This window comes from Adiantum capillus-veneris, chromosome 15 (assembly GCF_014529385.1).
Source record: "Adiantum capillus-veneris isolate H3 chromosome 15, ASM1452938v2, whole genome shotgun sequence".
Lineage (NCBI taxonomy): Eukaryota > Viridiplantae > Streptophyta > Polypodiopsida > Polypodiales > Pteridaceae > Adiantum > Adiantum capillus-veneris.
Window position 1 is genome coordinate 43,830,670 of NC_140945.1, and position 144,179 is coordinate 43,974,848.

Genomic DNA, 144,179 nt, shown 5'->3' on the forward strand with positions numbered 1-144,179 from the left:
AGATATATGCAAAAATTATACAATTTATACTTTTATACAATCTCAATATACATCAAAGTTGCCAAAGCGTTTGCATAGGGGAGGAGTTCTCAGCACCTGACCTAGCATGGATTTTAAGCCATTAGCCAAACTGCATCCAAAGGTTCCTAGCAACTAATGCTACCCCTGAATGTGTATGAATGAAAGCATACTTAAAAATGACCAAGTGGAGGGTGAATATATGTTTACACTGCATCGTAGGAAAGAGAGAGAAAAGAGTGTTGGAGGGTAAAGTAGAGTGCATAGAGACATGGGAGAATGACAAAAGAGAATCTTTAAATGCCCCATCTAAATGAATCAGGAAAACCATGAATCAATGCAATAACAAAATTTGGGTATACCATCACTTCAAAATATAAATGACTAGTAGAAACACCGGACCACCCTGTGTAGGGATCAACCGGTCCACCCATCCATTTTTGCTCCTACTACGGACTAAGAGAATTTCACGTTGTGGAAAACAAGCCAGAACACCTCCAACTTACTTGAGCCATACATAAACCGAGGCCACTTTGCCTCCCTCCATGAACCCGAGGTCCTAAAGGATTCCAAATACTAGCAAATGGTAGGTAGGAAATTAACACCAACCATACCAGTTTAAGCACCACACTCTTTGGTACCACACCGGGTGTTTAAGCAAAGCCGAGGCAAGATACCTGATACATCACCCATGTTGTTCATTCAACCCCCGATGCAATAATCGTAGATGAGCCTAACAAAAAAAAAGATCTAAGCAACACCCTCAATCTAGCAAAGCCCCAGATCATCAATCCTTTTATCTAAGGCTAAGCAACATAAGTGATCCTAATCTTGTAGCGACACTATCATGAGAAATATAACATATGAGTCCAATCAAAATAGCACTTTTGCATATGCACAAACAATCTTTTTTGAACAATCAGACTGTACAGGGTCTCTACTCTTACACATCCACCATAAACCATCAAAAACACTTCATAATCCAATACCATCATAGGTGTGAGCACCCCACCCAATTCAAGGTGATACACATCCAACCTACAAAACCACTTTAGCATACAACATGGCTGCAAAAATTTCTGCAACATTTTGGTAGCACAACCAAAGTGTCAGTCCAAAATCTTGCCAAACATGGATCGCGATCCATGTACCTTTTTGGAATTTTGAGCTGACAATGAGCAGGCAGAAGGGTGATAGTAATTGAAACACTTTCTTCCAAAGGACCCTTATCTAAAAGTTCAAAAAGAGGGCAAAAATCAAATCAATGGGAAAACCATTGACAAACACTAAAACTAACTTCTGGCTGACCTAAAAAACTTCAAAACATTCAAAAACCATATAGCCAGCATCACTAGGCCAAGAACTAGCTGTGGGTCAAGTTTCAGTGCATACTGATACTAACGAACATGGATCACGATCCATGTTCCTCTGATACATTTTGACACCGAATTTAAAACTTAGCTAGAGGGCATCACAGAGAGTCTAGTGGTCCTTCCAGAGTTGAATTTGGATGCAAAAAAACCATCCCAAAAGCCTAGAACTGGCAAAAGCTCAGGCAAAGTGACAGAATCAACCTAGCTTCCAATCCAGAGGTTCATTTCTAGAAATTTTGATACATAAAACCTATTAACCATGTTGAACCTGATGGTATCAACAAAAGTTCATTTGGCTTCCCAACATGGATCATGATCCATGTACCTCTGTGTCAGAACAAAAACAGAATTGTACCACACAAAGAGCTAGTCCACAGTAACCTGGTGGTTCTTTCAGAATTGAAATTGGACCTAAATAGTTGATATTGTGTGAGGAATTGTGTGCTATTGAAAAACCTAGCTAAATTTTGTCGATTAAAAGTAAGAACTAACAAGAAGGTTGTAAGCTCACAGCTATCAAGCAAATTTCTGACAGGGTGTAGGTACTAGAGGATACTACCCAGCAAGCAAGATCAAACGGGAGATTCAAACTAGTTAATGAGGTAACTCGATTTGGATTTTGTATTACCAATTCTTCATGAATTTGCGGTCAAGAAGATTGTACCAGAATAGGAATCCCAGCATCTTTGATCAGGGGAGTAATCACTCGATGGAAGAAAGTGTGAATTAGAGACCACTGCCGCCTTTGGAACCCATTTTAGAGGAGAGTTTCTCTGGCACTTTGTTTGAGAGATCATACAGCCTCATGACTGAAGATTCTAACAAGTGAAGCACTAAGGGAATAGCCTCGATGGGTGCAGGTCCTTCTCAGCCTGCATCTGATGTAAAATTATTGTATTTGAAGTTTCAATTTGAAAATGTGCTTAAGGCCAAAATCTATAAGGATGGAATGGACCGCTAATGTGTTAAGTTGGAAAATGAGGCGAGCAAGTTCAGAGACCTTGTAGATGTCAATTATGATGAGGATAGATATTTTGATCGAGAGGGAATAATGTACCTGGTGGTTCATAACCCTTTATTGTGGATAAATGGGGAATGACTGGCACCAAGGACAAGGTAGATAATGAGATGGCCGATGAACCACCCAAAATGGAGAAACAAAACGTAGTACTCAGATGCACCAATGAGACAGAGTGCCTTAATATAGACAACACGTATGTGGGGCTTTATAAGTTCAATAATAGGGAACAAACACTCTATTACAGATGCGATGAGCCCCGCATCAAGGAATTTACAGACCGAAAAAACTTGTATGTTTACACGTACACGGAGGGGAGAAGTATTCAGGTGGTCATAATAGACAAGTATGTCCGAAAGTACTCTCCAATGGATCGTAAGGAATTAGAGAGATATACATATTTTGGAGGACCAATCCACCAATACTATGTAAATTCGGAAGAGGTAAAAACCACGCATACTCACACCAGACCTGAGACTGTACATGTGAGCCCCTTGAGAACCAGGGTGGAGGAGTCTTTTGGACATGAATGAGTCCCAAACATAGGGCCTTTAGTATCAACGGCGTCTAGGGCATCCATGAACACACAAAGGGGCAATATTGTTCCTGATGTCACTTACACCTCTAGAATCCCTCTGACTATTACACGGGATTGACTTGACAAACATATAGCGGATAGGATACCACTGGTAGTACCAAGAGGAGATTACGGACCTAGAGAAGCCACACCAGGCGGACCAGGTGTTGTTAGAATGGTTACAAAGGCCAGACATATGCGACCATCTCAGGTGGAAAAATGTGTACCCAAAAAGTATAATGGATCTGGAGATCCATATGCCCATGTTTCAATCTTCAAACAAGTGTTGAGGGCGGCACAGGTAACTGATTTCCATACTCAATATGAAGGATTTGGGTTGACATTAGAAGGAACTTCTTTGACTTGGTTCCAACCATTAAACAACTTGGAATTCCCAAGTATTGAGCAACTTCTCCGAGAGTTCGCTGAGGAATTCTCAAAGAGGGGGATCAAGCATAACACCGTCTCCCAGATCTATGCGTTTAGGCAAAAGGAGAAAGAGAAATTGAAGGAAGCATCGCTTCGTTTCACGCAATACATAGAAAGATTCCCTGCTCGAGAACTACCTCAGGATGAAAGACTGTCAATCCTTTTCATAGAAGGATTGAAAAATGACACGCTCAAAAAGGACTTGCACTTGAAGGCATATGTAACTTTTGAGCAAGTCATGAAAGAGGTATTATATCTGGTAGATAATCGCAAAGCATATGGGGAGGTGACTGAGGACACAGATCAGGGAACGAGTAGCACCTCTTCAACAACAAGTGAGTTCACGACGAAACTGGGAGGGCAAAACCCAACTCTTCCGGACGTTGATCAAATGATCGAGGAAGTGATCAGAAGGATAAACCAAGGAAACAAAACGAACCCAAACACACGACAACTGCCCACCCAAAAATGCGACACTTGTGGAGGAGACCATCCCACCCAGTGGTGCAACCTTCAACAAAGGCTAGGAGTAAATGCACAGCAAATATTGCAGTGGTGTCCTACCGATGGTGGGCTACTGAACAAAAATGGACAAACCATGAAACCCACAAATGTTTCTATAATCGAAACTATGTTAGAGAGAGACAATACGGACCACAGGGAGGACAACAATTTCCACCCCCTCCAAGGTACCAAGTAGGGCCAAATAATGCAATCTTAGGGTAGGAAAAACCTCAACCTGTGTTGGGACATCAACCTCCCTTGTCCCAGGAAAATAGGACTATGGTAAGGATTTCTCAACCCATAGAACCACCTTTTGATCAGAGTATGGTCCAAGTAGTCTCGTATAGAAAAGAATCAAACAATACTTACGAAACGAGATTTGAGGAGGATGCATATGTTCCAGAGGGATAGAATCCATGGATAAATCCTGAAGAGATGCCCGATCCCTCATACATCACATAGCCAACTAAAAACCATTACTTGGTTGATGAGAATATGTTTATGTTCATGGAAAATCAAGGCTACAAGCCTAGGGGGTATCCTCCTAGAGCAAGACAACCGATGGGGGCTCCACAAGCTACTCCACCACCTCTAGGATCATGCTATGAAGGTGGTGGTGATCATTGGGTGCGAGTTTGTCCAAACAAAGGAGAACGGGTAAAACTTTTTGGCTTCTGTGATGGATGTACGACTAACCATCTCATTCCACATTGTCCAAAAAAACCTGACAACAAAGGGAAGGCAACCATGAACAAAATGGGGATTGTGCCAAGCTCAAGTGGATCAGAAACGGAACCGAACATTCCAATAAATGCGGTCACTTGAGCTCAAGCACATGAAGCAGCATGGAACGTACCTACCAGCCAAACAGAGATAGAAGTCTTGTCTGTCCGAACCCCTAGGAAATCTTGGAAGGTAAAACAAGACAAGATGAAAGCCAAAAGATAAAAGAAAAAAACGGCATTGGAAACCAAATTACTGAAAACAGAGGAACAATTGCAAAGGGAAAGAGACCTTAAGGGAAACAACGAGATAAAAAAACCATCGGATATACCATCTGGAGGATCTATCTTAGTAGACAAGGTGTTCGAACCTTTGGACGCAATTTTAAAAGCTTACGAGGCCAGGCTAAAGCCTAATCAAACCCAAGAGGATAGATGGTTTAACATACCCTCATCCGGGCTATGAGAAGAGAGGCTAAAGATGTGTAGGAAACTCATCCAAGCAACTCAAGCACTTATGGAACCATCAGTTCCTACTCCTCCAAAGACTGAGGTATTAATCCGAGAAAATATTCGAGAGTTAGAGGGGCGGGGAATTGAAAAGAAAGACTGACCAGATTCTGTACACGAAACACCGTTGGATATAAGGATGACATCCAATACAACAGATGGAATGTATTCTCAAGCATCGCTGTCAATTCCGGAAGTAGAAGAACAATGGCCTCAGGACCTATGGGAAGAGATCAGAAATAGAAAAGATGGAAGTGCTACACTTCTATCAGCTCCCATTCCAGAGATTCACTTGGAGCATGAGCTCTACCCAAATGAAATCCGATCACTGTATGGCGATGCAGGGACAGCGTTATCGAAGGACATAAACCTCATTCGTTGAAGACTTTACCTTCATTTATTGGGACCCATGAAACTCGATCAGAGGTGAAGAAAGTACCATCTCAATGGAAAGCCAATCCTAAGATGATGGATACTAAAACTCTTCACGAACTGATGTCATCCCCTATCCGCTGTACTCTATCAGAATTACTGCACATCAGAACGCATCTTTGGGATGAGGTCGGGAAAATTTTGGAAAAAATGGGGCTGCTAATTCCGTCACCCGAGGCTTCTCCAAACACACTAAAGACACAACCCTCGAAACAAACTAAACATGAGCCAGTACCAATAAACAAGGTAGGAGATTATTGTGAAGGTGAAGAAGGAAATACTACTCTGCCCGTGAAGTACAAAGAGGTTAAGTCGATAGCAATATTGGATAGTGGGGCTGGAATAGCCATAGCTACCAAAGCAATGTAGGAAAAATGGGGAAAACCTACTCTCAAAAATATGAGAATGAAACTTCAATTGGCAGATGGGTATCTGGAAAGACCCATAGGCATCTTGGAGCAGATTGTGGTAACCTCTTGTGGAATTTCATATGAACACACATTTGCTATTATGAATTTCTATTAGAGCAGCAACTTTATTATCATATTGGGCAGACCATTTGTGCGTCAGCTCAAAATGGTGCAAGATTGGGGCTACGAATATATCTTTCATAGAAACAAGGATGTCACTACAAAAATTAGTGTCGCAAATCATAGCTATAGAGATGTAGAACAAGCCCCAGGAGAAGACTTGAACTCCACAACTGACCAGGAAGGAGGAATACCAGCTTGGCTACAGAACAAAGCTCACCAGTGGGCAGGAGAAGCTATGAAATGTGGAAGTCTAAAAAGCAAAATTTGCATTCTTGATAGGACTGCACAAGACGAGGCATCTATACCAGATCCTTCTCCAGAAGAGATGTTTGAACCTTTTGGATGGCAACAAATACTAGCCACTCTTGATGTTTTTGTGAACGAGGTGACCCTCACCAAATTCTGTGATGAGGAAGGATATGATATCATTCCATTCCAGATGATGGGTGTCAGCCTACCTACGAAGTTAGAGTGGGAAGTCCCTGACAAAGACGGGGTTGCCGAGTGCCGACGCATAGTGGATGAAATCTCTGTAAGAGACCTTGACCAAACGGATGAAGAAGATTTCCAAGACTTGACTGATAAGCTGCTAGAGGATAACGCAGACGACGAGCTGTCTAGTAGCTCAAGTCAGAGCATCAAACGGAAGGATCAACGGGTGACCTACTATGATTTCCCAAACCAAAATCCTCGGAGACAATGCAGATATCAAGATAAACACGGAAACAACCGGATTAAGCACAACAAAGACTCAGTACCTCTATTAACTGACATAACGTAGTACTTAAGGTTAGTCAAAGCAACTGACTGCCTCAAAGACGGGATATCAAAGAGATACATGAAACCTGACTCAGCCAAAACAAAAAATTTTTAAAAAAAAGACAAACAAAAACCAAAAAAAGAGAGCAATTCCGATAAATCGATAAAGTTGTTGAAAATGGAGCGCAAAATCAAATACAATGAACTGAAATGAGCCCTGACGGAAGTTTGGACAACAAATCTGGAAACTGATGAGGAATCGAACGATGATAAAATCGATGCACCTTCCCACTATAAGAAGTATATCATTCAGGATAGGAAAATTGTGGTACAAAAACCCAAACGAGATCCCAAAGGACCGGGGACTTCATATGATGGGCCGAAAACAACAAAATGCATCAACTTAGCAGAACCATGCAAGGAGCCTAAACCGGCATACATCGCCACGGACCTTACTGACGAGGAAGAGCAACTTCTAGTCTTTGCATGGTCATACAATGATCTAAAGGGGATAGATCCTGAGATTTGTTAGCACACGATACCCCTTAAGAGAGATGTCAGACCACGCAGACAACGTCCTTACACGTACAATGAAACTTTTGCCAAGAAAATTAAGGAGGAGATAGACAAATTGAAGGACACTGAATTTATCTACGAGATTGAACACATGGATTGGGTGTCCCCTATTGTGGTGGTATTCAAAAAGAATGGTAAACTGCGTGTCTGTGTAAACCTCAAACAGGTAAATGTAGCCACCATCAGGGATAACTATCCACTACCAATAACAGATCATGTTATTGAGAGGGTAGCAGGGAAGGAGGCCTATAGTTTCTTGGATGGGTTCTCAGGCTACAACCAGTTGACGATTAAAGCGAAAGATTAGCATAAGATAGCTTTTGTGATAGAGTGGGGTATATTTGCCTAGAGGGTAATGCCTTTCGGCCTGACCAATGCCCCACATTTCAAAGACTAATGAGTCACGCATTCAAAGAATATCTCAAACAATTTCTTGAGATTTACATGGATGATCTTTGTGTTCATTCTCATCGAAGAAGTGACCACGTCACTCACATGGGAAAAGTCTTTGAAAAGTGCAGAACGTATCGTATTTTCTTAAACTCAAAAAAATGCATCTTCAGGGTAAGACAAGGTAAAATTTTGGGCCACATTGTGTCCAAAAATGGAATTTCAACTAATCAAGAGAAGGTACAAATAATTGCTACACTACCGAGACCAATGAAGATGAAAGAAGTGCAACCATTTATGGGGCATTGCGGGTACTACATGCGTTTCATATATATGTATACTGTAATCGCTAAGCCGTTGTACGCCCTCATTGCTAAGTTCGAATGGACGAAGGAATGTGAGCAGGATTTCCAAAAATTGAAGCAACAATTAATTTCTGCTCCAATTTTGCAAGCCCCTGACTGGAGAAAAATCTTTCACGTTCATGTGGATGCATCAATCTATGCCATCCGGTGCATATTAGCCCAGCCAAGAGAGAAGAAAATGGATTTTCCCATTTGCTACTCTAGTCGGCAGCTAAACAACGCAGAGAAAAATTATACCACTATGAAAAGAGAAGGTCTGGGCATGATATATGCTGTCAAGAAATTTAGACACTACTTTCTAGCAAACAAGTTTGTTTTCTTCGTGGATCATCAAGCACTGCTATATCTAGTAAACAAACCTTGCAACACTGAAAGAATTGTTCGTTGGTTTATACTATTGCTTGAGTTTGACTTCACAGTAGTCATAAAAAAGGGGACCACACACACAACGGAAGATCCTCTTTCACGACTATTTCATGGGGAAGCACCTGAGTGTGTCGATGATGATCTTCCTGATTCGTATCTGTTTAACATCAAAATGGTACCGAGATGGAGCGAAGAGGTCATTGCTCTACTCACAATTGGCTCATTACAGATAGAAAGACAACCATAAATTATACATCAAACAAGAAATCTCCAACTTTTAGCAAGACGACTGTACCAACACGGTAAGGATGGGGTATTGAGACTATGCGTACAGCCCGAAGAATACTCCTACTACCTCAAACAGGCTCATATACAAAATACGGGATTTCACAATGGAGAAACACAAACACACCAATGGTTAAAGAGACTGGGAATCTACTATCCAAATATGGAAGACTGTGTCCATACATATGTAAAATCCCATGATAGTTGTACAAAACAACCTCCGGTGGAACATGCCACACTGTTTCAAGTAGTACAAGCACCCAAATGGAGTACTCATATAGTTGAGTATTTAAAAAACAAAACCTTCCCAGAGGAATGGGGCAAAGCAAGAATGCAAACTGTAGAGGAAGAGGCCAAACATTATCTGCTCATTGCCAACCAACTGTATAGGCGGGGGAAGGACAAACAACTATGGTTGTGTGCTACAGAAAGTGAATATTACATTATCTTAGATCAAGCACACTCTGGGCAGCCAGGGGGACATTTCTCAGCTGATAAAATGGAAAAGCCCGTGCTACACTCATGCATCTGGTGGCCAACCCTGTTTATGGATACTGAGACATATGTCAAACATGTGATGCATGTCAACGCACAAAACCACCCCAGCGGAGAGATAAAATTCCACTGAGGCCAATGATGGGAGTGCGTGCTTTTGCCAAATGGGACATTGACTTCATTGGTCCCATCATACCTCCCGGATACAGGACACACGCACAATACATCATAGTAGAAACAAACTACATGATGAAATGGGCAGAAGCAAAGTGACCCAAAAAATGATGTAAGAACTACAACTCAGTTCCTTTTCGAAAACGTCTTTACCAGATATGGACTACCTATCAAAATAGTGAGCGATATGGGAACACTTTTTAAACGACGTCATCGAAAGCCTTCTTGACGAATTCATGGTTGTCCATCGCAAATCGGCACCTTATCATCTGCAAGCTAATGGACAAGAAGAGAGTACCAACAACATCTTATGCATAGTACTCACCAAAATAGTCACTGACTCAAGAAATGATTGGGATCAAAAGCTACACACAGCCTTATGGGCTTACATAGTCAGCTTTTAAAACTTCCATGGCACGACTCCCTTTAACCTGGTATTCGCGATTAATTTCATCCTACCATTGGAATTCCTAATCAAAACCCTAAGAGTGGCAACACAACGAGGATGGATGGGCCATGAGCTATCGGAGAGACTAGACACCCTGGAACAGTTAGATGAAACCCGACTTAGAGCGATAACTGGGATATATGCTCAAAAAAAATAAACGAAAGCTTTCCATGATCAACACGTTGTCGAGAAATTTGCGGTCTTGCCAGGAAAGCACCGGGTTTATGGCTGTGAGAGTTTGTGAGAGAACTCAACAAAAACTATATGAAGGAGTTAAACCATAGATGCCATGAAGAATAGGGTTTGGAAAGAAGTGCAATCAAAGAAGACACACTCTTTCTCTCTTGCACTCACACACACAAAGAAAGAACACAAAAGAGAGTGTCAAAACAACACAAAGATGAAAACATCAAGGCTATGGTCATATCGTATCATGGGTAGTATGAAAGGGTTAATAGATGAGTTAATGGCATTCAATCTTGGCTGACCAAATAGGCTACGAATTGTTCTTTGGAATTGTAGTTTTGTGCTTACCATAATATATATATTTTGTCTAGTGATTGGGATTAATTGTGTGTACAAATCCTCTTGGTTCATAGCAAGATAACTACGCTTACATCAAAAGAAAAATTATAGTCTATGAGAGGTAGTATGATGGGATCCGGTGATAGAAGTATTTCATTGAGCCTTTCACGGCCGAAGAGAAACACTATACGTTGTTGAAAGTGTATTTTACGGCTAATCCATACGTTAATTCTAATAGATCGTACAGAGTGAAAGCAATAGAAATGATCATCTTGTGGGTTATTCATCTAGGATAGTATGTGAGAAATATAGATATGAGAGAAATGTAGATATGAGAGAAGTGAAGAGATGAGAAGTTTCCCTCCCGAGCCCTATTCTTGCCCGTAGGCAATAAGGATACTGCGGGGAGAGATGTACCTGTAGCAAAGAGAACGTAGAATTTGTAGAGAGGATAAATTACTAAGAGTGAGAGAGATAGGTTTGGTTAAGGAGATGAGATTAGATACATATATATATTTTTTGGATTAGAGATGAAAATGAAAACAACAAGAAATCAAGAAAACATCAATGTAGAACACATCTTACTTGACAAGCCCTTCGGCACCATTATTGATGGAGAGAGAAGAAGAGTGGATAATTCCACTTTGATTGATACATCAAGTCCAAGACCTTCCTTGATTAGAGTTGATCTTCCAAGGATAGTGTACAAGAATGGCTAGTCCTCCTCTAGGAGAAAGTGTAGGCTTGGGTTTATGTTAATGGCTAAGTACAATTAGGCATCACTACACACTCCCTCAAAAATTCCTCTCATCAATGGCTTGAATGCTTGAGTACATTTCAAGGAAGAAGAGGTTCCCTTTTATAGGTGAAGAGAACCCCCAAGGGTTTACACAAGAAGAGAAGAGCCAGTGTGAACAGCAATTGGAAAAGTTGAAATGAGCTGTCCCTGCATGATGTGGGCAGACTGGGGTCCAGTATTTTGATCATATCTCCTCAACCGTGGCTCCAAATAAAAAAGTAAAAATATGGGCAGAAACTTCAGCTCATTAGCTACGATTTTCATTTTAAAATCATTTTCCAATTCAGATTGGAACCTTGTGTAAAAAATTCATCAAAATAGGGTCCATTTCTGGCAGCAAAAGTCTTCCTGTGGTCCCCTTAGCCTAGACTTTCATTTGATTCCAAAGGACACCTCATGCCATATGAAAGAATGACATTGCTCCCTGATAAAGTTTTGTAATCATACTTACAATAATGCATTAAAATAAGTGTATCTTTAAAATCATGCCACCTAGTGTCCCACTAGGACTTGATTCCCTCCTAGTAGCTATTTAAAAATAAATATGAAAAATACATAGAATATATATATATTGGAGTTTACCTTAAATATAGGATTTAACTAGGGTGTGAGATGATAATGAGATAGTAGAAATAAAGAATCAATGCTTTTTGCCCCAAGTTAAAGAGGCGGAGCTATTGATGCTTTTCCCATAGTATTTTCTGATGGTGGTAAAGTAAGAATAGGTTACCCTTGAGAAAAATAATAGAATGAGATAGAAGGCTTATTATTATACTTAAATATGCATATGTACATTATAGGAAAGATAATTATGTATCTAAAAAATTACAAGATAGATCTTGTAGCATGCGTTCCCACTATGTACGTGTCACAGCACGATAACGTGATCAGCAAGCAGTTTCAAAAAGGGGATTACGTTTTAATGTATACCCTCAAACAACACTCCAAAAAACTCAAAAAGCGAGGGATGGGACCTTTTGTCGTACATGATATATCAGCAAGTGGCGCCATCAATCTTGCAACATCAGCAGGTGAGGAGATGCCTAATTGGACGAGTGACTGCAAATTAAACAAATATCTTCTTCCGCTGACACCAGAAGAACTCGCAACACTACACGCAGCAGCTCAATGCAGAATTCAAGTACAAAACTTTCAAGAAACAGGCATAGCAGGAAGCCAAAATCAAAATATTAAAGCGCAAGGGGCAAGCAAACATGCAAAGAAAAACACAAAATGATGCTATCAATACTGCTCCGATAGCATCCATACAAATGGCATCTACATGGTTAGGAGGAATGGATCTACGCATTAATTTACAACTTTCAGATGACACCACCGAGTGGGCATTAGTGGACACTAGGGCCAGAGCTAATGTGATTAACTACTCCACTTTTAGAAAAATCGCATTGGCGCCTCTAATGCCAAGCACTATGGGGTTCAAAATAGCAAACAAAGGCACTATGAACAATCTGGGCCACATATTACCAATCACCATTGATGGTACAGTTTATCCGCATCAGTTTCATGTGGTCGACGATCAACATCTTAATGAAGCAGTTATTATGGGAGTGTCATGGATGCGCACTTATCAAGCCACGCCCAACTGGCAGGCCAATACCTTAATGCTCAAACAAGTGGGCAAATCTTTCGCCACGCCATTCATACAAACAGACCATGTGTGGGAACCTCTACCATCGCCACATGCGACAGCTCAACGACATTCAACAACAGTGGTCAAGAAAATATGGGTTAAAAAATCCATTATGCAAACCAATCCTAAGCAATTATGGATACCAAAACAACAAAACAATACGAGTCCGCCTGTTTTCCCTACACACAAATCAAACTTAGCCAAATTGCCTACGGCTTTTGGCAGACGACCTAGGCCAAACAATATCTAGTGGGTATGGAAAGTAAAACAAAATCACTCATACGTTGCCTCTTCTAGTGAATCCACACTCAAGCAATTTAAGTGGCAACCAAAGCAAAGCCCACAAGCAAATCAACAAGCAGCATCACAACTTCTGCAGGTCACCATTAAACATAGGGCTCGCCTTCTCCAATTACTACTGTTCGGACCACGTAGCTTCAATGCGACCTCGCCACCGGCATCCACTGAACATATTGTTCAACACCTCTCTCTTGCACAACATTTTGTTTCCCCATGTATATCCTCTGTTAGCATCATAGAGCCACACTATACGGCTATGCATAGATAGGTGCTTTGTACCCATGCACTCGCACACATGTTCGTCGGGGATGACTCGCTCTAGAAATGAGGGAAAATGCGAAAGGAATATCATTTGTATATACTATTATTATCATCTTACTTCTTTTCTTTTCCTTTCCTTTCAAAGCCTTACAAACTCTTATTGGGCATAATCATGAGCCATACCGTCACCAGAATAAGAGTATGTATATAAGGGAGGTTACACTAATTTTGGTTAATTTTTGGCCAACTAATAATGATTATAAACAATTTTCTTTTACAAAAAACGCAAAAAACGACAGAACATCAACAAAAATTGATAAGTCGAGCCAGGAAAGTCGAAATTGACTTTTGAAAGCAAACGCCAAAACTTCAAAGCAAGGACTTCAATCATGGCAAATATGGAAAGATTCGACACAAGATGAATTTTGAGCCAACTTTTGACGGATCAAAACAGTAAATCAAACGCCATTTGTCAACCAAGTGTCAGAATGATGAACGGTTTGAACCGCAGGTGATATGAACAACAAGACATGATCAACTGAGGTAAGTATAAATGGGGCATTTCGGGTACATTAGGAACATATAGACAAATGGGGCAACATAAGCTCATTTGCATTCACACACACACACACACACACACACACACACACACACACACACACACACACACACACAGAGAGACAGGAGCATAGAGTTCTCGGAGTTGTTTCTGCCCTGTGAGACCGCAGGGTAGACAGACATGCGAATAACCTCCCAACCATCCTATATATAGGCCTTTGGCCCTCTTCCATATATAGACCCCTTTACTGCATGTGTGTTCGGCACGTTTCCAGGGCCGTGCCCGCCTAGTCCTATCCTTGGCATGACATTACTCTCCCCTTGGAGAAGCGTTTTCGTCCTCGAAAACACAAGTGGTGGTATCTTCTATTGGAGGCTCGCCATAGCATAGGCAATCTCCTACAAAATCTATCAATCCAGAGAGAGAGAGAGAGAGAGAGAGAGAGAGAGAGAGAGAGAGAGAGAGAGAGAGAGAGAGAGAGCATGACCCGGCTAGGGCTTGGAGGCATCACACAAAGAATGTGCGAGAGCGTCATCGGATGCAAAGATTGAGAGCTGTTGATGTTAACCCTCACGGCACACGGACACCCATCACCTACGATGGACGCGTATTATGTATTTGGTAGAGTCAGGTACCGGGCTTGTCGGTCCAATAGGGAAAGGTAGAGTGATCGCCGATGAGAGGCGCACTTTAACTTGGACATTCAAGGGATTAGTTGGTTAAGCATGGGCACCCAAGTGTGAATGGGGTGAGCTCCTATAAAAGCCAACTAAACCTAATTTTTACTCATTCTCTCATTTGTGCAATTGAAGAGTGCTCTTGCTCCATCTCCATCTTCTTCTTCTTCACCTCCTTGTGTGTGTGTGTGTGAGAGAGAGAGAGAGGGAGAGTGTGTGTGCGATCGAGCATTACGAAGGCACGACGGCGGCGAAGCGGTTGAGCGCGGCACGACTGCAGCTTCTTCTTCATCGCGGCGAGGAATCCACCACGAAGGCGAGCGTAGAGCGGTGAGTGACACACCCTTTGTTTTCTTGAGCTTGCTAGTTTAGGCTTGTTGTGTGCTTGGAGCCGTTTGTGGCTCGCATACGGTGTATTGGCAAGTCCCTTGCTTCGACAGTGCGGCAAGGAGCGCACATTTTTGGCGCCGTTGCCGGGGATATGCCCTACAGTAAGCTCGGTTAGCACTTTACGCTTCCTTGTGGTGCAATCTCTATCATAGGAAAGGCAGGGAAGGAGTGTGTGGAAGGTTTCTGTTTTTTGCGTTTTCTGCAATTGCTGTCAAGTTTCAATTTCTGCTATTGTCTGTGTTTTTTCAATTTCTGCAATTTCTGCATTTTCAAGTTCGGCGTTTTCAATTTCTGCAATTTTCTGCATTTTTTGTCAATTTGCTGCAATTTCTGCGTTTTTTCTGCATTTTCTGCAATTTCTGCGTTTTTCTGCATTTTTTTCAATTTCTGCGTTTTTCTGCATCAACAAAAAAAAAAAAAAAAAAAAAAATTTTAAAAGTTTTTTGAGAAAAAAAAAATAATTTTGGGAAAAAAAAAATTTTAAAAGGAAAAAACCCGAAATTTTTCGAAAATAAAAAACGTGACTCTTAAAACGGACGGGTTGGTTTGTATAAAAGATAGATCGGGATCGGGATCATTTTCCCAAGCCCAAGCCCAAGCCCAAGCCCAAGCCCAGGCCCAGGCCTCAGTCCTATGATATATACTAGACTCACTCTTATATATATACCCTACTCCCTCAAGAGAGAATGAGAGCATGTGGGACAAGTCCTCCACTCTCCTCCTTTCTCTTCCCACTTGCACCCTTAGACTTTCTAGTTTGGGCCTAGTTCCCTACTGGAAATTGACAGTTTTAGGGATTCCGAGGGCATAGAGTGACCAAACGGAGGGCTGTAAAGCACGGCACGACCCTCTGACCGATACGCTCGTTTTGAGCTATCCCACGGCCCATTCCACGACACGCTCTAAAAATTCTAGCAAAAAAACAAACAAAAAACACGCTAAAAACTAGTCACAAGGCCTCCTAGAGCAGCTTTTTGACACCTTAGGGTATCAAAAGCACATGCACTTACGCTCTGGGCGGGTGCTAGAACACGAGCATATTGAGGGTGCCTCTGTTCATACGGACACCCATTACCCATCCACGATAAGCTCTAGACCCTCAGCGGGGACACAAGGTAGCACCACCCAAGATCCTAAAATAGCCGCTAGTGATTCCTCCTCCGACTCAGAAATCATGGAAGCATACCCTACCCAAAACACTGAGGGAGAAGGCCATGCACCTCCCGAAGCTCCACAGCCTAGTACTAGTATGTTTAGCCGTTTCATGGAAACATTAGGTAGAGCTACTCGCTCGGAACCTGATGCAAATGAAGCACACGAAGGGGGTGGGGAAGTGGACTCTCCTTACATCGCACGTGGACCCCACACCCCCAAAGAGTGTCCATGTGGATATCCTGCCAACTTCTTACCAAGAAGGCCCTGTTGAGCTGCCTCCTTCAGAAGTTCCCTCTAGAGTACCGTTGGTGACAAGTAAAACCACGGGGAGCCACATTGCTTCTACCTCAAAAGAAACCGTTAACACGTCGACTCTAGAAGGATTGTTCATTAATGATCATTGGACATACGACCTCCACACTGAGGTGTTGACGGATCTACACTCTGGCCACGCCTACCATGTAGGATGGATAGAGATTGTACAATCCACCTCTAGTGCCACGAGCATCGAAGATCAACAGAAAATGATCTGTAATGTTATCCATGGCATTATTCAATCAGAAAGGCAAAACCGAGGGGTAAATATACTCTCAACTGGCCCCATGAGATTTCTGGATACGAGCAAGGCTCAACAGCCTACTCTATCACAAATGGAGACTCCTCTAATGAGCCCCATGGACCCATCTTACGTCATTTCACCTGGGGTCTCTATGCAATCTGAGCCTCCGAGCGACAACTTTAGCTTCCCTAACTTGGCTCAACCCTCTATTAAGGAAAACACAGTGCTCACTCCAGGGATAAGCCTAACAGAGAATGTACCGATGACATCTACGGTTAGCGCAGTGCCACTACCTAGTGTCGTAGTACCTAATATGGGGCCTCGACCATATGTGCCTCTAGCCCCTTATGCACACATGGCCCCCACACCTCCAATTGTACCACTTGCTTATGCTCCTCGAGTGCCGCTCCCTAGCTCTTATCCGAGTGGACCTATGCCCGGTTATGTTCCATATCCTGCATCATCTACACATATGCCAAGACCGACACCCGTCCCTCTCCCACATATGATTCCAAGAGTACCTCCACCGGCCCTGCCTCCTCACATAGGTGACTTGGCAGCGTTTGCTCAAACCATAGGTCGATCTATCGCGGAAAATATGCGTCATGCATCTGATAGAGAGCCTAGAAGTAAAGCAGTACAAATTGCCAAACTCACGCAAAAATTCAATGGGGACGAAGATGCTAGAAAACACATTGAAGTGTTTGAACAAGTATGTGATTCCTTAGGGGAACGCAACGAACTACATAAGTGCAATGCCTTAAGCTTGACATTAAGTGGGAAGGCTGGAGATTGGTATAGGACCCTAAGGGTGGACGAGAAAACAATCTACCCTACCCTTCGAAGGTTGTTTCTAAAGGAGTACATACGAGAAGGTGTGCTTTGGGGTGTAGCATCTCAGCTACAGAAGGCCGAACGTAAGGAAGGAGAGTCAGTAAGGGACTTCATTAGTCGTCTAAAGCACTTAAACTCTCGCTGCCCTGTAAATGAGCGCTTCAACAATAACCAACTGCTTGATCGATTCATTCGAGGGTTGAGGAATGAAGGAATCTATAATGGACTAGTGATTAGAGGTATCACAACCTGGGAAGATGTCACTGCCAATGCAATCCAATTAGAGGACAACTTGATGATAGCAGGCATGAGGGTGTCTACTGACACGAGATCCACTAGCTCACAAGCCATTGAGTATGAACCCATGACTGCAAAGCCCATTGCCAATGAGCCAAAGGTATTTGAGACATTCTTGACAAACCTCACCAAGGCAATCCAAGAGTCTCTTAAGGATAATCGACCCCCTCAAAATAGTCACATGTATCCAAGAAGGGAGCAACAATGGTGTTCCATTTGCTTAGGTCCACATAGCACTAGTGAGTGCCCTACGTTTAGAGTAAAATTTAATGGAACTTGCAACGCATGTGGTAGGTATGGTCACCAAGCTAAGGATTGTTTAATGATCAAACGTATGATGGCAAATAGACCACCTGTAGCCTGGACGGATGCACCTCGAGCTCCTGTATTGATGCCTACTCCACCTGTTGAGCAACTACCGCAACACATGGTCCCTAGATCTCAAAATGTTGTACAAGCTACACCGCTACCACCTCCTGTGCTAGGACCGCAGCCCCCGCATCCAAGAGTCGCCCCTATGAACCAAGTGGGTTGCGAGCCATCAAATGCTTATCCAGATGGCTGTGAGGAGGAAATAGACACTATTATTGCCTACGGACTTGATACATTGGAAGAGTGTCCTATATACTACATGGAAGATTGTTGGGGACAAGTCAAGCCGGTTTATCAAGCTGCTGCTCTCGCATCCAGAGGTCAAAATATCAACACCCAGGCTAGGAGGCCACCTCTTCAATGCTACGAGTGTGGTGGACCACATCGAGTAGCGGAGTGCCCTATTAGGCTGCAAAAGAATGCTGCACAGATGCAAATGAATCAAGGGAGCACGTCTGCAATGCCAATACTCACATGTAATCGTTGTGGCATAGATCACTTGATTGCCCAATGCCCCTATAACCCAAATGCACCTAAAATCACACCCCTGAATTTGGTCGAAATTGCTAGTGTGACATCGCCAATACCACCCGTTGCACCCGCTTATGCGATTACACGGTCCATGCTTCAAGGGCCAGGACATATCCTCGAAGAGAGAGATACCGCGTCAATTATCCAAGCAAAGAAAAAGAAGACACGAAGGAAGAAGTCGCAGAATACGGAAAATTCAAAGCCAAGTTCCAAAACAAACATAGGAACAGGAGATGACCCCGTGTATATGAATGACCTCGAAGATGATTCAGATTCAGTCGAGACAATGGAGACTAGAACCAATACCACAAAGGGAAAGACCGACAAGGAAAACCGTAACATGGGACCAAATGAAAACCGAATAAGAGAAAACCATAAAGAGCCTCTGAAAACACTACAAGTGTTTCCAAATCCAATCCAAGACCCCCAAGATAAATCGCAGGGGCAAAAAGGAAAAAATCGTAAAAAGAAGATTGGGACGTATCCAAACCCAGTAGACGAGATTGAGCAGGTGAAACATCTAAGAGGTTTAGTGGAGGAGACTCAAAGGAAACTAGAACCAGAACCCATGCATATCAAAATTCATGACACAGTGTTTCCCACGCAAGTTCATCCACCCCACATGAACCATAGACCGTTAGCCATATCTAGTATCATCCAAGAAGGGAGTGAGGACAGGACATCAGAAAGTGAGCATACACCCTTCTTGTTGGAAAGGATGTTTAACGAAGGAATACCTGATCCCATTGAGGAATATGAGATTCCATCCTCACCAGTTCCTAATCAAGGACCTACACCCTGCAAAACGCCAATGAATGTTGCCAAACTAGTGGACTTCATGTCTTCTGAGGTCCGAACCACGATCATAGCAAAGCTATATGGAGATCCTGAGTTATTCCTTGCACTTCGAGCATTCCTTAACGGAGAGCTACGAACGGGATTACCGCAGTTTGCGCAACCAAATAGGCCTGACTCGATTATGATTGATGAGGAAAATCATGTGCAATCACTTGACTTAGATGGACACGAGTCTGTGATCGAGGTACCCATTAACGAATTAGGCCAGTATTTTGAAGGCGACGAGTCTAATGCGACCCTACCCATCACTACCAAGGGATTAACTATAAGGGGAATTCTTGATGGTGGTGCGGGAGTTAGCATCGTTACAAAAAGATTGTTGGGAATCCATGGGAAAACCCCGCCTCAGTGTTACTAACATTGTGGTAAAGATGGCAAATGGTACCATAGCCAAACCTATGGGGATGCTCAAGGATCTTAAGATCAAAGTTCTAGGACACAAGGTACGACATACGTTCATTGTAATGGATTTCTCTAAACACCTTATGTCATATGAAATGATTTTAGGACGACCATTCATGAGGGAAGCACAAATGGTTCAAGATTGGTCTAAGAATCATGTCTATTTGCAATTCCAAGACTCTGTCCTTAGAGTGGATTTGGTGACTGGTAAGGTACACCCCTTAGGGAGTAAAACCATTATTGATCATCGCTCTGACACCACAGTTCACTCGGCCCCACTACAATATTGTTACACTTGTAAGAAGGATACAGACATTGGCCAAGATTCTCCTTATATGGATGTGTTACCGGGTATGACGGAATCAGACAATGTGGATTGGGTCCACCTAGCATCAACCATAGACACTTGGGGAAATAGGGGGACGACCTGGGTAACACCTGAGGGGGATGAAATGCCTATACCCTTAAATATGCTACAAGCAATGCATATCGCTTCCGACAAGACTCATCCTAATGTAACGAAGAAAACATACAAGTGGGTCCCTAAAGCTTCTTTAGTGACCATACCTAGTGCTAAAAAACAGAAGCCTTGTAACAAACGTACCACTCGCTCCAAGAAAAGTAAGAAAATGTTGCGATGGATCCCTAAACGACTATTGGAAGCCCAAGGCTACTATCAAGGAAATGATCAAATCTGGGTGCCAAAACGTAGATTGTGCTCTTACCTATCACCTGACCCAAGTGAGCCCAATCCCGTAGCTCCAAAACGAATCAATGATCGTGAAAAGAAAAAAATCACAGAATGCTACACACCCGCTCTCGAGCTAGTTTGGGTACCAAAGAAAGAACGATTTGTTCCACCTAGCTCAGGAAGGGGGGAGTCCCATGAAGATTCTAGCTCATCATGTAATACATCCATAGAGGTAAAAGCTTCTACACAACCTCCATCTATAGTAGTGGACCTCCATGAAGCTACAAAAGAATCCACACCTCCCAGTGTTCAAGAATCACCTGATGAACCACTTCAAGTTCGATCCTGGGAGAGTACCTTACCACCCTTGCAGCTTGACAAGGCACCTAGGGTAATAGAAAACTACTGGCAAAAATCCTCACCTATTACCAACTGGAACAATTGGTTTCAAAGGGTGACAAGCTCATTTCAAACGGTATGATCTACCCAAGGAAGGGGGGAGTGTTTGCTGACATCCATTATTCACTTGTTTCCCTCTCAACCTTTTTCCCTGACCTCTCAATCACCGATCTTAGGGAATGTATATATATAGCCTTATACTCAAAAAAAAAACAAAAAAGAGCAAGAGCAATTAGCAAACGAGTATGCACATTAAAGTCAAAACATTGACTCAGACCTACACATGTCACATTTGGTACAGTGAAACAGAAACCTATGCCATAAAACACCTTTGATCCTCATCACTTGAGTGATGGAGGGTAGGTAAGATTAGTACGATAGAGTGTTTCTGTTTTAGAGTTGAGTGATTAGCAAAGTTCTCTTTTCCCACTAATGTGCCTCCTGGAGGTATTCCTTTTGTTTCCTAGTGTGTACAGGAGCGTGTTGCTATTGATAGGATTTGGACCTTCATGGAACCTTTCTCTCGTTCACACTTCAAATCAAGCGCGATCATCAACACAAACAGGTGTTTCTTGTCCATTAGCATTGCCCTTATCTTTTTGCATCCATGTTTGTCTGCTTTGATTGTGATTGGTAGCATAATATTCAGTGCATTTGCTTAGTATCAAACATTTAATTCAATGTAATGTTTTGTCATAATCACTTGTTTAGGTGTAAAAATCAAGCAGTCCGACTAAGCTAGTTTGACCAAGCTAGGTATTAGAAATCTTCTCTTAATACCATGGGGAATGCCTTCCTAATAAGCAATGGTTACTTAGGTTCTTAATCCGATTTAGGCAGCATTGTATGAAATGTACTAGGGCTTTCTAGTGGGCTTAACCTTATTGACCTTTAGCTTAAGTATTATAAAGGGAGTTTACTAATGTGATGAGCCTGGGGAGTGTAACAGTGTTATATGACCCCCCAAAGTTACAAAATTAAAATGATGAAAATGAACAAACAAAAAATCAAAGTGCCACAATGTAAAATTTTAAGCTGGAAGAGAAATCTCAGCTTGATTTGGTACTTCACTCACATGTATTGCCTATGGTACTAGAGCCCTAGAGGTTCCCAGTGTGGGCGCTTTTCCTTGAAAAGCAAAAAACCCAAGGCATACAAAATAAGCACACACATCATAATTGAATCACTGTGAAAAGACCTTGGGGGGTCAAAGAAAAAGTAATCAGCCAGGCGATGATTTCATGAGAAATTCCTTTTATGGTAGCTTAACTACAAGGTTTTCTAGATATAGCCTCTAGTCAGCCCTTGAACATGAATACTTGGCTCTCGCGATTAAACAACTTAATTGACCACAGAAAATTAAGAAGCTTACCCATGGTATTAATATTCGATCTCTAGTGCTTTTCGACCGTCAAATTAGCGACCCCAGACATGTTTAATTTTTTGCCTTTACATCTGTTTATGCATTTGATTACATTGAAATTTAATGTTCATTGCTATCAAATTGTTTGAAATTCTTTGACCAATCAATTTTTCTATCTAAAACTGCATATGCTTTTTAAGAGAATGCAATTACTGTGCCACTGTTGTTTGATTTTGCAGTGACTGAAGAAGGCTAAGGACATTCATCTCAAATGCTCTTCCACCTCGACGACCCAGCTTCAACTCAATAGCTTCCGAGGACGGAATCTACATCAGGAAGGGGGGCATGTTAACCCTCACGGCACACGGACACCCATCACCTACGATGGACGCATATTATGTATTTGGTAGAGTCAGGTACCGAGCTTGTCGGTCCAATAGGGAAAGGTAGAGTGATCGCCGATGAGAGGCGCACTTTAACTTGGACATTCAAGGGATTAGTTGGTTAAGCATGGGCACCCAAGTGTGAATGGGGTGAGCTCCTATAAAAGCCAACTAAACCTAATTTTTACTCATTCTCTCATTTGTGCAATTGAAGAGTGCTCTTGCTCCATCTCCATCTTCTTCTTCTTCACCTCCTTGTGTGTGTGTGTGTGAGAGAGAGAGAGAGAGGGAGAGTGTGTGTGCGATCGAGCATTACGAAGGCACGACGGCGGCGAAGCGGTTGAGCGCGGCACGACTGCAGCTTCTTCTTCATCGCGGCGAGGAATCCACCACGAAGGCGAGCGTAGAGCGGTGAGTGACACACCCTTTGTTTTCTTGAGCTTGCTAGTTTAGGCTTGTTGTGTGCTTGGAGCCGTTTGTGGCTCGCATACGGTGTATTGGCAAGTCCCTTGCTTCGACAGTGCGGCAAGGAGCGCACAGTTGAATACCATCAAGCGTACTAAAATGCAATTATTTGGCCAATGCTGTTGCATGTGGCATGCAAACATGCCCACCTTGCAGGCTATGTAGCTAAACATGCCTTGCTTATGCAAGCAATTGAGAGATACATGTCGTGCATGTAATGCCTTGAAAAGATCTGATAACATGTGCATACCTTGTGTTGGCCATGCATGCGAGGGAAGGTGCCTGCTGCCTATGGGAACCCCACCATGCAAAATTTGGGGGATTAAAAAAAAACAAATAAAAGGAAAATTTTAACCTGCTGTAGTGATGGTAGAGGCGGCCGCCTGCACGCAGACCATGCAAGAGATGTAGCGCAAGCGGGTGCTCCTTTCAAGGCTCCCCTGTGAAAAAAATTGCTCCCCACGCTTACACGCTCCCAACGATCCCATTCTGGCCTAATTTGGTGCAGGTCGACTGCTGGCCCTTCTTGTGTTAGCGGCCCCTCCCACGCAGGTAGCGCAATTCTCTTCTCCTACTCAAGGGGCCATGCCCGCCCTGCAAAATCAAGAAGAGGGCCTCCTCGTGGAGCTTGCCCATGACCCCCCTCCATGGAAGAGAGAGAGAGAGAGAGAGAGAGAGAGAGAGAGAGAGAGAGAGAGAGAGAGAGAGAGAGAGAGAGAGAGAGAGAGAGAGAGAGATCTTGCAATACAATGCAACTCCCTCCTCCCTAGCCCCTCCCTTCCTTGAGCTCTGGTACCAATGTGAGACCGCAGGGTAGACATACATGCGAAAAACCTCCCAACCATCCTATATATAGGCCCTTGGCCCTCTTCCATATATAGACCCCTTTAGTGCATGTGTGTACGGCACGTTGCCAGGGCCATGCCCGCCTAGTCCTACCCTTGGCATGACATGCCCGCTGCGACCACCTTGGTGGATCTTACTACACCAGATTTGACAGGTATGATCATTAACCTTGCAAGAGCATATGTGTATGCCCCATACTGCATCAACAGTGCCAAAACAACAGATCAGAGCAGTACAAGGTCACAAAATCGACAAACTAACAGGGCCAATGGGGAAGTCCAAAACCCATCAAAAACCAAAAATATTTCACCAGTAGACCCCAATTAGCTGACAGAATCAGGCAGGGTAAAAATAGCAGCTAAAAGTGGTGGAACATAGATCACGATCCATGTTACTCAAACCCTAATATCATAGAAATTTTTACAGGAGCAACCATAAAGGGCCAGGAACAAACTCCTATAACTGGTTTTTCAAAATGCATCCCAACATGGATCGCGATCCATGTTCCTTTTTGCCAAAATCAGGGTAAAAGTGGCTCACTAGCTGGACAATGTAAAAATATTACTGGTGTTGCAAAATGATCATAAAAAGTGCTCTTAAGATCATCAAATCCGCCTAGGTTGCTACTTTCAGTCTGCAAATGGTCCTTTGGTCATTTTCACAAGAAAAAAGGGTGGGATCCCAGAGAAAAACTTATGAGATCTCAAATGTCGGGATGCCAACAAGACTTATAAAGAAAGGCTAAAGACATAGTCCTGACAAGTTTTCAAATTACTGCTAAAGTCATGGGAGACTTGACACTCTCCTCAGAGCCGATCAACAAGCAAATGTAACTTAAGGATGGTGGTAGGATCAAAACTAAGCAAAGGTTTACTTGCAAAATGGTGAAAATTGCAAGAATCAATTTGTCTCCTCAAATGGATTCAATTTCTAATGGAATTTGACAGGGAGCTAGGAAAAGCTATAAACTACAGACCTACATCATCGAGAATCAAGACAATGATAAACCTCAGGCAAAACCTGTGTTCAGAAATGGGTGCAAGGAACAGATATGGTCGAAACGGAAAAAACATGACCATAAACTAGGAAATGGGGCAAACTAAGGAAAAACATGTCCAAACTTGAAAATATTTCACCAGTGTACTAGGAAAACCTATAGGAAAATATGTGCAAAAGGACTGTATCAAAATTCTGTCCAACATGGATTGCGATCCATGTACCTTTTTGCTCAATCAAAGCAAAAACTTGGCCATTTGATCCAGTATGTTCAAGAAAGCCAATCCATGAAGTTTTAAGCCATTTGAATCCCAAAATCCACTTCAAAATGCCAAAATCTCCAAAATTTAGTCCAAGTGTCAGACCACTGATCCAAATCCATTTTTTTTTGGACCAAGGCATCATATAGACGAACCCTACCAGATGGTATCATCAGATTTCCAAAATGTTTTCCAACATGGATCGCAATCCATGTACCTCAAACCCTAAATCCAGAGAAAATTGCTCAGTAACATCCCCATATGCCCAGAAGTTAGAATTTCAAAATTCTTCCAAACATGGATTGCGATCCATGTTCCTTTTTGCCAAAATTCATATGTTACATTACCTCCTTGTGCCTATAGTAATCCTAGATGCACTGGTGAAATTTGGTCAAATTTGGGGTAGTTTTGACAAAGTTATGCTCAATTTTCATTTTATGGTCAAGTTTACACTTTCCGACAATTCTGATCAATGGCTAAAACCTATTTTCAATGCTAAAATTGACAACAGAATGCCTCAACGAAAAGCACAAAGGGAATGGAATGCTACACCCTATGAGATAACCGATATCTCCTCAAATGAGAAAGCTCACATCACTGAACAGGTACTTGAAGCCATTCCGGCTAACATCTTCATCAGAAGGTTTCAGGCAGCAGACGGAGAAATAGTCAAGGCCACAATCTTTCCACAAGAAATGTGGACATTGAATCAAAATCCAGAAGTGCAAGCAGGGGGCAGGTGCCTACAATTAGATAGCTTCTGATTGTCTCCTTAGGGAACGGACTTCAGACGAGCTCATGAGCTCATAAGTACCATTCAGTACAATGGTGAAGCAACTCTGACCGACAAAGATGGGCAGTCGTCAAGGTAAAGATCACAGCGGAAATTATCAATGAAGCCCTCCACCTGCGGCAAGGGATGCACAATCTCCTGCACAAAAGACAAAGGCAATAGATAATGATAAAGCCTTCTTGAAGCAACAAGGCCACAAGCTGACGTATCAAGACATGATATACTCAGAAACCAAACTGCCATTGCGCCTTATATCGCAACATTTCAAGGTGCAGAAGCCGCCCAAATATATAGAACCTTTGTTGCACATGGCCGTGGTAATGGCAATGGGCTTGGCTGAAGGCAGGGTGGTCAGTTGCGATTTCATCAATTATCTTCTTGACACTATTGTTGAAGCAAACCTGAAACGGAGTCAAAGAAGCAAAGCTTACATGAACATGGGGACCAATGCTGACACGTATTGCCTATCAAGCACTGGAGATGATCGAGGATCTACCACCTGCCGAAGCGCAGATAGATCTAATCCACAGATCTAAAAGAGCTGTAAAACCCGTTGGGAGGACCCTCCACAAGGCCAAGATCAGAAGTTAAGCAAACAACGTAGAGTGCACCTTTAAAAGATTTTGACAGAGAAAAGACAGAGTTAGATGCTCAAAGCAGCCAAGAAGTGGGGTCCCAACAGAGAGACACTCCTTCCAAGTACCAATCTTTTGAGGAGGAGCATGATAGCCAACACACGCTTGGATATACACGATTGAGAAAGAAAGTTGTGCATGTGGCAGAGGCTATTTCCCATTACACATGCGAGGAGAACCATGGAAGAAGCTCAAGCATTGAGGGAAAGGCTCTGCCAACAAAAAAATGATGAAAAAAAAACCCAAGGAACAGAAGCCGATGACGAGAAAGAGGAGGAAGATGCAAAAAATATTCCACTGCTACGCAAGCAAACAGCTGCTTTAGAAAGGATCAAGCAGCAGAAGAGACAGGAAGCTGAAGAAAAACAAAAGATTGCCAATGCCATGTGGCAGCGAATTCATAATGAACTCAAGTGAAAAATGAAGCAAAGAGAAAAAGAAGAAACCAAGAAGCCACGCCATCGATGACCTAGAATCATCCGATGAAACTAACCGAAGCAAAAAAGAGGGAAATAACTCACAAGGGGGGGAACAACAAGACACACAGAACCAACAAGGTCAAGACTTTGGTTCGTCCAAGGACACGGGGACACCTCCAGAGATTGAGAAAACAGGGGAAGATAAAACTGAAGGCTTGCCAGAGCAAGGAGCGGAGGAAAAGCAGATAAGGCTAAAAGCAGATCAAGAAATGGAGCACACTACAACCTCCACTGCTCTAGAAGATCAGAAACAAAGAGGAAAGCAAATGGATGAGGCTGAACAATCAAATCGGGGCCAAAAAAGCAAGCAGAGGCCACGATCTCCTCAATCACAAGCAACAATGGAGGAAGGCGCAGAGATAGTCAAGTCCTTTGACATTGACACTCGCTTAGAGCAGATCAAGCTTCAGTTTCAATGTCAAAGGTCTCTTTACAATCTATGAGAGCTGGAGTTAGAAGATACAAATAAAGAAGCATCTAAGACGGTGGCAGAGTCCTTGCAGCTCAAGCAAAAAATAGAGACACTAGAGAAGGCAAAACTCCAGGTACAATCGGAGTTGCAAAGAGAAACAACGAGGTGCAACAGTTTAACGAGGCGAACCTCGCACTGCAAGTCAAGCAGCAACGTCTCAAGGAGGAGCTCACCAAAGAAAGAGAACAAAGTGAGAAGCTACAAAGCTCGTATGTTGTGGTGAGTAGATCTCTAACTCAACTTCTGGCCATACAAGAGACCTCCTCCTCCTCAACGACGACTGCAGGATCTGCCTCCTTAAATCAAGAAATCAAAGAATTGAAAGAAGCCCTGAATCAAGAAAAATATGACAGACAAATCATGACGGCAGGACATAGGGCCCTACAACAAGCCAAGGACGAGGAAATCGAGGAATTAAAGAGGCAATTGGCTGAGACAAGAGGGGACTTAGCAACTCTCAAAGCCAATCAGACAAAGCATCAACAAGCCCCAATGGAATTTGAGCAGGAGGGAGGATTTGAACCGTCCATGTCTGAGCCTCATAAAATAAAAGTTCCCACTACCAGCACGAGAAAAAGAATGCAGGAATCTGCAGATCCAGCCACGACATCCACTTTGGAGTTGGCCAAAGATGAAATTCAGTGCTGGATCTCAGAAGTAAAAGATCCCTCACACAAGCTTATATGCAGTATGAGTTGAAAGTGATGGAGTCGGCTGTCCTCCTCATGATTACTCCAGATGAGGTGGTGAAGAATCTTGGGCATGAGATGATCGCCCTGCCACCACTAATGCGGCAAGAGGTTAAAATTATGGCAGCAAAAGATGCTCCCCGAACTTGAACCAAACAGCAGAGGGGACTACAGGGAGATTCCTGTTACGGCACTTCAGATTCAGACAATCATAGATAATCAAACCCTCTGGCAAAAGAAATGGTTTGATCAGAGTCCAACAGATGAAACCTATTACAGGAATGCTCCCCATCATCTCAGGATCGACCCCACTTATTATCCCATCACAGACGATGATTTTGGGATAGTTTTTATATTTGGCAAAGCAAAAGACCGGTAGTGCTAAACTACCCAGTAATCACAAAGCCTCTCAATAACAACCCACCATCCGAGCATTACATGGTTCAAACTCTAAAAAGGGGTGATCAACGTGATGAAGGAGATTCCAGATCTCTCCTGTCAGATGCTTGTAGAGATTGCCAAGATGCTCATCACCTGCATTATAGCTTTCAGTGATATCGAAGCAGCGGAGCATCCCTGGAAAATCTTTGTCGAAGGCACGCGAGGCATTTGTTGGAATATGGAGACAGAAATCCCAAGCAGGAATGTCATCATGGGATTATATGCCAGAGTCATGTTTCTGTCCTCTCATTACATGCAGATCTTCTAAGAGACTTTCATGATAGGCTTCTTTGAAGTAGACTCTTCCATATTCAATCCCATGACAAAAGATCTGCCAGCCCGCCACATTGTCTACCAAAGTACCCTTAGTAATAATCCCTTCAAAGAGCTGGCCACCAAAGTCGAGATTGAAGCAAGAGCTCAGAAGTTCAAAAATCTCACTGCAACACTCGAGAGAAGGCAGTAGACTCGCTCAAAGATGGCTTACACGAGGATGCGCAATGAATAGGAAGGGGGGAATGTTTGGTGGATACGGTGGATATAGGCGTATGTACACCAAACCCTGTAAACACTACTAGATTTTTTGAAGAAAGCCATGTAATTCAACCTATGATGATGTGGAATTATGATGTAATCTGACAATACCATCTCAACCTCTCTTAGTCTACACCCTTGTAAGTGGCCAGATGGCCGTGGGAAAGCTCCCTTAACTTTTAAGTCAAAACCCTTAGTTTTGAATAAAAGAGATATCATTAGCTTGAAGATTAAAAAAAAACGTGCACTATGGAAGCCTCTTACTGCAACAAATTGTAATCCTCTTTTCTCTTGGACTGGTAATCAGAATTCACTTCCGAATAGCATATTGCGTTCCTTGTCTCTTGGTCTACAATCTAAGTGTAATCATTTTCAATTCTGTTGTGGTTCGTGACACTTTGTTTGTGAGCTAAATGCATTGATTTGAGGTTAATATGGTTGTTTTTTCCATGGATAAGTGTTTCTATGCTTAAGGAGGACCTTTCCGAGTACTTCTATTTCAGTTTTCTGCACATTTTTTGTGATGGATCGTGATTTATGTACCTTCTCGGATGGTGACAAAACTTGGTAGGATTGAGCCCTTAGGTGTTGTGATACCTCTTCTTAAGTTTTGTTGCATTCCGAATTCGTTTGGATGTCAAAATGGCATGATGACCTAGAGCGGTGCGATTGAATGCATACAATTGTCTGACTAGGAAGTGGTTGATTTGCTTTTGTAGTAGATTGAGTAGCCCTCTTAGTTCGCTTTGGTGAAATTGACACTCTCATTAAGTCTCCGTGCCCCATCTCGAGTCGCTTCCTTGCATATTGACATTATGTTAGTACAAAAGAGCTATGCTACAGACGTCCGTCGTCGCGGCGACCCGCTAACAACATCGAATACCACTTACTACCTCTCTTTCTATAGTTGAATACCCTTGCTCTACCTTGTTGAGGCAAAGGTATATTGGATAATCAATTCTTAGCCATCGCCATGCTAGAAGAATCTACATGAACATGAAAAAAAATATCCTAGTTTGGATGGAGAAGAATTGGATTCACATTCAGGAATCTAGATAAGCTTAACTTCTGTTTAGGTTAGTTTATATAATGAAATGGCCTTCGTTGCAAATATATGAATACAATAAAAATTGATGTATCACAAAAAAAAACTAAGTTCATATACATTTGTTTTTACTCTGGCATGTTGGATATTTGATCTTATCTTCAACCATCTCAATACCATTTTTGGATGACACATGTCCAAGTAGTTGTCCCTCCATACCATGAACACTGACTTAAATGGATTCAGACAGATCCTCTTCTCTTTGCATCTTTGGAATACCATCTCTAAAAATAAGAGATGCACGTCTTCATATGAGAATATTGTGAAGTTATCCACAAAAATTGTCGGAAACGTATGCAAGAACTCGCTAAAAATCTTCATCATACATCGCCAACACATACCCTAAGTTTTCCATTCTACTTCAAAACTACTACACTAGTAAGGATATACCAATCATTGCTTAGTAGTGACGAATAACCAGCCATTGCTTACTACTTTAGTGATGAAACACGCCTTTAACAGGTTGGCAATCTCTTCCTTGACCTTCGCATAATTCAGATTCATCATGTACCTCTGTAGTCACTCATCTTGCATTTGGTTTGAGTGGTACCCGATGTTGGTAGACTTTTGGGTTGACACCCTTAAGATCCCTATGTTCCCAAGCAAAAACATCTTGATATTTTTGAAACAGTTGTCTCGATTTTTCTTTGATCCCTCGTTTCATTTGCTTATTGATCTTTATTACCTTAGTATCTGACTATGAACCTATATTCCATTCTTCTATTTCTTGATCATCTAATAGCAACCAATTTGGCATTCTATCCCCTTCTTGTCTGACCAAGGATTTAGCTTTCTTCTTTGTATGAATGTCTACTGCATACTCGTTGTAAGGAGTTTCTGTACTGTTGAATCCTCATCTCTTTCAAGTGGTACCCTATTGCATTTAGTGCTTGCACGTTCTACTACCTGTTTTTTGTGTGTGTCCAATCTAGTATGGTTCCCATAGGTGTCTAGTTTCCTTCCTCTTTTGAAGGTATTCCATCCATACTAATTGGTCTTTCAGTCCGGTTTGAGTGGTGAAGTTATCCGTGTCTATCTTTTTGGTCCCATACTTTCTGCATAACTCCTCTGGGTGTATCACCCTTCTCCAACTTCTGGTATTATTGGTTTTAATCTCGATTCTTATATTCAATCCTTATATGGTTAGTCTTTGGCCTACATCATCATGTATGGCTCCTACACTTCTTAGACATGGCCTTCCTAAGAGCATATTGTATGCACCTTGGACATCTAGAACAAAAAAACTGGTTATGAACTTTTTTTATTCAACTTTAATCTAGAGGTTCTTGATCAAACCATTGTCTTAAACAATCCTTTGGTATGCCATCCTAATTATAAAAAGGGCACGCCTTCATTTCTCAATTCCCTAGTCTTGGTATCAAGGGCTCAAGTCGGAAGGCTGTTGTGTCATAATGTCAGTAATTCAACTCTAAAATTTTCATACGTAGTTTAAGCCACAACAAATGGTTTTCCTTCCTTGGTGGACTTGATTGCAATCTCTTGGCCAGCGGACTAAGAAAAATCACCAAAACCACAACCTATCGATAGAAAAAAAGTGTGCTTGCTTTATGGGCAAAAAATGGCGACGAGGAGGGCAGCCAACTTTGGGGGCACATGCAAAGGAGAGGTGGACGCTATAAGGGAATCCAACTCTTTTTTCCTCCTATTGAATAGTAAAGGAATCAGGTCTACAGGTGTTGCAAAAACATGGATGCCAAGGGTCGCATGCCAAGTCGAGAGTGATGGCAAGGCTATTGTGTTTGCTATGGGTGGGTACCTGCATAGGAGTCAAAATGGTAGCAAGAGTTCAAGAAGTCGAAAGGCTACTATGTTATAATGTAAGTAATTTAACTCTAAAATTTTTCATACGTAGTTTAGGCAACAAATTGTTGTCCTTCCTTGGTGGACGTGATTGCAATCTCTAGGCCAAGGGACAACTACTAAGGCGCTTTGAGGTACCTCACCTTCCTCGGCTAGTGAGTACAAGTTGATTTAGGTGTGCATTTGTGTGCAACCAAGGAGTTGCAGATGGCTATGATGTTATTGTTTTAGATTTCCTTAGAGGTTGTGTGATGGTGCTTCCTCCTCTCTAGATCCCCAACATCTATTTGGGGGCATGGCAATTAGCCATCTACCATCTAAGTTCTTCTTTATTTACATGCAATTGATGATATGGATCCATACCACTATTACATCATACTTGCAGACAAAGAAACTTATGTAGTTCCATGCCACTTTGAGGTTTTTGACTCCATAATTGGCAACTAAAATGTAGGATGCAAGCCACACATTGCAACCAATTATAAGGTGACAGATGGGGATTTCTTCATTTTAGAGGGACACAAACCAACTCTATTCATGTATCATGCAGCAAATGATGGATGGAGTATGGTGAGGTTGCCAATGGAATAATGCAAAGAATTTGGTATTGTTTCTACTATTCTCAAGTACAAAGAAAGAGCGTTGTGAGCACTATAGCTGAAAATAACAATTCGATTGGTAGTGGTGCAGAGTTGCAAATGACTTTGGCTCAAAATGCTATTTAGAGTTGGCAATAACTCCACAACATTTATGGCATTGGCTTAGTGAGGGTCCCCTTGAGAACAAAGTCACTAGGAATATGCTTGTAGGAGGACATGGCTCACCGAGCAAGCTCTAGAATTATTTCTGTTGTTGGATGCAATAAGAGGGCACCTCTTCAAGTGCAATCACTTTGCTTTATAGTCACTGGATGAGGGTCAAATCCTTTTCCATAGCATGAGGGAAATATGCCATCACACAGGATGAAGATCACTACACTTGCATATGCAAAGCAAAGGTTTGTTTCTCATTTAAATGCTAAAAAATGTGCTAGTTAGAACAACTCATAAGAACAGTTTAAACTAATTCAAGGAAAACAACACAGGGTACACAATATCTAGCACAAGTAAGCACACAACAAGAGGAAAGATTGGTTGCACACAACCGTGAAGGGTGGCAACAATGTCTGTAGCCAAGAGGGTTGCTGACGAATTTGGTTGCAGGCTTGGTAAAAAGTTTGGTCAAGTCATCACATTTGAGGGTTGGCTGGACACAACCTCGAAGAGTGGTAGAAGTGTTCGTAGCCAAGAGGGTTGCTAACGAATTTGGTTGCAAGCTTGGTAAAGAGGTTGGTAAAGTGATCACGTTTGAGGATTGCACAAGGCCTGAATAATTTTCAAGTATATGACAAATGGAATTCTTATGAGAGAAGTGCCTGGGATAGCCGGTTCTCATCGTGTTTTGTTATCATGCTTCTGAGAGAAGTGCCTTTTGTCGTTACAAACAAACTTGTCCTCCATCAACATAGCAAAGCAAAAAGAAAATCAACTAGCTCAAGTTTGAATTCAACATACATCACACATATACAAGTCTTGCATTGGAAAAAAATTGACAAAAAAGGACATCCTTTGACACCAGAGATGAGCATACGCAACCCCAACATCGGGTACAAAAAAGGACAGACGTGGGAATTGAAAAACAGTCATTCATAAGAGCGATTGTTGGAGAAACATGTTGTGCTTGCCGGTGCTTTGGTCAATATGTATGCCAAATGTGGCACGGGTCTCTCAGCCCACCAACCTGCTTATTTTGACACCCAACTTGATCAACCCCTGGTCGTCCACCCTGCATTGAGCCTCCCCTAAGTTTGCAGCCCTTTGTATAACATGCTGACAGAGCATGCCTGCAGAGAGCGACCCTACACAGTTCAGAGAGATGGCCTTGAGACCCTAGCGTTGTAAGAAAGCCAACAACTGCGAGATCCGGCTAGCTCTACCACCATGAGAGCTGTGTGGAGTGACTGTCGTCGTCCTCTTTGTCATTGTAATCAACCAATCTTGTTGGCTTGGACATGGAGGTAGCAGAGGATGTGCTTGTAGTACTACTAGTAATGGCTATAGTGCTATTTTTATTGATGGCAACAATGATATTAGAGATACTGTTTGTTGTTTTCCGATCCTTAGCACTAGCAGCATGGCCTATGGGCTATAATGCAAGTAGCTCCATGCAGGCAATTGTAGCAGGAGTACTCTTTGGTTCTGCTTGCTATAGCACCACAACTGGCAGTGATGTTTTCATTGTTATCTTATGTTGTCCTCTCCGCAGACGTAGCATCTGCTAATTCAGCTGGAGCAGGATATGCCCACCATGGCTGTGGCAAGGACACTCTGGGCTATTCTCAGCAGATGCTACGTGAAGGCCTCTTTCTAGATGCAATCACCCATGCTCGCTCCTTCAAGGCTTGCAGCATTGTGCAAGGGTTGTTGAAAACACATGTATTGCTTGTGGTGCTTTATTCAACATGTATGGCGAATATGGCCAGAATGTTGTCTCTTGGGGCGCATTGATTGCCCAACATGGCAGTGGCAAGAACACTCTGGGCTGTTTTTAGCAAATGCGAGGTGAAGGTCTTTCTCTAGATGCAAGGCTACAACTACGCATCAGATTCTTGTGCCATGTGGATGTATATTTCCGAATATGATATGATTTAGTACGATGAGGATGACTGGTAAGGAATGGAGGATGTGCGTGTTGCCGGCCATGAGGCACCCAAAACACGACCAACATATAATAAACAATCGTGTGGTGAGAGCATATGTCCACAACATACTCGGGCAAACCATGCTTATTATTTATAGACAGATATATGTTAGATCTACACTGTTTCAGAGATTATCCCACTGATTGAGAATTCTAAGAGACTAGATTTTGAGAAGGGACCCACAAAGCAACGTCCATTTCGTCCATCTCTCTCTCTCTCTCTCTAGAAAACATACCAAGACTATAAAGGCATACTAGTTGTCGAGATTGGAGCCCGAGAGGCAGCCGTCTGCCACCTTGTGCAAGTTTGGTGCGAGTAACATTGGTCCCCTCACCTTATTCCGGAGTACTATAGAAAAGCAGCCCAATTGATCGTGGTAGGTTGGGTCTGAACCACTAGTTATGTAACATTTGAAAAAAAAAATTTGGGAGAGCACTGAGCAGGTCACGAGAGCGTGGCGTGTTTTGGAGCAACGCTCTCCTGCTCTTACGTCGAACAGACAATTAGCTCGAAGAACGCAAGAAGCTACATAAAGTAGGAGAACATCAGTTATGAGTGGAGATGAAGCGTATTACATTCAAAAACGCAAGTACTATCGGAAAACTCTCATGGCAGCAGAGAAGCAGGGAGAGGAGTCCATTTGAAGGAAAGGAAATGGGTCAAGCACAGACAATCTGAAACAGAGAGTAGCGTCCATCTGAAAGGAAAGAAAATGGATCGAGTTAAGAAAGCTTGAAACGCACACACAGAAAGAGAGCTGGACAAATGGGTGGCGAAGAAGAATCATCTGCTATTGTTGCAGTGGCCGATGAGAGAGCCCCTCCTATACCACAGCCTGCCATTGACCCTTCTGTGCAGCAGCGGTGGAGCGAGCTTGAAACTGTTCACCTTATTGCTGCCTATCAAGAGAAGTGGTACTTGCTCAAGAGGGGACAGCTAAAAGCCAGGCACTGGGAAGAGGTGGCCAATAATGTCTTCTTGCGGGGTGGTGGTAGCGAGCCCAGCAAATCTTCTGTCCAATGCCGTCACAAGATTGAAAAGCTGAGGAAAAAGTATAGGGAAGAGAAGCAGTCAGAAGAGCAACGAGGCTCTGGGTCCTCATCATGGCCCTTTTTTGAGTACATGGATGCCATGGAGCGTGGCAAATCTGTAAGCAAGCTAAAACTTCCTGCAACATTTGGCAGTGCTGGTGTTATTACTTCTGGCAATGGCAATTCTGTTCGGGGTAGCCACTTTCGATCAAGATGGCAGGACAGTGGGGATAAGGATTATGAGCCTCCCCTCTCTGTGAACAAGGAGGGTCGCGATGCTAGTCCTCCAAGAGTGAGGGGCTCTATGCGTGCTAAAGGAGGTTCGACTCAAAATCCTGAACACACTTACATAGAGTCCCCACGGGTCACCCTCCGCCCAAAGATTCGTAAGAGCTATGCCATGGATGATGATCACATCAGCATGGATGATAAATCAACCTATCATGGTGCTAGTGATTCCTTCCCAAAGCGAATGAAGACTGAGCTTGCCTCAGTTGTCTGCTCTCTTGGAGAAGGATTTCTTAGGATCGAGCGAATGAAGCTCGAGATGCAACGTGACAATGAGCGACTAAGAGCAGAGGTAGAGCTCAAGCGCATTCGCATGCTCTTAGATTCGCAAAGGCAAATAGCAGAAATGTATACAAAGGCACTAACTGGTAAAAAGGGTGTTAAGAAGCGACAGCTACAAGAGTTGTGAGACCAATCATGATTGATCGACAAAAGGTTAGCGTTCACTTCTGCAGGTAGTTCTGTATCAGTTGTGTATCATGTTTAAAACTGAAAGAAGCTTCAAAGTATCATGGGTGCCAATGAGAAAAGTGGGATTTTTTAGAGTGAGTAGTTTTCCTTTTCAGTCTTCAATTTCGTTTATCTGCCTTTTGCAAGTGGTAGGTCTGCATAGTTTCTGCAAGAAAAATAACAGGTAGCCACCGAAGATTTATGAGTTTTGTACTTGTGGCCAGCTTTTCTTGATTGTTTCTATCATACTCGTTCAGAAAATTTATGTTGCAATGGAGCTCTCTCAAGTCTTGGTGGGGTGCTTTTTATTTCTGACATGAGCAAGTTATACTATTTGACTTTCAGGTTTTTTATCTACTAAGTTAAATGTTGTTTCTGAGCTAAGAAGTACTTTGCTGGTTTATGCACGACAGAAATACTCCTTGAGGTACTGTCCATTTACTGCGCATAGAACGAGCAATAAATCTTCCTGTTACTGATTTTTTTGAAGTTTGTGTGCTCTATTTTACTGGGGAGCTCTGTTCATGGTTCCATACGCAGGCCTTCATATTCCAGTGCAGCACGTCTGGCATACAATCAGGTGGTACTAAGTAGACACATTCTGGCACTGATATGTGATACGTCTGATAGAGTTCCTGGATTGCTACATTTGAAACAATGTTGCCTCTTTTATGGTCGTGTCTCGCTTTTGGGTAGTGCACATTCTTGATCTTAAGGAATAAGAGGTATTCTGTGGCTGCGCCTGACCTTATGTGAAAAAATGGCTAAAAATGTGTGCACCCAGCCAGGCGCAAAAAATGAACGGCCGGACATGTGCTAAAGTGTCCGCCCATGCAATCTACATGATGTGCGATGGGTGGCCAACCCGGGACAATCACTAGCCAGACAAAATGGCGAAGCAACGGTGGTGTAACTCTAATAGTTTGGTTGTAGCTTGAACGTCCAAGCGACGCAGGTTGCGGTCTGGGGAGCGTTTGGTTGTACCAGTTCTTTGAACTCATGGCCCGGACCTTTTTAGGTTATTTGCAGGGAGAGTGACGAGGTAGTCGTTGAGTAGCTTCATACCGCAGACCGTTTGTCTCGGGGGAATGCTCAGCGTCGCTATTCATTGTGTCTTGTAACATGCATGTTCGTTGTATCTGTAACATGCATATGTGAGTATTTGTGTTGCATTGTGATGTGCCAACCACTGAATATTCCTTTTTGGATTAGATACTTCTGAGAAGTCAATGACCTAGGATATCAAGAGTTCCGATTTGGAATGAGACTCCCTATTGGATGAGATTCGTCTGGGAAGCCAATGATGTCACATGACACATCCAACCCTATGTCCGTGGACAAGCTAGAGCATGATCAGGGTTCAGTCAGTCCAGTCAGTCTAGATTAGGAGTGATCTGGCACTTTTGTGAGTCTATTCGTAGACCGTGCATGCCTAGTCACTTAGCATAGATGCATATCCTCTGGTTGCACACAACATGATCATCAGTATTCCCATCAGAATCCATTAGAATCAATAAGGGGATTTTTCCAGTGCATTTAGCCTATTTTCCCTATTTTTGACATTTTTCACTTATTATTTTTAAGTGACTTTCCAACAAAAGTAGGTAGGGCAATTTTGCTATGTTTGTATATAAGCAAACCCAAGTTAGCACTAAATGGCAGAAGAGGCAGCAGGAGCACATGCTCAACAGGCATTCTTCTCAGCAAGAACCCTCAAGCGCCAAAGCTTCCCATAGCCTAGCGTTTTTGGACCCTCAGCACTTCCCCATCCCTGGCGTTTCCATAGCAGTGCATTGCTGACAGATACTCAGCCTAGCGTTTTCAGTTAACATCGCCAAGATTTCCACAGCCCTTGCGTTTTCAGCCATGATCGCCAGCAGCAGACCCAGAACAGCCTAGCGTTTTTGCTAGCTACATATCAGCCTCAGCGTTTTTGGTTTTCAGCCCTTATCGCAGCAGAGGTACAACGTTTTCAGCTCTATTAGACAGTAACAGATTCAGCCCTAGTTGGTTGCAGAAGACCCCCATTTTCAGCCCTCGAAAACGCAGCCAAAACAGTCATTTTTCAGCCACCGAAACAGCCCCAAAATTCAGCAGATAGAAGATCACAGATTTCAGCCCTAAAGTCGTCGTCATCACCGTCGTCGTCATTGGCATAGTCCCAAGTTGCATCAGTCCATTGCATCCGCATTGTACCACTTTGTGCAATCATAAGTAGACCACTCTCGCCGACGAGAGTGGGGCCTTCGGAGGAGGGTTTTACGACGTCTCTGGTGTCGTATCTTTCTTCTCTCTCTCTCTCTCTCTCTCTCTCTCTCTCTCTCTCAGTCTCATACACTTGCACGCACAGTGTCCATTCGAATACTTTCTTTGTGATCATAGCACTTTCCTTTAAGAACGGAAGGCTCTCCCTTCCATAAGAACTAAAAGGAACCTTGAGCACAGTTCGGAGCACTCATCTTGAGCAAAGCGCAAACAATCAATCTGCAGCACCTAACATTGGTATCAGAGCTTTGGCAGTGTTCTGTATCACTCATGGAAAGAACCACAAGAATCACAAGGTTTTTTTTGCTTGTTGAGGTCGCACGAACCCAAGTTCGCTTGGGCGTGTCGATTCCTAATAGTGTTTTGTTGAAGAGTGACAGGAATCCCAAGAAAGAAGGGCTTGTCCAGCCTCCCCTTGTGTCTCTTTTCACTCATTGAGAGCGGACCATGTACTTAGCGGCCGGCCAATCGACGCGAGGTGGGAAAAAGCAACCTTGGTGTGAGCGCAAGGCCGCCAAGGGGTGCGCCCGCGGAAAGGAGTAGAACTCGGGTGAAGAGAAGATCCTTCTCAAACACAGTTTGCAAGCGAAAGAAAACCTCAAGAACCTCAAGAACCAAGACCCCCAAGAACCCAAGTTCCTCGTGAACTCAAGATCCTCAAGAACCCAAGAACCCAAGTTCCTCGTGAACTTAAGAACCCAAGACCACAAGAACCCACGATTGCAGAATGGTCATCACTCGAAGCGGAATGGATACTTCTCTTGAAGGTGATGAGCATGAGAGAGGCGAAGAAGAATTTTCCCCACCAGGAGGTTTTTCCAACCCTCACCCTTTCCCATCTACGACAAAGATTGCACTAACTCCTATGGAGGAGTTGGACCAAGAAAGAGAAGCAGAAAGAAAGGCCTACGAAGAAGACATGGCAGCCATAGAACGTAAGTACGACTTTCAAGAAAAAGAAAGTCAAGCAAGATTTGATCGTGAGAACAAAGCAATAGTGCAAGAGATGTTGCGACTCTTTTCTCAAATGCAGGCAAAGATTCAACAAGAGATTCGGGAAAAGGAGACTCTCTCAGTCTCTTCTTCTCCAAAGCACGACACACAGGATTTGCATGATTGTCCCCTCGGATTGTCCCCTTCCGTTCTTAATGGAGAGTGCTATGATCACAACAAAGTGAATGGACACTGTGCGTGCAAGTGTATGAGACTGAGAGATAGAGAGAGAAGAGAGATACGACACCAGAGACGACGTAAAACCCTCCTCCGAAGGCCCCACTCTCTTCGGCGAGAGTGGTCTACTAATGATTGCACAATCTGGTACAAATGGTATGCATGGGACTGATGCAACTTGGGACTATGCCGATGACGACGACGACTTTAGGGCTGAAATCTGTGGTCTTCTATTTGCTGAAAATCTGCCAATCTTTGGGCTGTTTTGGGTGGCTGAAAATGACTGTTTTGGCTGCGTTTTTATGGGCTGAAAATAGCTATCTTCTACAACCAACTAGGGCTGAATCTGCTACCGTCTTCAAAGCTGAAAACGCTGCTGCATCTGTTGCGGTAAGGGCTGAAAACCAAACACGCTGGGCTGCCTGCTGTCGCTAGCAAAAACGCTAAGCTGTTCTGGGTCTGCTACTGGCGATCATGGTTGAAAACGCCAAGCTGTGGAGGTCTTAGCGATGTCAACTGAAAACGCTAGGCTGAGTAGCTGTGGCGAGGATGGGGACCAAAAACGCCAAGGGTGCTGGGGGTTCTGCAGGTTTCTGCTGAGAAGGTGCCTGTTGAGCATGCAAAATTGCCTTACCTACTTTTGTTGGAAAGTCACTTAAAAATAATAAGTGAAAAATACCAAAAATAGGAAAAATAGGCTAAATGCAATGGAAAATTCCCCTAACTGAATCTGATGGATTCTGAAGGGAATATTGATGATCATGCTGTGTGCAACCAGAGGATATGCATCTACACTAAGTGACTGGGCGTGCACGGTCTACGAATACTCACAAAAGTGCCAGATCACTTATAATCTAGACTGACTGGACTGACTGAACCCTGATCATGCTGTAGCTTGTCCACGGACACATAGGGTTGGATGTGTCACGTGACATTCCCTCCTTTTCAAAGTGAGGTACTGGTACCGAATTGTATCGCGTCGAGGGAGATCTCCAATAGCATCCGGAATCCTGGAAGGGACTCTTTGCCGGCCCACTGTGATGTGTAGGTCGTGTGGTACTTGAACTTCATAAAGGTCTGCAACGCTTGCGCCGAAAGCGACACAAAGTCGTCTGTGGCTCCTTCGATACTTCAACTTCGTCTAGAGTCGTGCTTCTTCCATCTTCAAGAATCTCCATGGCTGAAAATTTCTGAAACCATTTCCAACACAAAACCATGAACATACCCATTCCATGTAAAGTGAGTGGAAAAAATCTTGTCTTCGCTAAAGACTGTGTATGCAATGTAGATGAACATAGAGACAGAGTGACAACCCGTTCATCAAACACATGCAAACAATGAGATCGAATTTTTCTCTTATGATCTAGAGCAATCAACTGTGGCAATTCACAACGGAAATGCCTATGCTTGGTGCTCATACTTTCATGTGCTCGCTCTACAAATGTGTCATACCAAGGAAGAGACATGGAATGTGACTTCCTTAAATGCATACTTTTCAGCTTTTCACGAAAAATCTGCATACATTCGTGCTCATCCATGCGAGAAACGTGCTCAACGTACAATATGTCATGCCTAGGAAAAGGGATCACATAACGATGCTGACTAAAATATAGGAAATGGTCACGAATGAAACACTCGAACAATGCGTGCGTATCAATCATGCGAACACATAATACTTTCTGTGAGGGTGCGTTAGACCTAGGCTCGAGAGCCAAGATTGGTTCTTTCTGAATGATCGAATTGTCTTGTGGGGGTTCTTTGGACCTCGACTCGAAAGCCAAGATCGGTTCTTCGTGATTGATCGAATCTACAACGAGGTTAGCTTCGCTAGAAAAGCATCCACTAACACATCATCCTTGTGAATAATCACATCATCATCATGCAACTCATCCTGCTTGTGAGAAATCACATCTTGATCATGCAAATCATCATGCTTGTCTGTATCATCCAAATCATCATTGTAAGATCCCCAACCTGTCAATACCAAGATCGGGATGGGATCCTTGACAAGTCTCTAGGTATGATAAAAATTAGAGTCTCTAAACAAGAAAAATCCAAGGAATAGACCTTTACCATTGACAATGGCTTGGGTCTATAGCCTTAGAAGAAGACCTAGTCCTGTCTCGCAGCGGAAATGGGACAACGTATTAAAAGTCCAAAAAACTATTTCGGCCCTATAACTGCCACAATTGGGCTAAGGTATCCTCAACCAACGCTTTTTCCCCCCTAACAGATGTGAGGGCATAGCCGCTGGTGGACTCCTCTTCCAAGTGAAAAAGTTTTCTAAACGTTTTAGTGCGCAGGGATGGATAGTTACCTGACTAATCAGGTCCACCCGTCCATGATTGACAACCTTAGTCAATCCCCACTTGCCACCCCGCACTCACACATGATTCTTTTGTTATTTAATTACTACCACGTTCTTATCATAATTAAAATAATGATTCCTTTTATCCTTCATAACAAGATTTTATTAAAACAGTCCTTGAAAACAGTATTGAAAACATTCTTTTAGCAAACATACATCTTAAAACTTAAGACAGGGTACTGTCAATCAAAACATTGTCCATAATAACCATGACCAGTACTCGTCTTGTCTCAAGACCACCTAAGAGCGAAAAAAAACGGCACCTATTCCTTATTCATAATCCGGAGTGGATAAACCCCACCCAAGGTTCCGGGTGCCCATACACCAAACCAATTGCCCATACAATTGGGCGGCTCCCCTAGGATAAAAAACGGTATCCTAACTTATGTAAAAACATCAAGACATGACACGGAGTAGAAACTCATCGTTCATGGGGGTAACCGATTTATCCATGGCTAGAAAGACAATCATTATCATCAATTTATACTAAGGAGTCGGAGGTGTCTTGAGACAAGCTGTTTTAAGAATGATCAATCATATCTTTCCTATTTCAACCAGTTTTAACCCAAACAATTCTTTCTTACATTATAAACAAATGCACGTTGGAAGTTATCTTCCGTTTTCAGCCAGTTTATCCTTCCTAACTTTACGTATGCAATGCTAACTTTAAACTTTAAAAGATTTTAAGTGAACAAAATAGAAATCCACCTGGGAGTGCTTGTCCATGTGCTGTGGGGCGGGTGCCCGTAGACTTTCCTCTGTTGGCCTATGGTTAGGCCCAGCCTCATGGTCATTAGTGGCTTTGTTTTGCTTGTTGCTAACATCCTCTTTCTCAGTAAGAGGATTTCCCCTGGTTCTCTTGAGAGCCATGTCGGTAGCCGTTTAAGTTAATCAACTAGAGCTTAATCTCTAGTGATTTCTGCGTAGCAGTCTCTCTAGATGAGAGAGAGTGTGTCAAGGCTCCGAGTCCGTTTTAAATTGTGAAGCAAGGGTCATATTTATAGGTTTCTGGGCACTCACAGGCTGGAAAATGACAGTATCTTGCATCCCAAGCATCCATGCAGGTCAAAAAACGCTCCTTGCTGCTAAATCTAGTCTGGGAGAGTTCATCATTACCCCACACAGCCTCCCTCAGCTTCCAGAATCGATTTTTACTATTTTCACTGACTTTTAATAATGAAAATTGGAAATATCACTAATTTATAGAACCTTAGGATAAGAAAGTCTTTGTTAATAATTACTGAAACCATCCAATTTTACTTAACTAATTGAATTCCTATTGTAACCTTTTATGGCTCGTAACTCTTCTAGATTTTATCGGAATTTGATTCTGAAAATTTCTAGCTCGAGGTTTTCTGTGCTTAAGATTTAAAAAATATCAATATTTGCCACGGTCGGACAATTCTACATTGCTTTTTCAATAACCATATCAGTTGAACTAAGCTTTATACAATCTTAAGGTTTCAGAAACTGGAAACCTTACAATCATGCTGATCATTGCTAATCAAATCATCATGTATACCATCATTATTCAACTCATCATGCTTCTCATAATCATGCAAATCCTGTGTGTCATGCTTTGGAGAAAAAGAGACTGAGAGAGTCTCCGTCTCCCGAATCCTTTCAATCTTGTCCTTCATATTAGCAATGAGAGATGGAGAATGAACAATGTGTAATAGACTTGGACACTCCAAGTCAAGAATCAACCGCGACAGCACCAAATAACCACTTCAAAACAATTCACAGATCACAATAGATTTGCACTGGCCCGGCGGAGTTCCGTGCCTAGAGATATTGGCCCCAAAGACTGGCGCCCCTTTCAATATTTCTTTTTGTATTAATCAATCATCAAAGTACAAGAGAGCCGTTAGGGTTTCACTCTCAGACTCTGCGTCCAGATGCTCTGAGAAGTGAGGCCCTCACCACTAATTTAAAGGTTACAAGGGATGCCCAAAAGCAGAGCCCCAAAAGCTTCAAATCAAAAGCAATTGTTCTCTCTCTCTCACAGAGAGTCAAAACTTGAAAGCAAAAGCATTCTCTCTCTCTTTCTCATATTGTAGAGAAAAAGAAAAATTTGTGTCGCTCATCATTTTCAAAAAAAAAATAATATTTTTTTAGCCTCCGCGATTTCCGAAAATTAGGGTTTCTAGGAATTTTAGGGTTTTTGGCAGAAATTAGGGTTTCTGCTGTCTGCCACGTCATCACTTTGTGACATACCCCCCTCTTGAAAGCATTGTAATCGACCGCGATTACGCCTGCAAAACCGATAAAAGCCATAAACCGTCTTAGCAGACACTGACTGTTAGTACCTACGTACTAAGAACACACATCTAGCACATGTACAAAATCGACAGTCACATCACACGACATCACAGGACATCACCAGACATCACAGGACATTCAACATTCATTCGGATCTTAGACCATGATTTATCGGCAATGTAGCTAGCAATCACATCTAGGTCCAATCAGGACCTCATCGATGTCCGATTGACTAACCCCTATTGCAGCCATGTCTATTCGAGATCAATCAGACCAAAATGCTGCTGTCATTTCGGCTATCAGTTCCTGCACTCACAAGAAGTCAAGAACAAATCAGTATCATTATCAGGAATTCCATTTCATAAAGTCATCCAGCAGAATACTGTCAGCTCTCAGTATCCCTGAAGCTCAAAGAGACATCAGTGACTTTAGTATCAAAATCGAGGCATCTGTTGACAAAGGAGCGGAGTAACTCCCCTCTTGTGCATCCCACTGCACCAGATCTTCGGCCAAGCTGAGTTTCTGGGTTCCGTTTGGAGTAGACTATGCTAAACCAAAACATCGAGGTAAAGTTTCACAATCCGAGGAGTATCTGCTAGGTCCTTCTCCTCCATCCACTTCGCATCAAATGCAGGAAAGTTCTTGAACTAAACCAAGAACCGCCTTCAGACTTTACCTTTCTTCGTATCATTATGTGCCAAAATTTGTTCAGGAACAAGGATCTCCTCGTTTTTTTCCACTGCAGGTTGCTTATCAGGCTCCCCATCATCAGGCACATCACCCTTAACAGGGTTCAAGAGACTCACACGCAATGCATTATGAATCCTCCAAGTATCTGGCAGTTCCAATCGGAAGGAGACATCATTTATCTTGTCAGTGATCTGGAAAGGTCCATAGTATCACATACTAAGCTTTGGAAAAAGCCTCTCCTTTCCCTTTTTCTTTCGTAGGCGTGCCTTATCAAAAGTAAGAGCACCCAATCATCCTCCTTCAATTTCAAGTCGCGACGATGGCGATCCGCTGCCTTTTTCTGTCGTTCTTGAGACTCCTGCAAAGTCTCACGAACCTTGGCAAAAGCCGTATCCAAATCTCGCGAATATTCATCCGCTTCAAATATCTAATCTTCATGCTCAGGAAGGATGGAACCTTCGCAACACTTTCAACAATCTCACATGGCGTCTTCCCCGTCGAAGAGTGTATCGTGTTATTGTAGGCAAATTCCACCAAATGTAAGTTCTTTTTCCATTGAGTCTTCTGATCCGAGATACAAGACTTCAATAAATCTAGAATCATTGAATTGGCAATCTCAAATTGCCCGTCAGTCTGCAAGTGGAACGATGACGAGAACTGCAACTGCGTGCCAATGTTCTCCCAAATTGCCTTCCAAAACAAACTCATAAATCTGGGGTCTCTGTCGGAGACAATCGTCTCAGACGTGCCATGTAATCGGAAAATCATCGTGATCTTTCTGTGTTCTCGGGAGATCAAAAATGAAATCCATTGCAATACTTTTCGAGGGGTGGGTGGGTATGGGTAAAGGCTGTAACAATCCCTGTGCCTTATGCCTGTCAAACTTGACCTTCTAGCATACCAAGCAACTACGCACAAACTCTTCCACTTCCTTTTTGAGTCTCGGCCCAAAGAAGTATCTCTCTACCCCCTTCATGGTGGTAGCAATGCCGCGATGACCGGTAAAAGGTGGACAGTGGCATTCAGTCATAACCTTATCCCTCAACGGCTGTGTAACGCACAACATAGTCTTTTTCATCAAGTAGCCTTCTTGAAGGGAGTATCCAGCCTGTCAAACATGCCTGTCAAACTTGACCTTCTAGCATACCAAGCAACTGCGCACAAACTCTTCCACTTCCTTTTTGAGTCTCGGCCCAAAGAAGTATCTCTCTACCCCCTTCATGGTGGTAGCAATGCCGCGGTGACCCGTAAAAGGTGGACAGTGGCATTCAGTCATAACCTTATCCCTCAACGGCTGTGTAACGCACAACATAGTCTTTTTCATCAAGTAGCCTTCCTGAAGGGAGTATCCAGCTACTGTCTCCCCATCCCGTATCCGTGTGAAAATATCTGCAAAATCTGTATCTGTGGCATACTGATCGACCATATCCTCGAAGCTCCTATGATGTATCGCGGAAATAGCCAGAACCAACGGTTTCCGAGACAAAGCATCTGCCACCACATTCTTTTGTCCCTCACATGGACAATCTGGAAGTGGAACTGTGACAAGATGTTCGCCCATCGCATCTGCTTTTCCGAAAGTTGCTTCTGTGACAAGAAGTAGCGCAAACTCTGATGGTCTGTAAAGACAGTAAAATCCGCTCCGAGTATGTAATGCCGCCACTGAGTAAGAGCGTGGATAACCGCCAAAAGCTCTTTTTCGTAGATCTGTGCTATCATCTCCGGCCTAGAGAACAAACGGCTCTCGTAAGCTATGACATGGCCTTCTTGCATCAAGACCGCACCCAGACTACGACCACAAGCATCACAATATACTTCAAATGACTTCTGCAAGTCAGGCAAAGTCAAAATAGGTCCCGTAGTCAATTTCTCTTTCAATGTCCGAAAGGTAGTCACCTCTGTGGGTCCCCACGAAAAAGATACTCTTTTCTGTGTCAAGGTATGCAAAGGGGAAGCAACCTCTGCAAACTTTCGTATGAACCGCTTGTAGTACGAACACAGTCCCAAGAAGCTTCTAACTTCATGGACATTCCTCAAATCGGGCCAATCACGGATAGTCTCTATCTTGGCCGGGTCCATTTGCACTCCTGCTGCTGACACAATGTGTCCCAAAAAGTGTATCTCTGGTAGGAAAAATTCACTTTTCTTTGCATTAATCACTAACGTGTGATCTCGTAATGCCTGAAAGACTTGAAGCAGATGATCTTTGTGTTCTGCCTCATTCTTGGAGAAAACAATGATGTCGTCAAAGAAAGTGTCAACAAATAGCCTTTACTCTCGAAAAATCCTATCCATCATCCGGTTAAATGTCGCAGGAGCATTGGTTAAGCCAAAAGGCATCACCAAAAACTCAAATAACCCAAAAGTCGTCCGAAAAGCTTTCTTGTAGACATCTCCTTGCGCTATCCTGATCTGATGATATCCACTCTTCAAGTCAATCCTGCTAAAGCACGAGGATCCCTGTAACCTGTCGAGTATATCATCGATCCTAGGGATCGTAAATCTGTTCTTGATGGTGATTTCGTTGAGAGTGCTATAATCGATGCACATTCTCCAAGATCCGTCTTTCTTCAAAACCAACAACATTGGAGAGCAATACGGTGAAGTACTAGGCTGGACAAGACCCTTTTCCAAGAGGTCTTTCACTTGGTTCATAATCTCTTCATTCTGTGCTCGGCTCACACGGTAGGGTGGCCGGTTCGGTGACGTGCTTCCAGGTATCAGATCAATGGTATGATCTTCAGGCCCTCTGAAAAGCAATCGGCATGAGTGTGGAGAAAAATCTTGGCGTTCTTTTGATCAGGTCAAAACATATTCAACCTTTATCCATCGTTCAGTTCTCTCCCAAAAGAATGAGTAAGAAACTGAAGTTCATCAAGTACAATCTCTAAGCCCTTCATTTATCAAAGTCGCTTTCTCGGCCCGGTAGTCAACCACGGCGTAGTTCTTGTGGTACCAAGGGATCCTGAGTAGAACGTCACTCGCGTGCCCTAAACACCCCTGTCATTGCAAACGAAGTTTGCCAATGCTCGGTGTAATGGCAACATCCCATCCGGGTGCCAGTCGAACTACCTCTGCGTGTGGCGTCAGTCTGTTGGGCGTAATTCCAAATCGAGCCGTCAATTCCAAGTGAAAAGAAGTTGGCCTTGGCTCCTTCAAAAGAGCTTCCTGATCCTTCACTTTGCCCCAAAAGCGGCAAAGTTGGTACTTTCATTCATTTGATTCGGTGCAAGTCCCACACCATGTGGTACCAGTTCTGCTTTTCTATCTGCCTTTTCTGCCACATTCCTCAGCTGCTCTCGAACTCTTAGACCTGTCGTCGTCTTTATCATTCTGTTCTTTCTGTGCCTTTTTAGGGCACTTTGCGGAGATATGTCCATGTTCCCCGCATCCAAAGCACTTTCCCTCTCTGATGAAGCGAGCTCTCTCCTCAGGAGTAAGCTTGGGTCGTGCATCCTTTTTCTCTGGGTTGCTCTTTCTCTTTCTACTTTCATTCCCAGAAGTCTGTCTGGTTCGTTGTGTTGTGACCTCATCTGTGGGGTAGGTCAAACTGCTAGAGTGAATTGCAAAGCCCCGCTTCGCATGACTCATCAACTCCTGAATAGAAGCTGACTTCTGTTCCAAGCAGTGATCTCGGATCTCTGTAGGTAGACCCAAGGTAAACCGCTCAATCTGTACTCTGAACGAGATCTTCTTGAATGAAGAGGCGGGTAGAAAAGAGCTCCAAAATCTTTCACAATAAGAATTCACTGTATCGCTCTTGGTCATCTGGAGATGGTTCCAAGCAGCTCGTATATCTCGCTCAAACTCTTGAGTCAACCAAGAAGAAATAAAAAGCCTCTTGAATTTCAGCCATGTAACTGGCACAGTCTTGCTTAATAGAAGCGTGGACCACCAAGTACGAGCATTCCCCTTAAAGTAAGAGGCAGCTCTCCGAATCTTGGAGTGCTCTGAATAGCGTCCTCCCGCGAAAGCGATGTCAAACTGCTGTATAAAAGACAAAGTCTTCGAAGCATCTGAGTATCCTGAAAAGTATCAAACTTGATCGAGTGGCCACCTTCCTTAAACTCTCGGACTTTCTTGCTTTTATCTTCGAGAAAGTCATCCTGGTTGGCTTTGTAAAAATTCTTCTTGTTCGCATAAAACTTTCCGTCATCGGAATCTGAGCTGTCTGAGACGAGTCCTCAGTAGAACTGTCAGTCTCTGGGCGAGATGTAGCCTTCTTTGCCTTTTTCTTGCCCTTTCCGAAGCTTTGTTTCTTGCTTCGCTTTTTGCTTTTTCTGTCTTCTTGCTCGAATCTGAGGAGCTAGAAGAACTGTCAGAAGAAGAAGAAATGGTACTCCTTCAAATCGAACACGCTTCTTTTGTTTCTTTGCCTTGTCAAATGTCGACCGACGACCCAAATATCCCGGGAAGTCAGTGTCTTTCTTCTGCTTTTTGCCGTGCTTTTTGCCTTTCTTTTGCACGTCAAAAAGCTGAGCAATCCGTGCATCAACCACGTTCTCCAGTTCCTTCTCCGTATATTTTCTTGGAGGCAGAAGGTTTCTTGAGAGCGGGTTTCGGGAGTGGTGTTGTGGTTCTTTCCCCACTCCATCTGTACCTCTTCCAAAGAGGTATGGTTCATATATTTTGCCATCTTCGGGTCCTTGGCAAAATTGAGCATCATCTTTGTTGCATCGTCGATCAATTGACGACGCTCCATCTCTTTTTGCTCCGCCTGAGTAGGCCGAGGCGGGCCATACTCTCTGCCTGAATCTTCGTTGTGATCCCAGCCTGCATCTCCAGATGCAGAGGGAGTCGACTGATCATTGCCTGAAGCCATAGGTGCTGCGGAAAAAAATTTTCGGGGATCGGATTTCCCATAGAAGAGAAATCGGCCGTGCTTTGATACCACTGTAATAGACTTGGACACTCCAAGTCAAGAATCAACCGCGATAGCACCAAATAACCACTTCAAAACAATTCACAGATCACAATAGATTTGCACTGGCCCGACGGAGTTTCGTGCCTAGAGATATTGGCCCCAAAGACTGGCACCCCTTTCGGTATTTCTTTTTGTATTAATCAATCATCAAAGTACAAGAGAGCGGTTAGGGTTTCACTCTCAGACTTTGCCTCCAGATGCTCTGAGAAGTGAGGCCCTCACCACTAATTTAAAGGTTACAAGAGATGCCCAAAAGCAGAGCCCCAAAAGCTTCAAATCAAAAGCAATTACTCTCTCTCTCTCTCTCACAGAGAGTCAAAACTTGAAAGCAAAAGCATTCTCTCTCTCTTTCTCACATTGTAGAGAAAAAGCAAAATTTGCGTCGCTTATCATTTTCAAAAAAAAATAAAAATTTTAAGCCTCCGCTAGTTTCGGAAATTAGGGTTTTTGGCAGAAATTAGGGTTTGCAGGAATTTTAGGGTTTTTGGCAGAAATTAGGGTTTCTGCTGTCTGCCACGTCATCACTTTGTGACACAATGTCCTCTCTATGAATGACAATAGGAGAATCACTGTCGGTATTGAGAGTTATAGTGTTAGCCGCAAATTTCATGAGAGCGTCATTATCACGAGACCATCGAATGCCCAAAATCATATCACATCCTGAGAGAGGAGAAACAACAAATCTTCTAGTGAAGGCAGTTTGTTGAATTGCAAACAACACATCAAGGCATTCCTGCGTGATGAGAGTGTCCATACCGGGACGAAAGCCAGAGACCTCGATAGGAGATCTCGGACTAACTTCGAGGCGGGCTCTCTCAACAAGAGAGGAACTGATCACATCATGCATACTACCTGGGTCAAACAATATGACAAAACGGTGCCCCGACGTACGACCATAACATTTAATGAGAGAATCATCAATGGGAGGGTCCTGAGAAAGTTGGGGCACACTCGTGTTAGCATTCATTGCATTGACAGAGGAAGTGGGTTCTGTGGATTCTTTAGATTCATTCGAGCTTAGGACATGTTCTTTTTATGTGACCCTTAATGTGACAATGAAAACAACGACCTTCCTTAGATTAGTGTTAGCCTTACCCTTAGTTTCATTGGAAGAATTCTTTTCTGAGAGACTGTTGGAAGATTGGTTAGAAGAGTCACCATTCTTACCATTCTTACCGTTCTGAGGGTTCTGAGAAGTCTGTGAGGTACTTGTGGAAGTCTTGTTCTCCTTAGGCTTTCCCTTGTTGTGCTTCATCTCCTGTGCGAGAGCAATCGCTACCGCCTTGTTGAGATCGATTGGATCGAGCACCTTAACATTGTACTTGATATACTCGTCCAATCCAAAGAGAAAATCCTCTTTGCGCTCATCATTCGATTTGTGTAATTGGATGCCTAGCTGCAACGATTAGAAAAAGACATGACTGGCATACCATTTTGCTTGAGAGAGCGCTAATCGTCCTTCAATCGTGCAAGGTACTGAGGTGGCATAAACCGTGCCTTAAGCTTGTCTTGGAAATCAGTCCAATTGAAAGAAAGGGGTGTGAATTCGTCGGCTTACTCTAGGTGCGCGGCTAGCTGTGCCTCTTGCCATGCGTGGTACCAATTAATGGCATCACCGGCAAGGTACATAGCTGCGGTCAAAACTTTGCTATTTCCTGTCTTCTTAGTTATCGCAAAATAAGCATTAAATTGATGCAACCAAGAATGAATAACTGCAGCATCCATCTTACCGTCATACTTACTGAAAGTCAACTTCTCTGTCACTGGATGGTTGGAATCCGTGTCGTGGCTTGCACCACTTGATGAACTTCCACGATCTTTGGGTGGTTCGGTCTTCGAGGCTAGCACTTGTCGAAGAAATTCTTGAGTGCATAGCTCCCTTTGAGCGGCACGCTTGGCCTCTCTTTCTGCTTTTCGGTCATTTCTTTCATCGCGCTCGCGTTCAAAAGCAAGGCGATTGGTTTCTTGTTGTGTCAACGCAACTCGATTCGCTTCTTGTTGTTGGATTGCATTTCTTTCATTGCGTTCCATCGTAATGCGAGTCGCTTCTTGTTGTGCCAGCATCATGTCCATCATTGACTTGACCATCATCTCCATAGGAGTTAGTACAACTCGTGGCGTAGATGGCGAAGGGGGAGGGTTGGAAAAATCTCTTGGTGGGGAGAAATCTTCGCCGCCTCTCTCATGCTCATCACCTGTATGTGAAGTATCCATTCCGCTTCGGGTGACAACCATGCACTATGATCTTTGGTGCTTAAGTTCACAAGGAACTTGGGTTCTTGGGTTCTTGAGGATCTTGAGGTTCTTGAGGGTTTCTTTCGCTTGCAAACCGTGTTTGAGAAGAATCTTCTGTTCACCCGAGTTCTACTCCTTTCTGCAGGCGCACCCCTTGGCGGCCTTGCGCTCACACCAAGGTTGCTTTTTCCCACCTCACGTCGATTGGCCGGCCGCTAAGTGCACGGTCCGCTCTCAATGAGTGAAAAGAGACACAAGGGGAGGCTGGACAAGCCCTTCTTTCTTGGGATTCCTATCACTCTTCAACAAAACACGATTAGGAATCGACACGCCCAAGCGAACATGGGTTCGTGCAATTGCAACAAGCAAAAAAAATTTCTGTGGTTCTTGTGGTTCTTTCCTTGAGTGATACAAAACACTGCCAAAGCTGTGATACCAATGTTGAGAAACTGATTGTCCCCTTGGATTGTCCCTCGAAACGACCCTCGGAAATTTTTGAGCTAACTTGAGTTGTTTTGCAGATATGCTGTAATCACGGATGATTACTTTCTTTCAAGGAGGAGGGATGTCATAACTGTTGACGTGTCAAGTCAATGAAGAACGGAGCCAACCTTCAAATCCCGACCGAGGGGCCTAAATCCTAAGAAGTAGAAGCAGTAGAAGAAGAAAGCAGAACCGGTACTCGCAGAAAGAGCTGGTCAGAACTCTTGAAAAGAAGATGAACCAAAGGACCACCAGAAGATAAGCCAGAAAGTTATAGAGCAGCAGTTCAGCGCGGAAGAAAAGGAAAGATGAAAGCAGGACTAGTATCAGATTTTGTGGGGACCACCAACCGTAACCAGCTGAACGAAAGTACTGAACTTTGCAAAGCATGGGCAAAGTGCTAGATTAGGAAGCCCTTATCTTCTTTGATGGAGAAGCGAAGGCCACCTTTATTTCAATTGAATTGGCGGCTTGACTTGGAATCACGCCCGAGGAAATGCAGCCACCGGCCGAGGCTATTCTAGAGGCACGTGAACGGGATGTTGCCATTACACCTGTCATTGGCAAACTACGTTTGCATTGTCATGGGTAGTTAGGGCACGAGGACTTTTACATCATGCCTTTGGAAGGGTGTGACGTACTCCGAGGAATCCCTTGGTTCCCCAAGAACAGTGCGGTGGTCGATTATAGGGCAAGGAAGGACATCTTGAAGAATGAGAAGGGCAAAGAGATTGTACTTTGATGTAAAACTGAAAGGTGAGTCCGTCCCACTTGATGAAATCCTGTCTTTTGTTATTTCGATTTTCTTGAAATAATTGAATGATGAATAAAGATCGAATATGTCATACCCCGAAAAAAGAACAAGAAGATTTTTTGCAAGCTCAGAGTGATTGTTTCTCTGAGAGCTTACCAGGTGAGTTGCCTCCTTCACGTCCTGAAGATCACACGATTGATTTGATTCCCGGTAGTACATCACCAAACCGGCCTCCTTATAGAGTTTTTTTTTTCCGAGAAAAAGATCCTTCTATTAGTTAATGAAAAGTGCCCATAGGGCTACATCCAACTCTGCAAGAGAGGGCTACAACAAGCATGATGGGGAGACTCTCCCAATGAAAAAACAACATATATACAATGAGGCTAAATCAAGAGATGGGAGGAGGGAAGAGCCACACAGGTGGACAATAGTGCCATCTGAGCACCCCCTGGACTATGGTGTAGAAAGGCCCAGGGCGCCAGAGTCGAAGGAAAGCCTCGCGGCGCTCCCGCATGCGGTCGGAGCTACCCTGTAGTCCCTCAAGCTGTCCTCTGAGAGTATGGATCAGCTCTAGCCAAAAGTCACGAACAAACTCTGCTGGTGGCACAGGGAGAGCCTCAAAGATGCGGAAACAGCGGGCCCGCCGGATGAACCAAAGTGTCAGGCCACTGATGAGCTTCCAACACTCCTCTCTCTCACTGCACCACTCCTGTGGAGTAAGCTCTGTAGCAGGCTGGAGTGTAGGTCACCCCCCCTGCATCACTATCATCCTGCTGGTGGAAGATAGCTCAAACTGAAGTGCCGAGCCCGTGAGGGTGGACCAAGCCGCTGCCCCCCAAGTGTACTGTTGAGCCGTGGAGAGGGCAGGCATCAGCCGAAGAACTCGTAGCCACACCTGCTGGGCCGAGGGACAGTCCCAAAGACAATGACGCTGACTCTCCACCAACTGGTCACAGGCTGCACATGTGACCGAGAGACCACTATGCACAAGCCAGCTCCCTACTGTTGTGGCTCTATGTGCAACGAGCCACTGAAACAAAGTGACGCGCCTCGGTTGTCTGGAGTCCCACAGCCTCTGCCAAAAGGCTGCCAAGAACTCGACTGTGAGGCCCTCCTCCTGCCAATGATGTGCTGCAGCGGGGCGGGCCTCTCTCTGTGCTGCAAGTATATGACGTCCAAGCCGAACAGTGTACTGAAAGAAGGGGACTCCTGGGCGGTCTGCAGAAGAGAAGGGGTCCCTCCATAGCCACTCACCAGGATCCCATTGTACTCGTGCCAGTGGACAACACTCCCAAGCCCATAGCCTCCAGTGTCCAGTCTCAAGAGCTGCTGGGTCAGGGTCTATGGCGCAAGTCCTCCCACAGATGCCCACAACTAGGATCCTCTGGAAACAACACTCTGCTACCTGCGGGGCCTCTACTGCAACTCGCTGTAATTGTCCCCCACCTCGAAGCTCGAAGAACAGGGCTGGGACAGTCTCTTAGCAGGCCCTGACTGAAATGAGAACCTCCAGTCATGTGAAGGTTCCCATCCACCGGGGTGCTACTGGCTCGAGAGGCGTGAGCCACTCAGCTGGAACTGACTCTGAGATGTCCTGACACATGCTCTGCACCCCTCTTATGCCCTGTAGTTGGAAACCCTGCACCTCCTCTGACAAACTTGTGAACTCTAGCCAGTCACCTAGAGAGCGCGCTGGACCTGCTGCCATGGGACCCCAAGAAACATGAGGCCGACTCCCAACCAAGTGGCCTCTCTGAGTGCTAACCATGGGGTTCTAGACGAGGGGTTGCCGTAGGCGCTCCTCCGTGCACGTCGGCTGTCTCTGCTCTAGGCCACGCCGTAAGAGCTCCCAAGATCGAAGCAAACTCACAGCGAAGCGGTCCTCCAGTCTCCTGCTCAAACCAACTCAGTGCAACTCTGTAAAGATCCATCTGGTCGAAGGTTGCCAAGGGCCTCCTGACTGAGGCACCCTGGCACGAAGCCTCTACAGCAAGAACTCCTTCCAGGGCTCCTCGCCTGGAAAAAGTCCTCTGACGACGAACTTCCCAGTACATCACCAAACCGGACTCCTTATAGAGTTAGCCGAGTCCAAAATGAAGAAACAATGAACCATAACAGATTTCCCATCGGAGGATTGATGATAAACTCGACAGACTTAAGGGTTCTACTTGCTTTAGCCAAATTGATCCGAAGAGTGGTTATCATCAGATTCAAATTGCTCCTGGAGACGTCTACAAGATAGCTTTCAGGATGACTTTTGAGTTTTTGTGAATATTTGGTGTTACCATTTGGCCATACGAATGCTTTAGCTACATTCAACCGCATGATGGATAGGACTTTGAGAGAGTACCGATCGTTTGTGGGCACTTCTTCGACGACATTATCGTTTTCTCCAAGAATGAAGCAGAACACAAACACCACCTGTTGTAGGTTTTCCAGGCACTGCGGAAGCATAAATTAGTTATAAATGCGAAAAAGAGCGAGGTCAGGTGACACCATTAACCCTATGTGTCCGTGGACAAGCTACAACACGACAAGGGTTCAGTCAGTCCAGATTTAGGAGTGTTTTGGCACTTTTGTGAGTCTGTTTGCAGACCGTGCATGCCCAGGCACTTAGTGTAGATGCATATCCTTCGGTTGCACACAACATGATCATAAACATTCCCATCAGAATCCAGGGAATTTTCCAATGCATTTAACCTATTTTCCCTATTTTTGACATTTTTCACTTATTAATTTAAGTGACTTTTGTTGGAAAGTAGGTAGGGCAAATTGAGTAAGTTTGTATATAAGCAAACCTAGGCTAGCAATAATTGGCAGAAGAGCAAGGCGAACACAGGCGGCAGGCAACAGGTTCCCCCCCCTCTCTCTCTCAGCAAGATCCCCCCCCTTGGTGGCGTTTTCCCTCCAAGCAAGACACCCCAGCCCTTAGCGTTTTCATCAAGAAGCATCATCGCCAAGACTCCCCTTCCTTAGCGTTTTCCCATCAGCAGATCTTCATCGCCATAAGTCCCCCTTTGCTGGCGTTTTTCAGCAACTCATCATCGCCACAGTTTCCAATGCATAGCGTTTCCAGCAATGGCAACATCGTCCCCTTTCCTTGGCGTTTTCAGCAGCGATTAAGCATCAGAAATTTCAGCGTTAAGCATCAGAAAATCAGCGTTTGGACAGCAGATAAAGAGCAGCAGGAATCAGCCCCAAACCAGCGTTTTGGTTTCCAACAGATTGCAGCCATGGGCGTTTTTGGGACAGCAAGGAAGTAGCATCAGTTTTCAGCCTTCGCGTCGATCTCGTCATCCCCGTCGCCAGACTTCGACATAGCCTAGACTTGCATCAGTCACATGCATCCACTTTGTACTGGTTTGTGGAATCAATAGTAGACCACTCTCGCCATCGAGAGTGGGGCCTTTGGAGGAGGGTTTTACAACATCTCTAGTGTTGTATTTCTCTTCTCTCTCTACCTCTCAGTCTCATACACTTTCATGCACAGTGTCCATTCACTTTGTTTGTGTCCATTGCACTCTCTCATTAAGAACGGAAGGCTCTCCCTTCCATAAGAACAAAAGGAACCTTGAGCACAGTTTAGAGTACTCATCTTGAGCAAAGCTCAAACATTCATTCCGCTGCACCTTACATTGGTATTAGAGCTTTGGCAGTGTTCTGGATCACTCAAGGAAAGAACCACAAGAATCACAAGAATGTTTTTGCTTGTTGCAGTCGCACGAACCCAAGTTCACTTGGGCGTGTCGATTCCTAATCGTGTTTTGAAGAGTGACAAGAATCCCAGGAAAGAAGGGCTTGTCTAGCCTCCCCTTGTGCCTCTTTCACTCATTGAGAGCGGACCGTGCACTTATCGGCCGGCCAATTGACGTGAGGTGGGAAAAAACAACCTTGGTGTGAGCGCAAGGCCGCCAAGGGGTGCGCTCGCAGAAAAGAGCAAAACTCCGGTGAAGAGAAGATCCTTCTCAAACATAGATTACAAGCAAAAGAAGACCCTCAAGAACCCCAAGAACCAAGAACCCAAGTTCCTCGTGAACTTAAGAACCCAAGACCACAAGAACCCACGACTTCAGTAGATGGTCATCACTCAAAGCGGAATGGATACTTCGCTTGGAGGTGATGAGCATGAGAGAAGCGAAGAAGAATTTTTCCCACTAGGAGATTTTTCCGACCCTCCCCTTCCCTATCTATGTCAAGGATTGCACTAACTCCTATGGAGGAGTTGAAGCAGTTGTTTATGGAAAGAAAGTTAGAATGCGAAGAAAGAGAAGCAGAAAGAAAGGCCTACGAAGAAACAATGGCAGCCATAGATCGTGACTACGAAGAAAGCGTGGCAACCATAGAGCGTAAGTCGACTTGGAAGCCAAAGAAAGTCAAGCCAAATTGGATCGCGAGAACAACGAAGGACAAGCAACATTTGATCGTGAGAGCAAAGCAAGACAAGAACAGAGCGACCAACACATGAAAAAGTTATTGCGACTCTTTTCTATTGTGCAGGTGCAGTTTGCATAGAATCAGGAAAAGGAGACTCTCTCAGTCTCTTCTTCTCCCAAGCATGACACACATGATTTGCATGATGATGATTTGAATGACAATGATAAGCATGATGATTTGGATGATAATGATGAGCATGATGATTTGCATGATCAAGATGTGATTTCTCACAAGCATGATGATTTGCATGATCAAGATATGATTTCTCACAAGCATGATGAGTTGCATGAAGATGATGTGATTGTTCACAAGGATGATGTGTTTGTTGATTTTTTTTCTAGCGAAGCTAACCTCATTGCAGATTCGATCAGTCACGAAGAACCGATCTTGGCTCTCGAGCCTAGGTCTAGAGAACCCTTACAGAAGTACTATGTGTTCGAATGATTCGTCAGCATGCATTGTCCGAGAGTTTCATTTGTGATCATTTCCTGTATTTTCGTCAACGTCTTTATGTGATCCCTTTTCCTAGGCATGACATATTGTACGTTGAGCACGTTTCACTCATGAATGAGCACGAATGTATGCGGATTGTTCATGAAAAGTATGCATTCAAGGAAGTCACATTCCATGTCTCTTCCTTGGCACGACAGAGTTGTAGAAAGAGCACATGAAAGTATGAGCACCAAGCATGGGCATTTCCATTGTGATTTGCCGTAGTTGATTGCTTTAGATCATAAGAGAAAAGTCGATCTCATTGTTTACGTGTGTGTGGTGAACCGTTTGGCACTCCGTCTCTTTGTTCATCTACATTGCATGCACAGTCTTTTAGGAAGACAAGATTTTTTTCAGTCACTTTACATGGAATAGGTATGTTCATGGTTTTGCGTTGGAAATGGTTTCAGGAATTTTCAGCCATGGAGATTCTTGAAGAAGAAAGAAGCATGACTCTAGACGAAGTTGAAGCATTGAAGGAGCCACATAACACTTTGTGTCGCTTTTGGCGCGGCCCAAAGAAGCAAGCATTGCAGACCTTGATGAAGTTCAAGTACCGCACGACCCATACATCAGAGTGGGCCGGCGAAGAGTCTCTTCCAGGATTCCGGATGCTATTGGCGATCTCCCTCGACGCCATACAGTTCGGTACCAGTACCTCACTTTGAAAAGAGGGGATATCACGTGACACATCCAACCCTATGCGTCCGTGGACAAGCTACAACACGACAAGGGTTCAGTCAGTCTAGTCAGTCTAGATTTAGGAGTTTTCTGGCACTTTTGTGAGTCTGTTCGCAGACCGTGCATGCCCAGGCACTTAGTGTAGATGCATATCCTCCGGTTGCACACAGTATGATCATAAGCATTCCTATCAAAATCCATCAGAATCCTTCAGGGGAATTTTCCAGTGCCTTTAACCTAATTTTCTTATTTTTGACATTTTTCACTTATTAATTTAAGTGACTTTTGTTGGAAAGTAGGTAGGGGAAATTGAGTAAGTTTGTATATAAGCAAACCTAGGCTAGCACTAATTGGCAGAAGAGCAAGGAGAACACAGGTGCAGGTTCCCCCTCTCTCTCTCTCAGCAAGATCCTCCCCCTTGGTGGCGGTTTTCCCTCCAAGCAAGACACCCCAGCCCCTAGCGTTCTCATCAAGAAGCATCATCGCCAAGACTCCCCTTCCCTAGCGTTTTCCCATCAGCAGATCTTCATCGCCATAAGTCCCCTTTTGCTGGCGTTTTTCAGCAACTCATCATCGCTACAGTTTCCAGTGCATAGCGTTTCCAGCAATGGCAACATCGCCCCCTTTCCTTGGCGTTTTCAGCAGCGATTAAGCATCAGAAAATCAGCGTTTGGACAGCAGATAAAGAGCAGCAGGGATCAGCCCCAAACCAGCGTTTTGGTTTCCAGCAGATTTCAGCCATGGACGTTTTTGGGACAGCAAGGAAGTAGCATCAGTTTTCAGCCTTCGCGTCGATCTCGTCATTCCCGTCGTCGACATCGACATAGCCTAGACTTGCATCAGTCACATGCATCCACTTTGTGGCAGATGCGTGTCTAGAAAGCCCTTGGTTTTGACTATTTGCGTGGTACATCATTGAAGCTTCCAAGATATGATTGATCAACACACCACCGATCCTGATTTTGCAGATATCTTTCACCTGATACAACGTGGGGAGCCAGTTGTAGGCTATCCCATACGGGACGGCTATTTGATGCAAAAAATGATGTTGTGTGTCACACAACCTTTGAGGGAAAAAGTTTTGACATAGTGCCATTGTCCACTTTTTTTCGGGCCATTGCAACATAGATACCACCTTGAAGGGTGTTAGAGTGTTACTTTTACTGGCCGAGGGTCAAAAAGGATGTCGACGAGTTTGTTCACAGTTGCTTAGTGTGTCAAAAGGTCAAGTTTGACAGGCATAAGGCACCAGGACTTCTACAACCTTTACCTATACCCTCCCGCCCTTGGGAAAGCATTGCTATGGATTTCATTTTTTTATCTTCGCAAGACCCAAAGTGGGCATGATGGGATCTGGACAGTCATTGACATATTTAGCAAGTAGGCCCACTTTATTCCGGTAAAGAAGACAATTAAGCCCGATCATTTGGCGAAACTGTTTGTCTCATAGATTTTCCGATTACATGGCATGCGTGAGTCCATTGCTTCGAAAAAAGATTCCCGGTGTACTCGTTTGTTTTGGAGGGCAATCTGGGAGGACATTGGCACATGGTTGCAGTTCCCGTCCTCGTTCCACCTTTAGACAGATGGGCAATTTGAGATAGCCATTTCAGTGGTTTTGGATTTGTCGAAGTCTTATATTTCGGATCAAAAGACTCAAATGGGAAAACTATTTGCCCTTGGTGGAGTTTGCCTACAACAACACGGTTCATTCATGGACGGGGAAGGTGCCATTTGAGGTAGTCGAGGGTGCTAAGAAGGTCCCACCATTTTTGAGCACCAAAGACAAGATTTTTGAAGCGGAGACAAAAGCAAGAAAAGCAGATTTTTGAGAAAGTCTAGACGACACGGAAGGCCATCTAGTAGTTCAAAGGAGGAGAGCTCGTCCTTTTCTGACAGTGACCAAATGAGTAAGAATACAAGGAGTTCAAGGGAGTCATACTGTCAGGTTTGAGACATTTTCAGGCTACCAGGACACCCATCGAGCCCTTGAGTTTGTACAACAGTTTGACGTCGCCTTCTCTGGAGGTCGGTTCACAAAACACTCCAAGGTGCGAAGGGCGGCATCTTACTTGAAGGGAACTGTATATACATGGGGGTCTACTCTGTTGTTACGCACAGAAGCACTTGCGACATGGTTAAAGTTCAAGAAGATTTTCACGTCAACTTGGATATTAGATGAATATGAAAGAGATGTCATCATGGCCTAACATCACTTGAGAATGACTAAGAAAGATACATTGGATGACTACTGCCAGAGGTTTTGGGATACTTATTTGCTAGAGAGACCAGGTTGAGCGGTTTTGTTGTGGTTTGCTAAAAGAGATTCGAGACTATTGTCTGACCAGAAGTCTGACTCCATTTAGAGACTCATGGGACATGATAAGCAACGATTTGGAACGCATGCCGGCTCATTGACTTATCTTATGGACAACATAGTATCCACCTCAATAGGGCAAGAGTCTGCGAGTGAAAAGATGAATCAGGTTTACTGGATGATAGCTAATCACAGATTCACAAGATTCTGGAAAAAATCACATGGTAGCACATTCGAAGGTTCCTACGAACTAAAGAAACCAGATGCAAGTTCATCAGAGAATTCTGAAGAAAGGGGATTAGAGGATAGTTCGTCTTAGGGTTCCAATGATTGAAACTGCCAATGGATAGGGGAAGCTAGCGAAGCTACCCATAGGTCCTAGGGCACAAGGAAAGAAAGGAAAAGGGAATCTGTTGATAATTGGACTATTTTCTTATTTTTAATGATTAAATCTCTTTTTTAGGATATTTTATTATGTGCACTAAGAACTGTTAAAAAGATTGTAGCTACAGGAACTGCCATCAGGAACGGACAACTCTGATGTGTCATTTGATGGGTGACGGTAAACATCGCGAAGGAGTTTCCGTAAGTTCGGTGGAAAGGGCCGGGTTACGAGTGCCTCTGATGCGTCACATGATGGGTGACGGGTGCATCTGTAAGGGGGCATCCCGTAGGCTAAGGAGGAAATCCGAACTGAGTAAGAAAATACGCGTAAGAACGCAAGCACAAGAATAAAGATGGGTTCAATGAAGCTTTTTACGAAAAGCAGGAACAGTCGCGGGAGGACAGATGTTTTCCCGCGAGGAGTCTGTGTCTGCATTGTATCTGTGTCGTGTCCTACACCCGGGGACGCTTGGAATGTGTTCATGTAGCATTGTTTTCACTAACTGAGTGAGTTTTTAAAGTTTGAACAAGTTCACACTTTATTTTATAAAGTGACCGGTCCCTTTATTAATAAAATAAAGCAGGCAAGGCTCTTACAGAAAAAGCTAGCGCTAAAACCAACGCAGGGGAGGCTGAATTGCGATCTCTCTCTCTCTCTCTCTCTCTCTCTCTCTCTCTCTCCTCTCTAGAAAACGCGATTTTCTCTCTCCTCTCTCTAGGAGCGCCAAGCTCTGCTTTTGGACCCCTATTCCTGCCAGGTGTTAGACCCTATAAAAGGGTAGCCAGCGTTTCAGTTTGGGGGAGCCGGAAGCAGCAGGAAGTGCAAGCGCGCTGGAATTCTGGAGCAAAGACTGGCGACGGAATTTGCAAGTGCTCGCGTGACGACTGAGTACGGAGGTTGATTCTTCGAGCAAGGAGCGACAGGTATAAGGTGTTGATACGCATTGAGAATTGCTGCTTTGTGTGGTTTGTTTTGCAGGAATCTCCCGTCTCACGGGAAGGCCCTTCACGGGAAGTACGGCTTCACGCCTAAGTCCCTTACGGGAAAGTACGGCTTCGCGCCTAAGTCCCTCACGGGAAGGAACGGCCTTGTGCCCAAGCCCTTTACGGGAAAGCACGACCTTCGGGTCTAAGACTACAGAACGGAGGGGTTTCCTCGGGTTCTCGTGCTTGTATAAGAATTCTCCCTGAATAAAAGAATACTCTTAACGGGGGGGGGGGGGACCGGCCCATCTTCTGGTCCCCAATACTTTGTCGATCTTCTCCCTTCTCTCATGTTTTCAAAGAATTATAATTTTCAGATTTTATAAGTGCTCGTGTACGCTCCCGTTTTGTGACAGTGGTATCAGAGCTCGGACTCCTCTCTTTCTCTGCAAAGAAAGGACGATTCCGGGAAGAACGGGAAGAACCATGTCGAGCCAAGGGAGAAGCGTTGAAGAGGAGCTTCAACAAGTGCAAGCTCAGCTTGCGGAGTTGCAACAAATCTTACTGTTGCCAGACGTCCAAAAGCTTTTGGGCGGAATGAAGAAAACGAATGGAACTGATGCAGCCAAGCATCCAGACAACACTGTTGGCGTGAGACCACAGGAGGCAAGAGAAGAAGAACGTGCCGAGGTGCACAAAGGATCTACGGATCGGAATGAACGGCCTACTTCAAGGAAAGGCCAGGAAAAAGCGCTCTCTTTGCTAGACGAGAGCAAGGACATCTCTATCTCATCTCCATCTTACTCTCCTGATTACACTTCTACTTCTCGATCATCTCGTCAGAAGAAGGAAGCAGCTACTATCGCCACTACCATACATCAACCTAAAGATAAGCCTCGATTCAAGAAGCAAGGTCGCAAGTCTCAACATCGCATGAGAGTCTTCAAATCAGGCGACAAGGACATCAAGTTCGAAACCTACAACGGACGGAGAGACATCTCCAAAGCACTCTCCTTCATCAGACAGTTTGAAGTCGCCTTTACCAATGGGCACTTCACAGAAAAATCCAAATTACGCCATGTGGGGATGCACCTCAAGGAAACGGCAAGTAATTGGTGGTTAGCCAAGATTTTGGAAGGTTCTCAGGCCAGAACTTGGGAGAGCTTCAAATCTGAATTTTATGAACAATTTCTTCCGCCTGACTTCGAGCAGGACATACGGAAGGACATACGGAAGGAATGGGATTGGCTTGCCCAGAAGGAACATGAAAGAGTAACGACTAATGTGGACAAGTATTGGTCGGTTCTTCTGAAGGTCACTCCCTTCATGAAGATTGCCGACGAGGAAAAGAAAAGAAAGTTCGAAGCGGGTCTCCAACCGCAGCTTCGAAAGAGTATGAAGGTGTATCCGCATGATACTCTTCAGAGGATGATGGAGTCAGCAATCATTGCTGAGGATTTGCACTCAACTGGGACGCCCCGAAAGATGGAGCATAGCACTTACCATGCAAGACAAAGAGGGGTCTACGATGACCAAGGGGGCGAAGGAAGAAAACGTCCTCCATCGAGGGACGATGATCATTCTAAGAAGCTAGAGGGCACTGGCAAGCGAACTAAGTATCTTTCTCCTACTCAACTTCAAACTTTCAGAGAGGAAGGAAGATGCTTCTACTGTGGCGAGAAAGGACATATGAAACCGGACTGCCCGCTAAAGCAACAACGGCAAGAACAAGCCTCTACGAGGCAAGAGAAAGTAAGGAAGGAACCCACACCACCAAGCTCGAACTCAATTCAAGATGTTCAAGGAAACACAGAAACAGAGAAAGGGAAGCGTCAACTTCTGAAGGGATGGGGGTCTTTGAACAACCAGCGAGTACTGATTCTTTATGATCCAGGATCCACGGATAACTTCATCTCCCTGGATACTGCAGAACGTTTGTGCCTTACACCGGCTCAGCTTGGCACACCGGTTACATCCGGATCGGCATTCGAGGGGTTGACAACCAATGCAACTCCCGTGCAAGGACAGCTCAATCTTCGGATTGGCGAGTACAAGGACCGCGAATCATTTTTGATGGCACCCATCGAGGGATGTGATATCATCTTGGGTATGCCATGGCACTTTCACATGACACCTATTCCCGATTATGTGGAAAAGACCCTCACTTTTGATCATGGGGGTAAGAAAATAAAGATTCAAGCTGATACAGGAGATTGGCTGTTCCCAATTGTCAGCCATATCTCCATCAAGAAAGAAATGAAGAAGTGTGTTTCTGCTTACTTGATTTTTGCAAAGGATAAAACTAGTAGGGACTCTCTCTCTAGTCTGGAAATTAAGCGTCTTCAATTTATTGAAAAGTACAAGCATTGTTTCACGGAAACACTTCCTGGTGAACTCCCTCCGGTACGCCCGGAAGATCACCGCATAGATCTCATACCGGGTAGCTCGCCTCCCAATCAACCCCCTTATCGGGTGAGTCTTGCTCAACAAGAGGAAATTTTGAAGCAAGTCAACGAGCTTCTAGAGAAAGGGTTAGTACGGCCCAGTGCTTCACCCTACTGCTCTTTAGTTCTACTGGTGCAGAAGAAAGATGGCACGTTTCGAATGTGCATAGACTACCGGTCTTTAAACAAGATCACAATCAAGAATCGCTTTCCGATCCCTCGGATTGATGATATACTTGATAAGTTGCAGGGTGCAAGTGTCTTTAGTCGTATAGACTTAAAGAGTGGGTATCATCAGATACGGATCGCCCCTGAGGATGTTCATAAGACTGCTTTCCGCACAACCTTTGGACTATATGAATTCTTGGTAATGCCTTTCGGCTTGACCAATGCTCCTGCGACGTTCAATCGCATGATGGGACCGCATTTTCAGCCCGTATCGAGCTTTACGGGAGTATTTTTTGACGACATACTCATCTTCTCTGAGTCAGAAGAGGAACATCGGAAGCACTTGGACTTAGTGTTTCAAGAATTGCGAAAGCATGAGTTGCATGTGAATGCAAAGAAGAGCAAGTTCTTTCTCTCAGAGATACACTATCTCGGCCATATAGTCTCTCACAATCAAGTGAGTATGGATCCTGCCAAGATCCGAGTGGTCGAAGATTGGCCTATTCCCACTACGGTACATGATGTACGTAGCTTTCTGGGATTATGTTCATATTATCGAAGGTTTGTCCGAGGATTTGCTCATGTAGCAGGACCACTTCATGATTTGACAAAGAAGAAGATTCCTTTCAGATGGGGATCGAGACAACAAGGAGCTTTTGATCGGCTCAAGTACTTGCTAAGCCATGGACCTATTTTGATAGTGCCTGACTTAGGGAAACCATTTGAGGTTCACTGCGATGCTTCGGGTGATTGCATCAGAGCAGTGTTAAACCAAGAAGGCCATGCAGTGGCTTATGAAAGCAGACGGCTTAAGGATGCAGAGTTGCATGCATCAATCTACGAAAAGGAACTCTCGGCTATGATTCACGCCTTATCCAACTGGAAGCACTATCTTCTAGGAGCGGATTCTGTGATCAAGACTGATCACCAGAGTTTGCGGTATTTTCTTACGCAAAGGAAACTATCTGAAAAGCAGATGAGATGGGCAAACTTTTTGTCTATGTTTCACTTCCAGATCCTTCACACGGCTGGGAGTAAGAATGTAGTCGCAGACGCACTGTCTAGGCGGCCAAGGGTGAACGCTATCACTCGGTGTATCACCAAGAATTAGAAGCACTACCGGATTTATATCCGAATGATCCAGACTTCTCCACCATCTGGGGAAAGCTACATCGTGGAGAGAATGAGTTTCCCTATTCCATTCGGGACGGTTATCTCTACCACCATCAGGCCATATGTGTGGCGGAACCATTAAGAAAGAAGATCATGGATGAAGCACACGCTTCGCCTTATGCGGGTCATCGGGGTATTCTCCCTACAACCTTAGCAATGGAAAGATATTTCTTTTGGCCTAGCCTTAAAGCAGACATTGATAAGTATGTTAGGGAATGCTTGGATTGCCAAAAAGTGAAGTATGATCGGCATAAGACGCTTGGGTTGCTACAACCTTTGCCTGTGCCTAATGAACCTTGGGAAAGTATTGCCATGGACTTCATCATGGACCTTCCTAGAACTCAGATTGGAAATGACGCGATCTGGACCATTGTGGACAGGTTTAGCAAGCAAGCACACTTTATACCAGTGAAGAAAACGATCAAAGCAGATCATATGGCGAGGGTCTTTCTAGCACAGATCTTTAAGCATCATGGAATGCCTAAGACTATTGTGAGTGATCGAGATCCTCGCATGACAGGAAATTTTTGGCGTGCCTTGATGGATAATCTTGGTACAAAGCTGAATTTTTCATCTGCCTACCATCCTCAAATGGACGGGCAAAGTGAGATAGCCAATTCCACAGTATTGGATATGTTAAAAGCTTATGTGTCAGACCGGCAATCTGACTGGGAGAAATATTTGCCTCTTGTCGAGTATGCGTATAACAATACCATACACTCATCGACGGGGAAAGCACCTTTTGAGATTCTTTATGGTAAGCCTTTGCTTCCACCCATCCTTTTAACTAAGGATAAGATCTTTGCAACAGATGAATTTGTCCGGGATTTGGACACCGCCTACGGGCAAGTTAGGAGAGCTATTCTACGCTCTCAGGAAAAGCATAAGAAAGCTGCAGACAAGCACAGAAGGAATCTAGACTTAACAGTCGGACAGTTAGTCTTACTCAAGTTTGAGAAGGCAAGACTTAAGAAACAAGCGTCTCATAAGGGGAAAGTGGTAAAAATTTCTACCCATTATTATGGGCCGTTTAAGATTACTGAGCGAGTGAATGATGTCGCTTTCCGATTAGAGCTACCGCCTAATTAGAAGATCCATAATGCTTTCCATGTGAGTTTACTCCGGCCGTATGTGGGACCGCCTCCGAGCCAGCCTAGCGCTGAGGAACCTCTTGAGGTTGAGGAAACAGAAGAAATACTCCAACCGGAGCAGATAGTAAGTCATCAGGAGTGGTCTCTCAAATCCGGAAAGATAACACGGAAGTATTTGGTTAAGTTTAAGAACTATTCGAATCTAGATGCTCAGTGGATGACACAGGAGGAATTAGCATCTTATCCCGAGATACTGGAGGTATATGTCCAAGCACTACAGTTGAGGTCAACTGTTTAGAAGCCAGAGGGATGTTGCTAATTGGACTATTTTCTTATTTTTAATGATTAAATCTCTTTTTTAGGATATTTTATTATGTGCACTAAGAACTGTTAAAAAGATTGTAGCTACAGGAACTGCCATCAGGAACGGACAACTTTGATGTGTCATTTGATAGGTGACGGTAAACATCGCGAAGGAGTTTCCGTAAGTTCGGTGGAAAGGGCCAGGTTACGAGTGCCTTTGATGCGTCACATGATGGGTGACGGGTGCATCAGTAAGGGGGCATCCCGTAGGCTAAGCAGGAAATCCGAACTGAGTAAGAAAATACGCGTAAGAACGCAAGCACAAGAATAAAGATGGGTTCAATGAAGCTTTTTACGAAAAGCAGGAACAATTGCGGGAGGACAGATGTTTTCCCGCGAGGAGTCTGTGTCTGCATTGCATCTGTGTCGTGTCCTGCACTCGGGGACGCCTGGAATGTGTCCGTGTAGCATTGTTTTCACTAACTGAGTGAGTTTTTAAAGTTTGAACAGGTTCACACTTTATTTTATAAAGTGACCGGTCACTTTTAAGTGACCGGCCCCTTTATTAATAAAATAAAGCAGGCAAGGCTCTTATAGAAAAAGCCAGCGCTAAAACCAACGTAGGGGGGGCTGAATTGCGATCTCTCTCTCCTCTCTCTAGAAAACACGATTTTCTCTCTCCTCTCTCTAGGAGCGCCAAGCTCTGCTTTTGGACCCCTATTCCTGCCGGGTGTCAAACCCTATAAAAGGGTAGCTAGCGTTTCAGTTTGGGGGAGCCGGAAGCAGCAGGAAGTGCAAGCGTTGGAATTCTGGAGCAAAGACTGGCGACGGAATTTGCAAGTGCTCGCGTGACGACTGAGTACGGAAGTCGATTCTCCGAGCAAGGAGCGACAGGTATAAGGTGTTGATACGCATTGAGAATTGCTGCTTTGTGTGGTTTGTTTTGCAGGAATCTCCCGTCTCACGGGAAGTACGGCTTCACGCCTAAGTCCCTTACGGGAAAGTACGGCTTCGCGCCCAAGTCCCTCACGGGAAGGAACGGCCTTGTGCCCAAGCCCTTTACGGGAAAGCACGACCTTCGGGTCTAAGACTACAGAACGGAGGGGTTTCCTCTGGTTCTCGTGCTTGTATAAGAATTCTCCGTGAATAAAAGAATACTCTTAACGGGGGGGGGGGGACCAGCCCATCTTCTGGTCCCCAATACTGTGTTGATCTTCTCCCTTCTCTCATGTTTTCAAAGAATTATAATTTTCAGATTTTGTAAGTGGTCGTGTACGCTCCCGTTTTGTGACAGAATCAACTGGTAGATCAGAGAATTCCCGAGACCGAGGATAAGATTTTTGAAGCGAATTAGTATATGAGAGATTTGAACACTGCTTTTGCCAAGGTTTGCGAGGCTCTTGAGATGTCTCAAGCATGGCATAGGAAGACAACTGATAGACATCGATGCAACTTGGTAGTTGAAGGAAGATGATTGGGTACTCTTATGGCTTGAGAAGGCACACCTAAGGAAACAAAAGGGAAAGGAGCGGCTTTTTTCAAAGCTAAGAATGCGGTACTATGGCCCTTTCCAGATTCAAGAGAAGATAGATGATGTATCCTTCAGACTGAAGTTGCCTGATACTTGGAAGATTCACAATACTTTTCATGTGAGTCTCTCGAAACCTTTCAAGGGTGAGGTGCAAGTCGACAAGGAGCCCGAGGAGCAACCTGAAGTAGAAGAGAGCGAGGAGATTCTCGTTCCGAAATCGATACTGGCTCACAAGAAAAGGAAAGAGAAAGGTAAAGTGTATGGCGGTTCTTAGTCAAGAACTACCCGACATTGAATGCGAGGTGGATAGAGGAGGACCTGGCAGATACTCCTCAGATATTGGAACTTTACCTTGAGGCTTTCTGTCTAGCTTTGACTATTCTGAGAGATCCCGGAGATCAGCAGGGTTGAATTTGGTGCAGACGGGATTGCACAAGAGGGAGTCACTCCGCTCCTTGGTCACAGGTTACCCAGATGGAATGAAGTCACTGATTTTCCTTTGGATTTAGGGATACTGATGGGCTGACAGTATTCTGCTGGATGACTTTATGAAAGAAGTACTTCGACATGGGAATTCCCGAAAATGAATCCGATTTGTGCGCGCTCACTCATGTGATTGTGTTGAGTGCAGGTTTGAAAGACGAAATGGTTGCAACATTTTGGTCTTGAGATTCTATAGATATGATCGCAATAAGACTTAGTTAATCCGACATCAATGAGGTCCGGTGTGGATCTAGATGCGATTGCTAAACACGTTGCCAGGAATCATGGTCCTAGATCTCGATGGATTCCATGCGATTTGATAGGAGTGTGATTTGATGTTCAATGATTATCGTCTTTATGCAAGTGTTGGATTTGTGTCGTCTAGTGCGTTGGTACTTAGAGTCAGTGTCTATTAAATTGGTTTATGGCTTATGTCTGATTTTGCAGGCGTAATCGAGGGCGATTACAATTCTTTCAAGAGGGGTTATGTCACAAGGTGATGACGTGGCATAGAAATGGCCAAGTGGACAAGAGAAACTGAATGGACTAACTTGAAGAACTTATGAAGCACCGGCCGTGGGGCCCGAAACCCTAAAAGACAGAAGCTTGAACCTTGAAAGGGACTTCTGTAAAATGCGTTGACATATTAACATGGTAGGGCCGTACATAATTTTTGCGATTTGCGTTGCAGGTGCCACGTGGCAGGCTGTATGAATTTCCGTAAATTATGCTGGCTGCTTTTGGAAATCTCTAGCGCTAGCTTTTGGGGACTAAAGCTTTTGGGTGAAAGTGCTTTTGAATTGATTGCTTTTGGGCATCCCATGTACTGTTATAAGAGCCCTTGGGGCCTCACTTTGCAGAGCATCTGGATGTAGAGTTTGAAAACGGATGTCCCTTGGGAGTTGTACTTTGCAATGATTAATGATAAAGAAATACCGAAAGGGGTGCCAGGTTTTGGGGCCAATACCTCTGGGCATGGAACTACGCCGGGCCGTGTGGACTCTCTCTCTCTCTCTCTCTCTCTCTCTCTCTCTCTCTCTATTAGAGTTCAATGATTTTGAAGTTTCTGTTTGTGTGTTGCTATTGATTTCTTGCTTGGAGTGTCCAAGCTTGTTACACTCTCTCTGAGAGATATCTTGTCTCTTTCTACATCAGTGACCTCTCTTCTCCACAGGTGCCTTAAGGTTCATGTGTGTGGCATTGCAGGTGTTCTAGATTGGAGTCAAGGTGTCCACCCGATCACGAGCCAGTTCTTGTCTTCATTGCATCTTCCGCAGCCTCCTTTGACATTCGTTTCATCCACAAAGTGATGGACAGTTAGAGATAACCAACTTAATGGTTATAGACTCGTTGAAGTGCTATATCTCCTAAAATAAGTCTTAAGTAGGAGAAGTATTTACCATTGGTGGAGCTTGCTTACAAAGACACTGTTCATACTTCAATGGGGAAAACATTTGAGATTGTTGAGGGTCGCAAAAAGGTTTTGTGTCTATTGAACACCAAGGACAAGATTTTTAAAGCATATCATGTTGTACAAGATCTGAAGACTACTTTTGTTAAGGTGAAGGAACTGAGCATAAAAGTGCTTTTTGGAGTATTCCCAATCTTTAGGTTTATGCGCTTCAAGGATAGTCACAAGCCACCAGTTAAGGATACAGAATAACATGTCGTAACTTGGGAATTGTCTTTTGCAAAGGCTATTTCAAGTTGGTGAAAAGAAGTGAAAGCTTTATTTATTACCCTTCTTCCATTATAGTACTTGAATTTGATGTCTTTGTCCCCAGCCTTGAAGATCTTCTTCTTGTGGTGTCGAGAATGCTTCTTGGAAATGGCTTTAGGATTTTCATGAACCGGAATTCTCCGGTTATGTTCCTTAGCCCTTGGTTGATCAGTAGGTTTCTCCGGGTCTAGCTGATTTTAGTCTTCGGAGATTATATTTTCCAAAATTTTCACCATATGCCTGCCATGTCAGCATCTGGAAGTCGTGCCGCGTTTCACTTTTTGCCTGGCACCGAATTTGTTCTTTGGGTTTGACATTTGATTGGCTCTCCTCTGTCTAGATGGGTATGGTGAGCCATGCCCGTCATCATCTTGTGTCAAATGCGAAGCTAGGGCTTTACTGCGGGGTAGGACTCGGAAGCTCCACGCTGTTATTAAATGATGCAAAGCGAGGCTCCACTCCAGATGTGACATCCTATGCTTGCATCTTGAAGGCACGTTCCATCATGTAGGACGTCATAGGCATGTATAATAGGATTCATGCTGAGATTGCTAGTCAGGGTCAGAAAATATGTTGTGCTGATAGTGCTCCGGTTGAAATGTGTGCCCCAATGTGCCGTCCCCATGAAAGTGCAAAAAGTTTTGATGAGCTTTGCGTCTGGAATGTGGTCTCTTCGAATGCAACCTTTGCACAAAGTTTTGGGCTGTTCTCAATGCATTCGAAGCGAGGGCTTCTCTCTTTGGTGAGAGCTGTTTTCAATGGATGCAAAGCGAGGGCAGGGGCAGGGCTTGAAAGATCTAGGCTATTTTCAAGCAGTACAAAGCACGGGCTCCGCTCCAGATGTTGTATCCTATGCTCTTGCATCTTGAAGGCATCTGGCTTTTTTCAGTGGATGTGAAGCGAGGGGTCCTCTCCTTCCCGAGTGCTGTTTTCAATGGATCCCAAGTGAGGGCTTTGTTGGGTTAAAGGCCTAAATAACCCCTTTTTGTACATTTTTATACTTTGTCCAGGTTCAATATGAACCTGGACACATTTTTTAAAGGTTACTTATAATAAAAGTGGGAAAACCCAAAACTCACTTATTGAGTTTTCCCCAAAAACGTGAGCTTTAAAAAATGTGTCCAGGTTCAATATGAACCTGGACAAAGTATAAAAATGTACAAAAAGGGGTTATTTAGGCCTTTAACCCAACAGGCATAACTCCACGGACAGAGCTTAGTTCTGGGCTGTTTTCAATTGGTTCAAAGTTAGGGCTCCACTACAAATGTGGTATCGTAGTCTTGCATCTTGAAGGCATGTTGCATTATGCAAAACGTCATAGACATGTGCAAATGAATTCATGACGAGATTCCTAGTCAGGACTTGTGTCAGTTAGAAGTGGTTCAGAGAAGATGTGCGTGGTAGTGCTTTATGTATTTCCAATTTGCTGTGTTCACGAAAGCGCGGAAGTTTTGATGACCTTCGCGTCGGGAAGGCAGTCCCTTAAAATGCAACCATTGTAGGAAGTTTTGGGCAAACAACTTAGCAAGAGCTGTTTTCTATAGATGTGAAGCGAGGGCTTTACTCCAGGGGCAGGGCTCAGAAGTTCTGGGCTGTTTTTAATCAACGCGAAGGACGGCTCTACTCCAAATGTTGTTGCTAAATTGGCTTTATTTGACAGAAAAATAATTCTGAATGAATTATTGGATTTGTAAGTGAGAGGGTTTTCTTGCTTGGAACACCAAGAAACTAATTCTAAATGAATTATTGGAATTTTAAGTGAGAGGGTTTTTCTCACTGGAGACATCCGAGTACAGAGTATTCCCGTCATTCAAAGTAATGACGGGAGCACTGTGAACGGGAATATCTGTAAGGCCACCAAGAACGGGTACTTCAGATGCGTCACATCGGATGGGTGACAGGGAGCATCGGGAAGAAGTATCCGACCATCCGGGAACGGACATCTCTGATGCATCATAGGATGGGTGACATAGAGCATCGTGAAGGGGATTGTACCGTAAGTTCGGTAGGAAAGGACTAGGTGATGGGTATTCCTGATGCGTCACAAGGTGGGTGACGGGTGCATCAGAAAGGGGATATCCATAGTCGAGAGGAAATCCGAACCGGAAAGAGGAATACGCGTAAAGACGCAAGCACAAGAATAAAGATGGGTTCTGAGAAGCTTTTCTTAAAAAGCGGAATATTTTAACGAGTTTTTCGGGAAGAGCAGATGCTTTTCCGCGAGGAATCTATGTTTGCATTGCATTCGTGCATGTGGTTGCATCCAGGGACGCCTGGGAAGTGCTGTGAAAGCATTGTTTTTAACTTATAAGGTTTTATTGAGTTTTTGGGCAGATTCAGACTATTTTTAAAATACGTCGGCCGTCCATTTAATAAGTGGGCAGCCATCTGATAAATAAGGCAATAGATCAGCCAGCGAATTCTCTCTCGCTATTTCGGGTAGAACAGGAAAAAAAAACGAAAAAAAAAACCGGCCGCGATCTCTTCGCGAGCAACTATTTGTGCCGTGGTCAAGGAGCTATAAAAGCACCACATGCCCTCACTGGAAGGAGGTCACCAACGCCAGCAAGAGAAGACTTTGCCGCCAGATAACGCAAGAGATCGCGATACTACGAAGCACGGAAGTCGCTTTTCCCGCGCAAGAGCGACAGGTATCTATTGTGGATTCGCCATACGAATTGTTGTCGTGTGTTTGCGTGTGTGTTTGTAGGTACTTCATCGCGAAGGAGAAGCGAGAAGGCTTTGGCCTACGCTTTGGAATTCCGGAAACGGAATTCGGAAATTGTCTGCGGAGTCTCAACTCCGAGTACAGACGGAAAAAGGATTAAGAGCTTGTCTCTCAGATTTCCGTTACCGGAAGGAACGACCATCGAGGCAGAGATTTAGAATGGAGGGGTTTTCTCCGGTTCTTGTGCTGGTAAAAAGATTCTCCCTAATAAAGAATTCTCTTTAAGGGGGGGGACCAGCCCATCTTTTGGTCCCCAGTATTGTGTTGATCTTCTCACTCTCTCTCTCTCTATTTATTTCTCTCTATATCCGTTGGCTTCAATATTAAGTGAAATTCTATTTATCCGAGTATATTCTATATTGTTATGCGCTCCCGTTTGTGACAGTGGTATCAAGCATGGTCTCCTCTCTTTCTCTGTAAGGAGGACGACTCTGGGAAGATACGGGAAGAAGCCATGACAAGCCAAGAGAGAAGTAAGCAGGCGGAAACCTAAGTCCTGCAGGAAAAGCTCGTAGAGTTGGAATTTTTTTTTTTCTCTCTATGCAAGAAGTCGACACAAGACTTGGGATTCTCTGAGAAGGCGACAAGAGCATGATGCTCAAGAACCTAGAGAATCCAAGGAGTGGAATGCTCGAGATCCTTCAGAATCCAGAAAATATCCATGAACATCAATCCAGAACTAGCCATGAAATCCTGTCATTTCGGAAAGGATATGAAGGTCTTTAGACCTCAGAACACTCTGGTCAAGTTTGATACTTTTGACGTAACGGAAGATGCCCTGAAAGCTACCGCTTTCATTCGACAGTTTGAAGTTGCCTTTGCAAACGGCAATTTCTGAGAAGCGTCGAAGGTGAGGCATGTGACCAAACACCTCAAGGGGATTGCAAGTACTTGGTGGTATACCAAAGCTCTGCAAGGAACTTACAACAAGACTTGGATTTAATTCAAGGCTGAATTTTCGGACAAATTTTTTTCCTCTACGCTTTGAGGAAGGCATCCAAGAAGATTGGGATTGGTTTGCCCAATACGAACACGAGCGAGTCAAAGCAAGTAGTAGTTCACTCTTGCCAAGGTAGCTCCATTCTTGATCCTCTCTAAGGAAGGAAAGATGGAACAAATTTAATGAAAGACTTTCGCCTGAATTTTGTAAATGCATCTGCAAGATACTTTGCAGCAGATGGTGGAGTCAGCAATACAAAGCTGAAAGTGTACACCTTAGTGTACATAGAATCCAATCCTCGTAGTGGGACGGAAAACATTGAACACAGAAAGTTGGGAGTAAGGGAATTAAATCTAACTCTTGAGTTCTTAAATAGAAGACCCTTGAACTTCAAGTGAGAGGGCAGGTTTTTAATCAAAGTTACATCTTTGAGGAAATCATAAACTGCATTGTGCTTGTTTGCTCTTTTGCACGAGGTATGGTTATGTCTAACCGGGACTACTCACTCTCGAGTGTTTACGACAACAGGATCAAATTGAAACATTGTTTTCTGAGATGAATTGGTTTGCTTAACTAGCCGGAAGGTCAACTATTGATCTGGTATCCGGTAATTCTCGAACAGATTACCTGCTACTAGGGGTAGGAAATTATGAAGGACCATTTTGAGCTTTCAAGCAAAGAAAAGTTTTTATTAAGCTTGAATATTCTTTAAGCCCGCACCCCCTACCCGGTAAGGGAAGATATGGAAGTGCTTTTCGCACAAGCGAAGGAATATTCTCTTTACGAGGGAAGGAACAAGCGACGACTACGGCCTGTGATCGAAGAATCCAAGGATTAAAATCCTAGTTTATTTGATGAGCGGGTTTTGCTCTAAGATTGAGCCAAGAGATCGTCAGGTTGAGCGTCTTCGCTCTAAGGATCTTACGAAGGGAAGGTAATTTCCCAGGCTCATTGAAACTTATGTACACCTTTGGGTACATGGATAACACACGAAGATGCAGACCTATGCTAAGGTGGGTCATCTACCAATCAAATTTTTTTCTGCTGAACGGAATGAGATGAACCAACTTCCTTTTTAGGATCTCGATGGGAGTTTGTTATATACTCTCTTCAGCGCCTTTTTGCGCGCAAGGATATTCCGACACGAGAATCTCTATTTGAGATGTGTTCGGTAGAAGGACTTTGAGTCTCTACGGAGAAGAGGTTTTATACCCTCTGGACTAACAGCGCAGGGTTATGCGCAAGGACAAATACCTAGATTGATTTCTAGGAAGATTATTCTTCTCGAATTTGAGAAGACGGAATCAAGTTAACAGAGTCTCCAATAAGGAAACTTTGGATCAGAACAATTGGCCTACCCAAAGCAAAAGGCTCGGAATAAGAACTTACTTTGGTAAGATGACACACTTTGTCTACCGCAGGAAGATTCACATGAGCTTAATGCTCTCGACATGCCATATGCGGGAGGACACATGTTGCTAAATAGACTATTTTCTTATTTTCTCGAGTAATTTCTTTTTATTGAAATTAGGATATTTAGAGATGTGCACTTGAACCGTAAGGTTAGGAACTGTAGATCTACTGGAATTATTAAAAGCCATCAGGAACGGAAAACTCTGATGCGTCCTATGATGGGTGACATTAAGCATCGTGAAGGGGTTTTACCGTTAGTTCGGTGGAAGAGACCGGGAAACGAATATTCCTGATGCGTCACGTGATGGGGTGACGGGAGCATCGGAAAGGGAATATCTCGTGGGTCTGGCAGGAAACCCGAACTGGAAAGAGGAATACGCGTAAAGACGCAAGCACAAGAATAAAGATGGGTTCAGAGAAGCTTTTCTTAAAAAGCGGAATATTTTAACGAGTTTTCTGGAAGAGCAAACGCCTTCCCGCAAGGAATCTATGTTTGCATTGCATTCGTGCATGTGGTTGCATCCAGGGACGCCTGGGAAATGTTCTGCAAGGCATTGTTTTTAACTTATAAGGTTTTATTGAGTTCTTGAACAGGTTCAGACCAATTTTAAAACTATGCCGGCCGCCCACTTAATAAGTGGGCAGCCACTTAGAAAATAAAGCAACAAAACCAGCCAGCGAATTCTCTCTCCCTATTTCGGGTAAAGCAGCGCAAAAAAATAAAAATAAAAAAAATAAAAATAAAAAAAACGACCGCGATCTCTACGCGAGCAGCTATTCGTGCCGTGGCCAAGGAGCTATAAAAGCACCACATGCCCTCACTGAAAGGGAGGTTACCAACGTCAGCAAGAGAAGACTCTACCGCAAGAGATCGCGAGACTACGAAGCACGGAAGTCGCTTTTCCCGTGCAAGAGCGACAGGTATCTATTGTGGATTCGCCATACAAATTGTTGTCGCGTGTTTGTGTGTGTGTTTGCAGGTACTTCATCGCGAAGGAGAAGCGAGAAGGCTTCGGCCCTACGCTTGGGAATTCCGGGAACGGAATTCGGAAATTGTTTGCGGAGTCTCGACTCCGAGTACAGACGGAAAAAGGATTGAGAGCTCGTCTCTCGGATTTCCCTTACGGGAAGGAACGACCATTGAGTCAGAGGTTTAGAACGGAGGGGTTTTTTTCCGGTTCTTGTGCTTGTAGAAAGATTCTCCCTAATAAAGGATTCTCTTTAAGGGGGGGGACCAGCCCATCTTTTGGTCCCAAATACTGTGTCGAACTTCTCCCTCAACTTTGTTTAGTTGATAGATTATTTATTTTCATCTTGTTGATTATTCGTGTGCGCTCCCGTTTGTGACAGTGGTATCAGAGCTCGGATTCCTCTCTTTCTCTGCAAAGAAGGACAATTCCGGGAAGGAACGTGAAGAACCATGACAAGCCACGGAAGAACCGGTGAAGACGAACTTCAGCAAGTGCGAGCCCAACTCGCGGAATTGCAACAACTCATTTCGTTACCGGCTGTCCAAAAGGCTTTGAACGGAATCAAGAAGCCACAAGGAACGGATGCCGATGGGCGTCAGGAAAATCCTGTTAATGGAAGCAACCAACAGGTGGATGGTGCGGAAAAAGGTGCCGAAACGCACAAGGGATCTCCGGATCAGGACAAACGGCCTTCTAAGAGCAAGGGCCAGGAAAAAGAACTCTCTCTGCTTAATGAAAGCAAGGATATCTCTATCTCTTCTCCATCATACTCTCCTGATTATACTACTACATCTACTTCTCATACAGTATCTAAATCTTCTCCCAAGAAGAAAACTCCTACTACTTCCCTACATGCTACTAAAGAGAAGCCCCAGTTCAAGAGGGATAACCGCAGACGTCACCGCAAGATGCGCATTTTCAAATCCGGTGACAAGGATGTGAAGTTTGATAACTACACAAGATGGAGAGATATCTCCAAGGCACTGTCTTTCATCAGGCAGTTTGAAGTTGCTTGTGCCAACGGAAACTTCACAGAAAAATCCAAGTTGCGTCATGTTGGGATGCATCTCAAGGAGACTGCAAGCAACTGGTGGCTAGCCAAAATTCTGGAAGGTACTCAAGCCAGAACCTGGGCTCAATTCAAAGCTGAATTCTATGAACAATTTCTTCCACCGGATTTCGAGAAGGACATTCGGAAGGAATGGGACTGGCTCGCCCAGAAGGAACAAGAGAAAGTCACGGCTTATGTTGACAAGTTTTGGTCGGTTCTTCTAAAAGTTACGCCTTTTATGAAGATTTCCGACGAAGAGAAGATGCGAAAGTTTGAAGCAGGTCTTCAACCACCACTTCGGAAGAGCATGAAGGTGTACCCACATGACACCCTTCAGCGGATGATGGAGTCGGCAATCATTGCCGAGGATTTACATTCCACTGGTACCCCCAGACGGATGGAACATAGCACATACCGTGCAAGGCAAAGAGCGGTCTATGATGACCATGGCAACCAAGGCAAAAAGCGTTCCCCAGAGGATCCGGATGAGCCTAAGAAGCCAGAGGGTACTGGAAAACGGCTTAAGTATCTCACACCAAACCAAGTACAAACCTTCAAAGAGCAAGGAAGGTGCTTCTACTATGGTGAAAAAGGACACATGAAGCCCGACTGCCCTGTTCGGCAGCAACGGCAGGAACGAGCATCTTCGAAGAGGGAACAATCGAAGAAGGAACCCGCTCCACCGAGCTTGAATTCCATTCCTGATGTGCAAGGGAATACAGAAACCGAGAAAGGGAAGCGCCAGCTCTTTAAAGGCTGGGGATCTGTGAATAACCAGTGGGTGTTGATCCTCTACGACCCTGGATCGACGGACAACTTCATTTCACTGGAAACTGCAGAATGTTTGGGCCTTACACCGGCTCAGCTTGGAACTCCAGTCACTTCCGGATCGGCATTTGAGGGGTTGACCACCAATGCAACTCCCGTGCAAGGACAACTCAATCTCCGGATTGGTGAATACAAGGACCGCGAATGCTTTTTGATGGCACCTATTGAGGGATGTGATATCATCTTGGGTATGCCATGGCATTACCATATGCAACCGGTCCCAGATTATGTAGAAAAGACCCTCGCTTTTGAGCATGAGGGCAAGAAAATTAAAATTTTTGCTGATGCAGGGGATTGGCTATTCCCTATTGTAAGCCATATCTCCATTAAGAAGGAAATAAAGAAGTGCGTTTTTGCTTACTTGATTTTCGCACGTGAAAGAGATAAAACTAATGAGGGTTCGCTCTCTAGTTTGGAAATTAAACGTTTTCAATTTCTTGAAAAGTATAAAGATTGTTTCACGGATACTCTACCAGACAAGCTACCTTCGGAACGTCCGGAAGATCATCGCATTGATCTTGTACCAGGTAGCTCTCCCCCAAACCTACCCCCTTATCGGGTTAGTCTTGCTCAGCAAGAGGAAATTTTGAAGCAAGTCAACGAGCTTCTGGAAAAAGGTCTAGTACGACCAAGTACTTCGCCTTACTGCTCTCCAGTTCTACTAGTGCAGAAGAAAGACTGCATGTTTCGAATGTGCATAGATTATCGATCTCTAAACAAGATCACTATCAAGAATCGCTTTCCAATACCCCGGATTGATGATATTCTCGATAAGCTGCAGGGAGCAAGTATCTTTAGTCGCATTGACTTAAAAAGCAGGTATCATCAGATACGCATAGCCCCTGAAGATGTCCATAAGACTGCCTTTCGCACCACTTTTGGACTTCATGACTTTTTGGTAATGCCGTTTGGCTTGACCAATGCTCCTGCCACATTCAATCGAATGATGGACCGAATTTTCAGCCCACACCGAGCTTTCACAGGAGTGTTCTTTGATGACATACTCGTCTTTTCAAAGACCGAGGAGGAACATCGGAAGCACTTGGATATAGTGTTTCGGGAATTGCGAAAGCATGAGTTGCATGTGAATGCAAAGAAGAGTGAGTTCTTCCTCACTGAGATACACTATCTCGGCCATATAGTCTCACACAACCAAGTGAAAATGGATCCCGCAAAGATCCAAGTCGTGCAAGATTGGCCAACTCCCACTACGGTACATGATGTACGAAGTTTTCTGGGATTGTGTTCTTACTATCGGAGGTTTATTCGAGGCTTTGCTCAAGTAGCAAGACCACTTCATGACCTAACAAGGAAAAAGATCCCTTTCAGGTGGGGATCGAGACAACAAGGTGCCTTTGGTAGGCTAAAGTACCTATTAAGCCATGGACCTATTTTGATAGTGCCAGACTTAAGGAAACCATTCGAGGTTCATTGCGATGCTTCAGGTGATTGCATCGGTGCAATGCTTAACCAAGAAGCCCATGCAGTGGCTTATGAAAGTAGACGACTTAAGGATGCAAAATTGCATGCCTCGATCTACGAGAAGGAACTTATGGCTGTGATCCACGCCTTGTCTACCTCGAAGCATTATCTTCTAGGAGCGGATTTTGTGATCAAAACCGATCACCAGAGTTTGCGGTATTTTCTTATGCAACGGAAATTATCTGAGAAGCAAATGAGATGGGCCAACTTTTTGTCCATGTTTCACTTCCAGATCCTCCATACGGCTGGGAGTAAGAATGTGGCTGCAGACGCATTGTCTAGACGGCCTAGGGTGAACGCAGTTACTTCTGTGTATCACCAAGAATTGGAATCACTTCCAGAGTTGTATCCGAATGACCCAGACTTCTCCTCCACTTGGAATAAATTACAGAACGGAGAGGATGAATATCCCTATTCTATTCGGGATGGTTACCTCTATCACCACCAAGCAATTTGCGTGGCAGAACCATTGAGAAAGAAAATCATGGAAGAAGCACATGCTTCACCATATGTAGGTCATCGGGGAATTCTCCCTACGACCTTAGCATTGGAAAGATATTTCTTTTGGCCAAGCCTTAAAGCAGACATTGATCAATATGTCAGGGAATGCTTGGTTTGCCAAAAAGTAAAGTATGATCGGCATAAGACGCCTGGGTTACTCCAACCTTTACCTGTGCCTGATCAACCCTGGGAGAGTATTGCCATGGATTTTATTATGGATCTCCCAAAGACTCAAACTGGAAATGATGCGATCTGGACTATCGTGGACAGATTTAGCAAGCAAGCTCACTTTATTCCAGTTAAGAAAACAATCAAAGCAGACCATATGGCTAGAATTTTTGTAGCACAGATCTTTAAGCATCATGGGCTGCCCAAGTCTATTGTGAGTGATCGAGATCCTCGCATGACAGGCAACTTTTGGCGTGCCTTGTTTGATAACCTTGGCACAAAGTTGAATTTTTCTTCTGCATATCATCCTCAAACGAATGGGCAAAGTGAGATCGCTAATTCCACAGTATTGGATATGCTGAAATCTTATGTGTCAGAAAGACAGTCTGACTGGGAGAAGTATTTGCCCCTTGTTGAGTACGCGTATAACAATACCGTACATTCGTCTACGGGGAAAGCACCTTTTGAGATTCTTTATGGTAAGCCTTTACTTCCACCGATCCTTGTCACTAAGGATAAGATTTTTGCAGCAGATGAGTTTGTCCGAGATTTGGACACGGCCTACGGGCAAGTTAAGAGAGCAATTTTACGCTCTCAGGAAAAACATAAGAAAGCTGCGGACAAGCATAGAAGGAATCTGGACATAACAGTCGGTCAATTAGTCCTACTCAAGTTTGAGAAGGCAAGACTAAAGAAACAAGCGACTCAGAAAGGGAAAGTGGTAAAACTTTCCAATCGCTATTATGGGCCGTTTAAGATAATTGACCAAGTGAACGATGTGACGTTCCGATTAGACTTACCATCTAATTGGAAGATCCACAATGCTTTCCATGTTAGTTTACTCCGGCCATATGTCGGACCTCCTCTAAGTCAGCCTATTGCTGAGGAACCTCCTGAGGTTGAGGAAACGGAAGAAATACTCCAATCGGAACATATCATTCATCATCAGGAGCGGCCACTTAAGTTCGGGAAGATTACACGGAAGTATTTGGTAAAGTTTAAGAATTATTCAACTCTAGATGCTCAGTGGATGACCGAGCAGGAATTAGCACCCTATCCCGATGTTCTGGAAGGATATGTACAAACACTACAGTTGAGGACAACTGTTTAGAAGCCAGAGGGATGTTGCTAAATAGACTATTTTCTTATTTTCTCGAGTAATTTCTTTTTATTGAAATTAGGATATTTAGAGATGTGCACTTGAACCGTAAGGTTAGGAACTGTAGATCTACTGGAATTATTAAAAGCCATCAGGAACGGAAAACTCTGATGCGTCATATGATGCGTGACATTAAGCATCGCGAAGGGGTTTTATCGTTAGTTCGGTGGGAGAGACCGGGAAACGAATATTCCTGATGCGTCACGTGATGGGGTGACGGGAGCATCGGAAAGGGAATATCTCGTGGGTCTGGCAGGAAACCCGAACTGGAAAGAGGAATACGCGAAAAGACGCAAGCACAAGAATAAAGATGGGTTCAAAGAAGCTTTTCTTAAAAAGCGTAATATTTTAACGAGTTTTCCGGGAAGAGCAGACGCTTTCCCGCAAGGAATCTATGTTTGCATTGCATTCGTGCATGTGGTTGCATCCAGGGACGCCTGGGAAATGTTGTGCAAGGCATTGTTTTTAACTTATAAGGTTTTATTGAGTTTTTGAACAGGTTGAGACCAATTTTAAAAATATGCCGGCCCCACTTATTAGAAAATAAAGCAACAAAACCAGCCAGCGAATTCTCTCTCTCTATTTGGGGTAAAGCAGCGCAAAAAAAAAAAAAAAAAAAAAAAAAAAAACGGCCGCGATCTCTACGCGAGCAACTATTCGTGCCGTGGCCAAGGAGCTATAAAAGCACCACATGCCCTCACTGAAAGGGAGGTTACCAATGTCAGCAAGAGAAGACTCTACCGCAAGAGATCGCGAGACTACGAAGCACGGAAGTCGCTTTTCCCGTGCAAGAGCGACAGGTATCTATTGTGGATTCGCCATACAAATTGTTGTCGCGTGTTTGTGTGTGTGTTTGCAGGTACTTCATCGCGAAGGAGAAGCGAGAAGGCTTCGGCCCTACGCTTGGGAATTCCGGGAACGGAATTCGGAAATTGTCTGCGGAGTCTCGACTTCGAGTACAGACGGAAAAAGGATTGAGAGCTCGTCTCTCGGATTTCCCTTACGGGAAGGAACGACCATTGAGTCAGAGATTTAGAACGGAGGGGTTTTTCTCCGGTTCTTGTGCTTGTAGAAAGATTCTCCCTAATAAAGGATTCTCTTTAAGGGGGGGGACCAACCCATCTTCTGGTCCCAAATACTGTGTCGAACTTCTCCCTCAACTTTGTTTAGTTGAAAGATTATTTATTTTCATCTTGTTGATTGTTCGTGTGCGCTCCCGTTTGTGACAACACAAGAGGTTTAATATCCTCAGGACTAACAATGCAGGATTATGCGCAAGGACATAGACCTAGATTGATTTCTAGGAGGATTATTCTTGTCGGAATTGAGAAGGTGGAATTGAGCTAACAGATTCTCGGATAAGGAAAACTTCCGATCTGTTGGAAAGACGTGAATGATTAGTTCTTACATGGCTCGTAAGTTTGATGATTGGTGAAGGATATCCTCGAGGTACTAGAGGAATGACATGAACCGGTAAGGTAAGTATTGATTTATTGAATTTCTATTTTTAAGTTCTCTTTTGAGAAAGGACTAGCTCAACTCACCATTGAGCAAGGTTTGGAATCTTTCCAATTTCTCCCCGGCAGTTCATTTCGACCTCTACAGTTGAGGACAACTGTTTATAAGTGAGAGGGATGTTGCTAAATTGGCTTTATTTGACAGAAAAATAATTTTGAATGAATTATTGGATTTATAAGTGAGAGGGTTTTCTTGCTTGGAACACCAAGAAACTAATTCTAAATGAATTATTGGAATTTTAAGTGAGAGGGTTTTTCTCACTGGAGACATCCGAGTACAGAGTATTCCTAGTGCGTCATTCAAAGTAATGACGGGAGCACTGTGAATGGGAATATCTGTAAGGCCACCAAGAACGGGTACTTTAGATGCGTCACATCGGATGGGTGACAGGGAGCATCGGGAAGAAGTATCCGACCATCCGGGAACGGACATCTCTGATGCGTCATAGGATGGGTGACATAGAGCATCGTGAAGGGGATTGTACCGTAAGTTCGGTAGGAAAGGACTAGGTGATGGGTATTCCTGATGCGTCACAAGGTGGGTGACGGGTGCATCAGAAAGGGGATATCCATAGTCGAGAGGAAATCCGAACTGGAAAGAGGAATACGCGTAAAGACGCAAGCACAAGAATAAAGATGGGTTCTGAGAAGCTTTTCTCAAAAAGCGGAATATTTTAACGAGTTTTTCGGGAAGAGCAGACGCTTTTCCGCGAGGAATCTATGTTTGCATTGCATTCGTGCATGTGGTTGCATCCAGGGACGCCTGGGAAGTGCTGTGAAAGCATTGTTTTTAACTTATAAGGTTTTATTGAGTTTTTGGGCAGATTCAGACTCTATTTAAAATACGTCGGCCGTCCATTTAATAAGTGGGCAGCCATCTGATAAATAAGGCAACAGATCAGCCAGCGAATTCTCTCTCGCTATTTCGGGTAGAACAGGAAAAAAAAAAACGAAAATAAAAAAACCCCGGCCGCGATCTCTTCGCGAGCAACTATTTGTGCCGTGGTCAAGGATCTATAAAAGCACCACATGCCCTCACTGAAAGGAGGTCACCAACGCCAGCAAGAGAAGACTCTGCCGCCAGATAACGCAACAGATCGCGATACTACGAAGCACGGAAGTCGCTTTTCCCGCGCAAGAGCGACAGGTATCTATTGTGGATTCGCCATACGAATTGTTGTCGTGTGTTTGCGTGTGTGTTTGTAGGTACTTCATCGCGAAGGAGAAGCGAGAAGGCTTCGGCCTACGCTTTGGAATTCCGGAAACGGAATTCGGAAATTGTCTGCGGAGTCTCAACTCCGAGTACAGACGGAAAAAGGATTGAGAGCTTGTCTCTCGGATTTCCCTTACGGGAAGGAAAGACCATCGAGTCAGAGATTTAGAACGGAGGGGTTTTCTCCGGTTCTTGTGCTTGTAAAAAGATTCTCCCTAATAAAGAATTCTCTTTAAGGGGGGGGGGACCAACCCATCTTCTGGTCCCCAGTACTGTGTCGATCTTCTCACTCTCTCTCTCTATTTATTTCTCTCTATATCCGTTGGCTTCAGTGAACATTGAACTTATGAGAGTGTAAAATACTGCTTTAAAGGAGCCAGGACGTAGCCGCTGGGTTGATGCGAGTGAAATTTGTTAAATTTGTTGTAGGGCATTTGCAAAGCAGTCTTCTAGGTGCTTGCTGTAAATGGGAACATGTGGAGCTGGGAAGATTGACATTTGAGCGTGCAGTACAATTAGAAGGATGCAAAGCTGCAGCATTTCTTAAGCAGGCTCTGCTTTGTTAGCCTTTTGGCTATTTCTTGTGTGATCATTGATATTCCACAAAAAACAGGTACATGCATACAAAAGAACATTCCTTGGCCTCCAGTCGGTGCTTGATGAGACCAGAAGCTTGTCTATAAAGTTCATTGACGATCTGCTTTTTAATGGAACTGCATATTGCATATATTTCTGTTGGCAGGAAACTTTTTTGCTCAACGGTTTGAACTTCATTCAAGCTGCAAAAAACAGGGACGTCCTTACATCGAAAGAGGATGCGAAATCTGGGTGATGAGTAGGTGACTATGAACTGCATCGATGATTTAGGGTGGATGCGTAACGAAGCCAAGTTGCCTTCAAAGGCAAGTTGAGGTTTTCCATGTTATCTGTAGACTGTGGTCCGTGGACACACGATGAAATCAGTGTTAATCTCTCCATATATATAGGTTACAGCTGGAAAGGGTGTATGCGTGCCTGTCACTCCAACTATCTATCTTGTGAAAATTCTCTTGCATGCTCGATGAAGTTTCTGTATCTGGGGCGTCTATTTTCAGGGGCTACTATTTTCAGCGACGTAGTTCCAAGGGTAACTTACCGTGGAGCTTGTCGTGCACCATTGTTAGGTGTTGAAATAGGAGATGCAAACATAGCTAGCTCAATTGGCTTTGAGGGAGGAAGCTCGAGGTTTCCATTCAACAAATCGAAGTTATAATTATGCTAGTAGAGGTGAGGTTGCAAGATTCCATGAAGAAGGTTGGGGTTTTGAATGGGTTTTGTGCTTGTGTGACTAGACGAATAAGCAAAACATCCATTTGTGCCAAAGGGTTATTTTATTTGTTCGATGGCAAGTTTAATCACATGAATGCTCGTATACACCTACAAATTTGTCCTTCATGATTTTGATGTACATAACTTGGATATGAGGCTATCATATGTAAGTGTGGATACTATAGACTTTCCAATTTGAAGACACTCATGTCGAGAAAATTTTGGGCCCTTGGTCTGTTTGGTCAGGACAGTATTATGGATTTTTATGGTACTCTAGCAGAAGGTGGTCAGTCAAAATACACTCTGTTTAGGAGATGGAAACCTCCATTGTATAGTTCATTGACCTTTCTGAATCCTTTATGACCCTCCTATGCTTATAGATATGAAACTGTAAATGCAATCTGTTGATAGAAGAATTTCTCCAAAACAGATGAGGGTTATCGTGCAGGGTGTATGTCCCAAGTGTGCTATTGACATGAGGTGTGAAGCATGAATTCTACGATTAGTTTGAGATGGATGTTTTTTTTTTTTTGGGAGCCACGAGCGCCTCATGCACATTATGCAATTCTCATGATATTTGAAAATCATGTCTCCAATTTTTGAATACTATCAGCATCTACTAAGTCCCCATTACTTAAATCTTGTGAAGTCATCGATCGTCAATAATCTTAACTTATACACAACATTTAGATATATGACTATTTCAACATGTTAGATGGATTCACAATGTACCCTTGCAGTTAGCGAGATGATGTGACAACAATTTTATTTTGGTGTCCTTTGTGTTAAACATGTGACCCTTCCTCAAAAGAATTGTCAAATGAGTGGTACATTTGATTGGAGTAATTGACACCCCGTAGATCTTTCTTAACATGTTTGATTATGGATTACTAGATGCAAATACATTATGTGAACAATGTAATGATCATTTTTGTTTGTCTAAGGGGGACTAGACTTATGCCCTAGGTACATTGAATGATGAGCGCACCACCCATGCCTTGAGAGAAAGATGAATGTGGGAGGTAGGTCAACCAAGCATTATCGCCAACACGATCTTTGGAGTAGTGGGAATGTTTTGTGGGTGTCGCCTTGCTTATTAAGAATTGACTATTTCCACATTAGTTATAGAGCCCTAAATCAACACGCGCTTGGAAGGACGGCGTGATTGCTTAGGAGGGCCCCTCATTTTCGCCACCATCTTTGGTTGCCCTTTCTCCCCCTTTTTTGTGAGCACGCTCTTCCTCCTTGTCCTGATCTATTTACTCCTCTTCCATGTCCTCTTTGTCTTTAGTGCACCTTCTTCCTCGTCCTAATCTATTTACTCCTTTTCATGTCCTCTTCGTCCTTACTGCATTTGGCTTTAAACACCTAGACACCCCTTCCGAAGTGGTTTGTTGAACCACTATTTGTAGGAACGTCTCTTCTCTGCTTCTATTTGATTTACTAAAGTTATCCACTCAATTTTCAATCATATTGATTTGCTCATGGTGGCTATGAAGAAGATATATAGTGGTAATCTCATGAAGACACTCATGATGAGAAATTTTTTGGGGCCTTGGTCTATTTGGTCAGGACAATCTTATGGATTTTAATGGTACTCTAGCAGTAGGTGGTTAGTCAAAATGCACTCTGTTAAGGAGATGGAAACCTCCATTGTATAGTTCATTGACTTTCCCGAATCCTTTATGACCCTCCTATACTTGTACTTATGAATGTGTAAATGTAGTCTTTTGGTAGAAGAAATTTCTCCAAAACGGATCGTGCAGGGTGTATGTCCAAGTGTGCTATTGAAATGTGTGGCATGTGTTAGAGGTGTGAAGCTTGAATCCTACAATTAGTTTGAGATTTATGTTTTTTTTAATGGGAGCCATGTCTTGAAAAAAAAAACACTATATTCTTTGAAGTCCCCTAATTCCAAAATTTTAGGGTACCCAAACCCAAGGTGGGACTATTAAAAGACTATCTTGAAAGTCTTGAGTGAGCCTTAATCATAAAAAATCATCCACCATGAGGGCTTTCTACTCAACTTAGAGATAAGAAAACCACAAGAAATTTTGTAACACCTTCAATAGTGAAATTGAGAGAAAATGTGGAGATATATCAAACATACAACACCACACCTCAAGGCATAGATCATGGATCTTTGCCAAGTAATTATACATCTCATTGGAAACAAAACCAACCATTATACACCTCAATTCAAATTTGTGTGTCTAGAAATATGAGAGCGGAAATTGATGAAGAACTAGAGGAGAGGCATCCGCTCATCTCGTGTGGGGGGGGGGGGGGAGGCACCTAATAACTATGCGATTATCACTTGAGTGTAGCAAAAGGGGTTATTATTATTTTTTCTTCACATTTTCATACACAGAAGGGTAAAGAAAATTACAGATTGAATAGTAAAAGAGTGTACTTTATTTGTCAAAAATCCACGGATAAGGAATTTTAAAAATCTCTATGAACGCATGTGATACACACAACTTATACATAGTGACACCCCTCCCCCCCCGTGCAGGTTCTCTAGGCATGTATATCAAGGTAGTTTTGCAAGAAAATGTAGTGTTCTAAGTTTCCAAAGGATGATTGTGTGTAAGATACTCACAAAGTGCAACTTGATCACATTAATTTTGTGGTCTGTTGTATACTTGCATCTTTTTGGTAACAATTTTGTACTTCATGACTTTCATGGATGAATTTTTAACGCATTCAACAATAACTTCTTAGGGCAAGCTCATAAGTGTTTATGTGCTTTAGCATTTTTTGTAAATAGCTTAAAATGTATCGAGTTGAACTATGGGCATGCTCTATCTTGATTGAGGGAAAGGGTATTTATCAAAAGACTTTATTGCACTTTTGGTTTGTATGGGGATAAAATAAAATTCTTATATAACCCATGTAATACTAAATAAATGGCGTTTCTAAGAGGAAAATAGGCCACTTATAAAGATGGCACAATGCATGGTCACAAGCCAAGTTTTACCACATGTATTCTGAGTAGAGGGTATACACTTAGTAGGCAATCTACAAAAGCTTTGCAACCTATCAATGCACATATGAAGCTTAGCATGGTAGAAGCATGCCTTTGGCTATTTTGGATGATGCTTTAGTGCTTGAGGACAATCGAAAAAAACATATGACAAGTCTAGGACATGTAATCTTGTTGGTTGTAGATAAAAAAGAAAGGGCTACAATTTGTATCATCCGTAAAGCATATTTTGATTAGTTGGAGTATATGTTTTGTTGAAGACGTTTTACGAGTGCTCTACAACCATTGTTTGCATGTCCGAAAGGGACAAATTGTTGCTCACACAATATATATAGTACAGTTTTGGTGGTGGAAAATAACTTATAGAGCATTTTTTGGCAAGAAATCAACCTATGCACACTTCAAATGATTCCACATATTAGCCTATCACTAAGGTAAATGTACTTGATATACTTAACTAGGAGACAATTGAAAATGACCAAACTAAAAGTATGCTAAAATGGCTATTGCAAACTTTACAAGGTAGTAAATTGGATACACCTAGTTTTTAAAATAGTCCAATAAAGTGCATTTTGTATTTTTCATGTGTGTTGAGAATGTACTTTTGATCAATGTTCTGTATGTAGATGACTTGTTGCTTCGACAGCCAAATGAGAAGCACATTGCTAATCTTAAGGGTGATTTGAAGCTTGTTTTGAGATATATGACTTGGGACTCTTGTATCACTGTTTGGGAAAATCATATAGTCTACGCAATGTGATAGAGGTACTGCTTTATCTTAGACAAAGTATGTTGAGACATTGTGCATAGATATAGCCTTGAGGGCTGAAAGCTTATTGCAGCTCCTATGGAAACATGTTTGAAGCTTAGATTTGATGATTTTGGAGTTCACTCCGATGTCACTCTCTATTCATAGGTGGTTGGTTTTTTCATTTATGTATGCATTACGATGCTAGACATTCAATTTGCAGTCTCATATGTCAGTAGATTCATGCATAGCCAAAGATCTAAGTATGGGTAGGTTGTTGAGCAGATTGTTTGCTACTACGAATGGCTCTTTTATATCCCAAGGGAGATTTGTATGATTTTGTTGATGCATATTGAGCCAAGTTTGATCACAAAGGTGGTTTTTGCTTCATGCTTGATAACTCATATGATTTTGTTGACGCATATTGAGCCAAGTTTGAAGGTTGCTTCTTGTTCAACCATGATATGCATGAACTGTTGAGAATGAAAAAAAAAACATTTGTGGATACTCGCGTGTCATAGCAACTAGCCCAATCTAAGTCGAAAAAAGCATGTAAATATTGGAGGCAACGATCTGCCCTTGGGATAAAACAACCCAAGATGTAGAGTGCCACTCAAGTAGTGAAAGATCCTCTTAATTGCCTTCTAATGCTTACACCCTAGGCTATTCATAAATCTGCTCAATTGTGAGACTCCAAATTGAATATCTGGCCTTGTAAATGCATACATAAATGAGGCAAAAAATATATGTGTGGTAAAGGATAACATTTATAGTATCTCTAGTATCATGTAGATGTAACTTCAAACTTGTCTACATAGTAGTGGCAATTGGCTTACATTTGCCACTCCTTACAATTGTCTTAACTTCAAACCTATCTCCATAGGAGTGGCAATTCGTCTACAATCATCAAGTCCAAATCTTCTTAACAAAGTTTGCACATACTTTGTGTGACATAATATAATACCCTCAATACAATGCTTAAAGTGAAATGATGCAAAAGCCCCAAATTTGATGTCTCAAGTGTGGTATTAGGTGTCACATTCAGATCGGTAAGCAGTAAATAATCTACGTATTAACAACAATAAGCTATACAAAATTTGTACATTTTATATACAAAGTGCTTTCAGTTGAAATATTTTGAAAGCCACATGCAATCAAATAATTATAGTAAGTAAGAGAAGATTTCTTTAAACCATACAATACTTTATCACATTTGTACACTTTTTTTTGTGTCCTTTCTTAACAAAATGATGAGACTGCATTACATACAATTCCATATACAAGTCACCATTCAAGAAAGTGGTTTTAATACTGATTGATTGCACAAATGAACCAAACAAAAGTCATATGAAAAAAGTTTCTTCATAATCAATAACATTTTGCAACAATCGTTGTCTTGTAACAATCAATATTACCAATCTGACTTACATTTCATCGTATGAATCCATTTTATACCAATGGCCTTCTTGCCAGGAGGCAAGTCACATAAGGACCAAGGATTGTTCCATCCCACTTTGTCTATCGTAGAGCAAGGCATAGCATGTCCAATATGATGCCAAAGACACATGATATAATCAAGCACCTATTTGAGAATGCAAATTGCAAAAGTGACATATCTTGATGAGAAAAGTATGCAACACAAACCTTGCCATTAGTAACTCTGCCCCTCAAGGAAAGTTTATTTTCAGTGATGTTACTAGTGCTTTGCTTACGGAAGAGATTCAACGTCAATCTCTTGACACTAGTGGGCATGGTGGTGCATATAAGGCTAGTGGAAGTAACAAAAAAGAAACCATTGATGACAAAGCTCAGTATTGCAAGAATGCACGTGGCAAGAGTCATGGACGCGACACAAGGGACATTGACTGCTACCATTGTCACAAGAAAGGACACATGAAGAAAGATTGTCTTTTATTGCAAAGAGAAAAGGGTAAAGCCATTGCTGTAAGTCCTGCACCTCCTAAAAGCAGCGTGAAGATAGAGGATCTCAATGTCGTTGAGTTTCCACATGTTGATGGTGTTCCTGATGTGCAAGCATTCATAAGAGTTACTAGTCTTCACTTCATATTTGAGTCCAGAGGTGATATTAGCTCTTGACAAATGCTATGCGTAGAATTGGATAATTGACACAGGTAATAGTTTTCATGTTACTCCTCACAAGGAGTGGTTCTCTAGTTATGTATCTACACATGATTCATGTAAGTTGGTTGATTCTCATTAGCTTGATATATGTAGCATTGGAGATGTGAAGTTGTGTATGCGTAATGGTACTCACTTCATGCTTCGAGGTGTTAGACATGTGTCAAAGCTAACTAAGAGCTTGAATTCAGTAGGATAGCTTGATGATCTTGGATACACTATAGTGTTTGGCAATGGTTTTTGGATAATAAAAATAGATAACTTGGTCATGCTCAAAGGCCAAAAGTTTGGCTCATTATATTCCTTGTATGTACCTTCTGTGAAAGGGAATTCTATCTATGTAGCTAAGCTGCTTGCTAGCTACTGAGTTGTGGCATAGCCGGCTTGGTCATATGAGTCAAAAGGGATGAAGCAATTGGCTATAGGCTTGGTCATATGAGTTGTGACATAGCTGGCTTGGTCATATGAGTCAAAAAGAAATGAAGCAATTGTAGCATTTTGGCTATATCCCTATGTTGAACTATTCCGATTTTAATTTGTGTGAGCATTGCTTATACGGGAAATAGATTAGGCTTACCAATTTGCCATTGGATAGGAAGTTAGGAAATCCTCTAGATTTGGTTCATATTGACTTATGTGGGCCTATGCCACTAAGTCTTTAGGGGGGGACATTATATTTTCTGGCTTTCATAGATGACTCTACTTGAAAGGTGTGGGTCTACCTCTTAAAGAGGAAAGACGGTAGAAAGTCAGGCAAGAAGTTGGAAGGCTTTGCACAATGAAAATGGGGGAGATTGTCTCCATTGAGTCTAATTGACGATTAAAGAAATGGAATCAGAGTTTTATATCTTCTATGTCCAAAATCATTTTTCACCTTCCTATGTTTTAAGTTAAATGATGTCGCACAACCTTTCGATCCACGAGTGTCAGGGAGGAGGAGGGAGTGAATGGATGCAATCATGCATGGGAAATTGAATTTAATCAAAATATGTGACTTTCTGGTGTCCTAGGGTGCTGCACACAAGGCCAAAAAATGCAAAAAGGGGGTTGGTCAAAAGGGCCTGCAGAATTGCCAAACAGGGACCCTTGTGGCCACCCCCCTTTTTGCCTTTTTTGGCCTTGTGTGCACCGCAAGACACCAAAGAAGCACATATTTTTCTTTAATTCAAGGGTCCATGCATCCATTCACCTTTGGGTCCACCGATGTCAGAGGGGAGGGGGTGGGGGGTGGCCACAAGGGCGGCAGTTCTACGTGCCCTTGTGGCCACCTCCTTCTTGCATTTCTTGGACTTGTGTGCACCCTAGGACACTAAAAAATCACATAATTTGATCAAACTCCAATGCTCATGTATCCATTCACGCCCTCCCCCCTGACACCGGCACCATTACAATGAGTTTTTTTGCAAAGCAAAATGGACACACCGTAATAAATGAAAACACCAAGTTTAGCGTTCTTTAAAAACTTTGAAACGTAATTGAATAGAAATTACAAGATAGAGAGGCAACTACATATATCTCATGAATACGCAAAAGGAGGGATATTACATCATTCATTCAAGGTGCCCATAATTTTCTTAGCCATTTCTTAGCATCTCTCTTGTGCATAAGGCAACTCCCTAACCAAGAGGGAGTGCGCTATCCCTCAGGGTCAATTGAGCCAATAGAGGCATGTATCCCTATCTGGGAAAGCACCTTGCTATGAAAGTCAATGCCAAATGCAGTGCATGCGAAGGACCTACACACTAGGAACAAAAGATGGGCAATTTGGACGTGGTGCTTAAGTACAAGACTTTGCTCAAGGCTTTTAAAGACCATGTCATGAAATGACCTTGGGGAGTGAATTTATTGTGCACAATGGCAACATCGAGAGGGGGGAGTTCTTATATGTAATATACAAGGGAGGATTGTGGTATGAAGGCCATCCGCTTGTCGCCTGCTTTCTATGTTGCAAACTCATCAAGCTCTAGGACATCCTATCAAAAACCAAGGGAGGATTGTGGCCTGAAGGCCATCCACTTGTCCCTTGCTGTCTGTGTTGCAAACTCATCAAGCTCTAGGACATCCTATAAAAAACCAATCAAGGGTAAGAAAATGAAAATTAAGGTAAGAATAGAAAACTTTAAAATTAGGATAGAATTTACCTCTTGCTCCTTGTCCTCCTCCTCCTCTCTATTGCCCTTGACATCCAAGTCTATGCATGACTTCACCGCATCCATGATCTTTGGCTCATCAGAAGGGGATTTTGCACTGGAGTAGGCGTCCTTGTAGCCACAACCTTGACTTGCGTGGCTTGAAAATAGCCTCCTCACACACAAGTGTGATAGTGTCAATGACAAAGTCGTTGAGTGACAGGAGCTTACTCTCAAGGACATCTCGCATGGAGTCTAGGGAAATTTGGGTTCTGGTGCATAGCACACTCAAGCAATCATCCATCCACAGGCCAAATGGTTTCTCCAAGTCATGAAAAAAAAGGAACTCCTCCCCATCCATTGTCACTAACGGTAAGTGGTTGATTTCTACTTGTGGGTTTGCCTCATCTGTCAGTGGGGCATCATCTAGAGTGGCACTAGTGCTAGCCCCACAATGATGGGTTTTTTCACCACTTCCTTGAGTCCCTTGGGATACTCAAATTGAAGTGCTTGGCCTTTGGCTGAAGGGTTCATGGGGACACCCTACAGCTCCTTAGCATCCTTGATGATGAAGACAACTTGTAGGTGTGGCATTCGCACATGCTCCAGCTGACAAGGAACATGAAAGCAGCCAAGCAAGAAAGGTACACCTCCAATTTGCGCTTCTTTACTACTAGCACCTGTGGAGCGTGCTCAAGAAATGTCTTGCATCGACAATCGCTTAGAGAATGGGCGATCTCCTTTGTAGATGTAGCATAGGAGATCGCAAGGCACACAAATCCCTACATATGGGGGGATAGTTACGGCATATTTGATGATGTGCTCCTCTATGAATGCCAAAAATTCCACAAATGCATCCATGTGGAGGGAAATTGTGTTGGAATTAGGGTTGTAGGGAAAAACACATAGTTTCAAGAAGACGAAGGAAGCTCAAGGCACACAACAGAGAGTGTATCACTTAGTGTGCAATGGAAATATAAGATAGCCCTAGAGTGATGGGAGTATATACAATGCACGAGGGGAAGAACCTCCTAGTGAGTGAAAAAATGTCTCGGCGGTCCTAAGTGTGTTCACACACATCACTATCACATGTATATGGTAACAAATCCCCCCTGGGAGTGATGCGATGAACGAGAGATGGCACATAAAGTATTGAGAAGTGCCATGCCCGGAGGATAGGATCAGTCCACAAAGGGGAGAAAACCCAAAGCTTTGCGGAAATATTTGGACTTCTCATGAGAATGCCTTTGTGAAAAGATCTGCAAGGTTGTCTTGTGTTGGCACAGAAGCCAAGTTGATCTCTCCTGCTGAGAGTCTCTCCCTGACATAGTGATAATGCACCTCAATGTGCTTTGTGCGAGCATGAAAAACTAGGTTCCTCATAGCTACCAATGCACTGTGAGGACTGTCAGTATAGATGATGTTGGCAGTGTCTTGTCCAACACCCAAATCATCCATAAGGCATCTGAGCCATACACACTCAATCATAGCTATGAAGACTGCCATGTACTCAGCCTCACAACTAGAAATGGCCACAGTAGGTTGCTTCTTGATCAACCATGATATGCATGCACTGCAAAGCATGAAACAAAAACCACTCGTGAACACTCACGTGCCAAAACAACCAACCCAATATGAGTCCGAAAAAGCATGTAAGTTTGGTGGCAATGATCCCCCCTTGGGATAAAAGAACCCAAGATGTAAAGTCTCACTCAAGGAGTGAAAGATCCACTTGATAACCTGCCAATACTTAGACCCTGGGCTATGCATAAATTTGCTGACCTATCACTATAAGAGGAGTAGTCTATAACCACTAGCATTGCCGCGGAAAAACAAAGGAAAATGGAGAGAGAAAAAGTGTGCGCGGAAATAACCGCGGCTCATAACGCGATAGTGGTTTGGAAGCAATAATCACGGTAATATCTACGGTAATATACCCGCTGCTATTACCGTGTCTGTTGCCGTTGATATTACCACGCTAATTACCGCTAAACGCCCATTCAAACATAAAGGTGCTCATTTGGGCCACCAAAATTGGGTGGCGTAAATGAGCACCTTTATTTTTGACATGCATAAAACAATGAAACATCATTTTTTTTTTTGAAATAGAATACAATAAAACCAAAGAATTAACATTGAATTTACTTTACCTTGACAATTTAATGTGCAGAAGATCAACTACTTAATAAAGTTACAAATAAAATGTAAATAGTTGTATATACATTGTGCCACATTGGGAATTTACGAAATTTTGGACAAATATTTTTCTATCCTCGTTCTCGTCGTCGTCCAGAGGCACGTATGTTTGATCACCTTGACTCTACATAAACCCAAACCAAATCAAACAATTATCAACAACTTAAAACAATTGATACAAAATTACTTGTTTAAACTTACCGCTTGTAGTGATCCAATTGCTGCGTCGAATTGCTCGCAAGAGATGTGGTTGTTCTCGAACAACCATCACCAAGTATCAAATTCTGTATGTCGCTCTCGATACTTGACCATCTCTTTGGTTGGTCGAGTAAGAGTGATATTTTCCTAAGTTAGCAATAACAATAACAAATCATCAACTATAATCTTTATAATCATTGATTTAAGTTATAATTTAATCAATTTTACATATTTGTCCTTCGAAGCTGCCTTGCCTCTTGAGCCATAGTGCATGGGAGTTTGTCTGGCACGAGCTTCGCATTGTTGTCTGTAGGATGAGCCCGTCGCAATTTGATCGCTCTTCTCTTGCATTGCCCAATCCCACTCTGCATCTGTCATGTTGCCACTGCAATAGCTCCTGTCTAGATCTCTAACCTGGTTGGCTGCGGTGCATCATACACTGGAATGCTTGTTTTTCAATAATGTTTTTATGGAGCCCTCCAACCATTGTTGTGAAAATGTTGATCGGGGGCAATTGGAAATCTAGCATGCAGCACGTCCTCAATGTAGCATGCATGATCGGGCAGTTGGTCTCTAAACTTTACAAAATAGTTCTTATACATTGAATGTATAAGAATTTGAAGATGGCATCAAAATGCCCCTGCCCTGTGCTATACTGAAGTCCACCTTCCCGCCATATTTTACCCTATAGTAGCACCCATGCGTGTCTTGCACGGGTGCGTCAGTATCCTTGTCCTCTGCGTCAGGGAAGGCACGCTCTAAAAGAGGGGACTCCATTCCCTCGCCACTACCACAACAAGCGAAGCCACAAGATCCACCATCTTCGTCTCTCTTGACGCTTGCTGCCTTGAGACGAGCGTCAATGCGCGCCGCTAGAGGAAGTTCGTCAATGGTGTTCTGGCGAAGCAGAGTGGAATGGAGTGGCGTAGGACCTTGCGATGGAAGGGGAGTAGGACCCTGTGATTGAAGGGGAGTAGGACGATAAGAAGGGGCCATAGAATGAGGTGTCGTCGGGGTGCGAGGCTTTGGATGTAAGGAGTCCCTCCCTGACTCCCCCATGGTGTGGACTGTGGAGAAAGACCGTAGGTCGTAAGCTACTACGAAGTGTAGCATCCAAACAATCCCTCCGTCGAACGGAGATACTGATCTCGTAAAGAGAGAGCCTGCTATAGGTCTGGATCTACGAACGATGGAGGAACCTGAGTAGAGTAGGTGTAGGATGGCCATGCCTGCAAATAACAAAAATAAACCTATGACACTCATGGTTTACGGTTAACTAGCCAAAAACAATCTTTATTTCTTTGCTTGTTCTCATCGCCTCAAGACTCGGGTCCACTGGAGGCGATGTCCACCCCAGGTGGGAGCCCACTTGGGATGTGAACCAACGAAAAGAAGAGCCAAATGGCTGCTCCCCACCAGGTGGTCTCTCGTCTGACATCTATATTACAAAGAGCAATATGAGATTTAGCTTTCTCCCCTACTCACTCATCTATAAATACATACACAAGTATATTAGCACACAAGCACGTAAATACATATACATACTAGTAGACCTAAGTAGAGGCTAGTAGTACCAAAGGTCAATTGGCACCTCTTTAGATATCACCACAGTCTCAACCATGGTAAAACCAAAGGTACCTTGCGGTAATCCATGCATGAGTGGATCAATGACCGCAACGCCACGATTAAAAGAGGACTATACCTAAGAGGAAGCGTCTAACCTTCGGGTGCTATGCTCCCATACTTAGTGCCTACATATATGCATAAACAAATATATATGTAAGAGAGAAAGAGAAAGAGAGAAAAACTAAGGAAAGAAAATAGAAAGTAATTTCTGAGCGTCCATGGGCTTCACATAAAGAAGGTCTTTTGCAAAAGCATACCCGTACTACGCACACCACAAAATGGTTGCTCCGCCTACAACCATTGCTCTTTATCTTCCTCTCTCTATCTATATGTTTCTCTCGGTGGATATCTCTATTTCTCTCTCTTTTCCCTCTTTCTCCCCATGGATATCTCTATTTCTCTTTCTCGCACTCTCTCTCTCTCTCTCTCTCTCTCTCTCTCTCTCTCTCTCTCTATCTATTTCTCTCTCTCTTTTCCTCCTTCCGTCTCTCTCTCTCTCTCTCTCTCTCTCTCTCTCTCTCTCTCTCTTTCCCTCTTTCTCTATTTCTCCCTCTCTCTTTCCCTCTTTCCTCTCTCCCTCTCTCATTCTCTCTCTCTCTCTCTCTCTCTCTCTCTCTCTCTCTCTCTCTCTCTCTCCTTCCTTTCTTTATCTCTCTCCCTCTTCCCCCCCCCCCCCCCCCCCCCCCCCCTCTCTCTCTCTCCTCCCCCTCTATCTCTATCTATCTCTATATCTCTCCCCCTATCTCTATCTCTCTCCCTCTTTCCCCTCTCCCTCTATCTCTTTATCTCTCCCTCCCTTCCCCCCCCCCCCCCCCCTCTCTCTCTCTCTCTCTCTCTCTCTCTCTCTCTCTCTCTCTCTCTCTCTCTCTCTCTCTCTCCCTCTTTCCCCTCTCTCTCTCTCCCCCTTCTCTATCTCTCTCCCTCTTTCCCCTCTCCCTCTATCTCTTTATCTCTCTTCCTCTTTCCTCTCTTTATCTCTCTCTCTCTCTCCCTCTCTCTTTCTCTCTCTCTCTCTCTCTCTCTCTCTCTCTCTCTCTCTTTTTCTTTCTCTCTACTCTCTATCTATTTCTTCCCCCCCCCCCCCCCCCCCCCCCCCCCCCCTCTCTCTCTCTCTCTCTCTCTCTCTCTCTCTCATAATCCATTTTCTAACAAATCCATTTTGCACATTCATTTGCAAACAAATGTAACACGAAGATATTCTAAAATTTGCAAACAAATCTAACAAATCGACCACGCACGAAGAGATTTCATCTACGTCACAACGCAACTTATATCAAATGAACGAGGTATGTTTCTCTATCTATCTTTCTCGTTTTGTTTTTTCATTTATGCATGTACGTGTGTGTATATGTGTGTGTGTGCGTGTGCGTGTGCGTGTTTCTATACATGTGTTTGTGGAGTAGAATACAATAGGGAAAGAGGGGAGGGGGGCGGTGTTTTGTGATTACCTTAGGTTGTAACGCGGTTTCCTGTTAGGTTGAGCTTCCAAGGACAAGCGCGGTAAACCGCCTTCGATGAAGTTGTCGAAAGGAAATCGAAGCTCCTCCTCGACCCAAACATGCGTGTGTGTTTTTGTGTGAGTGTGTGTTGTTGTTGTTGTGTTTGTGGGAGGGAGAAGGTGGAGAGAGATGAACTAGGGAGTGAGGGTGTGGGAGATGGAGAGGGGGGGGGGGGAAGGAGCTTGAAGATGCAGCGATGGCGGCGAGGAAGCAGGGCAAGGGATGCCGCAAAAACGCGGCATACTCTGCCTTTCTTCCCTTTTTAGGTGCCAGGTTTTATCGTGGATATTATCGTCGGTATTACCGAGACCATTACCGCAGCTATTACCGCGCTTCTTTTCGAGCAACATGATTTCAAATGGATACAAGCGTATCCAAGGTTGCACGGGGGGTGGGTACAAACCGCCCCCTCTACCCTTAGATATCAATTATTTCATTTCTTAGCCTTTTGAAATTTTTGATGAAGATTTTTTATTTTTTAATGAGTACTTTTTTTAAAAGTATTTTTAGATGTTTTCTAATCAAATTTTTAAAGTCCACTTTTATTTAAAAATAATTGTAGCACTCATTGCACTTTATTCTCTTTGAATTTAACGTCATTTATGTTTTAATTAAAATTTAGAACTTTTTCTAATTAATTATTTATTTTTAGGGCACATATGACTAAATAAATAATTTATCGCATGTGCAAGATATCAACGAGGATGATCGTGGCCCCCTTGGAGGCCCTGAGCGCGATCGGTGGCTCAAGGAAAAACTCCCTTGTCCTTGCACCGAGTGCAAAAGGGCAATCCTTCGCTTGAGGCACATTGCATCGGAGCTCCTGGAGAACGAAGGGCTTTGGCATCCTCAAAAAAGCGCTCGGAGAGATGAGAGCACCACTCACCCATCGCTTGAGGAGGTGCCCTATTGGTATGTGTTCGGTGGTGGTGCATCGACGCGCAAGACCGAACGAGAGAGGCAAGAGCTATTGGACAATTTGGGTGCACCGCATGGTGATCCTCCCATTAGCTCTACTTCGACATCTCCTGTGGCGTCTCAGTCGCACTTTGAGGCAGAGGATAAGCACATGTTCGACATGTGTGATGAGTTACTAGCTCATGAACGCGACGTGTGCGAGAAGGATTGCCAGCCCTGCACTCAACGGGCACCAACAGGTTACATGAGGTCGCTAAAGGGAGCTTTCACAAAAGCAAACAAGGGTGGAAGTGTTCCATTGTATGGTTTGAAGTCCATGATTGGCACAAGATGCTTCAGGTAATGTCCCTCTCCCTATTCTATCTATAGTTTGTGTATATGACTTTCTCTCACTTTCCCTTCCCCTAATTTACATTGTAGTTCATTTTGTCAGCGGTGAGTATGTGTATATGTCAGGACAAGAAAGTCAGGGATGCTATTTTCAAACTTGGAGAGCTAGTAAGGTACACCATAAGACTCCACTCAACTACACTTTTTTATGTACACAATAATCTCAACTAGCACTTAGTGTATCCTTGTGTGTTTCCTTGCAGATTTGTGAGCTCCAAGTAAATTGAAATAGATGATATCCATGCTGGTCAAACACTTGCAACAGAAACTGTGTGTGCCATTGAGGATGCATTTCCACGATCAGTTCTTCTTAGTTAAATCCACCTTTTGGTTCTTGTACTGGAGGAGATCACTATATGTGGAGTAGTGCATGCAAGATGGATGTTCTTCTTAGAGTGGTTTTTAAAGACTCAAAGATTTTGTGCGGCTACGATATCAACCAGAGGCATGTATGGCCGAAGGGTGGATCATGCAAGAGGCATTTGTTTACATCTTAGAGTATTTGGCACAAGTTGATCCTTCAATGCCTTGCATGTGGTCAGACGAGGAAGATGCAAGGATGACTTCACACTTGCCAAGTGGAAAGGGAAAACTACTTAACATGGATATGAATCTATCCCGAGTGGTCAATAACTTTTGTATTCTCAATGCAAAGATTATGACCAAGTGGGTGGACTTGTGGATAGTGGCAAAGGCAAGGCCTTTGCAAAAGAGAGAAGCATGGAAACCAGCACATGGAGCAAGGAGGGCAGCCCCAATGCCTACACATCTTGCATGTTTCCCAGATCTCATTAGTGCGGAGTGGATTCATGAGAGAATGACCAAAGCAAAAGCGCACAGAGAAGACATCACCAATAAAGAATGGGAGTATGTACGAGGCTGCCTACCAAAGGTATACTCATATACCTAAACCATATTGTAAATTTTTATCTTGATTTTATCTTTGTATTTGATAAAAGATATTTTCCTATTTTGTAGCGCCTTTCCTTTAACTCTATGTGGTCAAAGGGTCATCACTTTTGTACGCGCCACATTGACGAGCGTAGAACCACCATGGATTGTGCCATCATGGGAAACTTTGACACATACGGTGATGAAGCCAGGTACTGTGGAACTATTGAAAGGATACTAAAGGTTAAATTTAGAACCTTTCAAACCTTCATCTTTGAGTGCAAGTGGTTTGCAAATGTGTCTAGACGACATGAGAATGGCCTCTACATGGTGGATTCTAGTGTGCATCATACAGGGAGATATGGCAATTTAGTTTTACCAATTTAGTTTTACCGCACAATTGTGAGTAGGTGAGTGATAGCTATCTTTCTTATTTTTATTTGCTTGTAACATTAATTATACCAATGTTACTCACTTTGAGCTTCTCTTTTTTATAGGTCATCTATATCCCAACAATCCACCAACCAAAACTTTGGTTCGTAATTCTCGTAACACCTCGGGGAAGAACCATTTTTTCCACTAATGAAGTGGAGACCATCTTCAACCTCTTCTACCTCCAACTTTGGATGAGGTGGCGACAGAGGAGAGGGAGGTCGATGAATCAAGTCCGGCGGCGTCAAGTCTTAGCGAGGATGATTGTCATAATGATGAAGATGATGAGATGGAGGATGAAAAATTTGAAGATGATGAAGCCAAGACATCCACAAATGACAATTCCATTTCTCTCTTTATTGATTTAGGAGCCATGGGCTTAGAATTGGATGATGCTTCATGTACGGATCTTTTGGAAGATGATTCATAAACATTTTGCATACTTTAAGTTATGAAGATTTTTGGTCGTGTAATCCATTCATGTCTCCCTCCCCCCTCTTCCTCTCTCTAATTTTGTGAACATGCTCAATTATGTTAATCAAGTGACAGTGATTATTTTAGATGTAACCAAGTGTAATCTTATTATCCCCCCCCCCCCCCTCTATCCATCTCTCCTCTTTCTCTTTTCTTTTTTAAACTTGAAAATTTCATACAATATTCTTTAATTTTTATTGAGAGGAGGGACACACCAAAATTTGAGGGGCGGCGGGGGGGGGGATGTGTAAGCCAAAATTTTAAAGTTTAGGCACTAATATTTCCCTCGAAAATAAACGCGATAACATCAACTATACTAATTGAGGTAATAAACGCAATAATAATAGCGGAAATAGTCAGAGTAATAGTTTAAATACAAAAAAATCCCCCCCCCGGTCCTCCTCTCTCTTCCCTCTCTAGCTGAGTTTGGACCTTCTCTCTACAAAATGCGGTAAAAGACCACAATAAACAACTAGAGATTTTCATAGTGTATGAGACTGCAAACTAAATATCTAGCCTCGTATTGCATACATAAATAAGGCATCCAACATCAATTTGGTAAGGAGTGCCATTGACAGAATCACCAACATCATGAAGGCTCAATTTCAAACCTATTTCCATGGGAGTGGGAATAGGTTTACAATCCTCAAGTCCAAACTTACATAGCAATGTCTGTATGGAACTTGTCTAACAGGGCAATACCACCATCACTTTGCTTAAACTGTATACCCAAGTAATGATGCAACAACCCCAAATCTTTCATCTTGAAAGTAGCACTCAAATCAGCCTTAAATTTAGCAATAATTGCCTCATTTGGACCAGTGATCAGCAAATCATCCACATATAGAACAACGATGAGAAGTACATCACCCTCACGCTTCACATACAAAGTGCTTTCTGTTGGACTGTTATTACAAAAGCCTTGTTTGACCAAATGAGTGTCAACTTTCTTATACCAAGCACGAGGAGACTGCTTCAACCCATACAAAGCTTTCTTACATTTTCGCACTTTATCCTCTTGTCTTTTCTTGGAAAAACTATGAGGCCGCGTTACATAAACTTCCTCAAATACGTCACAATTCAATCAATAACACTGTCTGATTGATGTACGTCCCAACCAAAATGAGCTGCCAATGCACATATAAAATGCATAGTATTCATACAACAAGTGAGAGCAAAGGTCTCTTCATAATCTATGTCTTTCTGCTGTGCATAGCCTTTTGCAACAAGTTGAGCCTTATAGCAATCAATTTCACCATCCGGCTTACGCTTCAACTTATAAACCCACTTTGTACCAATGACCTTTTTTCCAGCAAGCAAATCACATAAAGTCCATGTGTCATTTTCTAGAAGTGCATCATATTCTTATTGCATGGCAGCCATCCAATTTTTTGAGTTCTGTGCTTCATCAAAAGATAGAGGTTCCTCAACATCACATAAACTAAAAACATCAATATGATGCATAAGATGCATGGCAAGAACCTGAACGAGTACGTATAGACAAAGGTGCATTCAATTTACTATAATGCAAAGTATGCACCAGAAATTTTGGCATTATTATAGCGTGCTCATTCTCAGCCCTTTCCTCATCAAGTACATCATGTACATCTGCATGAGAAATGTGCTAATCTGTAACATTTTTAGAAACCCCCATAGGCTCTACATTTGCCTCATTGGAATTTACATTCGATGGAGTCATAGACTGCAAAGCTTTTGTAGGATAGTTGTTGAGTACATAAGTAGCACACATGATGGCCTCAAGCCAAAACGAATGTGACAAAGCTTGACTTTTGACCATACATCTTGCCATCTCCGTAAGTGACCCGTTCTTCCTTTCATCAAACACCATTTTTGCTGAGGTGTATACGGAACTGTACATTGGTGTTTTATCCCATGACCAACCAAACATTCATTAAATTCATGAAACATATACTCCCCCCCCTCGATAAGAACGGAGGGTGCCCATAGTACATCTAGAGACGTTTTCAACCATAGTCAAAAATTTCTTGAAGAACCTAAAGACTTCGGACTTCACCTTAAGCAGATACACCCATGCATGCCTTGAGTAATCATCAATAAAATTCACAAAGTAAAGGTAATTTCCCAAGGATGATTTTGCATGGGCCCACAAACATCACATGCAACCTGCATGTAGCCCTAACTGAACTATCCTTTGAAAACTTTGAATGTTGCATCTTACCCAAGATACAACCTTCACAAACATGCTTAACATGTGCTTCAAGGTGGCAAAGAAGCAACCATATCAGATTTTTGTAAACGTAGCAAACTGGAAAAATGTAGATGTCCAAAACGCGCATGCCAAAGTTTTACATCTAAAATAGCCTTAGAATCCACAACTATATTTGCAAAATTTTGCCCATACTTGTCATACAAAGTGAGATTATACATCCCACGATATAAAATGCCTAATGCAACAATCTCATCACCAAAAGTGAGATCATGAATTGTACATATTTCTTTCACAAATTTCACAATAAGACCAAGTCTACAAGTGTAGATACAGACAAAAGGTTCTTCTTGATCCCAAGTACATAAAGTGCATCAACAAGTGTGAAATAACATCCATTCTCCGTCGTAGTCCGCACAATCTTTCCAACTCTGTTGAATGGATAAGAGGCATTGTTGGCACAAGTGATTGAATTCCCATGAGGGACATCCTTAAGAGAGGTAAACAAACCTCGATGAGAGGTAATGTGCTTTGTAGCACCACTGTCAAAGTACCACATATGAGCATCTACAACAATTGACATACATGCATCATGGACAGAAGGATCGTAAGTGCACTCTACACTAAAAACCATTTTTGCATCAACATCAGCATCACAATCTCCTTTCACAAAAGACTTAACAATAGCTGCATTTGTAGTGGAACCAACCTCTTTCTTGTTAGCCTCTTTTGCCTTCAACTTAGGACACTACTTAATCAAGTGATCATTAGATTTACAATAATGGCAATGCATCTTCTTTTTTCCCTTTTCACCAGAATTCCTAGACGAATTGCTGCCAGCAGAAGTGTTAGGAACATGTGATTTACCACTCGCAGAAGAACCATGATAACTTTGTCTACATTGTTGTTACCACCTTTTCTTTGAGCAACAATAAAGGCCTATTCAATTGCATGCTCTTTAGCCCTATTTTGTTGGAAAGTGACTCTTGCAACAGCAATGTGCATAATGCATCAAACTTGACAACTTCTGGATTTTTTTGGGTCATAAGTCTCTAAGTACTAGCAAAAGTCTGGTAAGAATTGGCAAAGCATCAAGGATAGCCTGCACAAGGGAGCTGTCAAAAATGACTTCGCTTGCAGAAACAAGTTTCTCATTAATATCCTTGACAAAAACAAGGAAAGTGTTCATCTCATCTTCCTCATGCATAATCTTCAACTCCATCACTTTACGTAGCAATGCAATTTTAGCCTCATTGCGACTTGCATAAAGACGAGCCAGAATATTCCAAGCCTATTTTGCAAATTTTGCTGAACAAATATGAGGAGTAATAGTGCACTTCATAGACAACGCAATCAATGCATGAGCATGCGCATCTCCTACATCCCAACGAGCTTGCTCAGCCAGAGGCAAAACAGCTCTGGCAACAGCAACCCTGCCACCAAAACCTGCAACATCTTCAACATCGCCTACATCCTCAGAACTAGGACGTACATCAATGCCCTGCACAATATTCCAAACTACCTCTGACACAAGGACATGTTGCATCATGTAAGCCCACATAGGGTAGTTGTCCCCATCCAATCTATCCTCAATAGCAAACATCTTGAAAACATCTGTGTTGTTGTCAGCCATGGCGAATGCCTACATGTGATGTGAAAACTGCCCAAAAAGAAGAGAAACAAAGCGGGACCAACACCTGCTATATAAAAAAACCCGTAGAAGACTGTAAGGACATGTTATGCAGAAAAAATCATTGACAATAATTCTGCACAAAATGACAAAATTGCTTGTGCAGCACTGCCTGTAGTGGAAACAGAGGTCGAAACTAGCCTAAATAAAAAATCTGAGCAGACAAAGCTCTGCAAGCTAATCCGAAGTATTTGTTGACATTCTAACGCTCAACAAAGCTCACAAAAATCGGAGAAAGTGAGCAGCCATGTGCTGGAGCTGTTGGTGGCGACTAAGCCCGGGAGGATGTAACTTGCTCTGATACGAATTTTTTGAATTAGGGTTGCAGAGGAAAACACACAGCTTGGAGAAGACGAAGGAAGCTCAAGGCACACAATAGAGAGTGTATTACTCATTATGCAATGGAAAGATAAGATAACCCTAGAGTGATGGGTGTATATACAATGCACGAGGGAAAAAACCTCCGAGTGAGGGGAAAAATGCCCCGGCAGTCCTAAGGTGTGTTCACACATCACTACCACGTGTATATGGTAACAAATTGTGGAGGTAAGGTTGAGGAGACAAGTGAAAAGTGTGTGAAGTTCCAACTTCCCGGTGTCCTCCAAGAAGAGGGTGAAGCATGAAAAAGGTGTGGATGTGGGTGCAGAGGCAGAGGCTGTGGATGCAAACAAATCTGGTTTGGAGTGTCGACAGACAGTGGAAGAGCTCAAGGGTTGCGAAAGTGAAAAATTTGTGATAATGAATTACCAAGCCCCCCCCTTTTATGATAACGACCTTTTAAAAAAAAACACTTTTTAAAAAAATAGCTCAATAAAATGCCTTGTTCAATAGGGCATTCAAATCATGCTATAAGAATGGACTTTGGTCTCGTTGTGATGCCAAGATTCTGAAAAATTCGTTAAAAATGGCATTGAAACAACTTGTACACATGACATGCACAAAACAAAACACAAAACACAAACTCTTCAAAGATATGCACAAAACAATGAACCGGCAAACACAAACTCAAGCCCACAGACATAGAAGCTTTAAAATATTTCAAGGAGTTTTGAACATTTGATACTATTTTTTTCTTGAAAGATGCTATCGATCATAAATCTAGCCGTGACCACTCCATACTTAATAAGGAAGATACCTTGATGGGTTCAAGCTTCCCATAGCCTTGCATAGTAGTAGGTACAATATAGGAGTGTGAATATAAGAAAATTCTTTTTTAAACCAATTTGGTTGGACAAAGGTGTGTAAACATTGTTGCTCCAATATCCGCATGTATAGTGTTGAATGTGCCGGAGAGGCTATAAAATGGGTGCTCCTCCACCAATGTAGATGAAAATATGACTGCAAAAGCAAGCCAAAACATAATTATGAAGCCACAAAAAAATTCCACTATGAATTCACACCCATCTTTGTATTCTCAAAACATGTATTTACAATAATGTGGTGGGAAATCGAGCAGGTTGTTGCAATTGCATGCTTGACATTGAGAAAATGTGTGCACACTGTCTACGGTCCCCTTGTCCTTGCGATTCTTGAAGCCAAGGAGCTTTCCTTTCCAATAATGATCCAAGTTTCCACGGTTTCGAACACGGTGAGGGCCAATAGCAAATGGTTGCATGCATACCAAAGTCTCATTGGTGAAATCTTGTGGCACCCACTCACTAAAGCTCTTATATTGTGGCATCCAAGTCTAGTGACCTCATCCTTTGATCGTCTTCGCGGAGTAGAGTTTGTCAGGTGTGAGTAAAGAAAATTAGGAGAAGGAGGACCTTGTTTGTTGCTACAATGCAAGTGGGAGAAAGGGAATGAGTTTGCTTAGTATACCAATGAGAGGTAGAGTGACAAAGAAGGGGGAGGAGCTTGGTTGGTTCCGCAATGCAAATAGGAGAAGGTGGATGATCCTTGCTTGGTGTGGCAATGAGAGGTGGGAGGGGAAGAGAGAGGAACTTCTTTGGTGCTACACTGGAGGTGGTAGTAGATAGAGAGTGTTGGAGTAGAGGGTGAATGTGATGGTTGCAACAAAGGAGGGCTTGGAAAATGGGTTCTAGAGAGAGAAAACCACGTTTTATGTATGAGATAGGTTTGGGGGGGGGCTTTGGAAAGTAGAAAATGATGTTTCATTTTTTTACAAATTTTTTGTATTAGTATTTTTTGGTGCACTGTTTTGCTTTTGGAGGTCAAAAAATGTTTTTTTGACCATAAAATAAGTTTAGGAGGTTTTAAGGAGATAAATTTGAATTTTCAATAATGTTAAAAACTTCAAATTAGGGAATACTTGGAGGCTCCAAGTGGTCTCCCCTCCTCTCCCCCCATCCCAAAACAATAATTTACCCTAGGTAAGCCTAGCCATTAAGAAGATTGCTTTGTCCTCCTACTGTTTTGAGAGCATAGAGTGTCTCCACCACCCTCTTCCTAACTAATGGACTGACCTTTAATTAGAGGGTTCATATTTTCCTAATGCACTATAATTTTTCTTACAAGTGCTTGGTAGTATCAACATCAGGATCAATTCATCCTCCTTGCTTGGTTTATAAATAATTTACGATGTTGCAGATCTTATAAGCTGAAGTCTTCACGGGGGCCTTCAAAAGGCAAAAAGTGACTGTTAAGGGGTCACGAGAGTTAAAAATCTATTTTAAAAAGGTAAAAACTCATAATGATCTTCGGCAAAGAGAGAGAGAGAGAGAGAGAGAGAGAGAGAGAGAGAGAGAGAGAGGGGGGTAGTGTTTAAAAGAAACCTTTTACTTAGCCCTTAATGTAAATGGTAGATTTACAAATTTTAAGCTATTAATTGCTATTTATGATTGAAAGTGTGCAAACTTCAGTCATAATATTTAAAGTACAAAAAGTAAAAATAGGTTATTATCATTTTTAATTGAAAAATTACTTATAAAGCTTAGAAATTCACATATTGAAAAACTTGGAGTTATTAATTGTTTGCCTATGCACTCTTAGAGAACCTCATCAAAAGGGTTCTAAAAGCTTGCCTCCTTACAATACATGTTGCTCTATCTCATTTGCCATGGAGGGAGATTGAAGCCTTAAAGGATCATGCATGTCACTATATAAAAATACTCTTTCACAAAAAATAAAAGCATTCAAACATGTCAAAGTGATCTTTTCATAACTAGAGAGAGAGATTTAAAAACTTGCTTTAAAAGTACATTTGGTTTAACATTTACAATATGAGATGAAATTTGACATTAACCCATTTTTGGCATGTACAAATGGCATTGCCTTAACTCTTTTTGCCTTGACTAAAGAGAACTTTTTATTTTTTGGTTCTTATTGAATATAATTAAAAATCAAAACCCTTCACCACCTGTCTTAATTTCAAAGTGATTAGGTCTCCACAGTTTGACAGGTGATAAAATCACGAGGTGTGCCTCCAATCAAATATAGCAAAGGAAAAGAAATGACTTTTTTTAATTGGTCAAGCGAGCTTGGATATGAAATACCAGCAAAATCTTGTTTTTGCTAGGGCTTCCTATGCCACTTTAACCCTCTTTCTTATTCAAGCTTGATACCAACAAAATATTGTTTCTGCTAGGGCTTCCTAAGCCATTTCGACCCTCTCCCTTCATTGCCCCTTGCTATCTACCTCGTATCTTCTACACACATTCACCACTTTTGCTCTATAGTACAATCTCGCCCTCATTGACACCTCGCAATTGGTGATCCATGTATGTGCCATTTGTAACACAAAAGGTTTTTAATGTAACTTTGTTCCTCTACATAAATCTAGCATATGCATAGATGACTAGCTCCACTCTTAGTGAAGCATGTACTGTTTGAAGAGCAAAGGAAAGGTCTCTTGAGAAAGACATGCATGAAAGTGTCATTTGATAATCTTTGTCCAAGAGAAGCCAAATTAGGGGAGGGAGACACTATCAAGAGTTGGAGTGTGAAACCATTCTTGAAGAGGGTTTGGTGAAGGAAAGAGAAAAGAAAGCAATTGAGGGATCCAAGTTTGGCATTGCAAGATGTCTACTCCTTTAAAAAAAAAGATCTCTTCTAAAACTATTTGAGTAAAAATACTCTATATTTTTTGTTAGTCTTTTCAATAAGTTTCTTGAAATAAACTTTAAAAAAAGATTGGATAAGCATAGAAAACAATAAAAAAAATTAATAAAATAAAATGATTTGAAATCTTTAAATGAGAGTACACTTTATCAATATCTCATATCATGGGATTAAACTCTTATATATTGTTTATTCATTTGTTCCGTAAAAACCTTTGTCAAGCATGCCAAAAAAAAAGAATGCACCTTCTTTGGACTTTTGGAGAATAGCATTTAAAAGGCTAGAATCTCTTTCTATTCATTCACAAGAGTTTTAAGCCCCACAAGGACACTTGTCAAACAAACAAAATTGAACGACCTTGGCCCCTTCCTTGGATACTAAGGCCTTTAGTGGCCAATAATAGGCATGGTTTTCATTGATGCAAGAAAAAATTATCGTTGCAGTAACACATGGGTCAGTAGTTCTATATATAAAGATGTGTCTTTTCATACACAGACATATGCTCATCTTTAGAGTTTTAGACTTTCCATATTCATTCTTTCTTTTCTTTTGATGAGTTTTCTTGTTTTGCTAGAGCTTCCACTATGTACCTAGAAAATAGAAAAGCTTTCAAAACATCGAAATGCAAAAGTGAAGGGTAAGATGGTACAAAATGAAAAGCCTCGTGACAATAGAACGTCAAAAGACCATCTATTCTATATAGAAAGTAGTGTCCTTTTGTACACGAGCATATGTTCACCTTGAGAGTTTCCATATTTGTTCTTTCTTTCTTTCCTCGTGTTTTCTTCTTCTTGCTACAATTTCCACAATGTATATATATATATATATATATATATATATATATATATATATATATAAAGAGTAGAGCCTTTAGCCAAGCAGATGGCATGCAAAAAAAAAAAAAAAGAGTAGAGCCATTAGGCTAGTATTGTTCCACTTTTTGGTGCTATGAAAATACTTAGACTTAGTCATGCTATGATAATTGTCATATGTTATGGTATACCTGAAACACAAAATTCCCAAGTGAAAATTAAGAGGATATGAGGGTAAGACAATAGAATCAATAAAAGGTGTAGAGTATTTTCATAAACACAATAGTAACAGTCCTTTTCATTTTCCATCAAGAGATGTAACAGGGGCAGCTCTAGAGAAGGATGGGACGGTGTTTTGAGGCTCAAGGAAGAGGCATTCTCAAGATTAGAAGGTGAATTGAAGGAAGATCGGGGTACACACTCCAGCTTTGACATGCTAATGTGAAGTTCTCCACTTGTTGAGACCAAATGCTTGGCTAGGAAGAAACCAATCTTTGTAAACATGATGCAATGACATTCCTATCCCATAAAAGGAAATCTTGATATGATTTTCACACGATTGCACAAATTTGATGGCAAAACATGTGTTACACATGATTGTTGCCATATGCCCAACCATAACTAAAAAGAGTTGTGGCCTTAAAGGGCTTCCCCATAGACCCTCTCTAGGGGGGCCTCTAAAAAAATATGGCAAATTCCATAGGCCCTATAAGAAAGTGGACATTTTTTAAGGCCCTTCACCTAGATTTTCTCCCAAGAACTGTAGGGGGTGCTTCAACCACCCCCCACATTATACGAACACCTTTTCAACTTGGTATAGGAGGCCAAAACGTTACAAATAGGGTGTATACTCTCAATCCAAACCTGCAGGATCATTGGGGCTTGGTTTTACAGAGTATATGGGTACACAAATTTTTTGAAAGGGACCTTAACATTAAAGAGGGCCCTTTTCCATTAAGGGCCTATTGGGGAGCCCTCTTAGGGGGCCTTCACACAAACTAGACAGTGGCAAATCTAGAGGGCCCTCCATATACGCGACCCCATTCCCATACACCTTAAGCACCGGATTAACTGCGGTGAACATCTTATAAGCACCTAGTGGGCCTTTAGATATTGGCACATCTAGAGGGCCCTCCAAATACAGGATCCCATTCCCATGCACCTCAAGCACCACATAAAATGGGACCCACATCTTAGAAACACCTCCAATGTAGTGGGCCTTGGAACCACCCATTATATCTTAGAAGGGTCTCAAAGGGCCAGGGACCTTTACTTTTGGTGCTCATTTCAAATTTCACCCACCCACCACCTTGCTAGAGGCCAACCTTCAGGGCTTACAAATCAAGGGCCTTCCAATTTAGAAGGCCCTCCATTTTGGAAGGCGTATGTGCAAGGCTTCTTACCCCTTGCAACTTTCCTGAGCTTCCTCTTAACCATCACCAGCTGTACCCAATCCATTAATGCCCGCAAAACTCTCAGTACATATGAGGTAGCAAAAACCTTCATGAAGAAAGATGAATATCAAACAGACATAACAACCTTAGAGAGCACAGATCATCTCTACATGGTACACACTAGCCACCCAAAATACAGAATGTCCCAAACCAAAATGACAAGCATATAGCAGTAAAAACAGTCTCCATTGCCACCAAGGCAGTCGCTTTGCCATTAACACCCATGCTTGATGAACATGAATGAGAAAGATCTGTGTTACATATACCTTTTTGCTTACAACATAGTGGGTGGAAACACCCAGCGAGACTCTCTTGCTCTTCACCTCCATGCTGATGAGACTTCTTGATTCTTCCTTCTAAAAGGGGAGGCATATTTACCATGAGGAGAGTGAGGGTAAAACAAAAAATCTTGGGGAAGTACCAAAAACCTGCCTCTCCTAGCTGCTTTTCCCCAATGTCACTAGGAAGCTAATCATGCAAAATTAGCAAGGAAGATGAAACCAGTAGAAAAGCTTAGCACACTGGCTTCATGGAATCTCTTTCCAGCCCAATTTGATCCAACCAATTGACCACATCCCCTATGGAGGGCCTCTTTGCAGGATCTAGGCTTATACATGGGCAAGCCACATCTAGGACTTGCAGCATCTGCTCTTCATGCCCCTTATTCAGCAAAGAAGTATCAAAGATTTCCTCTGCTCTGCCAATGCTTTGCCATTGGAGCACCCATGGAACAAGATCACCAGCCCCTTTTCCTTTACAGATATCGACAGGTCGCCTCCGTGTGAGTAACTCTAAAAGAACTACACCAAAGCTGTAAATATCTCCCCTTGGGGTTGCATTCAATGCATGACAATACTCTGGAGGGATGTACCCCAATGTACCGACCACCTCTGTTGTCACGTGTGTGTCTGTCGACATCATCAGCCTTGCCAACCCAAAATCCGCTAAATGAGCTTGGAATTTCTCATCCAACAGTATATTGCTGGACTTGATATCCCTATGCACAACATGGGGATCACATACCTGATGAAGGTATGCCAGCCCATGCGCTGCTCCTTGAGCTATCTTCAATCGTGTCGGCCAGTCGAGACAGTTGCCACCATCAATCCTCTCATGAAGCCAATAATCAAGGCTGCCATTCTCCATATATGAATACAAAAGCAGCCTTTCATTGCCAATCTGCAAATACCCTTGTAAAGGAACCAAATTTCTATGCTGAGCTTTGGACAGAGTTTCCACTTCTGCCCGAAACTCACGTTCCATCTGTCCGCAATCCCCAGTCAGCTTTTTGATTGCAAGCTTTGTTCCATCTGCCAAGTCAGCTCTATAAACCAGCCCAAACCCTCCACATCCAACAATGTTTGCAGAATCAAAATTGTTAGTTGCTTTGAAAAGGTCAAAGACAGTTAGCTTCCCCCTGCTACAGAAAAGTTGAACAGAAGAGTCCAAAGCCTCTGCAAGATTTTGAGGGCCATCCAGGTCTTTAAAACTTACACTACCGACGTATACCACGTTTCTTCTTGAAAGCCTCCAAGAGAACCAGGCTGACAAAACAACAAGCAAACCAACCACCAGGCACACTGGGACAAGAATGGCGATCCTGGCATTGAGACTTCTCTTTGAAAATGGGGCCAGTGAGGTGGACTTGGCTTTGTCATCTTGACATAACATCGATAGCGGTGGCCCACACAAATCAGCATTCCCTTCATAGCTTTTGTTTGAAAATGTGGAAAACTGATTACCCTGTGGTATCATGCCCACCAACTGATTGTGGGATACATTGAAGGAGGCAAGAAATGTGAGATTTGAGAGTGATGATGGAATGCTACCAGTCAGCTTATTTGAAGACAAATCCAGAAGTTCAAGATCTGTCATACTTGCCATTGATTCAGGAATGGTTCCCGACAAGTTATTAAAGCTGAGATCCATGTTAAGGAGCTCCGCAAATGCACCCACCTGCAGAGGTATAGGCCCTTGAAGTTGATTGTGGGAGAGGTAGACTGATGGAGGAAAGGCAGAAACTTGAGTGTATCGCAGCTCTGGAGAACTCTGCTTATTCTTAATTGCAAGGTTATTCACCACTACCTGTAATCCTGTTGTATTCTTATCTCCATGTATCAAAGTAGGCAATCCAAAGAGCTCCACTGGTATGTGTCCGGAAAAAGAATTATTCGAGAAATCCACATAAAAAAGATGTGGAAACAGCCCCAACCAGCTTGGAATTGGTCCATCTAAGTGGTTCCAAGAAAGGTCTAAAACCTGTAGCTTTGTACAATTCTTCAGCCATTGGGGTATGTGTCCTCGGAGGTGGAGGTATCCGAGAGCCAGTACTTGCAAATTTGAAAGCCCCTCTCCCTCAACTGTGTCTGGAAGGGTCTCATTAAAATCATTCTTGGACAAAATGATGCTAACCAGCTGCTCACTCCCAACCAGAAGGCGCAAGCTCCCATTCAAGTTGTTAGAAGAGAGTGCCAGCGAAGACAGGTTTTTCAAGCCACTAAATTCCATGGGGATGGCACCAGTGAAGTTGTTCTTGGCCAGGTTTAGGCCCAGTAAAGCAGCACATCCAGCCAAGGATGAAGGGATAGAGCCATGAAAAGAGTTCGAATTCAAATCTACGGTCTCAAGCATAGGCAATTTGTTAAACTGGATCATATCAAGGCTGCCCTCAAACTTGTTGTCACTCACACTGAAAACCTTCAGCTTTGTACATGCTGACAAGTTTGCCGGTAATGGTCCGGTAAAGTTATTCTGGTCAAGCATAAGGTATTGGAGATTAAGCAGGCTACCCACAGCTCTATCCAAATTTCCTGTGAAATTATTCTTTGCAAAGGACAGCCATGTTAAAGCACTCAAGTTGTAGATATCCAAGGGAATATGGCCCTGTAATTTGTTTCCACCAAGCTCTAACACTTGAAGGTTCGTGCATACACCAAGCCCCTCTGCAAGAGAGCCGGAAAGGTTATTGTAAGAGAGGTCCAACACCTCCATATACCGAGCATTTTGGCATATATCAATGGGCACTTCCCCTGTTAGAGAATTTTTGCTCGCCCAAAACCTCAACAGTGAGCCAAAATTTGCAAAAGACGATAATTTTCCAGAGAAGCCATTGCTAGTGAGATTGATAACCTGCAAGCTCTCAAGATTAGTCAAAACAGAGAGGTCACCTGACAGGTTATTGCTGCTGAGGTCGAGCTGTTGAAGACGAGAGAGTGCAGTGAGCTGACTCGGTAGGTCGCCACTGAGTGAGTTGGACGATAAGTTCAGAATTTGGAGAGATGCAATGTTGCCCAAAGCTTGGAGTGCGCGCCCATGAAGCCCCTTTGCGTGCAGAGAAATGTTCACTACTCTTGCAGGAGAAGACGTGTCACATTCGATTCCGACCCACTCACAGCAGCTCACACTTTCATCCCAGTTTCCAAGCCTAGAGCTACCATTGATCAAGCTTGCTTTGAAGTCGACGAGAGCTGCAAGATCGCCCTCGTGGCAGAGGGCAAGAGCAGATCTCGGAGAATTCCAGGAGGCGAGCAACAGCACTGCTGTGGCGAAGAGGGCGAGGATGGCATACATGCTTCAGACACCAACAGAGAGTATGAATCTCTTCAGATGAGGCATATATGGGGAGCAGGGGAAGCATGGTGGTTGGCTGAAGCAAATGCCAGCATTGTGTAATTAAGATAATAGACTAGCCCACAGAGACTTTGAAGTGCATGTGAGGACTTGTGTGTGTGTGTGTGTGTGTAAGCGCGTGCCTTCATGGGCTTTCTTGATAGGGAAAGAAGAGAAACCCTTCCAAGTTCCGGCTCTGTGACCAAAAGCTTTGAAAATACGCAGCAGAGTTCGACAAAATTTGCGTCATAGGCAGTAGTATGCACACAAAGTCTACCGAGCAAGCTGTAACCATAAGAGTAGGACTTTTGGCAACAATGTGTGTGACGGGTGGGGTTCAAATAAAGATCTAGTTCAAGTTCAACGCTCCGCAAGAGTGGCTAGTCAAGGGCGGAGAGGGTAAGCACGGGCTAATCAAGGAAAAGTTTTAGAAGCAGAGAGCCAGTCGCAACTAATGGTGAATTTGTAACATGGGTTGGTTTTTGTGTGTGTGTGTGTGTGTGTGTGTGTGTGTGTGAGAGAGAGAGAGAGAGAGAGTGAGTGAGTGAGTGAGAGAGAGAGAGTATGTGTGTATGTGCGCGCGCGTAGAGGTAAAAGCTTGCGGTACTTACTAATGGAAGTCCAAGATAAGTGGGTAGTTCTGTGTCGGTACACCATTACCAGCAGGCTGCAGCAGTGCACCACGAAAGTAGCCTAGACCTAAAGATGTACCTGCACGCAGAGAGTCGTGTTCGGCTATACGCATGAGAGAGAGCCCAGTAGCCTAGGCCTAAAATGAAATAAAAATTTTGCCCTTCCACTTACCAGTGACCGGTCTTCCATATGTGTCTTGAGATGTGCAAAATTTCATTGAAAATTGGCCTCCCAAATTTTTTATTTTGCATTCTTTACTTTGTCGTTCATGGGCCTTGAATCTTGAGTCTTGACTATTGAGTCTCTTCTCCCTCCTCCCTAGGGACAAACTTGCTGTGGCTCACACTATACCAAGGAGAACTTGTACTAGAAAATACTTAATAATACCTTAATTTTTTGAGTATTGAGCTTCTAAATAGACAAAGGAGTCTAGTAAAAATACATGGAGAAAAGTAAAATATCTTTGGAGGATTACTTCTTGTCTAGTGTAAAAGAGACTCTCTCTCTCTCTCTCTCTCTCTCTCTCTCTCTCTTATATCGTGGTTCCCTATGGAGTATCAGCTCTTGGATTCAAGACTCGTAGGATAGGGTAGAGGAGCCAGTTAAAAGACGGGTCCTTGAACCGTCGATATAGGTACAATCAGAAGCGGGTTTGCACGTGGTTAATGTGACTGGGAAGAAATCATGACCCTCAAATTGAGGGTTCAATCCTCGCTGTTTACAATGTCTCTAAACTCCCCCCTGACGCATTCACCATTGTTGAAAAGTGTGTCGATCTTTGCCTGTGGAGCACCATTTGGGCTGCACTTTCTATTGTGTGTTCATACAGCACAACTCTTTTATTTGCGCTCGTCCAATCTCAAAATGGTGCAGTACATTGCTCGCAATTCCTCGCAAAGTTAGAACATCTCTAAACTGGCTCCTCTACCCTAGATCTTTGAGGTCTCTTGGGAGTGTTCCTACAACGTTAAAATTTCTCCTCTTCCCTTCTCTCTCTCTCTCTCCCCCAAAGGAAGCTAGGTCTTGATTCCTCTCTACATGCTCATCGGTTGGGCACTCGAGGAAAGGCTTTTGGATCAAAAGGGTGTATTTTCTTGTAGTACTACGGTAGAAGAGCCGCTTTAGAGGTGATGAACTTGGGCAAGCTTGATGTTTACCATTACACAATCTTTCAAAGTGTTAGCACGGGCGAGAGTTGAAGCCAAGATGTTTCTACACCAAAAGTTTGGGAGCGGAACGATCATGCTGCAACAAACGCAATGGGCATTTTGCATTTTGCATGTAACAAATTAAGGCACCAGTAGTGACTCGCCCTAGGGGGGATTTACTGACGATGCCAACAACAAGGATCGAACCGCTTTCTTGCTGAATCAGTGGTGACATGTCAAATTTTAGCTAGCCACAACTTGAACCAACTTGCATTGCCTTTGGTTCGAGAACGCCTTTTTTATTGGCCCGTGCATCTATACTTTAATGAAAGGGGGAGGGATTCTGCCCCCCCCTACACGTGGCATGAGCTCCTTGATCTGGCCAACCTCAGGGAGTGTTTCCTGTAGCCTCACGGCGCTCAACGCGCTGAGAGAGAGAGAGAGAGAGAGAGAGAGAGAGAGAGAGAGAGAGAGGTGAGTTCCACCTCTGACGGCGCCTGTTGCCCACGTATCCTCGAGGCTCGATTAAGGCCCTCTCTGTCTCACACTGTCACACACACACGTGCGCGTGCAGGCAAGAGTCCAGACGTCGAGCGTTGTTTTAGGTACTTCACTTGCTGATTCAGCTTTTCAAGCTGGACGAGCATGTGAGTAACATTGTACATAAGCCAATGCGTTTGTGTCTGTGCATGTGTGTGTGTGTGTGAGAGAGAGAGAGAGAGAGAGAGAGAGAAAGCAACCAGACATTAAAATCCTCCTCCTCCTCTTCTTCTTCTTCTTCTTCTCTCTCTCATGCGCAGACATGATGGAGCCTCTCTCTCTTCAGCGACCCCTCTATTTTGTGGAAAATTGAAATCCCCTAAAATACCCCTCAAATTAAAAAAATTCCCAAACCACCCCCAATATTTTGTCACAAATTCCCAAAATGCCCTTCAGTTTTTCCGAAATACCCCTGGTCGTGGGATTAAATTTCTTGAAGAAAAAAAAGAAAATTGTAGCTTTTTATAAGAAGAATTGATTGTCTATCAATACAAGATGCTAAAACTAGAATTTGAGTTTGTTAAGTAGGCTGTGGAGATGAATTGCTTCATTATTTTTAGACATAATAATTGTTCTTTTTTGCGAGGTAATTTGTGACTAATTGCATGCTAAGCACTCAAAATCGGATCTTAGAGCCCCGTCCCCCCCACACAGACATGTTAGCGTTTCCTGAGTTCAGCACGTGCTCCCTATAGCTCGACGGTCGCACGGGCATATATATATATATATATAGAGAGAGAGAAAGAGAGAGAGAGAGAGAGAGAGAGAGAGAGAGAGAGAGAGAGAGAGAGAGAGAGAGAGGCTTCTCCTCAATCCACGAGTGTGTTGGATTTGCATCACAAAGTCAAGAGTTGTTGGTGTAGGCCTCCCTTCTCACAAGCTTGGAGAAGATGATGAGCTTTCCATTAAAGCTTGAGAAGGAGATAGTCTTCTTTACTCCACACATGAGATTGTGTGAGTGTGTGTGTGATAATGCCTTACCAAAATCAGCCCCCTCTCTCTCTTGGTCGACCCCTCTTGCATTTTACTCATGTTGACATCCCATTGGACCCTGCAAAGCTTAGCCAATGATAATTAAGAAGCATAAGTGATAGCCTTGTGACATGTGTCCCCCTTTCCCCTTTTGTGAGAGCTTTAGGTATTTAATTAATGTAATTAAACTCTCATTGGACCTAGCCATTGGGCTGTTGAATGCTCATTGGACCCCTTGGGAGACTGTTCAATAGTCTTCTAGAGAGCTTAATTCCTATTGGTTCTTTTATCAAGTGTTTTTAAATGAATTAAACTAAATGTACTCTAGCCTAATTCTCATTGGTCCACCTCTATGGCCATCCAATAGGATTTGAATGCACCTTGGGGGCAACTGGGCTAGGGAGTTGACATGTGTTCCATATTCCCTTTGTGTAAGGGGAGCTTGCTAGAGTGTGTGTGTGTGTGTGTGTGTGTGTGTTTCTCCTCATCCTCTACAAGAAAGGCTCACCCCCTTCTATCTAGGGATATCTAAAGACTTTATGGTCTTCACATAAGCATCCAATTTGCCCTAGGTTTCGACCATTGGACCTAACCTTTGAATTTTGGAAGTCTTAATGGGCTGAACCTTAGGGTCTTTGAAGCCCATTGTTGCACATTGCTCTTTTGCAGATGCCCCCCCCCCTTTGGATCCCTATTTTCCCTCCTTTGGATCCCTACTGTGACCGGTCTGCCAACTTAACCAGCTTTTTCTCCCCTGGTACTTCCCCATATTAAATGATCAGTTTAACATGAGAAAATGATTTAGGAGAATTAGATATTAGTTATTATGACATTACCTCTCTCTTGAAATCATAGTCATCCTCGACTATGGGGTAGAGAAGATAAAGCCTATTCATTAGTCCTTTTCCTAGCGGGTAGAGGATCCCTATCTTACCGTACGACATCATTCCAGAATGGATGACTAATCCATTTGGCGCTTGAGAGCCTAAGCCGCCGCAAGCATGTCTGCGCATTAGTCCTATCAATCTTCCACAGTAGAGTGACAAGCTCTACTTGGTGGTTGAAAGACTTCGTCTCCGCAAACTTGATGCTAAGCATGCATACTACTTAACATTTGTGCACAGTAAAGAAAAAGAGAGTCTTTTTTTTTTTTGTAAAACTCACAATTGTGAATGAATTATATTACTCATCTCAAAAAACTTTACAAGAACTTGCCATGCTCGTGCCGAGCCATGACATCATCCATAGACCAAACTTACATTGGCTATCTGGGTAGCCACCCCGAACGACGTGCCCCCATGCCCTTGATACACAAGGTTAATTATCATGTTCTTCACTAATCTTCTGTTTTCATGATTTTCCCCTTTCCTAAGCATTCCGCTGACAATAAGGCACAGGTAAACCTAGACCAATCATCCAAGTTTTTCTTGCGCCTGAGCGTCCATATTAGCACTCTGCTTTCTTGTATAATTTCCTTGAAGCTTGCCACCTAAGGAACTCCTTCAAACACACGGCGGTTCCTTGTTTTCCATAGGTTATGTAAAAAGAAATATATGATAATTTGACTGCAGATAAGGAGGGCAGGACTACCCAAATTCCTACCTCCAAGGAGTAAATCAGTCTTGAAGAAACCAATTTTCCATGTTCTCTAGACCCACTTGCATATTTTACCTGTAAGGCCTCTGATAGCTGGGCATTCCATAATAGGTGGGCCATATCTTCACTATCCATCTTGCACCCCAGACATCAATGTGTCCCTATCCCTCTCTCCTGAATCTTCACCCCCATCGGAAGAGCATCCCTAATTACTTTCCATAGAAATACCTTCATGTGATGCGGAACCTTTGGTGCCCAGATGTTCTCCATTACTTGCTCCCACCTTTCCTCCGACCATTGTTTTTTCCATATCTTGTTAAGGGGGCTATACCAATTCTTCTTTAGCATCATTGTATGGTAAATGCCTTTAGAATATGGTTTCCATAAGAGGCTGCTTCCGGGGGCCATTTCTAGGCGTTCCAGTCAAACTCTTTCATCACTTTGTTGACTAGCAAAACCTCCAAGCTATTAAGTCGGAATTGGGCTACCAGAAGTTCATTGGTTTTCCAACTCTTGCTGTCACTGTCCCAAAAGTGCCGTAGTCGGTTCAGATCCTTATTATTCAATTTCCTGGCTGTTTCTATCCAATAGGGATTTTGCGGCAGATCTACAACTTTGGAAAGCCAGGGGGACCAATGCAGAATGGAGTTCTTGAAGTATCTGGTTTCTTCCCCCCATTTTAGGACTCTCGCTGCTCTGTTGTATTTCCTTACCAATTCCCCTGAGCCGCCACCCAGACTTAGGGTAGCCCACGTCGGGGCTAATAGTTTGTCATGAACCTCTACCCCTCTCCACTTTCCTCCTTTCGAACCAAGTTTAGCTGCTTCTAGCATATCTCTGATCATGATAGCCCAAGCTTGATCTTGTTTAGCCAAGGAGACTACAAATTTGGCACAGCGAGCTTCTGCATGGGCCACAGGGTTGAGAATTTCGAGGCCTCCTTGATTTATTGGCCGAGCGACTGACTCCCAACAGGCCCGTTGCCATGGCTTGGAGGACTTTGTGTTATTTTTCCATAAAAAACCTTTTTATCAATTTTAGAACTCTTTCCAGTGACACTTAGCCATCTTGAGAAGCGGGCTAGTGAAGGCAATATAAGGGAGCATAAAGGCATTAATCACTTTTATTCGGCTTGGGAATGGGAGAAGAACATACTCCCACCTACTCATTTTTGTTCTAATGTTTTCCAGGACCCACTGACATCTTTGTTTGTGAGTTACGTCCACCCCCAAGGGGGCCCCCAGATTTATGAAAATATTCCCTTTTGAAACTATCTCCCCCGACCAGTTGGAAGGGTCAGTCATTTTCCAACAGGGAGATCAACCTTGACTTCTCTATATTGCACTGGGACCCTGAAGCTACAGAGAACATTTGTACAATCTCCAGAGCTTTCCTGACGACCTGGGGATGCGTCCTCAAGAAGAGGAGAGAATCATCTGCAAACATTTTTGCAATTAGTTGGTTGTTTCCTGGTAGATCCACGCCTTGCAACTCCCCACACTCAGCACTAGCTTCGAGCGTCGTGATTAAAGGATGCAAACCTATGGAAAACAGCAGGGGGGGCAGAGGGAATCCCTGCTTAATAGACCTTTTGACATCAAAAAATCCCACTATTCTATCGTTAAATAGGAGCTCTGACTGGCTACCAGCCCCTAGTGCATGAATAAGACAACATAGGCGAGGCCCACAGCCTAGAGCTTCCATGACTGCTTCTATATATGTCCATGTTATTCTATCATAAGCCTTATCCAGGTCTAGCTGCAGCAAAATGCACTCTTGCTTTGTGAAAGTTGCGTATTCGATACCTACCATTGCTGCCAAGATGTTATCGTAAATGGACCTTCCTTTGATGAACCCATGTTGATGGGGAGATATGATTTTGTTAAGTAAGGGGGCTAGTCTGAGGGCTACTGCCTTGGCAACAATTTTGTAGGCCACCGTCATCATCGTTATAGGGTGCCAATGTTTCAGTTGAGAACAACAAAACTGTTTGGGGATGGATTTGATAAGACCTCTCTTTACACTTATCTCCAACGACCCTTCGACAATGGCTTTGTTGGCCAAACTTGTGACTGGGGCCTTTAGATCATCCAAAAATTCTCTAAAGAATTCTGTTGTCATCCCATCCCAACGAGGAAACTTCTCCTTGCCAAGGGCTTGCAATGCTAGTGAACATTTATCTTCGAAAAATGCCCCTTCCAGGATATTAGTTTCCGACTGGAGAATCTTCTTCTCGACACTCTGAAGTAAGGCCCTTCTGTTGGAATTAGGGTTGCAGAGAAACACACACAGCTTGGAGAAGACGAAGGAAGCTCAAGGCACACAATAGAGAGTATGTTACTTAGTGTGCAATGGAAAGATAGATAGCCCTAGAGTGATGGGCGTATATACAATGCACGGGGGAAAAAACCTCCTAAAGAGGGAAAAAATGCCCCGGCGGTCCTAGTGTGTTCACACACATCACTACCACATGTATATGGTAACAAATCCCCCCTGGAGTGATGCGGTGAACGAGAGCTGGCACATGAGTAAAGGGAAGTGCCATGCCCTGAGGACAGGATCAGTCCACAAAGGGGAGTAAGCCCAAAGCTTTGCGGAAAGCTTCAAGCTTCTCACGAGACAATGCCTTTGTGAAAAGATCTGCAAGGTTGTCCTGTGTTGGCACATAAGCCAAGCTGATCTCTCTTGCTGAGAGCCTCTCCCTGACATAGTGGTAATGCACCTCAATGTGCTTTGTGCGAGCATGAAAAACTGGGTTCCTCACAACTGCCAATGCGCTCTGACTGTCAGTGTAGATAGTGTTGGCAGTGTCCTGTCCAACACCCAAGTCAGCCATAAGGCGTCTGAGCCATACACACTCAACCGTAGCTGTGAAGACTGTCCTGTACTCAGCCTCACAACTCGAAGTGGCCACAGTAGGTTGCTTCTTGCTCAACCATGATATACAGGAACTGCCAAGCATGAAACAAAAACCACTTGTGGACACTCGCGTGTCAAAACAACCAGCCCAATCTGAGTCCGAAAAAGCATGTAAGTCTGGCGGCAATGATCCCCCCTTGGGATAAAACAAGCCAAGATGTAAAGTGCCACTAAGGTAGCGGAAAATCCTCTTGACAGCCTGCCAATGCTTAGACCCTGGGCTATGCATAAATCTGCTGACCTGCGAGACTGCAAACTGAATATCTGGCCTCGTGTTGCATACATAAATGAGGCAGCCAACAGCAGTTTGGTAAAGAGTGACATCAACAGGATCGCCAGCATCATGTAGACTCAACTTCAAACCTGTTTCCATGGGAGTGGCAATAGGTTTGCAATCCTCAAGTCCAAACTTACATAGCAATGTCTCTATGTAACTTTTCTGACACAAGGCAATACCACCATCACACTGCTTAAACTGTATACCCAAGTAATGATGCAACAGCCCCAAATCTTTCATCTTGAAAGTGGAATTCAAATCAGCCTTAAATTCAGCAATATGTTTCTCATTTGGTCCAGTGATCAGCAAATCATCAACATAAAGAACCACAATGAGAAATACATCATCCTCACGCTTTACATACAATGTGCTTTCTGTTGGACTGTTACGAAAGCCTCGTTTAACCAAATGAGTGTCAGCTTTCTCATACCAAGCACGAGGAGATTGCTTCAACCCATACAAAGCCTTCTTACATTTGCACACTTTGTCCTCTTGTCCTTTTATGACAAAACCGCGAGGCTGCGTTACATAAACTTCCTCAAATATGTCACCATTCAAGAAAGCAGTAACAATGTCTGATTGATGTACATCCCAACCAAAATGAGCTGCCAATGCACATAGAAAACGCACAGTATTCATACGACAAGTGGGAGCAAAATTCTCTTCATAATCTATGCCTTTTTGTTGTGCATAACCCTTTGCAACAAGTCGAGCCTTATGGCGATCGATCTCACCATCCGGCTTGCGTTTCAACTTGTAAACCCACTTCGTACCAATGGCCTTTTTGCCAGGAGGCAAATCACATAAATTCCATGTGTCATTCTCTATAAGTGCATCATATTCTGATTTCATGGCAGCAATCCAATTTTTTGAATTCTGTGCTTCATCAAAAGACAGAGGCTCCTCAACATCATGTAAACTAAACACAGCCAAAGCATAACAATCTGATGCATAAGATGCATGGCGAGAGCCTGAACGAGTACGACTAGATAAAGGTGCATCCAATTTACTGTCACGCAAAGTGTGCACCAGCCATTTTGGCATACCTCTAGCCTGCTCATTTTCAGCCCTTTCCTCATCAAGTACATCATGTACATCTGCATCAGTAATAGGCTGTTCTAAAACATTTTCAGAAACCTCCACAGGCTGTACATTTGCCTCATTGGAACTTACATTCGTATTTCCACCACTGAAAAGAGGCAACAAAGTGTCATAAATGTCCTGTGAGCTTACATTACTGTCTCTAGTACATGACAGCAAGGGCTGAACAGAATCTTCCACAAACACTACATCCCGTGAAACCAGAATACGTTTTGTTTGTGGATGATACAACCTGTAACCTTTGCTTTCAGCACTATAACCAACAAAAATACATTTGACAGCCTTATCATCCAATTTTCTGCGATGCACTTGTGGCACCAAAGCATATGCCAAACAGCCAAAAACACGCATGTGCTCAATAGAAGGCTTTCTATCATGCCATGCTTCATATGGAGTAATAGACTGCAAAGCTTTCGTAGGACACCTGTTAAGTACATAAGTGGCACACATGATGGCCTCAAGCCAAAAAGAATGCGGCAAAGCTTGACTTTTGACCATACATCGTGCCATTTCCGTTAGTGACCTGTTTTTCCTCTCAGCAACACCATTTTGTTGAGGTGTATAAGGCACTGTACATTGGTGTTTTATCCCACGACTAGCCAGAAATGCATTAAATTCATGAGACATATACTCCCCCCCTCGATCGGAACGGAGGGTGCCCATAGTACATTTTGAGACATTTTCAGCCATAGCCAAAAATTGTTTGAAGCACATAAAAACTTCGGACTTCGCTTTAAGCGGAAATACCCATGCATGCCTGGAGTAATCATCAATGAAAGTTACGAAGTATAGGTAATTGCCCAAGGACGGAGTTTGCATGGGCCCACAAACATCACTATGCACAAGCTGCAACCTGCATGTGGCCCTAACTAAACCATCCTTTGGAAACTTAGAACGCTGCATTTTACCCAGAATACAGCCTTCACAAACATGTTTGATAGGTGCTTCAAGAGGCGGCAAAGAAGCAACCATATCAGATTTCTGCAAACGCAGCAAACTGGCAAAATTCAGATGACCAAAACGTGCATGCCAAAGTTTTGCATCTGAAATAGCCCTTGAATCTGCAACAACATTTGCAAAATTTTGTCCACACTTGTCATACAAAGTGAGCTTATACAGCCCACAGCACAAAAGCCCAGATGCAACAATTTCATCACCAAAACTGAGATCATGAACTGTACATCTGTCATCCACAAATTTGACTACAAGTCCAAGTCTAGCAAGTGAGGATACAGACAAGAGATTCTTCTTGATCCCAGGTACATAAAGTGCATCAACAAGTGTGAAGGAACTGCCATTAGCAGCAGTGAGCTCAATCTTTCCAACTCCCTGAACTGGATAAGAGGCGTTGTTGGCACAAGTGACTGAATTCCCATGAGGGACAGACTCGAGAGAGGTAAACAATTCACGATGTGAGGTAATGTGCTTTGTAGCACCACTGTCGAAATACCACACATGTGAATCTGCAGCCACTGACAAGCATGCATCATGGACAGCAGGATTGTAAGTGCACTCTGCGCTAAAAGCCCATTCTGCATCAACATCAGCATCACAGTCTCCTTTCACAGAAGACTCAACAATGGATGCATTTGTAGTGGAACCAGCATTTGCAGGGGAACCACCCTCTTTCTTCTTAGCCTCTTTGGCCTTCAACTTAGGACACGAAATGATCATGTGATCATTGGCTTTACAATAATGGCAACGCATCTTCTTTTTGCCCTTATCACCAGAATTGCCAGATGAAGTGCTGCCAGCAGAAGCATTAGGAACATAATTTTTGTCACTCGCAGCAGAACCATAAGAAGTGGCTGCATTACTGTTACCACCCTTTCTTTGAGAAGCAATAAAAGCCTGTTCAACTGCACGCTGCCTAGTCCTGTTTTTTCTAGAAAGTGACTCTTGCAACAGCAATGTGCATAATGCATCAAACTTGACAACTTCAGGATTTCCTTGGGTCATCAGTCTCCAAGTACTAGCAAAAGTCTGGTAGGAATCTGGTAAGGCATCAAGAACAGTCTGCACAAGGGAACTATCCGAAATGACTTCACCTGCAGAAATGAGTTGCTCATTGATATCCTTGACACTAGCAAGGAAAGTGTCCATATCATCTTCCTCATGCATAATCTTCAACTCTAGCTCTTTACGCAGCAAAGCAATTTTAGCCTCATTGCGGCTTGCATAAAGACCTGCTAGAATATCCCAAGCCTGTTTTGCAGATTTTGCTGAACGGATGTGAGGAATAATGGTGCGCTTCACAGACAACGCAATCAATGCATGAGCCTGCGCATCCTTAACATCCCAACGAGCTTGTTCTGCCGTAGGCAAAACAACTCTAACAGCTGCAATCCTTGCAGCAAGACCTGCAACATCCTCAACATCGCCTACATCTTCAGAACCAGGACGTACATCAATGCCCTGCACAATGTTCCAGACACCTTTTGACACAAGAACATGTTGCATCATATAAGCCCACATAGGGTAGTTGTCCCCATCCAACCTGTCCTCAGCAGCAAACATCTTGAACACATCTGTGTTGTTGTTGTCAGCCATGGTAAATGCTGCACCTGATGTGAAAACTGCCCGAAAACAGGAGAAATGGAGCGGGAACAACTTGTGCTATATAGCACAAACCGTAGAAGACTATAAGGCACCTGTTATGCAGAAAACGGCACTGACAGAAAATTTGCACAAAATGACGAAATAGACTGTGCAGTACTGCCCGTAGTGGAAACGGAGGCCGAAATGAGCCCAAATCAAAATTCTGAGCCAAAGCTCACTGAAATCGGAGAAAGTGAGCAGGCGTGTGCTGGAGCAGCTGGCGACTAAGCCCGGGAGGACGTGACCTGCTCTGATACCAATTGTTGGAATTAGGGTTGCAGAGAAACACACACAGCTTGGAGAAGACGAAGGAAGCTCAAGGCACACAATAGAGAGTATGCTACTTAGTGTGCAATGGAAAGATAGATAGCCCTAGTGTGATGGGCGTATATACAATGCACGGGGGAAAAAACCTCCTAAAGAGGGAAAAAATGCCCCGGCGGTCCTATTGTGTTCACACACATCACTACCACATGTATATGGTAACACCTTCTGGCTTCATCTACTTCCAAGGACTGGATTTCTGGTTGTCCAATGATTTGGCTAAGATAGTTCAACATCAGATCGGCCATCTCATCTTGGTTATGAACTGCTATCCCTTTCTCATCATAGAGCGAGTGACATGGCCCCGACTCTTCTTGATTTTTAAAGTCCTAAAAAACTGAGCTTGATTAGAGGCTTTTGGTTGTAGGGAAGTTTCCCTGGAGAGAATCCTTGGCTTTCTGATATCTTTGAGTTGCTCGTTAGCCAGGCAAGATTTGGCTTCAAGCCATTGCTTGTGCTCATCCTCAGTAGCAAGCCCATTGGCTTTTGTGGAGGTAAGCCGTTGTACCTCACCTGCAAGATGAAGAGGGTGCGCCTCCCTAGATTTTTTAAACCGGGGGACCGAGGTTTTGATTGCTTTCTGAATACTTCAAGCAAATAGGTCCCATGCATTGTGTTTGTTGAGATCGACACCTTTTCTGAGCTTACCCAATGCTTTCTTGGTTAGATTCCTGAAAAGAGAGTAGTTGAATAGATGTGCCCCTGTAACGAGCAATTTTTTCCTACCTCGTGGGATCTGGTCCTTCTCTTTATTCTTCTTAAAATGTATGTGCAAGGGTATGTGATCCGAAAGGCTTTTTGTTGGGACTACCTTCATCTCTAGCATCGACGGCATCTACCTTCATCTCTAGCAAAGAAAAAGAGAGTCTTATAAGACAAAAACTTTGTTCATTTTAAACATGTGTACATTTGCTTACTCTAGGGAAGCGTTTCAAGCATTGACAAGGTTTAGGTTATCCTTTAATTGTATGCCTTGCATCCATTTAGCATCTTCAAAAGGATAGTTCTTAAACTTAATAAGATACAATCGGATAATCTTACCACCTCTCAATACCTTGTCTTCATGTCAGACAATGGACTCGGGCTGCAGCATCTCTTCTTGGTTCTCGATCTCTTGTGGGTATTCAATAGTCGGTTCTTGAGGTGGCTCTCCTTTGTAAGGCTTTAGTAGGCTCACATGAAAAGCATTGTGTATGAGCCTATGACTGGGCAACTTGATGAACTCCTGCTTCGTGAAGGTTGTGTACTCAATGCCAACCATTGCTGCCAAGATATTGTCATATATTGACAACCCGTGCTGATGAGGGGAGCTGATTCTGCCCAAGAGGGGGACAATTCTAAGAGCGACTGCCTTGGTAATGATTTTTTATCCTACATCCATCATAGTTATGGTCCACCAATGCTTAAGATGCGAGTAGCAAACCTCTTTTGGGACAGGCTTGATAAGACCTCTCCTCTTTTCACACTAGGATCCAATGACCCCTTTACTAAAGCTTGGTTAGCCATATTCGTGACTGGGACCTTGAGGTCGTCCAAATAACTCCCTGAATAATTCAGTGGTCAGACCATCCCAACCAGGGGACTTCTCCTTGCCAAGATCTTGTAATGCAAGCGAGCACTCATCTTCAAATAAGGGCCATCTCAAGGTGATTGGCTTTTGGTTGAGGAATTTTCTTATTGGCAAGGTCGCTCTGGCTTCATCCACTTCTTAAGAGCAGGTCTCGGGTTGACCAATGATTTGTCTTAGATGATCAAGCATCATCCTAGCCATTTTGTCTTGGTCTTGCGTATTATTCACATTCTCATATGTGAGCGAGTGGACGAAGCCTCGTCTTTTCTTGATTTTCAAGGCCCTAAAAAAGTGTGCTTGATTGGTGGCCTCTGGTTGGAAGAAAGTCTCCTTGGATATCAATCTCACCCTCCTGACCTCATCAAGACGCTGCTCGGCCAGGTTGGCTTTAGCCTCTTGCCAACTTTTGTGATCTTCTTTGAAGGCCATGATATTTTCATCGCTTTTTGTATGCTCCAAGCAAAGAGGTCCCAAGCTTTAGGTTTTAGGAAACTAATATCTTTATCAAGTATACTCAAATCTTTCTTGGTAAGCCTTCTAAACAGAGGGTGGTGTGCCCCAGTAAACAGGTTCTTACTCCCTTTGGGGGCCTTCCCCTCCCATTTAGCTTTCCTAAGTTTCATGTGTAAAGGAAGATGGTCCAATAGGCTCTTCATTGTTAGCACCTTCATCTCAAGTAGTGGGGGGATCCAGTCAGCTTGGTGAGAGTAGTAACACCTGTCAAGCCTGGACGCCATGCATGCATATTGAAGGATTGTGTATGTGAAGCCTGATGTGTTGTTCTAGAGCCCACCTCCCATAGGTCCATCATAGCCCATTTCTCATAGAGACCCAGCCATGTAGTCTTTTCAAAACCTTCCAACAGACTAGCTGATCCTGTTCTATCCTTGCTTCTTTCCATCATATTAAGATCACCTATTAAAATCCACTCTCCTTCAATAGGGAAATTCCTATGGTGCATCCACAATTTGGCTCTATCCTTGGAATTGTAGGGGCCATGAATGTTTACTATGGTGATAGGTTGATCTGCCCACATGACTCTCACTCCTAGGACTCTCCCAGAGGGGTGATTAAGGACCACTTTGGGCTCCAGGTCCTTGTCCATAATAGAGAGAACACCATTGAACCTCTCCACTCCCTCCCCTTAGAACACCAACTTCTTCCCCAATGCCTGTTTTCTTTTGCTGCGAGCATCCAAATGATTTTCTTGGATGGCCCAGTAATTACATTCTTTAACCTTTCTAACTTCCTCCCAGAAGAGGGCGTGCTTCTTTCGGGTCTTCAATCCTTTCACGTTCCATGATTGGATAGCTAGAACTTTCATCATTGGGAGAGCAGGATGAATTCCTCAACCTCTTATTCCTGCCCAGTCTCCTCAGACTATAGGAGAATCCGAAGGATCACCCTGGACAAGGGATTTTTTCCTTGAAGCACATCAAAGGGGTTTGCGAAGTGGGATGAAACAAGTTCCGCTTCTAAGTTGATTGGTTGGGGGGGGGGGGGGGGGGGGGGCCTTTTCATTTCGAGTCTCCAATACCCTCTAGTGACTTAGTATCTATGGACATTGCTTTCACCCTTTTGACCTTTTTCAGACCTTGGATTTGCACAATCGACAAAGTTGTTACAGTCAGATGCTTATGTGTAGTGGCAGTAAAAACAAGGGTGTTCTCATACTGTGGCCTTTGGGGGATATTCATTGTGAAGTTCTGTTTAGTTTGGTGGCCTCCTTGTCGCAAACCAGAGCCTCTTTTTCCTCCCATGCTCTTGTCCCTTTGCTACTCTTTAACTGTTCCTCACTCCCCATCCTAGTTGTTCCCTTGGTAGTGTTCTAAATGATGCCTCCTAATCTGGAGTCGTGCACTTTGGGATCGGTATTTATTTTTACCTTGATGGGGCAGCCTTTGCAAAGTGCCAAATTTTTTACACTCAAAGCAAGCCCCAAAGTACGTTCCAAAATTGAGTGGAATGGTAATTAAACCGGCTCCCACATTGATCACCATGCTCTTTGGTGGGGTCTTAGATACATTCCACCCTATGCACACCCTATTTAAGGATTTGCCTAGATCCCTCTTGTTGGGGAAAAAAAGCTCTTGTTGGGTTACCTAGCTAGCAACCTGATATTATCCCAAAGCTAGCTAGGTAACCCTGGGAAATTAACCAAGACTGGATGGATCCCTTGGAGGGATTTATTCGAATCACAAATTGGTTCCCATGGTACGACACAGACAGTTGTCCTGTAGAACATGATGGAACCTTTTTCCAAAATCTTCAAAATGTCGGAGTCCTCCTTGAACCTAACTGAGCAAAAGCCCTTAGCAAGGTAGGAAGTATTTTCTATTGCTCCTCCATGCCCAAGGATTTGTGGACCCTGAATCCATTGAATTATCTCGTCTCTATTTGAAACTCCCCCACTGAAGCCAAACACAAGCGTGAGCTTAGCTTGCATGGCTAACTACTTTTTAAAAGTGCAGGCAAAATCGCATTGAATTATCTCGTATCTATTCGGAACTCTCCCACTGAAACCAAACATAAGCATGAGCTTAGCTTGCATGGGTAACTACTTTTTAATGAGTGCATGCAAAATTTCCACAGTGACCTCCGCCACCTACACTTGCTACGGCAGAGACTTCTTTAGAGAACTACAGGCTCCATCTGCAAGCCCATCTTTGAGAAGCTCACTACTGTTTGCCTTTGAGCTGGTTCTTTTGTTTTTGTTGGGGCTGGCCTCTATCTGCTTGTTCACTTCTTTAAGCTCCTGTTTGAGCTGGCCTTAATACTTTTCATCTTTTCTTAGCCTCCATCACTTACTACCTCAGCTGTTTAAACGAGGAGCCATTGTCTAGAGGGATAGGACCCTTTAGAATGCTAGCAAAAGAGATGCGTGGTCTGAGGTATGCCGTATTGGCACCCACCTTGTTACTAATCGTGCACATCGAGCCTTGGGGCTCCCCTGCTCTGTGTGTCTTCACCTCAAAATTGATGCCTTTTGTTGATTGATCTATCAATTTCTCCTTTCCTTTACCTAAGGGGGACTCCTCCAATGGCCTTGCTTTATCATCCCCCTTGGTTCGGACCCTTATTCAAGGCTTCTCCTATCTTTAAGTCCATGAATGCTAAGCGCGACTCCAATACTTCCCCTTCTTCCATCGGCACGACCTTATCACAAAGAGGAAATTTCCTAGCTACAAGCATGTGCAAAAATCTTATGATGTCCTCCTCCAGGGTAAAGCGTTAGACTCCATCGTAGGCACCACAAAGTAGCACTATTGGGCTATATGGAGGAGAGGGCAGGCAACACCGGTGGACCAACTCCTAGTGGAGGGACCGCAAGCAAAAGGGGGTGAGTGCACTCTTAAGGTGCCCCAAAGACGATGATACAACAAAAGGGCATTGAAGATAAAAATAAGGCAAGGCCACTTGTGAAGGTAACAAAACACAACAACGCTGATTGTAGGATAATCTACACGCCGAACACTCCTCAGAGGCAAGCCCAAAAGAGAGGATATGACACAAAAATGATTAACATATAATTGGCACGCCAAACAAAGCAATAGGCACATTAAGGTCAATAGGGGAGGAGGTTAGATGAAGCTGGTAGAGGCGAGACACAAAGCCGCCCTAGGTTGCTCACGAGGGGCAGTTGCAAGCTAGGAAGGAGAACCGCAAGGCTCAATGCTACAAAAATTCTAGTAGTAGCACTAGCACGAGTAGGTGTTTGATGGACATGAAGCCCAACCCTTGGCCTCGGTTTGCGGATCTTCGACGAAGCTTACCCTGCACCCATCAATCTTGTCACCTTCCTAACCTTGAATGTAAGGCTTCTCTTGTGATTGGTGTCTATCCTAGTTCTTTTTGTTTGAATTGCAGCCCAGCATCCTAAAGTGTGTGCTACAAGGAACACATACATAAAGGATGTGACTAGCTCGAGAAAGAGGATGCATAAGGTCGTTATGTAGACAAGCACGTGGATATAAGTTATGTGCCCTTTTGAAATGTATTGTGTGGGATTGTCACATAAAAGGCATGAAGATTGTACATTGGAGTAGTTCATATTGCTCTAGCAAAAACCTCAGCTAAGTGTGTGTGTGTGTGTGTGTGTGTGTGAGAGAGAGAGAGAGAGAGAGCATGCACACTTGATGTGAGATTTGAAACAAAATGTGCTTTTGAAAGACAATCAACTACTGTTGTGATTTGAAGAAATGTCTGGTATTGTTTTAAGTATAATTTTCCATTATGTTTGCTACTCTCAACTGCTTGTTTTTCCCTTCATAGTTTTGTGCACAGAAAAATAGAAAATATACATATGCAATGCCTTTGTGCCTTTCACCAAGCTAGATCATCTACATGCATAATTAAGCAACAAGGTGAGCTTCTGTAGGCTACATTGGATATCATTGTAGGAAACTACCTCGCTTCACATTAATTTGACGTCGAGATTCTCTTCACTCACTTGGCAAAAGCAAAATCCGACATCTCTCCCATGTCCCCACCCACGGACGGACCCCGCTTACCTCCCTCATCGCAGCTCCACCTTTGAGAGCTGAAGACAGTCGTACTCACCTGCTACTGCACATGGAGCACAACGACCCCTTGGTATCTATAGAGAGAGAGAGAGAGAGAGAGAGAGAGAGAGAGAGAGAGAGAGAGAGAGAGAGAGAGAGAGAGAGAGAGAGAGAGAGAGATTCTACATAGCACCCTCACCATGTGCAGACCTCCCTTAGCTTCCCTTGTACACTTCCTCCCACTCGATGCCTGAGATCTCCCTCTTTCTTTCTTCACGTGCATCTGTCTCTTCCTCTTCGCAACCCTCTAACTTTCGTCCACCCTGCCATGCCTCGCCAATAGCAGGGAGCACCATCGCACCATGTTCAGCCTTGAAATACACAATTGCGAGGCAGCTCTGCAATATAGAGTCTCGCCTCCTCCTCATCCTTGACACAGGAAAATATTGTGCTCTCTCTCTCTCTCTCTCTCTCTCTCTCTCTCTCTCTCTCTCTCTCTCCACACTACTTTGCTTCAAGCCGGCATTGACAATCCGGTCCTTGATGCGTGCAGTTTGCACACACAAAGAGCTGTCTATGTGCGCTCACCCAACAGAGAGATACAGATGGAGACCATTGGCCCTTTTCTACCCACTACAAACACGCATCTCGAATGAACAACTACAAAAAAAAACTCTTACGGAGCTTATTGCGAGGTTGCTCCTAGCAGGGGCAATCTCAATCGCCTCCTATCAAAGGCGACACAAAATAAAATTAAAAAAATCTCCTATGTCTGTGCTCTTGTGTCAGTTGCCTTTTGCTCGTGCTTTGCCACCTCAAGCGGCATCTGTCATTCATATGTTTCTGGAAAATTACCAAAACACCCCCCTAATTCTTGAAAATTCCCAAAATACCCCTTCGATTTTAAAATTTCATAATATACCCTCAATATGCTGTCCTTCAAATTTTCCAAAATTCCCAAAATACCCTTGGTTCAGAGAACATTGATTGTCTATCAATACAAGATGCTAAAACTAGAATTTGACTTGGTTTTGCATGTTCTGCAATATTTTGGGGAGGTATTTTGTAACAAATACATGCTAAGCACTCAAAAATGGATCTCAATTGTCAAAAAGGAATAAAGATTAGAAAAATAGATATCTATCTATACTATATATAATTAAGCTTAAAATTTCCAAGGAAAGAGAGGGCATCCATGTATCCATGTGTCACTCTCTCATTCATTTCAAGAACCTTAAGAAACATTTGGTTTGAAATGTAAAAGTGAAGATTAATTCAAAAGTCATTTTGGTTTGAAATGTAAAAGTGAAGGGTAAGTAGCAAGTACTATGATGGTAGAAAATGGAAAGACTTAGTTTTGAGAATTGTGACACTAAAACATAAAAAGACTTAGTTTTGACTTCTTGGTTCTTTCACAATATTAGTAGTATATATATATTTATATTATTTAAACTCTTTAGCAAGGCTATGGAGTTTCACTCTAGCCTTCAATTTTGAACGGTGATTACTTTTGTTTTTATAATGGGTGGCTTTATTTTACAGCTTGGGAAAATAACGAGCAACGAGCTATGCCACGCGTGGATAAGTTGGTACGCCTCGAACGTTTGTGTGTATGTGTGTGTGAGAGAGAGAGTGGCACATCGTAGGTTTGAGAGAGAGAGATCATGTTCCATCTTCTACGGCATCGTCGTGTGTGATATAGATGAGAGAGAGAGAGAGAGAGAGAGAGAGAGAGAGAGAGAGAGAGAGAGATCCCATTCATTCCTGATGAGGAGTGTGTGTGTCTATTTCTATTTGAGAGAGAGAGAGAGAGAGAGAGAGAGAGAGAGAGAGAGCCATTGATTGGCCTTGGTGCTTGACAAAGAATCCCCCCCCCCCCCCCCCTCCTCCAAACTCGATCATGGATGCCACCACCACTTACTTCATGTGCAACTTCTCAAATGTTGCTGCAAACAGGCCTCATGTAATCCGCTCTATCAATACCCCTTGCTGCCAACAACTGATCCTCCATGAGCCCCACACCCTTATACAACTTCAATCATCTTTTGGCCAACATGCCAAGAGTCTGGATCCAATACATGTCCCACTCGCCACAAGCGCTTGCTGAGCCACCTTCTCCTCTACCACTGCATGTATGCCACTCTTGATCCCAATGAGCTCCATTTTTGCCTAGCTATGGCCCTCCACACCACGAGAGAGAGAGAGAGAGAGAGAGAGAGAGAGAGAGAGAGAGTCCCAGATCCATCTCCACACTTTCTTCATCTTTTTTAGGCCAATCAGCAGATGCTACAATGTTGAGAGCTCCAACATGACCATCCAAGCTTTTTAGCTTTCCCAAGTTTTCACATCTTGAACTCCTTACATAGGCAAGAAAAAAGGGGTTCTACAGGGGGACAGGTGGCATTGCCTACTACTACAGTGCTTATGGCAAAGGTCATGTGAGGCGGGTCTTCGATTCAGTGTTTGAGAAAATGTGTCTCAGCTTAATATCATGCCGTTTTCAATTTCAAAAATGCCAGTTGAGGGCAAGGGAAAAAGGAAAAATTCCACCCCAAAATAGAGAAAAATAGAGTAAAATCTTGCAACATAAACCTAATTTTCTACATTTCCTCTTGGAAAATTAAAGGAAAGCAATTTTGTATGTTTGAAAAATAATTTTTCCAAAACACTGATGTGATTGCATTGGAGGATGATCATTGCCAGTGGAGGGTATTGGCAGTGGAGGGTGATCATTGCCAGTGGAGGGTATTGGCCTTGATCTTGGAGTTAGCAATCCTTTGCTCATTTGAATCCTCCTTGGTGTTACAAACCTAATGTGAGCCTTTTGCCTCCCCCTAGAAATGATGACTCCGGTCTCTTATTGTAGGGTTGCCTCCATGCATGTGCCTCCATTGTAGGACTTCCTCCATGTCATTTTGCTTACATTTAGAGCCTGATCAGTTTGGAACGGCTAAATAGCCTTCCAACTTTGTTTGCAAGTCAAGAAAACCGGTGGCTTGAAAGATTAATGCTTGATTTGACTGAGTGATGAGATAGATCTTGAGCAAGTTCGTGCTAATCGAGAGGGCCTCAAAAGTCAACCATGTGAAAGGCTATGCCCCTTTCGAGGCTCTTAACTACCACGATTAGATAGGTAGAGAGAGAAGATTCGGCTTGTGACTTGGCAAAAAGTAGGCTCGCTGGTACATGCGACCAGGCTCTTAGCCTCTCACATGATTCATTTAATACTAAAAACTAGACATGCAACCAGAGAGAGAGAGAGAGAAAGAGAGAGATATTTTTCTTCCTACTGACGTGGTTTGAGACTTGTTAATCTTGAGACCGACTAATCTCTACTCTCAGCTATTAAGTTTAGACAAACCTTATCCAATCCAAACATTGTTGGCAGCAAGTCATCATGTTGTCAATCCACAAGAATGTGGAGAGTAACTACACTTCATTAGTTGTGCGATTTTACACTTGAAAAGGTAGACCTATTGTTGATCCAGAAGACATATTTGTGCTTGGTTGAGGTGAATGTGGAGGGCACTTAGACCTTGTGTGTTGTCATACATTGTCATCTAGAAAGTAGTTATAGCGGTGGTTGATGCACAAGTGTATTAAAGAGCTATAAAAGCTCACATGAGAATCATAGGAATTTGTCCACATTTTCCCCCTTGTTAAGGGAAGGAGAACAAGGGTTGCTCAATTGATGCACATGTAGCCGCAGCAACGCGCGGGTCACATACTAGTACTATATATGAAACGCCTTGGAAATTTTGAGGCCAAAGAGGGCACCCACATCTCTCCCTCTCTCTTCTTCTGCAGCACATTGAAGACATTATTAATGGCCTCCGAAGACCTTGCGAAAAGATGCGCTCTCTACAAGGTTGAAAATTCGCTGCCGAATCAGTGCCGATGTGATCTATGTGCACGTGCATGCGCCTTCTGCACTGCTGCATAGCCAGTACACTGCGCGCAGGAGCTCTCTCCTCTTTCTCTCTCTCTCTCTCTCTCTCTCTCTCTCTCTCTCTCTCTCTCTCTCTCGGTACAGTGGCGCAGGGCCTGCTTCTCGCCTCTATCCACGTTGACTTGCAAGCCGGATCCTCACGAGTCAGCAGTGCTCTCTGTGTGCGTCACTTCCATGCTCACCTGTAGGCCGGAGACTCACGAGTCAGCAACGCTCTCTCTCTCTCTCTCTCTCTCTCTCTCTTCACATAGTCCACACTATGCAGGCATTGCAAGAGCGCTCTCTCTCTCTCTCTCTCTCTCTCTCTCTCTCTCTACAGTGGCGCCATCGGCCAGTTTCGGCCAGTTTTGCATTGAGCTCAGTGAGAGACTGAGAGTGTGTGCGTCACTACGTGTGTTTGTGCAGGTCGACAACTCGCAGAGCGGAGTACTGCCTTTGCCAGTTTTGCATTGCGCTGACTCGCTGAGAGTGTGTGCGTGTGTTTGTGCAGGTCGACAACTCGCAGAACCACTGTACTGCGCGCACACTCGTGTGGCACTGCAGAGCCACTGTACTGCGCGCATACTCGAGTGTGTGTGTGTGTGTGTCTGCGCGCACGCTCGTGCATCACTTTGGTGTGGGTGTGCACACTAGAGGGCCAGTGGTGTAGTCAAGACTCAAGAGAGTGTGGGCTTGGGTGCGTGCAACTGAAGGGCCGCTGTATATTGAGCATCAACTCCTCATCGTCGAGAGAGAGAGAGAGAGAGAGAGAGAGAGAGAGAGAGAGTTTGAGAGAGAATGGCCCATCGACCAACGGCTGCTTCCCTCTTTGCCTAAGAGACTCCTTGCCTTCTGGGGGTGCTTGGAGCTGAGCCGCCAGAGACAGGTTCATTTTATGAGAGAGAGAGAGAGAGAGAGAGAGAGAGAGAGAGGTCTCCTTACACTCCAAAATACATTGTGTCCCGGTTTTTTTCTAACATTGGTGTGTGCCCACGCCATTCGAAGGTAGGCAGTCCGCGCCAATTGACTTTCTCGAAGGTTGTCGCTCGGCAAGCAACAAAAAATACAAGGTGGGAGCGAGCATTGTTTGGGTGGCGAAGACAGCGAAGGTGAGCGATTGTGGGCACTAGACAATGCTCTTGACGGTTGTTTCTCGACAAGCAACAAGAGATCAAGGTAAGAACAAGCGAGCGGTGAAGCCGAACAAATCGAGCGGTGGTGGGTAGCGAAGGCAAGCAGCGCGGGCAAAGAGACGAGCGTGGCCGGATTACGAGCAACAACAAACAATCCTCGGCTACATTCGAAGGTTTTTTTACGGTAAGCTTTTCGTTTCTCGTGTGCAACCACCTTGAGGTGTTCTCATTGTCAAACTTACACTTTAAAAAATTCAACTCCTATGTCAAACAAAAGGGTGTGTGAGTGCAATCCCATTAGAAATTGCGCAGAAATAAAAAAACAGCAAACATCCATCTTCTAATTAAAAGCAATTGAGTTCCCTTGAACACTATAAATACTTTTTTAAAAAACTGGAAATTGGAAGAGCTTGGGCAGCTGGAAAAATTAGAGCATTTACCAGGTGGGGAATCTACCTAGGAATTTTTGCTTTTAGCCAATAAAAATAGCATTAAATCTCGATAGTATTCTTTTGGGCAAGCTTGGAATCTAGTTAAGAATGTAATTTTGGCCATTAAAAATAACATTAAAAATTGGAGATGCACTCGAGTGGTGGGGGCGAACGGTGTGGCGAAGGCAAGCAATGGTGGATGGCGAAGGAAACCGATGACAGTGGGGAGACGAGAGTACAAGGTGGGATCATGCAACGCTTGGGTGGCGAAGGCAATGAAGGCGAGCGATGGTCGTGACCAATCCACGCTCTCGATGGTCGTTTCTCTGCAAACAATAAAAAATCAACTTGGTGGGAGCAAGCAATGCTCGGGTGGCGAAGCCGAACAAAGATGTGTGGTGGTGGGTGGCGAAGGCAAGTGACGAGGGCGAGGAGACGAGATTGATCGGATTACGAGAAATGAGCAACAACCCTCGGCTACATTCGAAGGTTTTTTTTGCTATAACTTTTTTGTTTCTCGTGTGTGGTTACTTTGAGGTGTTCTCAATGTCAAAATGACACTTTGAAAATTAGAATTGAAGTCCTATGCGAGGCAAATGGGTTTGTGAGTGCAATCCCATTAAACATTTCATAGGAATGGAGAAACTCCGAGCCAATTGCCATTAAAAATAACATTAAAAACTGGAGATACACTCGGGTGGCAAAGGCGAGTTAAGCCCAATATTAACCGGTTTTTCAAAGAATTCTTAAAGTTTAACCTATTTTTAAAAATCTCCAACCCGTTAATTTATTCTACGATGTAGTGAACCAAAGATATCGACATACCTCGGTCCTCAACTAGCTCATAATATATTGCAAATCTCAAATAAAGAACAAGGCCAACACCATTATTTGCAAATAGAAAATGACGGATTACTGGTAAATGTAAGCTTACCTTGAGTCTTGATCTCGGCTTTTCTCGTGGTTTTGATCATGAACTGGTCATTGTGAGAGAGGTAGCTATGAGACAATCGACTGTAGAGGCAATATTAGTCTTGCGGCTCCAACATCACGTGTAGGTTGTCTCAACCCTCAAGGCTTCTGAGTACCAACCCTCACGCCTTGATTGACCAGTCTACCAAGCTTCCATCTTCCTCTCCTTCTTCATGCATATAGCCATGATAAGTACATTTTCTAGCACCATGGGAAGAACCCAAGAGAGGGAAGGTTTTGAAAGTGATATGGACAATGGCAATAGACCAATGAGTCTTGATCCCTAAGCATACTATTTCAATGTGAGTCGGGAGAACCAACCTGCAATATTTGGAGAAGGAATTGGGAGAGCTTGTCTACCATATTGGGGGAGAAAACTAACAAAAACAGTCTACACACTTGGGTTGTTCAGGCTTTCTCCCCTTCTGCATGCAACCATGAAAAAAATGTTCTTGACATCATAGAGAGAATCCATGAGAAAGGATGTTTTGAAAGGCATACAATTAATGCTAAGGGACCTTCAAGAAGTCTCACAAGAGTCTTGAACTCCAATGCTGTAATTTCATAGCTAATTCATATGTTGATGGCTATTAGATTTTTTACATAGTATTGATAGAAGAAAGGGAGGATTTGAAGGGGATCGGGGAGCACCACAGATGGAGAGTGAGAGAGAGAGAAGGAGACACACACACGATGTGGGTGGGGAGACTCCAAAGAGTGAGCAGCCCCCTATACACTTATGCTATGTATAAGGTATACAAGTCAGTGGGTGCCCAGACTCTGGGCGGCCGGGCAAGGCACAGACGCCTATACCTCAACAACCTCCCACTTAAAGGAGACTGTGCCTTTAAGCAAGAGAACCTAGTCTAAAGACTACAAAAGGCGAGAGAAAACCGCTCTCAACCGATGCCCACTGGCTGGCTGTGATCGTGTGCATCCAGCTGTCCTGCTCCCGTGTAAGTCCATACACCACCAGACGTACCACACACGTACTGCAAGTATGTATGCAATACCTGCATATCTCCCTTGTGCACTATGCCATCATCAGTCAACAAATGACTGACAACGCCAACTGCAAATGCTCCCACTGCAGCTACGATATCCGGTCTCAAGATCAGCATCTCATACATGAGACCACTGAATGCCGATGCAATGCTAGCGGGCCCTGCTAGCTCTACGGAGCATGCATCAACATATATATCCCTGGCAATAGGCATCTCTGACTGACAAGGCGTGTCAGCCACATGCATCTCCTGACTGTCCACAAAAGACGCATCAACCTGTCGCGCAACCTCAGAGCAAACCAGCTGCTCTAGGTGTCTGCTGCAAGACATATCCTGCACAACTATATCCCCATGCTCACTGTCGAGCATAGAAAGGAATGACTGCATAATCGCTGACATCTCAGCCTCCTCTGCAATCATCCACTGCAAACATGACCACTCAATCTGTTGTGACTCACTAGAGCTCTCATGCTCTAACTCCGTATGCATAGACTCTTGCACAACGTCCTCCTGTCGTGACTCACTAGAGCAA

At 43.4% G+C, this 144,179-nt stretch overlaps 1 protein-coding gene and 1 pseudogene across 4 annotated transcripts; one reads left to right on the forward strand and one right to left on the reverse strand.

Annotated features, from left to right (window-relative positions):
* The first annotated feature begins 35,642 nt into the window (after positions 1-35,642).
* On the forward strand, positions 35,643-87,211 carry LOC147440588 (uncharacterized). Of its 4 annotated transcripts, XR_015190423.1 has the most exons (3): positions 35,643-37,010; positions 86,722-86,905; positions 87,035-87,211. XR_015190423.1 is itself a non-coding variant. In XM_086530305.1 (2 exons), the coding sequence occupies exon 1, from the start codon at positions 36,022-36,024 to the stop codon at positions 36,982-36,984; it is 963 nt and encodes a 320-aa protein (XP_086386431.1). In that variant the 5' UTR covers positions 35,643-36,021; the 3' UTR covers positions 36,985-37,010; positions 86,722-87,211. The 4 variants fall into 4 exon arrangements, 3 of the variants coding, with proteins under 3 accessions (XP_086386431.1, XP_086386434.1, XP_086386433.1); XM_086530305.1 differs by having other exon boundaries at positions 86,722-87,211; XM_086530308.1 differs by lacking the exon at positions 86,722-86,905.
* Positions 87,212-114,557: 27,346 nt separating this feature from the next.
* LOC147440589 (tyrosine-sulfated glycopeptide receptor 1 pseudogene) lies at positions 114,558-118,581 on the reverse strand (annotated as a pseudogene).
* Between the last annotated feature and the right edge of the window lie 25,598 nt (positions 118,582-144,179).

Excerpts from the sequence above, each read along its gene's own strand:
- LOC147440588 (XM_086530305.1), top strand. The coding sequence starts at position 36,022 with ATGGGTGGCGAAGAAGAATCATCTGCTATTGTTGCAGTGGCCGATGAG.